This window comes from Oncorhynchus gorbuscha, linkage group LG13 (assembly GCF_021184085.1).
Source record: "Oncorhynchus gorbuscha isolate QuinsamMale2020 ecotype Even-year linkage group LG13, OgorEven_v1.0, whole genome shotgun sequence".
Classification (NCBI taxonomy): domain Eukaryota; kingdom Metazoa; phylum Chordata; class Actinopteri; order Salmoniformes; family Salmonidae; genus Oncorhynchus; species Oncorhynchus gorbuscha.
This window is the reverse complement of record NC_060185.1, coordinates 67,223,495-67,345,390: the sequence shown is the minus strand read 5'-3', so window position 1 is coordinate 67,345,390 and position 121,896 is coordinate 67,223,495. Positions and strand designations below refer to the sequence as shown.

The following is a 121,896-nucleotide window of genomic DNA, read 5'->3' as shown; positions in this document are numbered from 1 at the left end:
GGTTCCATTGATTTCCATACAATATCGATGTGACAGATTAATATGCGCACGCTATTGATTACAGTAGATTTCAGTCTATATACATGAGGACAGGAAGCAGCAACAGTATACATTTCTACTTATGTTTTAGGAATATTAATGGTACTATTAACAATATTTTTAACAAATTTTTCAACATGATTAGACCTAAATCAGGTAAAAACTACTGAATGAGCCCAAAAAATGTGCTATGATTTATTGATTTTAATGATATTAGTGAAATTGTGAAAATGAGTGTGTCCTGGCTAGCAAGATGACCATTTATTTTTTGCACCTACTATATACCAGCAGGATTCAAATCCTACCCTATGAGTTCCAGACTACTGCTGGTCTTCTGTTCAACCTGGTAATTAATTGCAACCACCTGGTGTGCCAGGTCTAAATCAGTCCCTGATTAGAAGGGAAGAATGGAAAAAAAAGCAATGCAACTGGCTTCAAAGTACAAATTTGAATTTGAGGGCTATATAAGAGCCATGTACTTAGATAGACATATGCTTTTGGGCTACATGGTTTGATCTGAGGTCTTTAGAATGAGTTACTTAACTGGGAATCTAGAACAGGTATTTCTCGTAATGTGCTCGTCCATTCCTGTAGTTTAGGTGTGTAGTGTGATAACATACATACTGTACCTAGGCTTCTGAAAGGCACGGTCACACAACAGGTTTAGCAGGTCTTTCCTTGAAAATGAATCACTACATTTTTTTCATCATAATCAGTCGATATTCTGCGTTAATAACAATAGGTCGATTTGACCCAAGGCAGAGACCAGACCGTAGTCTTCCCACCTCAAGCTGCATTACCCCATCTAAAAAGTAAATTATTTTTATGATTACCATCTAAAAAAGACACTTTAAGACCATCCCATGTGTTTCTATACGCCCCTATCAGGGTATCTGAGCAGGTTACCTCGGCAACAAAGATGATGATGACGATGTCCTTCCGTTCAGAAGGTGAAAGGTCGTAGAGGAGGGAGTTCAGGGTGCTAACCAGGTAGCTCTGCTTCTGACGCTTCACTGTAGGGATCCCCAATACCAGGGACACTGACACACACACACACACACACACACACACACACACACACACACACACACACACACACACACACACACACACACACACACACACACACACACACACACACACACACACACACACACACACACACACACACACTAAAGTAAACCATTCACTGGAATAAAGTCAACACTGAGCAGGGTGGGGGAGGTGGCAGGATAGGGGTTACAGTCTGCGGGCCACTGACACTAGTAAACCACACCAAGCTTTGTAGCCTCTCACTTTAACACCCCTCTGGTTTGTCAAAGAGGACACGTTTACCCAGAGACATTTTTACATGACTCGTCGCTCACCTCCAGTTCGGCCTTGTCCCAGGACCACGTTAGGAATCAGGCTGTCTGGGTGATCCCGTAAGTGGGGCAGGTAGAGGTAGGCGTTGGGCAGTCTGGAGGACATCAGGCTGAGATTTCTCTTTATCGGTCCTTCTACACTCCACATCACCAAAAACCAAACCAAACACACAAGTAACGGTCAGACATAAAACAATAATTTAGCTTTGTTGACACTGTTTACAGTTTTATCTTGACTTCTCAAAAGTGCAGCGAAAGGGGGTGAGAGAGGGGGTGAGAGAGAGAGAGAACGAGAAATCGGGAAGATACCACCGTTGATTAAAAGCATGTATCCATTAAGATCTAAAGCCCTCAAGTTCTACCTTAATGAATGTCCCCTTCCCCAGCACCAATTGTATTGTGGACTTGACTGAACTGGTACTAACCTCCAACTATTTTCTCTTCAGAAGAGACTTTTTCTTCCAGACCAAAGGGACAGCGATAGGGAGTACTATGGCTCCTAATTATGCTAACCTGTATCTAGGAATGTTTGAAAAACAGGTGGTGCTGAATCCAGACCGTAACCCATTTCTCCCCAATATTCTCCTCATTCGGATATATTTGGATGATATTTTCCTGATCTATACAGGGACTCAGGAAGAGCTCTTGGAATTCACCATTGGGGAATGTATTTAAGGACATTATCAGAAAGCACTGGTACATTGTTGACACTGCCCTAAATATCCCCCACGTATGGTCTTTAAAAGACCCCCAAAGTTATTGAAATATTCCGGATTGACTGACCTTCATGTCTAAAAGTCATGAAGGACTGTTGTTTCTCTTTGCTTATTTGAGATGTTCTTGCCATAATATGGTATTTAACAAAATAGGGCTATCTTCTGTATACCAACCCTACTTTGTCACAACACAAAGGATTGGCTCAAAAGCATTAAGAAGGAAAGAAATTCCACAATTGAACTTTTAACAAGGTACGCCTGTTAATTGAAATGCATTCCAGGTGACTACCGCATGAACCATTCAATTCTTGTGGGCCGGCTAAGGAGTATTGGTGTCTCTGAGGGGTCTTTGGCCTGGTTTGCTAACTACCTCTCTCAAAGAGTGCAGTGTATAAAGTCAGAAAATCTGCTGTCTCAGCCACTGCCTGTCACCAAGGGAGTACCCCAAGGCTCAATCCTAGGCACCACGCTCTTCTCAATTTACATCAACAACATAGCTCAGGCAGTAGGAAGCTCTCTCATCCATTTATATGCAGATGATACAGTCTTATACTCAGCTGGCCCCTCCCCTTATTTTGTGTTAAATGCTCTACAACAAAGCTTTCTTAGTGTCTAACAAGCTTTCTCTACCCTTAACCTTGTTCTGAACACCTCCAAAACAAAGGTCATGTGATTTGGTAAGAAGAATGCCCCTCTTCACACAGGTGTTATTACTACCTCCGAGGGTTTAGAGCTTTAGGTAGTCACTGCATACAAGTACTTGGGAGTATGGCAAGACGGTACACTGTCCTTCTCTCAGCACTTATCAAAGCTGCAGGCTAAAGTTAAATCTAGACTTGGTTTCCTCTATCGTAATTCAGATGACCATCCTACCCATGCTAAATTTTGGAGATATAATTTATAGATCGGCAGGTAAGGGTGCTCTCAAGCGGCTAGATGTTCTTTTCCATTCGGACATCAGATTTGCCACCAATGCTCTTTATAGGACACATCACAGCACAATATACTCCTCTGTAAACTGGTCATCTCTGTATACCCGTCGCAAGACACACTGGATGATGCTTATTTATTAAACCCTCTTAGGCCTCACTCCCTCCTATCTGAGATACCTACTGCAACCCTCATCCTCCACATACAACACCCGTTCTGCCAGTCACATACTGTTAAAGGTCCCCAAAGCACACACATCCCTGGGTCGCTCCTCTTTTCAGTTCGCTGCAGCTAGCAACTGGAACGAGCTGCAACAAACACTCAAACCGGACCGTTTTATCTCAATCTCTTCATTCAAAGACTCAATCATGGACCCTCTTACTGACAGTTGTAGCTGCTTTGTATGATGTATTGTTGTCTCTACCTTCTTGACCTTTGTGCTGTTGACTTTGCCCAATAATGTTTGTACCATGTTTTTGTGCTGCTACCATATTGTGTTGCTACCATGCTGTGTTGTCATGTGTTTCTGCCTTGTTATGTTGTTGTCTTTAGGTCTCTCTTTATGTATTGTTATGTATCTCTTGTTGTGATGTGTGTTTGGTCCTATATCTATACTGTATTTATTTTTTTAATCCCAGGCTCCCGTCCCCGCAGGAGGCCTTTTGACTTTTGGTAGGCCGTCATTGTAAATAAGAATTTGTTCTTAACTGACTTGCCTAATTAAATAAAGGTTACATCAAAATACAATAATTACATTAAAAAAGATGGTTGAGAAAGTGGCAAGAAGAATCTCAAAAAAAAATATATATTGATTTGTTTAACACTCTTTTGGTTACTACATGATTTCATATGTGTTATTTCATAGTTTTGATGTCTTCACAATTTTTCTACAATGTAGAAAATAGTAAAAATAAAGAAAAACCCTGGAATGAGTAGGTGTGTCCAAACTTTTTCCTTGTACTGTATATTCTGTTGGTTCAACATAATTGAATTAAAATGACGTGGAAACAACGTTGATTCAACCTGTGTGTGCCCAGTGGGATGGCAGTACTGTCACCTGCGATGCGACTGTACACTGATGATAACATGATAACTCTGTCCCCTCACCTGGGATATTAGTGGAGGAGCTGTTGTTAGGTATGGTGAGGTTCCTCAGGCTGGTCAGAACACTGCTGAGCTCCCTGGACAGCAGCTCCCCCTTGAACTCTGCAGCCAGCAGACGTTCATACAGCTGGATCATAACTGGGTGGTTGGGGGATTCATCCCCATCTACACATACGCACACGCGTGTACACATACCGACAGGCACACACACACACGCACCCATACAGTTGCATGACAGAAAGAGATAAGAAGAGATAGAGAGAGCAAGAGAGAGTATTAACAGTTACAAGTCAATGTTTGAAAGTGTGTATTTGAAAAAGCTCCATCGACATCAAATGTTCAAATGTATTGAGGAGTTGGGTGCAGGACAACAATAGGTATAGGCTAATCTTCCCATAGCCCCATTCCACTGCTGTGATTTCCATGACAACCCCATTCATACCACATAGTTCCTCAAACAACAAACCCTGTGTTTTAGTTACTGGGTTACATGTCTAAAGCAGAAAAAGAATGGTGTTTTAAGTCATTGAATCAAAATCAGTCAAATTGTTAGTCACATGCTACGTAAACAACAGGTGTAGACTAACCGTCAAATGCTAACTTACAGGTCCTTCCCAACAATTCAGAGAGAAATAGAAAAATAATAACACAAAGAATAAATACACAATGAGTAACGATAGCTTGGCTATACAGTACACACGGTACAAGTACCTGGTCGATGTGCATGGGTAAGAGGTAATTGAGGTAGATATTTACATATAGGTCTGAATAAAGTGACTAGGCAACAGGATAAATAATAAATAATAATAAACAGTAGCAGCAGCATATGTGAGGAGTCAAAAGAGTTAGTGCAAATTCGGGCAGCTATTTGGTTAACTATTTAGCAGTCTTATGGCTTGGGGGTAGAAGCTGTTCAGGGTCCTGTTGGTTCCAGACTTGGTACATCAGTACCACTATCAGCTAGAAAAGTCTGACTTGGGTGGCTGGAGTCTTTGACAATTTTTAGGGTCCTGGATGGCAGGGAGCTCGGGCACCAGTGATGTACTGGGCCGTACGCACTACCCTCTGTAGCGCCTTACGGTCGAGTGCCCTGCAGTTGCCATACCAAGCAGTGATGCAGTCAGTCAAGAGGATCTGAAAGTCCATGCCAATATATTTCAGCCCAAAGGGGGAAGAAGATTTTGTTGTGCCTTCTTCATGACTGTGTTGTGTATGGATCATGTTCATTTCTAAGTGATGTGGACATGGAGGAACTTGAAGCTCTCTACCTGCTCCACTACAGCCCTGTCGATGTGGATAGGGGAGTGCTCGGACCTCCATTTCCTATAGTCCCACAATCAGCTCCTTTGTCTTGCTGACGTTGAGGGAGAGTTTGTTGTCCTGGCACCACACTGCCACATCACTAAACTTCTCCCTATAGGCCGTCTCATCATTGTCAGTGATTAGGCCTACAACTGTTGTGTCGTCAGCAAACTTAATGACGGTGCTGGAGTCCTGCGCAGCCACACAGTCGTGGGTGAACAGGGTGTACAGGAGGGGACTAAACACGCACCTCTGAGGGGCCCCCGTTGAGGGTCAACGTGGAAGATGTGTTGTTGCCTACCCTCACCACCTGGGGGAGGCCCGTAAAGAAGTTCAGGATCCAACTGCAGAGGGAGGTGTTCAGTCCCAAAGTCCTGAGCTTAGTGATGAGCTTGGAGGGCACTATGGTGTGGAACGCAGAGCTGTAGTCGATGAACAGCATTCTCACATAAGTGTTCCTCTTGTCCAAGTGTGAGAGGGCAGTGTGGCGAGCAATATAAATTGTGTCATCTGTGGATCTGTTGGGGTGTTATGCAAATTGGAGTGGGTGCAGAGTGTCTGGGATGATGGTGTTGCCGTGTGAGCCGTGACCAGCCTTTCAAAGCATTTTATGGCTACAGATGTGAGTGCTATGGGGCGATAGTCATTTAGACAGGTTATCTTGGGCACAGGGACTTTGTTGGTCTGCTTGAATCACGTAGGTATTACAGACTGGGTCAGGGAGAGGTTAAAAATGTCAATGAAGACACTTTCCAGCTGGTCAACGCATGCTCCAAATATGCATCCTCGGAAACAATGGTTCTGTGTTGCTTGCCTTGAAGCGAGCATACAAGGCCTTTCGCTTGCGCACATTCAACAAGTGTCAGAGCCGATGTAGTAGGAATCCACCTTTGTCCTGTATTGCTGCTTTGCCTGTTTCATGGCTTATCGGAGGTCGTAGAGGGATTTCTTATAAGCTTCCGCATAAGTGTCCACTCCTTGAAAGCGGCAGTTTTAGCCAATAGCTCAGTGTGGATGTTGCCTGTAATCCATGGCTTCTTTTTGGGATATAAACATAAGGTCACTGTGGGGAAGAAGACGTCAAAGCACTTACGAAAGAAGCCAGTGAATGATGTGGTAAACGTCTCAATGTTATCGGATGAATCCCGGAACATATTCCAGTCTGTGCTAGCAAAACAGTCCTGTAGCTTAGCATCATCGGACCACTTCCATATTGAGCGCGTCACTGGTACTTCCTTTTTGAGTTTTTGCTTGTAAACTGGAACCAGGAGGATAAAGTTATGGTCAGATTTGCGAAAGGGAGAGCCTTGTGTGCATTTCTGTGTGTGGAGTAAAGGTGATCTATAATTTTGTCGCCTCTAGTTGCACAGGGGACATATTGGTAACGGATTTCAGTTTCCCTGCATTAAAATCACCGGCCAAGAGACGTCCCTCTGGGTGTCCAAAATAAGAATTTGTTGTTCAATATTTAGTTTGTCAATAGATTATTGGGTTTATATGTGTTGCATCCCCGGTTAAAGGAAGCAGGTTCTTTTTAGTTATTGTAAAGAGAAACTTTACATTAACATCACAAAGAGGTTTATTTCCAACATGACAGCGTATACAACATTGCCGGTTCCAAGCTGAGTCCATCTCCACCCGCTCAAAGGAAGCACACTTGAATACCTTGGCCAACAAACAATGAGGGTCTGCCAATAAAACTATGCGTATCCAATCAGATACATATTTCCAATATCACGCACTGAATACGTGCATACCATTTTAACCAGGTGTGCATAATAACATGCTGCTTATCTCTCAAACACTACAATATGCCCTGCCTTGGCATAGGCTCTGAGATTAAATAGGCAATGATGTCGCGCTCCTATCACATAGCAATAGGCCTACTGTAGCCTACCCATACTGTCAAATATTTTGACATAAACTATCGGTCTATTTAATGTGTTGGCAGAATGTTTTCATCTTTAGCAGTAATTTATTCTGTATCTGGATAATGACGGTCAGTTTCTGAATGAGAAAACAGTTTCAAATTGTCGTGGTATTATAAACCATGATGCCTATGATATTGCAAAACTTGAAATACATATATCTATTTACCAGGCTACTAGGTGCAATGGTTATTTGTTGTATGGGTCCTTGGGGAATATCATGGCCAGAAAAGGTGAGAATATATTCTGCATTGGTTATGAAAATAAAATAGAAAAAAAAGATTCCTGTGTCTAATTATTTTAGATTCTAAAAAAAAAACAGATGGTCGCTTTTCTCACTAATTGTGCATTGTTAATAATATTTTCCAGTTTTCCTTTTTTGATTGATTTACTTGCCAGCTTTCAATACAATAAGGATTTCAATCACTAACAGATGTGCTTACACATGGTCTAAGGTTTGCATGGTGGTGAGCACATTCTCACATGAAGATATCTTTTTAAATAAATGCCAACTTTTGCATTAAAACTGGCGCATGCACATTTTAGGGTATATTTTGTACTTATGCAATGTTTATAAACGAGGCCCCTGGTGTTGCAAAATCATGGCAATACATCTAGATGAGAACCATTCAAATTCTAGGTAGACCTATATGATTCAATATATTTAAGCAATAAGGCCCGAGGAGGTGTGGTATATGGCTAATATACCACGGCTAAGGGCTGTTCTTATGCACGACGCAATAAGGAGTTATGGGACACAGCCCATAACCGTGGTATATTGGCCATATACCACAAAGCCCGAGGTGCCTTATTGCTATTATAAACTGGTTACCAACGTAATTAGACCAGCAAAAATACATTTTTGTCATACCCGTGGTATACATTCTGATATACCAGGGCTGTCAGCCAATCAGCATTCAGGACTTGTACCACCCAATTTACAATTAAGTGATAATGCCCGAGAAGCCGGTGTTGGGCGGATATAATGGCACGGGTGTTATTGGCACCGGGCCAATATATCCTCCAAACAACGGCTTCGAGGGCATTATCACTTTCATACAAAGGCTTACCAACATATTCAAATAATGATTTACATATTTTCATATTTTTATTTATTTATTCATACTATTTCATCCTTCCACAAGATACAGTCCCGACAAAAATCTAGGGTTGCTACCCAAGCCGGCTGGTCGTTCGTTCTATCGGTTCGATTGCCAGAGACGTAACCCAGTCGTTCGTTCTAAATGTTCCATTGCCATACTGGCTGGCAACGTTCTTATCCCTTGCTTGCTAGAAAGCCAACTACGGCTAACTTACAGTCACGTCAAAAAGTCCAGCAAGAATAACAGCAAAGTAGCTGATTTTGCATTAGTTTAAGCTGTTTTCTAGTGACATTTATTTGGATACATCCATAACAATGAGCTAGGGCTCTGAGAGTGTGATGTCAGGAAAATAACCTCTCACTCAATGTCAACAAAACAAAGGAGATGATCATGGACTTCAGGAAACAGAGGGAGCACCCCCCCCCCCATCCACATCGACGGGACAGCAGTGGAGAAGGTGGAAAGTTTTAAGTTCATTGGCGTACATATCACTGACAAACAAACGGTCCACCCACACAGACAGTGTGGTGAAGAAGGCACAACAGAGCCTCTTCAACCTCAGGAGGCTGAAGAAATTTGGCTTGTCGCCTAAAACCCTCACACGCTTTTATAGACGCACAATTGTGAGCATCCTGTCGGGCTGTATAACCGCCTGGTATGGCAACTGCACTGCCCACAACCGCAGGGCTCTCCAGAGGGTGGTGTGGTCTGCACAACACATCACTGGGCGCAAACTACCTGCCCTCTAAGGCCACCTACACTACCCGATGTCACCGGAGGGCCAAAAAGATCATCAAGGACAACAATCACCCGAGCCACTGCCTGTTCACCCCGCTATCATCCAGAAGATGAGGTCAGTACAGGTGCATCGAAGCTGGGACCGAGAGACTGAAAAACAGCTTCTATCTCAAGGCCATCAGACTGTTAAATAGCCATCACTATCAGAGAGGCTGCAGCCTACATTACACATACTTGAAATCACTGGCCACTTTAATAATTGAACACTCTTCACTTTAATAATGTTTACATATCTTGCATTACTCTTCTTATATGTATATACTGTATTCTATACTATCTACTGTATCTTAGTCTATGCCGCTCTGAAATTGCTCATCCATGTATTTATATATTCTTAATTCCATTCCTTTACTTAGATTTGTGTGTATTAGATATTTGTTGTGAAATTGTTAGATATTACTTGTTAGAAATTGCTGCACTGTTGAACTAGAAGCATAAGCATTTAGCTACACCCGCAATAACATCTGCTAAACACGTGTATGGGATCAATAAAATTAGATTTGAATTGATGAGGCGCAATTTTTCCTGGCATAGAAAATGTGCTCACATGTCAAGACACTGTTGTTCAGAGGAGCTAGCCGACAACACAGCTAACACAATCACTTCAAACTGAAGCTGCAGAGACTGCAAACTAGCTGCACTTCATTTCATTTGACCTTTTTTCAATTGACATGTCTTTGTATATATCCATAAAAATAATGACGGACAATTTATGATTTTGATTGGCTAAGAAATACTGCCTGCCTGTCTGTCTCATCCTGGAGATTGAATTTGAATATTAAAACAATGGTGCAAATGTCGGAGAGACTGACAGCAAGGTTTCTACAAATCTCTGCTGTTGAACACTAAATGTTAGTCTAAATGAAATGTGAGATAATGTCTAGATGCTCTTTATAGCGGAGATAAAGTTTATAAAATGCCTGGCTGGGCTGATGAGACAGCGAATTGCAGTCAGATGGAGTAAATAGACATTTTCATGATTTAGCCTGTGGTAACTTGTGGAATAGACACCGGCTGGAATGCAGTTTTAACCAATCAGCATTCAGGATTAGACCCACCCATTGTATAATTAAGCAATAAGACATGAGGGGGTGTGGTATATGGCCAATATAGGACTGTTCTTAGGCACAATGCATCGCGGAGTGCCTGGACACAGCCCTTAGCCGTGGTATATTGGCCATATACCACAAACCCCCGGGTGCTTTATTGCTATTATAAACTGTTTACCAACGTAATTGAAGCAGTAAAAATAAATGTTTTGCCATACCACGGCTGTCAGCCAATCAGCATTCAGGGCTCGAACCACCCAGTTAATAATGTTCAATTTATCACGTATTTAGCTTCCAGTATTACCATTTGAAAACAATAGAAAACTGAATTCAGTTATGTACAAGGTTTAACCTTTTGAAAAAAGTTTGTAGCCTAATAGATCATAATGTAAAAAGAATAGTGTGACAAGTGCGACACCTTACCATTTCCATTATGAGCGGTAAACCAGGTTAGAGAGAGAAAAGCACAAGCCAGAATACATCCAAGTTTTATATGGGTGAGCCTCATCTCATCTCTCAAACTGTCAATAGAAAACTTCCGTCTGACTTCGGTTTATGCTGAAAACAGTGCTGCCGTTCAAATGAATCCACAGGTGATAGTCCACTCAGGTTCTTCTCACGTTTACTCCATGACTGCGCCAAGGACATTCTATTATGAAAAGCCTAAAAGTCACTTCCTTATCTCTTCATAAAATAGATTGGCATACATGACAACCCCTGGTTAGCCTACAACATTTCCTTGAAAAGGTGATGCGACAGTTGAGGTGCGCCTGTCTCAGCGCGGTCTCATCCCCACCTACTTGCCAATTATGGAACTGCGTGATTTCAAAATAAAATGTTATTGGTCACATACACATGGTTAGCAGTTGCTATTTCGAGTGTAGCGAAATGCTTGGGCATCTAGTTACGACAGTGCAGCAATATCTAACAAGCAATCTAACAATTCCACAACAACTACCTAATACAAACAAATCTAAGTAAAGGGATGGAATAAGAATATATACATATAAATATATGGATGAGCAAGCATAGGTAAGATGCAATAGATGGTATGAAATAGAGTATATACATATGGGATGAGTAATGCAAGATATCTAAACATGATTAAAGTGCATTATTAAAGTGACTAGTGATCAATTTATTAAAGTGGTCAATGATTTCAAGTATGTTTGTAGGCAGCAGCCTCTCTGTGTTAGTGATGGCTGTTTTACAGTCTGATGGCCTTGAGATAGAAGCTATTTTTCAGTCTCTCGATTTGAATTTGAGTTCAATTTAGTGTCACACACTGATCGGTTTCATCTTTCTTTATGCTTGTCTCCTCCTCTAGGTGTCGCCCATCTTCCCCATGATCCCCTCTGCATTTCTACCTGCGTTCCCTGTTTGTCTCGTGCCAGTTCTTCTTGTCTTACCATTGTGCTTTCCAGTCTTCCTATTTTCTCAAGATTCTGTTTCCTAGTTTCCCCGGTACTGACCATTCTGCCTGCCCTGATCCCGAGCCTGCCTCCCGTTCTGTACCTGCCTGACTCTGACCCGATTACTAACCTCTGCCTGCCCCTGAGCCTGCCTGCCGTTCTGTGCCTTATTGACTCTGACCCAGATTACGGACCTCTGCCTACCATTGACCGGTCTTTTGCCTGCCCCCCGTTTGAGTCAATAAACATCTGTGATTCTAGCCGTCTGCATCTGGGTCTTATCCTGAGTTCTGATACTTAGCAGAAGTATTTGAGTTAAGAATGCCTTGGAGATGCACATGGTTGTTTGTCTTATTCATGTATTGAATAGTATACAGTCCTACAATAGGCCTAGTTATAACAAACATGTAGGCCCAAAGAGTCCAAGCTGCATGGACAAAAACAATGTCCAATATAACCAATTGCTTTCCCACCGAGACCAGCTTTTGGTGAATCTTTAATATCACCAGTAGCGCTGATTGAAATTGGCACATTGGTTTTTAAGGACACACCTTGAATACGTCCACCCCTACCACCTCAGCACAAGTGAGCTGATATAAGACAGGTAAATTACCAACCCTGGCATTCATTGGGCATTGGGGGACGTCTGTATAACTGGATCACGGACTTCCTGTTCGATCGAGTCATATGGGAGAGTGTGGGGTCAGAATTGTCAACGTGGTTTGAAGTTGACAATGGTACTCCTCAGGAAAGTGTGATGAGTCCGGTGTTGTTCACCCTGGTCCCTGATGATATATTACATATTTAAAGAGGTAGAACAGGGAGTGTGTGTCTGCCTGTTTGCGTGCGTGCTTGTGGATGAGGATGCGTTTCAAAACAAGCAGTCAGTATAAGCAGTCAGTATAAGAGTACACCATTTTATTAATGCAACCATTCCATCCTCAGTAGCCATATCACTGTGAACCATCCTTCACATCTTGTGACTCAACAGTGTGTGAGCTCTCCTTTTTCTCAGCGCAAAACTCTGCAGAGAGAAGAGAGGAGACGTTAATGAGAACTTGGACAAGGTTTAAATGAACACAGGACTCATGCAAAAGGGATCTATTCTAAACTGATGATTGACAACGTAAATTAATAATAACCTTTTTCTAAGCTTTAAAATTGCAGGCAAAATGTGTCTTCTATCAATGTAATTGTCTGCATAATTCCCAATCTCCTATATATATTTTTTGGTAAATATATATATTATTTTAAATATACAGTATATATTTTTAATATATTTTTCTTCAACCCTACCACCATAATACGAAATGTTGCCTGGTGTTCTTTTGATGAATAGGTTAGAGTTAATAATGACCTGTAACTCCATCATAGGAATACTGTGCAGGCTGAGGATACTGGAGGCATTCTGCCTGCTTCTGGAACTTTTTCAACTCGGCCTCCGGCAGTGTCCTGCTCTTCCCTGGAAATAGAAGAAGAAAGAAACTGGATGATTCTATGACTTGATTGACCAAGGTTTCCACATTTCTGTTGGGTAAATGTTGGTTCTGGCCATTGGAGGGATCTCAAAAGAACACACACACACACACACACACACACACACACACACACACACACACACACACACACACACACACACACACACACACACACACACACACACACACACACACACACACACACACACACACACACACACACACACACACACACACACACACACACACACACACACACACACACACCTACCAAATATATAGAGAGATTGGATATGCACTTCGTCCATGGTGCAATTGAGGTTCATGACGAGACAGTCAGGGCAGGATAGTAGGAAGTGTCCAGTGGCAGTCATATTATTCTCTATGTAAGAAAATAAAACACAGTAACTCACAGTACTTTAACAGCCTATTTTCTATCAGATCATGGATGGCCTGCCAGTCAATAATGTTTGACTTACGTGAGATTTGCCAAATGTTTTTGGAAAAGGTCATGTTGTCAGAGGAGTCAAGACATTTTCCATCACTGTCAGAGGAAATGAGATAATCACTAGATAATTCTTAGAGCTGTAGAATGTCTATTCACATAGCATAGCTACTATGTCAAATGACATATGACGAGTGGTTAGAGATAAGACTGTAGAGAGTTACTATCACTTACATCAAGTTTCCCTGGTTCAAAAGGACTGTCTCGGTGTGTGAAGTGGGAAGGATTTCAATCCATGAGCTGTTGGTCTTTCTCAGTAATGCGTTGAACATCTCATGGTTCGAGAAACCCTCGATGAAGATCCACTTCCCAAAGATCTGTGGGAAAATGTATTGGTCTGTCATTTAATTTCACACATTTCGGTTTTATAGCACTATTTGTCTGTGAAGCATAGTGCCTGAGGGCAGAGGCTGTATACTGCCTATACGTTGGAGTCAAATGCCTTTTAAACTCCATTAGATTCAATACATCACAGTTCACAAATTGGAAATCATCACTATTTCTAACACACCCCAACACCTCTATTGAGGTCCACTCTATAGATAGGCGATGTACTCACAGAATGTTTGTCTTCCGGTGCGAGCAGTTTCACCAGATGTCCACAATCCTCTGGCGCCGGTGCTGCTGTTCCCACTGACAACAGAGCAAGGAGAGGGGCCAAGTAGAGGACACACATTGTGTAGATCAAGGTAAACTGAGCCTTCAGAGAAGTAAGTCTTAGCAAGAGTAAAGTCTCGGTTGTCAATGAGCTGAAACACCTTCAATATATACAGAGGTAAAATGTGGAGTGTTTTAAGATAATGTTTCTCCCCAAGTTACGTAATACTGAAGTTACCCAAATTGGCATGTGGTTGAACGCTAGGGTGCAGGGAAATTCCAAAACTACCCCAGTGACAGCAAGATTAAACAATTGGACCTCTACAACTATTAATTATTTATAGTTTGTTTGGTTTGGTCAAGGACCTATAGGGCAGCAGCCCAAGAGGCACGTTTTGACTGTGACAATGAACCTAATGGCGACATTTATTGCTGTTAGTATCAAAATATAATTTAGTCATCTGCGGTTATGGTTTAACAATGAAAACTGAAGGCAATAGAGTTGTTTTTATTTTATTTGGTCAGATAAAATGTTCTGAAATCATCAAGTGTAGGCTGTACAACAGGGTGCTATGGGATACATTTCACAGACAGACAAAGAGGTACACCAGCAGCAGATAACTGTTCATAATTCATCGGAAATGTCCAGGACAAACATTCCTCCTTTGAGGTGTAGGGACTTCTTGGTTGTGTCGCAAATTCCTAGCTTCTCCTAGCCCAACCACTATACCACAGCCCTAAGGGTAGGCATGTGGAATGGATTGTAAGGGTGCATGGCAAACTTTGTCATAGTGGAAGGTGAGAAAGGACCTAGCACCATTGACAACAGCAGCCACAACCTGGAGGGAATGGGGGGGGGCATTGTTGAGTATTGGGACGTAGCCATGGGATAGAAGGGGGTGAGAGGAGGACACCGTCGAGAGTATTGGGATGTAGCCTCACATCACACAGTTATCAGGGAGAGGAGAGTCAACAGCAGGGCACATATGAACAAAGTCATGCTCACACTGCTAACTTTTGCTCCATTCAGGCAACTGCAGGGCCAGTGCTGTAGTCCCTCTCTGTCTGTGTCTCTGTCCAGGCCATGGCCACTCTGGCTTCCGCTCTCTTCTCTCCCCCTCTCCTCCTTCCCCCTTTCACGGAGCTCCTGTCGTCCAGTAGGAGGAGACAGAGAGCGAGAGAAGTCGTCTAGGACAGGTGCAGAAGGGTGAGGGCAGTCCAACCAATCGGTGGCCAGGGATCGAGGGTATCCTACATCTGGGACAGAAGCTGGGTAGGGGAACTTCCAATATGAATCTCCTTTGAAGAGGTAGATGGAGCCTGAGGAAGGGATCAGACTTGGTATTTCAATTACTTTCAATACATTTCGAAACAAGTATTCTGATAACCTTTAATATAAAATAATGAAAATACTCGAATAAACTGACTCAAATACATTTACACCACGTATTTCAAGATAGTATTTGAAAAAAGTATTTTGAAATACTTTGAAATACATTTTGGTATACTATTTTTATTTTATTTTTTACAAATAACCATTCAAATATTAAAATAAAAGTACTTGTTTGGGCTGTGTATTTGGAAAAAAAATAAAAATAAAATACACATGTATTTGAACCCATGTCTGGAAGTGATATATAGCATGGGGCTTAATGTTTGTTGACAAACATTCACACATGTACAAGTATTGTACATTGTGAGGTGTCTCACATATAATCTTTCACAGTCAGTCTCATAGAATCTCACAAACTCTCGTTCATCTCTCTCTCTCTCACACTCACTCTCGCTCTCACCGTCTCTCTCTGTCGTAATCCCGTTCACTCCTCCTCTGATGAGCTCGGTCCAGGTCTCACTCTCTTCTTCCTCTCCTCCTGCTTCCCCTTTTCCAATGTCCCCCCACATTGGTCCTTCCTCTGGGTCCCACATCAGGCCCTGCTCCTCCTCTCCTTCCTCTCCTCTCTTTCCTTCTGTCTCTCTCCCTTTCCTCAGTTCTGAGAGAGGGCGGGGGTAGCCCTCCTGGAGAGAGAGGTCATTGAACAGCCAAAACTGGGATTCTAAAACACAAAACAGAAAGAGGCAATAAAGAGTCTTCTCAAGGTTCAGGTTTGGTTTACAATTGGTTTACAATTCATAAGGATATATGAATATGGGTGGAGAGAGAAACTAGAATCATGTTCATTTTTCTAAATTGATTGCTAAGACACTTTTAATGACAACACATCCGCCACGCTGATCCTCAACACAGGGGCCCCTCAGGGGTGTCGTGCTTAGTCCCCTCCTGTACTCCCTGTTCACTCATGACTGCACAGCCAGGCATGACTCCAACACAATCATTAAGTTTGCCGATGACACAACAGTGGTAGGCCTGATCACCGGCAACAACAAGACAGCCTATAGAGAGGATCTCTATACAAGGCTGTGTCAGAAGAAGGTCCTAAAAAATGTCAAAGACTCCAGCCACCCTAGTCATAGACTGTTCTCTCTGCTACCGCACGGCAAGCGGTGTCAGAGTGCCAAGTCTAGATCCAAGAGGCTTCTAAACAGCTTCTACCCCCAAGTTATTAGACTCCTGAACATCTAATCAAATGGCTATCCAGAACATTTGCATTAACCCCCCCCCCCACCTTCTTTTACACTGCTGCTACTCTCTGCTGTTATCATCTATGTCACTTTAATAACTCTACCTACATGTACATATTACCTCAACTAACCAGTGCCCCCACACATTGACCCTGTACCGGTACCCCCCTGTGTCTGGTCTCGCTATAATTATTTTACTGCTGCTCTCTTTTGTTACGTTTATTTCATATTGTTACTCATATTTTGAGAACTTGTGTTGGAGGGCCAGTAGGAGGCACCGTTTCCTCTGGACTAAAAAAATATCCCAATCCCCCAGGGCATTGATTGGGGACATTGCCCTGTGTAGGGTGCTATCTTTCGAATGGGACGTTAAACGGGTGTCCTGACTCTCTGTGGTCACTAAAGTTCCCATGGCACTTATCATAAGAGTAGGGGTGTTAACCCTGGTGTCCAAGCTAAATTCCCAAACTGGCCCTCATAAAATCATGGTCATCGAATCATCCCCAGTTTACAATTGGCTCATTCATCACCCCCTCCTCTCCCATGTAACTATTCCCCAAGTCATTGCTGTAAATGAGAATGTGTTCTCAGTCACTTTCCATGTAAAGTAAGGGTAACAAAAAACATGTTAGGATGTGTTGTAGTCAGTATTTATTGGGCCATTGTGTAACGATTGATTGAAATAATCAATCAAATGTGTTTATAAAGCCCTTCTTACATCAGCTGATGTCACAAAGTGCTGTACAGAAACCCAGCCTAAAACCCCGAACAGCAGGCAATGCAGGTGTAGACTTTTCAATTCATAACTTTTCATGACATAACAGGCTGTATGTTTTGATGGAGGTAGTTGATCTTGTGTAAAGTATTTACTGATTTGAGTGTCATTTTGACAAATGTGCTCAAGCAATCGAGAAACTTTAATAGTTTAGTCAGTTGAGTAGCACTAATTCTCCTCTGTTGATAATGCGTCACTGATGCATTGAGATGCTATGTGAAGTAGAATAATCAGACTAATCTAAGGTCAGTTTATAATTTCCCTTCTAAATGGTTAGGTTAGGAGTCAGGAATGGAATACTGATCCTAGATCTGTGGCTTAGGGCAAATTCTACCCAGAGCTATCTGTGTGGAGGTCTAGTGTGTGGGGTGGCTGCGGTCAGAGGTTACCTACCAGTGATGAAGATGATGGCGTGGTCCAAGTGTCTCTCCAACACAGCCTGCAGAGGGGGCAGGTTAGGGGGAAGACCCCCCCACAGCCTCCTCACTGAGGCCCCCCGGCCGGACACCAGCCCCCCAGTACTGACCCTCCACATACTCAGCCCTGCCAGAGAGGGAGGTTGGTAAGGAGGTGACAGATGAGAAAGGGGAAAAAAATAATGTAGAAGGTGAAGGAGGGCGGGAGCGTGGTGAGGAACAGAGAGGAGGAAGGCACGGTAGGAAAGGTAGAACGAGAGAAATTAGGATGAAGAAAGGGGTGAAGAAAGGATGAAAAGAGGTGAGACAGAGAGGAGTTCAGTACACAGCCCTGTAATCGTGGATATATCCACCAGGGGGCGATGATGCCAGTAGAATAATGAGGGAGTCTGGGGACAATAGTCACAGCAGAACCCAACCAATAGGCAGCCTACCTACACCACACTCACCTTTAAAGAAGAACATCTCTCCCCTAATGTTAGCCACTGCATCAAAGCTAGTGTTACAGCGGTCTACAGAATGTCTGAAAGAGAAGGAGAGAGCATCAGAGAGGGCAGGAGTGAAATGGAGGGAGGGAAGGACAAGAGAGTATTATTTGATGACATTGCTAACCCTTATCCTCTTTTGTTTCCCTGTCTGTGTCCTTATGTCTAAAGTTTGTCAGTACCTGTGTCTGTGTCGGTGTCCGTGCCTGTCGCGATGCCGCAGCTGAGGTTCAGGCGCCAACCGGGGAACGTCTGTGACCATGAGACGATTTCTATTACCTGCAAACACAACACCGTCGTTTCAGAACCAATCACACACACACACATACACACACACAGACAGATAAACACACACAGAGACTGACCGTAGAGCCTGGTGATGTGCTCCAGGTCGTGGGGGCCCAGGCGGTAGTGAAGAGGATCTCCTACGGGGCTCTGGTAGTAGGGTCTCATCACAGAGCGCCTGGCAGACGAGTGGGACAAACCCAGGGCATGGCCAAACTCATGCACCAGGACCGTGAACAAGTCAGTACCCTCAGAAGCTGGGGTGAGGCGGGAGAGGGGGGTTGGTTCAGGTTAGGGTGATTGTTAGTAGTGTGTTGACTGCGTCCATAACATTCTCCAAATTGAAAACTTACATCCAACCCTATTTCTATTGTGAACCTCAGGGGAGACTCAAACTTAAATTCCACCTACCTTACCAGAGGGCTATCAGTGCAATACGAATACCTACTCTCAACTTTCAGATCTACTGTTGATTTGGAATCGGGCCCTTGAATCCCCCAGTACCTCTCTCTGCTGTCTCTGGGTCTTTTTGTTGTCACTCACCTGGCTGGCGGAACGCCCACTCCTCCTCAGCATCCAGGTGTACTCCGCCCGCTCTAGCAGGGTCAGAGGGGAAAAAGGCGTGGCCAACAGCTCCCCCTGCCCCATCGAAGGGGTATCTGTCACCATGGAAACCGTGGAGGAAGTCCACCTGCATGTCTGCCCCTTCTGAGCCTCCCACCTGGTAACAGGGTAAACAGGAAGTGAGGTCAGAGAGAGAGAGAGAGAGAGAGAGAGAGAGGGGGGGAGAGAGAGAGAGAGAGAGAGAGAGAGAGAGAGAGAGAGAGAGAGAGAGAGAGAGAGAGAGAGAGAGAGAGAGAGAGAGAGAGAGAGAGAGAGAGAAAGAGAGAGAAAGAGGGGGTAATCTTTGTATTCAACTAACACATCCAGGGAAAGAGACTGACCTCGTGGAACTCCAGTGGGGTTGGGTCCGCCCACACCCTCAGGGCGTAAAACACCAGGGAGCGAATCGTCTCACGGGAGAGAGAGGAGGAGGTGGGGTATGAACGCAACCTAGGAAGAATTAGAATGTATTGAGAGTGAAAGTGACAATGGGTTGATTAGTGAGATACAGAGATGAATGATGAATAGTGAGCAGTAGTCTAATGAACCTCCAGTTGATGTTTCTTCGTGTCCATGTGGTCACAGCCCTCTTTGTCCTTAGGCTCTGCCCCTCCTGGTGCTGATTGGCCAGTGGTTTTGGCTCCTCCCCTTCATCTGGCAGTGAACATCGTGGGGCTCGCATCAGAGCCAGTGTCTCCTCATCTGAGAGAGGACAGAGAGAGAGGAGGTCAACAATAGGTCAGCAACACAGGAGTGAAGGAGAGAGAGAGAGAGAGAGAGAGAGAGAGAGAGAGAGAGAGAGAGAGAGAGAGAGAGAGAGAGAGAGAGAGAGAGAGAGAGACAGATCGGGAGAGAAAAAGAGACAGAGACGGAGGAGTGAGAGAGACAGCAACACAGAGAGGATGGATATAATCAACTTAATTTTCCCAACCCTATTTCTATTTTCTCACCTGCAACTCCTGTATCCTTGAGGCCTGCAAACCTCTGCATGGCTCTGACAGCATGAGTGACAGCTGTCCAGGCCTGTAGCTGTCCAGTAGAGGGGTCTGAGGGCGGGAGGTAGCCATACCTGGTCAGCCAATCCTGGGACAGGAAACAGAGGCATTGCATTGAGAGGCATTATCGTAGGTCAGTCCTAAAACGTCACTTGTGCTGCTTAGAGACATGACGTTTTGAGAGGGAAAGAGATCACCAAGCTAAGTGAAGATTAGATAAGTGAAAATCAGAGTTTGACTGCTCTTCAAAGTGTGTCTATGTACAGTATCTAGCCTAATCCTGTGAAGGTACAGCTCCATGTCCATGTGAGCCCAGTTTCACAATGAAACATGTAGGCTCAACACTCTGGCCTTGCAGGCAAAGTGAACAAAAATGTATGATACAAAATCCGATAAGGGCAAATGATTTATCACTTTGGTAGTGAATTTGTATTCACATTTTTTTCTATTCACTATTTCACTCTTTTTTAAAACTATTTTCATTTCAAAGGCCATCATAAATGATAGCAACTTGCTGAAATAAATAATCCATGCTGGATGAATAATAAAATAGCCCTAGGGTATTGTACGCCTCCGCATTTTTCCTCACCACCAGTCCAGTGCTTTGGTCGTCAGTGGGGGTAACAGGAGCAGAGGAGGTGGATGCTGTTGTGTCCGTTGGGGCAACTGTCGAGCCCTGGATCCCGGCGACGGACACGGTTTGCGTGCACGCGCACAGCAGGAGAAAACTCCACGCTGCTGCCTTCATCCCGCTGGCGCTCGCATATTCCAATGAAACTCGCAAAACAAAATTGCAGGGAACATTTATCGCTTTAGGTCAGTTCATCCAGGCGAGGGGTCCGGGTCTCCGAAGTATCATCCGTCCTTCATGGTCGGGTTGAATGTGAGGAGTGTAGATAAACTGTGACAGGACCAGTGCTTCTCGAGACGTTTTGGCACTACTGGTAAAACGCTCTGGAGATGGGAGAGCACCGATTTACATGTTAGTTTTCTGCTGTTGTTGCCAAAGAAAACGTTCATGCTATCTCTAATCACGCTGTCATTCATTACATTACACACTTTATGTTAAAGGCTTTCAATGGCCTTAAAACGCTTGGCCTTTGCACTATATGTCGCAAATTCTTTAAACATGCAGAGGTATATACATCATCATAATAGCCCAGCACTGTATCGCAACGAAGCTGTAGAGCCTAGTTTTTTTACTCAGCATAAAAATTAGTAAATCTCCGTTATCATTGAGAAAATTGAAATATGTAGCCTAAATAATGCAAAGATACAACATTATTCTGAAAATAATGGTGAATGAAAACGTCAATGAAGATAGTCATTAGATGTAGGCTATATACAGTTGAAGTCTGAAGTTTACATACACCTTAGCCAAATACATTTAAACTCAGTTTTTCACAATTCCTGACATTTCATCCTAGAAAGAAATTCCCTGTCTTAGGTCAGTTAGGATCACCACTTTACTTTAAGAATGTGAAATGTCAGAATAATAGTAGAGAGAATGATTTATTTCAGCTTTTATTTATTTCATCACATTCCCAGTGGGTCAGAAGTTTACATACACTCAAATTAGTATTTGGTAGCATTCGCTTTAAATTGTTTAACTTGGGTCAAATGTTTCAAGTAGCCTGCCACAAGCTTCCCACAATAAGTTGGGTGAATTTTGGCCCATTCTTCCTGACAGAGCTGGTGTAACTAAGTCAGGTTTGTAGGCCTCCTTGCTCACACATGCTTTTTCAGTTCTGCCCACAAATTTTCGATAGGATTGAGGTCAGGGCTTTGTGATGGTCACTCCAATACCTTGACTTTGTTGTCCTTAAGCCATTTTGCCACAACTCTGGAAGTACGCTTGGAGTCGTTGTCCATTTGCGACCAAGCTTTAACTTCCTGACTGATGTCTTGAAATGTTGCTTCAATATATCCACATAATTGTCTTCCCTCATGATGCCATCTATTTTGTGAAGTGCACCAGTCCCTCCTGCAGCAAAGCACCCCCCCAACATGATGCTGCCACCCCCGTGCTTCACTGTTGGGATGGTGTTCTTCGGCTTGCAAGCCTCCCCCTTTTTCCTCAAAACATAACGATGGTCATTATGGCCGAACAGGTCTATTGCTGTTTCATCAGATCAGAGTACATTTCTCCAAAAAGTATGATCTTTGTCCCCATGTGCAGTTGCAAACTGTAGTCTGGCTTTTTTATGGTGGTTTTGGAGCATCGGCTTCTTCCCTGCTGAGGTTATGCCGATATAGGACTTGTTTTACTGTGGATATACAGTGCCTTGCGAAAGTATTCAGCCCCCTTGAACTTTGCGACCTTTTGCCACATTTCAGGCTTCAAACATAAAGATATAAAACTGTATTTTTTTGTGAAGAATCAACAACAAGTGGGACACAATCATGAAGTGGAATGACATTTATTGGATATTTCAAACTTTTTTAACAAATCAAAAACTGAAAAATTGGGCATGAAAAATTATTCAGCCCCCTTAAGTTAATACTTTTTAGCGCCACCTTTTGCTGTGATTACAGCTGTAAGTCGCTTGGGGTATGTCTCTATCAGTTTTGCACATCGAGAGACTGAAATTTTTTCCCATTCCTCCTTGCAAAACAGCTCGAGCTCAGTGAGGTTGGATGGAGAGCATTTGTGAACAGCAGTTTTCAGTTCTTTCCACAGATTCTCGATTGGATTCAGGTCTGGACTTTGACTTGGCCATTCTAACACCTGGATATGTTTATTTTTGAACCATTCCATTGTAGATTTTGCTTTATGTTTTGGATCATTGTCTTGTTGGAAGACAAATCTCCATCCCAGTCTCAGGTCTTTTGCAGACTCCATCAGGTTTTCTTCCAGAATGGTCCTGTATTTGGCTCCATCCATCTTCCCATCAATTTTAACCATCTTCCCTGTCCCTGCTGAAGAAAAGCAGGCCCAAACCATGATGCTGCCACGACACTTTTTATGGATATCTTTAAGAAATGGCTTTCTTCTTGCCACTCTTCCATAAAGGCCAGATTTGTGCAATATATGACTGATTGTTGTCCTATGGACAGAGTCTCCCACCTCAGCTGTAGATCTCTGCAGTTCATCCAGAGTGATCATGGGCCTCTTGGCTGCATCTCTGATCAGTCTTCTCCTTGTATGAGCTGAAAGTTTAGAGGGACGGCCAGGTCTTGGTAGATTTGCAGTGGTCTGATACTCCTTCCATTTCAATATTATCGCTTGCACAGTGCTCCTTGGGATGTTTAAAGCTTGGGAAATCTTTTTGTATCCAAATCCGGCTTTAAACTTCTTCACAACAGTATCTCGGACCTGCCTGGTGTGTTCCTTGTTCTTTTATATGCCATTCTTCATGATGCTCTCTGCACTTTTAACGGACCTCTGAGACTATCACAGTGCAGGTGCATTTATACGGAGACTTGATTACACACAGGTGGATTGTATTTATCATCATTAGTCATTTAGGTCAACATTGGATCATTCAGAGATCCTCACTGAACTTCTGGAGAGAGTTTGCTGCACTGAAAGTAAAGGGGCTGAATAATTTTGCACGCCCAATTTTTCAGTTTTTGATTTGTTAAAAAAGTTTGAAATATCCAATAAATGTCATTCCACTTCATGATTGTGTCCCACTTGTTGTTGATTCTTCACAAAGAAATACAGTTTTATATCTTTATGTTTGAAGCCTGAAATGTGGCAAAAGGTCGCAAAGTTCAAGGGGGCCGAATACTTTCGCAAGGCACTGTAGATACGTTGTACCTGTTTCCTCCAGCATCTTCACAAGGTCCTTTGCAAATCTGGGATTGATTTGCACTTTTCGCACCAAAGTACGTTTATCTCTAGGAGACAGAACGCGTCCCCATCCTGAGCAGTATGACAGCTGCGTGGTACCATGGTGTTTACACTTTCGTACTATTGTTTGTACAGAGGAACATGGTACCTTCAGGAGTTTGGAAATTGCTCCCAAGGATGAACCAGACTAGTGGAAATCTACAATTTTGTTTCTGAGGTCTTGGCTGATTTCTTTTGATTTCCCCATGATGTCAAGCAAAGAGGCACTGAGTTTGAAGGTAGGCCTTGAAGTACATCCACAGGTACACCTCCAATTGACTCAAATTATATCAATTTGCCTATCAGAAGCTTCTAAAGCCATGACATCATTTTATGGAATTGTCCAAGCTGTTTAAAAGGCACAGTCAACTTAGTGTATGTAAACTTCTGACCCACTGGAATTGTGATACAGTGAATTATAAGTGAAATAATCTGTCTGTAAACAATTGTTGGAAAAAGGACTTGTGTCATGCACAAAGTAGATGTCCTAACCGACTTGCCAAAACTATAGTTTGTTAACAAGACATTTGTGGAGTGGTTGAAAAACAAGTTTTAATGACTCCAACCTAAGTGTATGTAAACTTCCGACTTCAACTGTGCATGTTCAATAGGCAGATGAATCAATAAATATCTAATCAGGAGATGGAAGATCATTTAACATAAAATAAGTAGGGGAGGGTTGTGTTAGTGTGCACAAGAAGACACTCGACTTAAATGCAGAGGGAAAGTGGATGGGATAGGTGTAAGGGGGCTGAGAAGAATGTGGTGCTTTAATTAAATTAGCTGGTGTCATTTAGTTAAAGGATGGGGGCAAAGAGGGCGGGATGGATGGAGGGATATAGCGATGGTGGAGGACAGTTGTAAAGTAATGAGATAAAGTGGAATGGGGGTTCAGTCCTTTTCTCAAGGGACAGATAGAAGGAGAAAGGGAGGAAATAAAAGCTGTGGTGTCTCGGCCTTTGTTTCAAGGTTGAAGGTAGATAATAAAGGGATGAGAGAGAGAGAGACAGAGGGAAGGTAGGATATACAGAAAGAAAGGAAGAGAATAAGGGAGGGGTACAGTAAGGAGGGTGGCATGTGATGGTTGAGTCATGAAAGTGCAGTGAGAGTCAATGGGTGTTCATGAATGGATTCTTTAATTATGTTGGGTTCTAAACACGCACTCTGGACTTGGACCCAAGCATCTGGTTCAGTGCATGTGCATCACGCACAATTGGTTCTAACACCGTCTGTCAGACAATATGGCAAAGAAACACATGAGCTAAAAAGAATATTCTGTACATGCTAATATACATACTGCTAGTCTACTAATGAAGAGAGGGTGAGAAACATATAATACCAGTTAATGCTAAATACACCGATACTGGAAACATAACAAACTAGTGCATACACAGAAACACAGTGTGTACACACATACGATACTTAATGATTGACAGAGCAGCATTAGGCAAAACAAGATAAAATGCAGTTTATCCTATGCTTACCAGCTCTTCTTCCCAGACTTTTATGTCCTTCTTTTGCTGATCTCTTGCACTCTCTCTTCTCTGACTCGCACTCAATCTGAACAGATGTGTCCCTCTCTCCCTCTCTCATCCCTCATGCTAACCCAACCCCCCCCCCCCTCAATTTTCTGAGCTCTCACAATAGTTTCCTCCATACAGCCCCCACCACCCCTACATCAAAATCTGTGTGCGTGTGTTTGTACGTGTGGTGTGTATCAATGGAGATAAAGCCTCTTTCCATGCCGTAAGAAGATTGACAGTTTCCTTTGCTCTCTCTATCACTCACTCACACCATATGGCTGCCAGTGCTTTCCAACTGTACAGCTCCTAATCAATGGTGAGAAGTTCCTATGTAGCCTAGAGCAAATTCAATATGAAAACCACATTCTGAATGAATCCATGTTTTTAAAGTAAAACAATTAGGCTCAGAAACATGTTTGGCACCACGTATACAAATGTATTGTATGTGTAACTAAAGCCTCTCCCTGTTGGATTAGTGAGAACGAGACAGCGTAGATTGTGTGTGAGTGTGTGTGTGTGTCTGTGTGTGTGTCCACATGTTTGACTGTGTGTAGTGAGGGGGGTAGGGGTAGTAACATTTTGATGAAATCCTCTTAACGACAGGATTAAAAAAATTAAAGACAAAAATTTGAACAGATCTCGCTCTCTATTTCACTCGTTGGCTCTCTGTCTCTCTGTCTCTCTATTTCTCTCTCACTCACTCCCTCTCTCTTGTCCTCTACAGGGGTATTATTGAAGCCAACTGACCTCCTTCTGGAAATAATACTGATTAAGACAGACAATTCCAAAGACAATCACCAAACAGTAAGAGAGAAATAATATATACCAGACGCTTTTATCCAAAGCGATTTACAGTCATGCATGTGTAGCAGTGTGATGTTGTTCCTCTAGATCAGGGGTGTCAAAGTCAAATGGACGGAGGGCCAAATAAAAAATTTAGCTACAAGCCGAGGGCCGGACTGTTCGAATGTTCATTGAAATTTTTTTAAATGACGCATATAGTCTAGTGAACCTAATTGAACCTACTGAAAACCTAACAAATATATTCCAATATGATCAGATAAATAAAGCAATATTTTCTTATGGCTCTGTCAGTAATCTTTAATTTTCAACAGACACAAAAGACAAATTTCCTTTATATAAAAATCCCCATAACATGAACATTAAATGAAAGAAACCGGTATTCAAGGCACCATCAGTAGCCTATATTTTCTATTTTAGCAAAAGTGGGCTAAATTTACTTCAAAGAAAAAAACAATAATAGCAATTTTCTATCATCCACTCAACTTGGTTTTAAATGCCTTCACTGTACTGTACATATCAGAGATGACACGATCCCGACCCTGCAGCTGCAAGTTCATTGCATTCAGATGACTCGTAATGTCACACAGAAAAGCCATTTCACACAGAAACATTTCGTCTCGGAGTTGTGTTGTGTCTTTCCCTTTGCTGTCCAAGAACAGACAAATCTCCTCACGAAGCTCGAAACATCTTTGAAGCACCTTTCCCTGGCTTAGCCATCGCACCTCTGTGTGATAAGGCAAATCACCATGCTCCGTTTCTAACTCCGTCAGAAATGCCTTGAACTGGCGGTGATTCAAACCTTTGGCTCTGATAAAGTTAACTGTGCGCGTGATGATGCTCATTACATGCTCCATTTTCAAGGCTTTACCGCACAACGCTTCCTGGTGTATGATACAATGATAAGCTGTCAGCTCACCTGTCGCGTTTTCCTCTTGCATCTTTTCCCGTATCTTTGCCACCAGTCCGCTCCTGTGTCCACACATCGCAGGTGCTCCGTCGGTTGTCAAACCCACGAGTTTTTCCCAAGGCAGCTCCATCTCATTTACACATCTTGACACCTCTTCATACAAATCATGCCCCGTAGTTGTGCCATGCATAGGACGTAAAGCCAAAAACTCCTCTGTCACGCTTAGGCTGGAGTCCACTCCGCGGATGAAAATTGACAACTGGGCAATGTCAGAAATGTCGGTGCTCTCATCCACAGCCAAGGAATATGCAATGAAATCTTTTCCCTTTTTCACAAGCTGCTCTTTTAGATTGATGGACAACTGGTCTACTCTCTCGGCAATGGTGTTTCTGCTCAGACTCACATTTAAAAAGAGTTGCCTTTTTTCTGGGCAAACTTCGTCACAAACTTTAATCATGCAGTTTTTGATGAAATCCCCCTCCGTAAATGGCCGGGCTGATTTAGCGATCTCTTCTGCCAAAATAAAACTGGCCTTGACAGCAGCCTGGCCTTGTGATTTGGCTTTTGAACAGAGCCTGTCGAGATTTGAGGCCTCGTTTTAATTCCTCTGCCTTTTGTAGCCTTTGTTCCATGTCCATATTCTTGTTTTTGTCCGCGTGTTTCGTTTCATAATGTCGTCTCAGATTATACTCTTTCAGTACCGCCACACTTTCTCCACACAGAAGACACACAGGTTTTCCAGCTACCTCCGTGAACAAATACTCCGACTCCCACCTTGTTTGAAACCCCGGTTCTCAGTGTCCACCTTCCGTTTTGCCATTTTTGATGGGTATCTGAAAGTTAATTTTACTGTGATGCTGACAACTGCTGTGCCAATAAATATTGAAATGAAGCAGCCTACTGCTCGGTGCGTCACCGTTGCATTGTGGGAAATGTAGTATTGGTGCGTGTAAAAGATCTGCGGGCTGCCGGCTTGCTGCGGTCTGCGGGCCGGTTCTAATAACAAATCAAGATCATCCCAGGGGCCGTAAAAAACCTTCTCGCGGGCCGGATGTGGCCCGCGGGCCTTGACTCTGACATATGTGCTCTAGATTATGCACCAAGTTGCACACATGGACCAATTCAAATAGGCCAGGTCAAGAGGGGATGCTAATAGTTTGATAATAAAAATAATAATTCAGTGTATTTTTAACATTTAATTACAGCTGCATAGCTAATGTTTTCTTTGGTGTGCAAACACATTTTTATATCAATATTGTACAGACGTGATTGTAAAAGTTTTGTATATTTTGGTTTGGCCCATCGCGGGTTATCTGTATTTCCGTACCCCCTTATTGTTCTCTTTTGCCTGACCTTCGGCTAGCAAGGTGCCTGAGAGCTAGGACTGCGCCAAGGCTTAACATAATGTGTGTTGTCTCTTCGTGTGCAGGGCAAATAAAAATAATTCCACTAGCAGACCTTCCGTTGTGGCAGCGTCCTAATTAAAAGTACACAACGCAGAACGAACCACGCCACAAACTGGTGCCGCGACCTGCCGACTGGTCAGCTCAAGCCGACCACCGGAGCTGTGCATTGCTATAAGTGAATTTATACTGTAAATAGTGAAGGTGAATGTAGCATATTCACTAGTTAAGGGAATTTGTGTTTATTTGCTTGTTTTGAAGGAATTTGTTTATTGCATTTTTTGTTGGTATTTGTCTGCAGTAAATTACATTGTATTTTAGTGCTCTATTGAGCCATGGAAGGAAGACTCTCAAGTCCATAAAATGAGTTATGCTGGGGATTTTAGTGTGGGTAGAGGGAGGGGTGTCCTTGCATTTACACCTTTTGTAGAGTCAGCTCCTGGGAATAGAGTTGCTAGTCCTGAGTTTACAAGCACTGGGAGGGGTAGGCTTTTTACTCCACCTGACCAGGGTATCCCACCTCTGTCTTTTGATCTACCATCATCCCCAGTTCTCAGTAAAAATGTGACACCTCCGAGTCAGTTTAGTGACCTTATTAAGCAGATTGGGTCAGAGATAGGAGAATCTATCAGAGCGAGTTTACTGCAGCCTGGGACTTCAAGTCTTTCCCCTGCCCATTCCCCCTCAACAACCCAAGCAGTTTCCCCTGTCTGAGCAATGTGGGTCAACTTTTATTGATGCATCCAAGCTGAATCTGGTTGTGAAGTCAGATGTTAGTGTCATGTTTGTCATTTATTATCATGTCTTGTCCCTGTGCTCCCCATTCTATTCGTTTCCCTCTGCTGGTCTTATTAGGTTCTTTCCCTCTTTCTATCCCTCTCTCTCCCCCTCCCTCTCTCACTCTCTCGCTCTCTCTTCTCTCTATCGTTCCGTTCCTGCTCCCAGCTGTTCCTATTCCCCTAATCATCATTTAGTCTTCCCACACCTGTTCCCGATCCTTTCCCCTGATTGGAGTCCCTATTTATTCCTTTGTGTTCCGTTCCTGTCCCGTCGGTTCCTTGTTTAGTATTCACCGTGCTGTGATTGTGTTTCGCCCTGTCCTGTCGTGTTTTTTGCCTTCATCAGATGCTGCGTGTGAGCAGGTGTCTCTGTCAACTACGGCCTGCGCCTACCCGAAGCGACCTGCAGTCTGTGGCCGCTTCTCTTGTTATTCCCCTCTACAGACTAGAGGATTTCTGTTATTCCCTGTTTGGACTTGAATAAACTCTGTTTCTGTTAAGTCGCTTTTGGGTCCTCTATCACCTGCATGACAGAAGGAACCGACCGACAGAAGGAACCGACCAAGGAATGGACCCAGCGACTTCAGACGCTCGTTACACTGCCGTCGAGATCCAAGGAGCCATGCTCGGCAGACACGAGCAGGAATTGTCTGCTGCTCGCCATGCCGTGGAGAACCTGGCCGCTCAGGTTTCCGACCTCTCTGGACAGTTCCAGAGTCTACGTCTCGTGCCACCTGTTACTTCCTGGCCTGCCGAGCCTCCAGAACCTAGGGTTAATAACCCACCTTGCTACTCCGGGCAGCCCACTGAGTGCCGCTCCTTTCTCACGCAGTGTGAGATTGTGTTCTCTCTCCAACCCAACACATACTCTAGAGAGAGAGCTCGGGTTGCTTACGTCATTTCACTCCTTACTGGCCGGGCTCGAGAATGGGGCACAGCTATCTGGGAGGCAAGGGCTGATTGCTCTAACAAGTTCCAGAACTTTAAGGAGGAGATGATTCGGGTTTTTGACCGTTCAGTTTTTGGTAGGGAGGCTTCTAGGGCCCTGGCTTCCTTATGCCAAGGTGAACGGTCCATAACGGATTATTCTATTGAGTTTCGCACTCTTGCTGCCTCTAGTGAGTGGAACGAGCCGGCGCTGCTCGCTCGTTTTCTGGAGGGACTCCACGCAGTGGTTAAGGATGAGATTCTCTCCCGGGAGGTTCCATCAGATGTGGACTCTTTGATTGCTCTCGCCATCCGCATAGAACGACGGGTAGATCTTCGTCACCGGGCTCGTGGAAGAGAGCTCGCATCAACGGTGTTTCCCTGCTCCGCATCGCAACCATCTCCCTCCTCTGGCTTTGAGACTGAGCCCATGCAGCTGGGAGGGATTCGCATCTCGACTAAGGAGAGGGAACGGAGGATCACCAACCGCCTGTGCCTCTATTGCGGAGTTGCTGGACATTTTGTTAATTCATGTCCAGTAAGAGGCCAGAGCCCATCAGTAAGCGGAGGGCTACTGGTGAGCGCTACTACTCAGGTCCCTTCATCTAGATCTTGTACTACTATGTCGGTCCATCTACGCTGGACCGGTTCGGGTGCTACATGCAGTGCCTTGATTGACTCTGGGGCTGAGGGTTGTTTCATGGACGAAGCATGGGTTCGGAAACATAACATTCCTTTCAGACCGTTAGACAAGCCTACGCCCATGTTTGCCTTAGATGGTAGTCATCTTCCCAGTATCAAATTTGAGACACTACCTTTAACTCTCACAGTATCTGGTAACCACAGTGAGACTATTTCTTTTTTGATTTTCCGTTCACCGTTTACACCTGTTGTTTTGGGTCATCCCTGGCTAGTATGTCATAATCCTTCTATTAATTGGTCTAGTAATTCTATCCTATCCTGGAACGTTTCTTGTCATGTGAAGTGTTTAATGTCTGCCATCCCTCCCGTTTCTTCTGTTCCTACTTCTCAGGAGGAACCTGGCGATTTGACAGGAGTGCCGGAGGAATATCATGATCTGCGCACGGTCTTCAGTCGGTCCCGAGCCAACTCCCTTCCTCCTCACCGGTCGTATGATTGTAGTATTGATCTCCTTCCGGGGACCACTCCTCCTCGAGGTAGACTATACTCTCTGTCGGCTCCCGAACGTAAGGCTCTCGAGGATTATTTGTCTGTGTCTCTTGACGCCGGTACCATAGTGCCTTCTTCTTCTCCGGCCGGGGCGGGGTTCTTTTTGTTAAGAAGAAGGACGGTACTCTGCGCCCCTGCGTGGATTATCGAGGGCTGAATGACATAACGGTTAAGAATCGTTATCCGCTTCCCCTTATGTCATCAGCCTTCGAGATTCTGCAGGGAGCCAGGTGCTTTACTAAGTTGGACCTTCGTAACGCTTACCATCTCGTGCGCATCAGAGAGGGGGACGAGTGGAAAACGGCGTTTAACACTCCGTTAGGGCATTTTGAGTACCGGGTTCTGCCGTTCGGTCTCGCCAATGCACCAGCTGTTTTTCAGGCATTAGTTAATGATGTTCTGAGAGACATGCTGAACATCTTTGTTTTTGTCTATCTTGACGATATCCTGATTTTTTCTCCGTCACTCGAGATTCATGTTCAGCACGTTCGACGTGTTCTACAGCGCCTTTTAGAGAATTGTCTCTACGTAAAGGCTGAGAAGTGCTCTTTTCATGTCTCCTCCGTTACTTTTCTCGGTTCCGTTATTTCCGCTGAAGGCATTCAGATGGATTCCGCTAAGGTCCAAGCTGTCAGTGATTGGCCCGTTCCAAGGTCACGTGTCGAGTTGCAGCGCTTTTTAGGTTTCGCTAATTTCTATCGGCGTTTCATTCGTAATTTCGGTCAAGTTGCTGCCCCTCTCACAGCTCTTACTTCTGTCAAGACGTGTTTTAAGTGGTCCGGTTCCGCCCAGGAGCTTTTGATCTTCTTAAAGAACGTTTTACGTCCGCTCCTATCCTCGTTACTCCTGACGTCACTAGACAATTCATTGTCGAGGTTGGCCTTCAGAGGTAGGCGTGGGAGCCATTCTATCCCAGCGCTTCCAGTCTGACGATAAGGTTCATCCTTGCGCTTATTTTTCTCATCGCCTGTCGCCATCTGAGCGCAACTATGATGTGGGTAACCGTGAACTGCTCGCCATCCGCTTAGCCCTAGGCGAATGGCGACAGTGGTTGGAGGGGGCGACCGTTCCTTTTGTCGTTTGGACAGACCATAAGAACCTTGAGTACATCCGTTCTGCCAAACGACTTAATGCCCGTCAAGCTCGTTGGGCGTTGTTTTTCGCTCGTTTCGAGTTTGTGATTTCTTACCGTCCGGGTAGCAAGAACACCAAGCCTGATGCCTTATCCCGTCTGTTTAGTTCTTCTGTGGCTTCTACTGATCCCGAGGGGATTCTTCCTTATGGGCGTGTTGTCGGGTTAACAGTCTGGGGAATTGAAAGACAGGTTAAGCAAGCACTCACGCACACTGCGTCGCCGCGCGCTTGTCCTAGTAACCTCCTTTTCGTTCCTGTTTCCACTCGTCTGGCTGTTCTTCAGTGGGCTCACTCTGCCAAGTTAGCTGGTCATCCCGGTGTTCGAGGCACTCTTGCGTCTATTCGCCAGCGCTTTTGGTGGCCGACTCAGGAGCGTGACACGCGCCGTTTCGTGGCTGCTTGTTCGGACTGCGCGCAGACTAAGTCGGGTAACTCTCCTCCTGCCGGTCGTCTCAGACCGCTCCCCATTCCTTCTCGACCATGGTCTCACATCGCCTTAGACTTCATTACCGGTCTGCCTTTGTCTGCGGGGAAGACTGTGATTCTTACGGTTGTCGATAGGTTCTCTAAGGCGGCACATTTCATTCCCCTCGCTAAACTTCCTTCCGCTAAGGAGACGGCACAAATCATTATTGAGAATGTATTCAGAATTCATGGCCTCCCGTTAGACGCCGTTTCAGACAGAGGCCCGCAATTCACGTCACAGTTTTGGAGGGAGTTCTGTCGTTTGATTGGTGCGTCCGTCAGTCTCTCTTCCGGGTTTCATCCCCAGTCTAACGGTCAAGCAGAGAGGGCCAATCAGACGATTGGTCGCATACTACGCAGCCTTTCTTTCAGAAACCCTGCGTCTTGGGCAGAACAGCTCCCCTGGGCAGAATACGCTCACAATTCGCTTCCTTCGTCTGCTACCGGGTTATCTCCGTTTCAGAGTAGTCTGGGTTACCAGCCTCCTCTGTTCTCATCCCAGCTTGCCGAGTCCAGCGTTCCCTCCGCTCAAGCGTTTGTCCAACGTTGTGAGCGCACCTGGAGGAGGGTGAGGTCTGCACTTTGCCGTTACAGGGCACAGACGGTGAGAGCCGCCAATAAACGCAGGATTAAGAGTCCAAGGTATTGTTGCGGCCAGAGAGTGTGGCTTTCCACTCGCAACCTTCCTCTTACGACAGCTTCTCGTAAGTTGACTCCGCGGTTCATTGGTCCGTTCCGTGTCTCCCAGGTCGTCAATCCTGTCGCTGTGCGACTGCTTCTTCCGCGACATCTTCGTCGCGTCCATCCTGTCTTCCATGTCTCCTGTGTTAAGCCCTTTCTTCGCACCCCCGTTCGTCTTCCCTCCCCCTCCCGTCCTTGTCGAGAGCGCACCTATTTACAAGGTACATAAGATCATGGACATGCGTTCTCGGGGACGGGGTCACCAATACTTAGTGGATTGGGAGGGTTACGGTCCTGAGGAGAGGAGTTGGGTTCCGTCTCGGGACGTGCTGGACCGTTCACTCATCGATGATTTCCTCCGTTGCCGCCAGGATTCCTCCTCGAGTGCGCCAGGAGGCGCTCGGTGAGTGGGGGTACTGTCATGTTTGTCATTTATTATCATGTCTTGTCCCTGTGCTCCCCATTCTATTCGTTTCCCTCTGCTGGTCTTATTAGGTTCTTTCCCTCTTTCTATCCCTCTCTCTCCCCCTCCCTCTCTCACTCTCTCGCTCTCTCTTCTCTCTATCGTTCCGTTCCTGCTCCCAGCTGTTCCTATTCCCCTAATCATCATTTAGTCTTCCCACACCTGTTCCCGATCCTTTCCCCTGATTGGAGTCCCTATTTATTCCTTTGTGTTCCGTTCCTGTCCCGTCGGTTCCTTGTTTAGTATTCACCGTGCTGTGATTGTGTTTCGCCCTGTCCTGTCGTGTTTTTTGCCTTCATCAGATGCTGCGTGTGAGCAGGTGTCTCTGTCAACTACGGCCTGCGCCTACCCGAAGCGACCTGCAGTCTGTGGCCGCTTCTCTTGTTATTCCCCTCTACAGACTAGAGGATTTCTGTTATTCCCTGTTTGGACTTGAATAAACTCTGTTTCTGTTAAGTCACTTTTGGGTCCTCTATCACCTGCATGACAGTTAGTGCTCCACCTTTCTTTAGGGGTGATGGCTCAGGTAAGTACTCTGTCCTGGAGTGGGAGGAGCTAATGGGAGTCTACCTAGAGAAGAGGGGTTGCACTGGGTCTGAGAATGTTGGGGAGGTGATGTCTAGGCTCGTGGGGAGGGCACGGAATGTGACCAAAGTCTGGATGCATAACAACCCTGTTGTCACAGATGTTAAGGCAGTGTTCAGTGTTCTCAAGCAACACTTTGGGGATACTGTTTGTTCAGGTATGCCATTAACTGATTTCTACTCAATCAAACAATATGCTAATGAGGGCCCACTAGATTTCTGGATTAGGTTTAACAAAGCTGCAGAGGCAGCTGAACAGTACCTTGTAAGTGAGGGTAGGACCTTGCCCAATCAGTGCTCAGAGTTGGCAGCCATGATTGTACGCAACTGTCCTGATAAAGAGTTGGCCCAAGTGTTCAAATGCAAACCCCTTCGTGATTGGACAGCCAGTGAGGTACAGGATCGTTTGGATGAAATGTTAAAGGAGCGTAAAGTATGTAGAACACAACTTTCACAGCAGGTGGCTGCTGACTTTGACTCCCCCCAGGAGGATGTGGATCCTGTGAGCAGACCTAATGTGTCATCTTTTTCTCGATGTGGCCGTGAACCAGAACAGGCCCCATCTGTATCTGAGGGTGGGACATTCGAGAAAGTTTTGTGTATGTTAGAGAAGGCTCTTGTCAGCGATACTCAGTCTGTGAACAGAGGGCCCCGTAAATAGTTCCCCAAACGTCAGCGTCTGTAGGTGTTTCAAGTGCTTCTCTCCTGGCCACATGAGCTTTGACTGTAGTGAGACTGGGAAGCGAAAGAGCCCTGGATGTGGACAGACGGGCAGGTCTCAGGAAAACTAGAACGCCTCCATTCTGAGGAGGGCAATGTGAGGCAGTCTAATTTTTCCTCCACTGATGATGATATCAATGAGAATTACTCAGAATGACAGTTTGTTTTACACCACCGTGCTGGTATAGGATAAAGTTGAGCTGAAGGGGATGTTAGATAGTGAGTCCATGGCTACTACTCTGCGCGCAGATATTGTACCTCGGTCGAGGGAGGCGGGAGTGGTAGAGGGGAACTTTCTAGCTGCTTCATAAATCATCCTGGTGAGTTGTGGTGGGACACAAACTAGCCCAGTGGGCATGTGTGACTTAAAAATACAGCTTTATGGCTTCAGTTATGTCGTCCCAGTGCTTATTGTAGATGGGCAGGTTGATGAACTCATTGTGGGCACTAATGTGTTGAAGTCTGATTAGACAGTTCAAATCAAATGACAGCTACTGGCGGGTGGTGGATACGCCAGGTCCTTCTGGCCAGTGTGATGACAGCTACTGGTGGGTGGTGGATACGCCAGGTCCTTCTGGCCAGTGTGATGACAGCTACTGGCGGGTGGTGGATACGCCAGGTCCTTCTGGCCAGTGTGATGACAGCTGCTGGCGGGTGGTGGATACGCCAGGTCCTTCTGGCCAGTGTGATGACAGCTACTGGTGGGTGGTGGATACGCCAGGTCCTTCTGGCCAGTTTCATAACAGCTACTGGCGGGTGGTGGGTACGCCAGGTCCTTCTGTCCAGTGTGATGACAGCTACTGGCGGGTGGTGGGTACGCCAGGTCCTTCTGGCCAGTGTGATGACAGCTACTGGCGGGTGGTGGATACGCCAGGTCCCTCTGGCCAATGTGATGACAGCTAATGGCGGGTGGTGGATACCCCAGGTCCTTCTGGCCAGTGTGATGACAGCTACTGGCGGGTGGTGGATATCCCAGGTCCTTCTGTCCAGTGTGATGACAGCTACTGGCGGGTGGTGGATATCCCAGGTCCTTCTTGCCAGTGTCATAACAGCTACTGGCGGGTGGTGGATACCCCAGGTCCTTCTGGCCAGTGTCATAACAGCTACTGGCGGGTGGTGGATATCCCAGGTCCTTCTTGCCAGTGTCATAACAGCTACTGGCGGGTGGTGGATATCCCAGGTCCTTCTTGCCAGTGTCATAACAGCTACTGGCGGGTGGTGGATACGCCAGGTCCCTCTGGCCAATGTGATGACAGCCACTTCCTGCGTCTCTTATCAAATCTGGAGAGATGGAGAGGAGACTCCATCCCAGATAAAGTGGGCACCATTAAGTTGAAGAGAGCAGTAACGCTCCAACCCTTGAGTGAGCATCTGGTGTGGGGCCGCCTACCCCCAAAGACAAAACTCTGTGGGCAGTACTGTTGTTGTCGAGCCCAGAACGTCTCGTTGTGTGAATCGACACATATTAGTAGGGAGAGTAGTTACACCTCTGTGGGGGGGTGGATGGCTCCCTGTGAAGATTGTGAATCCACCAACTTTGCCAGTTACCCTGAGACGAAATGCTAAAGTGGCAGATGTGTATCATTGCATTGGAGGATTTTGATGATGTCAAACAGCAAGCAGCTTACCATAACATGGCAAAAGTCCAAAGTGACAGCTCACATGGCAGTCTTACAGCTAAGAGTTCAGTTGGTGGCAGTGTAGTTAATGGCAACAGTACACTGAGCAATCTTGGACTTCAAGGCCTGTCTGTTGAGGAGTGTCCAGTTTCACAGTTCTGGAAAGACAAACTTGTCGGTTTAATTGAGAAGTATGACACAGTGTTCTCTAGACATAGCCTGGATTGTGGAGAGGCAAAAGAGTTCTGCCATCGCAGACGGCTGCCTGATGACCACTCATTTCGATTACCTTATCGTAGGCTTTCTCCAGCTCATTACCAAAACCCGACCGACAAGAATTCCATATGATGTCCTGCTGGAGGAAGCCAGAGGTCTTCGAGTGGATGATGTCCAAGACATGTTCCGTGTCTCCTGTGAGCAGCCAGAGGCTGGCTGTAGAACGTCTATGGCTCCTGGGAGTGAGTTGAGTAGAGCTGGTGATGATGTCAGCGGGTTGGTTTCCTGTGAAGAGGTGTCTGCTGTCCTCCATGCCCATCGCCGATGGGATGATGGTGTCAAAGTGAGGACCGTTTCACATGTGCAGCACCTTGAGAAGTTGATGTCCATGGGTCAGAGCCCTTTAACCGTCCTTACACACAAGGGGTTGTATGATAACCAGTCACTGGATCCTATCATCAGCAGAGTTATGCTCTTTGTAGAGCGAGTCTTTGAAGCTAAAGAAACAGTTTATGCTCTAAGACAGTGGAGAAAACACACCACGCGGTTAGGGATTCTGTATCGCGCATTTATGGGTTCGCTGATTGTATCCATTCTGACAGGGGTGCTAACTTTGAGAGTTCACTTATTGCAGAATTGCTTCAGTTATCTGATGTTGAAAAGTCCCACATCACACCTTATCATCCCATGGGTAACGGTCAAGCAGAACGTCTGAATCTCACACTGGGTGGGATGATTAGAGCTCTGCCAGCTAGGTCCAAGGCTAAATGGCCTCAGATGTTGAACACATTGACGTTCTCCTATAACTGCACTGTTCACGAGACTACTGGGTTTCCACTCTTCTTATTGATGCTCGGACGCACCCATAGGTTGCTGGTAGATGTTATGTTTGAAAGTGTGCTGTTGGATGGGGACACAGTAGATGTGGATAAGTATGTCCAGTCTCTGGGTGAGGATCTGAGAGAGGCCATGACATTGGCCCAGCAGCATGCCAGTAAGCAACAAAAGAGACAAGCCGAGGTCTACAACAGACGGTCTAAGGGTCACTCGGTGCAGAAGGGAGACAGAGTTCTACTTGCTAACAAGGGGGAGAGGGGCAAGAAGAAACTGGCTGATCGCTGGGAGAGTGTGGTATACATAGCGGTTAAGAAGAACAGCTCACTGAACACATATCGTATCCAACACCCTACCACTGGACAAAGCTGTGCATAGGAACCTGATTATGCCAGTCAACTTTCTGCCTTTGCCTTCATGGGAGGAACCTGAGGGTTACGGATCTCTATCGGATCTCTATTGAGTGGTGACGTGATCTCTGAGATGTCTGCAGAGTCCAGCCAAATGGATGGGAGTGACGCCAGGACTGTTCACTGGGTAGCAGGCCTTCCTGAGTCTTCTGGGAGGATACTCCAAGAGGATGGCGAAGTCCCAGCTGATGGAAGTGAGGTGGAACAACCGTATGAAGTCCCCTTAAGTGAGGTGTGCTCAGCAGAAGTGGACCAGAGAGATATCCACGAAGCCTGCAAGAGTTCTGATTGCGAAACTCCATTCAGTGTGGACGATGCTGTGACAGATGTTACCTTGGTTGAAGATGCTTCGTCAGTGTGGTCTGTGACAATCTACCAGGATTCTGATCAGTCGTCTGACACTACTAGTGTTGAGTCGGTAACTGAAAGTGTGCTGGCTCCAGATATGCGGATCTGTAGTACTCCCCATCCTGAATCCTGAGGTCAGACCTCTGAGCAGGGTTAGTGCTGTCTGTGACGTTCCTGCTATATTTTTGGGTGAGGGTGTTCGGACTAGACTAGGTAGATTTATTAAGCCAGTGGGTAGGCTAATCCAAACTATGTCTACACAGGAAATGAAACAGTTCCTGGTTTCTCGGTGACGGTCGGACATTGCCTACCTTTTCTTTTTTATATATATATGTAGTAATCTAAGTGTGTCTTAGAATGATTTGTGGATTTGTCTAATATATTTGACAATTCGTGTAACTTTGTGTGTAGTCCATCGGCATTAAAATATAAATGGCATTTTTCGTATACCGTTGAATAAGGGGATTAACTACCCCTTATTTTTCCTAATCCTTTGCGGGATAGTTTTCCAGCTGATCGACCATTTGTGGGTCTAGAATTAAGGGTCTACAATGGGTTACTCTGTAAAATGTCTTTTTTCTTTCTTTGCTTTGTTACCTTCGAGGTAATGTGTTTTGTGCCTATAATCTAGTGTAAAACAGTGGGGGTCAATGTAGCAGTGTGATGTTGTTCCTCTAGATTATGCACCAAATTGCACACATGGACCAATTCAAATAGGCCAGGTCAAGAGGGGATGCTAATAGTTTGATAATAAAAATAATAATTCAGTGTATTTTTAAAATTTAATTACAGCTGCATAGCTAATGTTTATCTTTGGTGTACAAACACTTTTTTGAATCAATATTGTGCATACATGTGATTGTAAAAGTTTTGTATATTTTGGCTTGGCCCATCGCGGGTTATCTGTATTTCCGTACCCCCTTATTGTTCTCTTTTGCCTGACCTTCGGCTAGCAAGATGCCTGAGAGCTAGGACTGCGCCAAGGCTTAACATAATGTGTGTCGTCTCTTCGTGAGCACGGCAAATAAAAATAATTCCACTAGCAGACCTTCAGTTGTGGCAGCGTCCTAATTAAAAGTAAACAACGCAGAACGAACCACGCTACACATGCATACATATGGGTGTCCAAGGAATCAAACCCACTACCATGGCATTACAAGCACCATGCTCTACCAACTGAGCTACAAAGCGATACAGAGACAAAAGTAAGCAGATCTGAGTGACAATGCAGGAGAGGAGGGCTCGAGAACAGAGTACTTTTCCAGATGCACCAGTAGAGATGCACCGTCTCTCTTTCTCCTTCATTCTCTCTGTCTCAGGGAAAATGTATGATTGAAAAAACATGCATAGATAGGACTCCCTTTTTTATCTACAAGGAAACTTGATCCCCCTGATCTTTCACCATAACCTGTCAAAGCAGAGACAAAAATGGATAAAACACAGCAAAATGATCACCACCACTCTTTGTTTAAATTGCTCATTCTGAACCTCCGCCACTCAACACAACAACACCAACGTCATCCCATTAGTCTGTGGTTTAACTCCACTGACAATATTCAAATTCCTTTCATCTATAGAGTTGGCTGTCAAACTAAAAAAATATAGTAAAATAGCTGACCATAAGTGTACGTGGTGGTTGGGCGGGGTCAAAGGTGATGTGTGGAGGGGGAGATGGTTAATTCATGGAGGCTGTATTTTTGGACTCCTGAAACAGGCAGGGTACAAGGTTGAATGTGTGAATGGGGTAGTGTGTCTGGGAATCTGGGAATGCCCAAATTGTGGGGCTGAACTTATGGTTCCTCAGGCAACTGAGATAATTTTGGGGCACTCAGTATTGCATGTAGTCTTTGTTTTTCACTCAACATGTACCTCACAACTGACATCTTTTAGATGTGCCGTTTTTTTACACTATTGAACATGGAGGAAATCAAATCAAATTGTATTTGTCACATACACATGGTTAGAAGATGTTAACGCGAGTGTAGCAAAATGCTTGTGGTTCTAGTTCCGACCATGCAGTAATATCTAACAGTAATCTAACCTAACAATTTCACAACAACTACCTTATACACACAAGTGTAAAGGAATGAATAAGAATATGCACATAAAAATATATGAATGAGCAATGGCCGAACGGCAAGATGGAGTAGATGGTATAGAGGACAGTATGTATGAGATGAGTAATGTAGGGTATGTAAACATTATATAACGTGGCATTGTTTAAAGTGGCTAGTGATACATTTATTACATCATTAGAGATGAGTCAGTATGTTGGCAGCAGCCACTCAATGTTAGTGATGGCTGTTTAACAGTCTGATGGCCTTGAGATAGAAGCTGTTTTTCAGTCTCTCGGCCCCTGCTTTGATGCACCTGAACTGACCTCGCCCTCTGGATGATAGCAGGGTGAACAGGCAGTGGCTCGGGTGGTTGTTGTCCTTGATGATCTTTTTTGCCTTCCTGTGTGTACCATTTCAGTTTGTCAGTGAAGTGTACGCCGAGGAACTAAAAACTTTCCACCTTCTCCACTACTGTCCCATCAATGTGGATAGGGTGCTGCTCCCTCTGCTGTTTCCTGAAGTCCACGATCATCTCCTTTGTTTTGTTGACATTGAGTGTGAGGTTATTTTCCTGACACCACACTCCGAGGGCCCTCACCTCCTCCCTGTAGGCCGTCTTGTCGTTGTTGGTAATCAAGCTTACCACTGTAGTGTCGTCTGTAAACTTTATGATTGAGTTGGAGGCGTGCGTGGCAACGCAGTCATCTGTGAACAGTGAGTACAGGAGAGGGCTGAGAACGCAACATGTGGGGCACCAGTGTTGAGGATCAGTGGGGTGGAGATGTTGTTACCTACCCTCACCACCTGGGGGAGGCCTGTCAGGAAGTCCAGGACCCAGTTGCACAGGGCGGGGTCGAGACTCAGCTTAATGACGAGTTTGGAGAGTACTATTGTGTTAAATTCTGAGCTGTAGTCAATGAACAGCATTCTTACATAGGTATTCCTCTTGTCCAGATGGGTTAGGGCAGTGTGATTGCGATTGCGTCGTCTGTGGACCTATTGGGGCGGTAAGCAAATTGGAGTGGGTCTAGGGTGTCAGGTAAGGTGAAAGTGATATGGTCCTTGACTAGTCTCTCAAAGCACTTCATGATGACGGAAGTGAGTGCTACGGGGCGATAGTCATTTAGCGCAGTTACCTTAGCTTTCTTGGGAACAGGAACAATGGTGGCCCTCTTGAAGCATGTGGAAACAGCAGATTGGGATAGGGATTTATTGAGTACGTCCGTAAACATACCAGCCAGCTGGTCTGCGCATGCTCAGAGGACATGGCTGCGGATGCCATCTGGGCCAGCAGCCTTGTGAGGGTTAACACGTTTAAATGTTTTACTCATGTTGGCTACAGTGAAGGAAAGCCCACAGGTTTTGGTAGCGGGCCGTATCAGTGGCACTGTATTGTCCTCAATGCGAGCAAAGAAGTTGTTTAGTTTGTCTGGGAGCAAGACATTGTGGTCCGCGACAGGGCTGGTTTTCCTTTGGTAGTCCGTGATTGACTGTAGACCCTGCCACATACCTCAGATTTTCTGAAAGGCGGGGGGGGGGGGGGGGCTTTGTATGCGTTGCGGAAGTTAGAATAACAATGTTCCAGGGTTTTACCAGCCCGGGTCGCGCATTCGTTATGCTGATCAAATTTAGGGAGCCTTGTTTTCAGAATAGCCTTGTTAAAATCCCCTACTACAGTAAATGCGGGATCAGGATATCTGGTTTCCAGTTTACATAGAGTCAAATTAATTTCTTTCAGGGCCGTCGATGTGTCTGCTTGGGGGGGGATATACACGACTGTGGTTATGATCGAAGAGAATTCTCTTGGTAGATAATGCGGTCGGCATTTGATTGCAAGGAATTCTAGGTCAGGTGAACAGAAGGACTTGAGTTCCTGTATGTTGTTATGATATATGAGTTCAGTTCAAATTGTATTTGTCACATGTGCCAAATACAACAGGTGCAGACCTTACAGTGAAATGCTTATTTACAAGCCCTTAATCAACAATGCCTTAAGAAGTTGAGAATAAAACATTTAAAAAATTAAGTAAAACATAGATGAGTAGAAAATAGAAAATAAAAGTAACAAATAATTAAACAGCAGCAGATCAATAACAAGCGAAGCTATATACAGGCGGTACCGGTACAAAATCAATGTGCGGGGGCACCGGTTAGTTGAGGTAATTGAGGTAATATGTACATGTAAGTAGAGTTAAAGTGACTATGTATACATTATAAACAGAGAGTAGCAGCAGCACCATAAAAGAGGGGTCTGGGTAGCCCTTTGATTAGTTGTTTAGGAGTCTTATGGCTTGGGAGTAGAAGCTGTTAAGAAGACTTTTGGACCGCGACTTAGCGCTCCGGTCCGGTACCGCCGTGCGGTAGCAGAGAGAACAGTCTATGACTAGGGTGGCTGGAGTCTTTGACAATTTTAAGGGCCTCCCTCTGACACCGTCTGATATAGAGGTCCTGGATGGCAAAGAGCTTGACCCCAGTGATGTACTGGGCCATACGCACGACCCTCTGTAGTGCCTTGCAGTCGTAGGATGAGCAGTTGACATAGTATGATGTAACCAGTGCAGCTGTAGAAACTTTTGAGGATCTGAGGACCCATGCTAAATCTTTTCAGTCTCCTGAGGGGGAATAGGCTTTGTCGTGCCCTCTTCACAACTGTCTTAGTGTGATTGGACCATGATATCTTGTTGGTGATGTAGACACCAAGGAACTTGAAGCTCTCAACCTGTTCCACTACAGCCCCGTCGATGAGAATGGGGGTGTGCTCGGTCCTCCTTTTCCTATAGTCCATAATCATCTCCTTTGTCTTGACCACGTTGAGGGAGAGGTTGTTGTCCTGGCACCACATGACCAGGTCTCTGACCTCCTCCCTATAGTCTGTCTCATCGTTGTCGGTGATCAGGCCTACCACTGTTGTGTCATCGGCAAACTTGATGATGGTGTTGGAGTCGTGCCTAGCCATGCAGTCATTAGTGAACAGGGAGTACAGGGGGGGACTGAGCACGCACCCCTGAGGGGCCCCCGTGTTGAGGATCAGCATGGCGGATGTGTTGTTCCTTACCCTTACCACCCGGGGATGGCTTGTCAGGAAGTCCAGGGTCCACTTGCAGAGGGAGGTGTTTAGTCTCAGGGTCCTTAGCTTAGTGATTAGCTTTGAGGGCACTATGGTGTTGAATTAATTAATTGTTTACTCCATGTGTAACTCTGTGTTGTCTGTTCACACTGCTATGCTTTATCTTGGCCAGGTCGCAGTTGCAAATGGGAACCTGTTCTCAACTAGCCTACCTGGTTAAATAAAGGTGAAATAAAAATAAATTTTAAAAAGCCCTGAGCTGTCATCAATGAATATCATTCTCACATACTGTAGGTGTTCCTTTTGTCCAGGTGGGAAAGGGCAGTGTTGAGTGCATCATCTGTGGATCTGTTGGGGCTGTATGCATATTGGAGTGAGTCTAGGGTTTCTGGGATAATGGTGTTGATGTGAGCCATGACCAGCCTTTCAAAGCACTTCATGGCTACAGACGTGAGTGCTACGGGTTGGTAGTCATTTAGGCAGGTTACCTTAGTGTTCTTGGGCACTGGGACTATGGTGGTCTGCTTGAAACACGTTGATATTACAGACTCAGTCAGGGACAGGTTGAAAATGTCAGTGAAGACACTTGCCAGTTGGTCAGGGCATGCTCGGAGTACACATCCTGGTAATCTGTCTAGCCCTGCGGCCTTGTGAATGTTGACCTGTTTAAAGTTCTTACTCACATCGGCTATGGAGAGCGTGGTCACACAGTCGTCCGGGACAGCTGGTCCTCTCATGCATGTTTCAGTGTTACTTGCCTCGAAGAAAGCATAAAAGTAATTTAGCTAATCTGGTAGGTTTGTGTCACTGGGCAGCTCATGGCTGTAATAGTTTGCAAGCCCTGCCGCATCCGACGAGCATCGGAGCCGGTGTAGTATGATTCAATCTTAGTCCTGTATTGACGCTTTGCCTGTTTGATGGTTCGTCGGAGGGCATAGCGGGATTTCTTATAAGCTTCGGGTTAGAGTCCCACTCCTTAAAAGCGGCAGCTCTACTGTTTAACTCAGTGCGGATGTTGCCTGTAATCCATGGCTTCTGGTTGGGGTATGTAAGGTACGGTCACTGTGAGGAAGACGTTATCGATGCACTTATTGATGAAGCCAGTTACTGATGTGGTGTCCTCCACAATACCATCTGAAGAATCCATGAACATATTCCAGTCTGTGCTAGCAAAACCGTCCTGTAGTTTAGCATTTGCTTGATCTGACCACTTTCTTATCGACCGAGTCACTGGTGCTTTAGTTTTGGTTTGTAAGATGGAATCAGGAGGATAGAATTATGGTCATATTTGCCAAATGGAGAGCGAGGGAGAGCTTTGTATGTGTGTCTGTGTGTGGAGTCAAGGTGGAGGTCAAAGTTTTTTCCCCTCTGGCTGCACATTTAACATGTTGATAGAAATTTGGTGAAACTGTTTGGGTTTCCCTGCATTAAAGTCCCCGGCCACTAGGAGCGCCACCTCTGGATGAGCATTTTCCTGTTTGCCAATGGCCGTATACAGCTCATTGAGTGCCGTCTTAGTGCCAGCATTGGTGTGCAGTGGTATATAGACAGCTATGAAAAATATACATGTAAACTCTCTTGGTAAATAGTGTGGTCGACAGCTTATCATGAGATACATCAGGCGAGCAAAACCTCGAAACTTCCTTAGATTTCGTGCACCAGCTGTTGTTTACAAATATACAAAGGCCCTCCGCCCCTTGTCTTACCAGAGATCAAATCAAATCAAATTTATTTATATAGCCCTTCGTACATCAGCTGATATCTCAAAGTGCTGTACAGAAACCCAGCCTAAAACCCCAAACAGCAAGTAATGCAGGTGTAGAAGCACGGTGGCTAGGAAAAACTCCCTAGAAAGGCCAAAATCTAGGAAGAAACGTAGAGAGGAACCAGGCTATGTGGGGTGGCCAGTCCTCTTCTGGCTGTGCCTGGTGGAGATTATAACAGAACATTGCCAAGAGGTTCAAATGTTCATAAATGACCAGCATGGTCAAATAATAATAATGTAGAACAGTTGAAATTGGAGCAGCAGCACGGCCAGGTGGACTGGGGACAGCAAGGAGTCATCATGTCATGTAGTCCTGAGGCATGGTCCTAGGGCTCAGGTCCTCAGAGAGAGAGAAAGAAGATTACCCTCTCGGCGACGGATACCCGGACCGTTGTCCACAATATCTCCGTCTTTTCCTCCTGCGAATGACGGGGATGAGGGCCTTGTCGGGTGTCTGGAGTAAATCCTTCCCATCCGACTCGTTGAAGAAGAATTCCTCCAGTACAGGGTGAGTAATCGCTGCCCTGATATCAAGAAGCTATTTTCGGTCATAAGACACGGTGACAGAAACATCATGTACAAAATAAGTTACAAATAACGTGACAAAATATTTTTTAAATAATAATAATCTTAATTTAAAAAATAAAAGATCTCACTGCGCTAATTGTAACATCCTGTCACATACCTGTAGTTATAGAAGGAAAGGTGTTCACTGCATGATGCCAGTCTGCTCAAATGACAAGAACAGGTTTGGGAAGGTTGTTGAAATCACCAGATCATCAACTGACACAATCTGATTGATTTCATTTTTCACTGTAAAGGCTCTTTAATTCAATTCAATTAAAACTAGTATGGTATACTGGCAAACATCTTAGTGCTGAAACAGACTGATATCATGTCTAGGACAACTGGAGTTAGACTTACAGTAACTGGTGTCAAGTGAGGCCAACTCCATATTTAACTTGAAGGACAATACAGATTCATACTGTGACTATGTAGGTCCTGCTGTTAGCTGGGTATTGCAGGTCACAATGTGACTACTGTGCCTCCAACATTCCCCTGTTAACTAGATGTCTAAAGGGAGCATAAACATTGGGTGTTGCACAGACACCAATGCTACAGTTGAGAAGTGTGAGTGTGTGTGGCTAAAATACGGTATTATATTACTGACAATCTACACATTACAAGCATAACCTAACCTGTAGCAGACATTTTCATGCCTTTGAGAGACATTCTAAACAATAAAATATATCAAGTTTCACACCAAAACACTGATGTTTGTTTACAAAACATTCTCAGTGAGCACATGCAGAAAGCTGAGACTAGACAACTCAACATCAAACTGTCTCTTGACATTTGTTCATAAGAATAAGTGCAGCACAAATCCTTGACTATCACATAATAAAATGGTCGTGAAAATGTTATAAATCCAATCCAAATAAAGTTGATTGGTCATATGCACAGGATACAGTGTAAACGGTGCAATTAAATACAACAGGGTAATGTAAAAAAACAACAGTAAGCAAACTACAAGTGAATACAAATACTATATAAATACAAGTAGTAAAAAGTAACAGAACGTGATATATGAGAGAAGAATAGGGCTCCAGAATATACTATGAATATATAATATATATATGCTAAATTAGGCTATTAGGCTCAACCAATGCCATGTGTATCTGAGTTCTTGAATTAACTTGGGTTACTGAGAACGTAGATAACAGATAATAGCCTACTGGAAGGAAAATAAAAAATCATCAAATAAAATCTAATAAGTAACTTATTTATGTTGATGAGAAACATTTTGTTGATTTGTGAATTTCTTCATTTATCCGGGAATATGTATAGTGAACTTCATCCGCTTCATATAATTGTAACACCAGAAAACAGATCTTTATCAAAAAGGTGTGGAGATGCCGGGGATTGAACCCGGGGCCTCATACATGCAAAGCATGCGCTCTACCACTGAGCTACATCCCCTACATAGTCAGTAAGTGAAAAGCACACTAGTTATGCAGTATAATAACTACAAAATCAAGTTAATAGTTCGTATCGGAAGTGTGAAACTCTTTTTATTGCAAGTGCCTTTGTTTCATTCCATGTCTTTCTGCTAAAACATGATTTTTATAGTGTATCTGGTATGTACTACTTACTAGCGCTAAATTGCTACATTGTTTCATCACGCTCTGACAAACGCGGTCTTGAATAAACTGCGACTGTGGTACGTGTAGGTATATCATCGGATCCCAGCTTCCGGTCTTCGAGGAAGAGTTAGCAGCACATAGATATTCCTTCTAGTTTCGTTGACATAAGACACAACACCATGGCCGATAAAGCGCAGATACAAGATGCAATTAAGACACAAGGAGAAGTCGTGCGGAAGCTAAAGACAGAGAAAGCAAGCAAAGAGCAGGTCAGTATTCACAACGTTCAGTTTTATTGACATTTGGTGGAAACGTAGACTCTCGTGCCATATGCGATAAGCTAGCGGTGCCAAGACACCGGCCTCGACGGTTCTCTATCAGATGAATGAAATGCAAAATAGCTAGCTAGCGTTAGTTCAATTAGAAGTGGCATTCATGTCATGGCCATTGCGAAGTAAATAATGAATTATATTCTGATGCACGTGGCTAAGGTTGCTGATCATAGTGACCCAAATTATTCAGCAAAAAATAGCTGTCAGGCATCACGGCTGATGATGCAATCTCCCTGCAATTTGGCATAATTAGCAAGATGGCTGTCATAACATGCGCAATTGTTAGTGGGCTGGTCAATCGTTGTACATTTGTATTCCAGCCTGTGTGAATACATAGTTCCTTTCAATGGCAGAATGTTGAGCTTCTTGCACTGAGTCTGTCTCCACCTTTAGTCTCTCTATCCTCAACTGTATTGTTCTCTCTACCTCTCCCTACCCGTTTCTCTCTGCCTCTCTTTCTCTGTGTTTCTATCTTTTTAATTTGATTTGAATGCCAAGGGTCTGGAGCTCAGACCTTCATACATCACTGGATCAGGTCGTGTTCAGTAGGACACACAGTTTAATTATTTTGTTTTTATATCCAGATTTGTTCCTCGTGAACACGGCCCTGTGCTTGTCTGGCCCAGAGATAGGCCTAGTTCTGATTCCAGGGGTAAGTTAAGTCCTGCGCCCACCCATGTCTATGGGCTGTGATAGGCCAGTTAGTTGGTTTAATTCTGGGCTGTGATTAGGCTTGGTGGTTTGATTGACCCCTGCATCTCATGTTTTGTCCTCCATGTTGTGATGATGCGTCATGCCTGCCCTCCTCCCTAGTGATAGGGTTGCTCACCATTTTTCTCCTGTTCTTCCTGCTCGATGCCAACCACCCTGCTGGGGCCAAATCTACGTCCATCATCATCTACCTCCTCCACATGTCACTACTTGGGATCCAAACACTTCCACTGGATATTCCTGGATAACCCTGCTTTTGAATTGGATAACCCCTCACCTGTCTTGGTGGATGTTTTCTCTATTGGACTGTACTGCTGATGTGATGGCGCACTCCTGAACGGCCATTTTTGGTTGTTTTTTTTGGTTGCTTTTCCTGCTGCAATAAATACCCTGGGTATGGCATCCCTGCGTCTGTGTGCGGGGTTGGCGGGCCATCGGTCTCGATTGTGTGCCCGCTCTCTACGCACCCTTTCTGGGATGACTGTGTCTCAGGTAAGACTCATATTCTGGAGGGTGGAATGGGAATGGGGGAGGATCGGTTTAAGGTCCTGGTGAACACTGATTTTGTAACCTTGTTTGTTTCTTTCCTAGATTGATGAGGAAGTGGCCAAATTGTTAAAGCTGAAGGCTCAACTTGGAGGAGATGAAGGCAAACGCCAATTCACGCTCAAGACTGCTAAGGTATAGACTGCCACCATGGAGAGTGCATCTCACAGGCAGTGGATGGTCATTAAGAGAACTTGTTGTGTAATATGTTTACTACTTGTCTTTATTGAAAGTCCAAATCACTAGGTGTTGTATTGCTTATGCACTCTTTTTCTCTCTCTTGCCCTCCCATCTCTTCGTCTCCCTCTCCTTCTCTCTCTCAGGGCACCAGGGACTATAACCCTAAGCAGATGGCCATCAGAGAGAGTCTTCAACACCATCATTCGCTGTTTCAAACGCCACGGAGCCGAGACCATCGACACGCCCGCCTTTGAGCTGAAGGTGTGTGCGTGGCAAATACACACACAAAACACACCGTTGATGAAGAATAGAAAGAGATGAACTAGCCCCTCGATTTGTAATACATAATGTACTTAGGTTGACCATTTTCTCCCATCTATGATTTTGTAGGCAACGTTGACAGGAAAGTATGGGGAGGACTCTAAGCTCATCTACGACCTGAAGGACCAAGGAGGAGAGCTGTTGTCCCTTAGATATGATCTCACTGTATCCTTGTATTAGTCCTGATGCATACATTGTTAAGTGGGATAGCTTGCAGATTGGTAAGTTAATTCCCAAAATTCCCCTAAAGCAAACCCGCTGTATATCCCCTTGTGGGTTTTATCCACGTTGTGAGCCAATCAGGTGTCTGCAAGTCCTTGACCCCGCCCCCTCTCAGGTGCCCTTCGCCCGTTACCTGGCCATGAACAAGATCACCAACATCAAGCGCTACCACATCGCCAAGGTCTATCGCTGTGACAACCTTGCCATGACCCGCGGCCGCTACAGGGAGTTCTATCAGTGTGTAAGCATCCGAGCGATCGGGTTATTGGGTGAAACGTAAACCCTGGTGTTAGACTTTCAACATTAACTTTAACATTGGAATAGTTATTGGTTTCTGCTACATCCAGGTGTTTGTGGATATACATGACCCATTTTCTAGCTCTCTATGTGCGTCTCTCCCCCTCCCAGGATTTTGACATTGCAGGCCAGTACGACCCCATGATCCCAGACGCTGAGTGCCTGAAGATTGTCCACGAGATCCTGAGTGAGCTGGAGCTGGGAGACTTCCGCATCAAGGTAGGTCAGAGACGCATCCACACATACAGCACCCACGGTCAAACATCTTGAGATACAATCTGAAGCAATGAATTTGTGGACGTACTCCTCCTAACTCTCATCCCCACCATAATATCCTCTCTGTGCAGGTGAACGACAGACGTATTCTAGATGGGATGTTTGCAGTGTGTGGTGTTCCAGATGACAAGTTCCGTACTATCTGCTCCACAGTGGACAAACTGGACAAGGTAAATCCACTGCACTCAACCCAACTCTTATGTGGTTAAGGAAATGGAATGCATAACAATAAACCTGAGCAATATCTTAATATGCAAAACAAGTTGATAGGGACTTGTTTCTTTATTCTCTCTCTCTATAGATGTCGTGGGAGGATGTACAGAGTGAGATGGTGAATGAGAAGGGTCTCTCTGAGGAGGCAGCTGATCAGATTGGACAATATGTCAGTATGCAGGGTGAGGACAGATCACACACGCAGACTGACCTTTGATCTTTCCCCTGTCTGAACTTGTCTGGTTGGTGTGTGTGTTCCAGGGGGAATGGACCTAGCTGAGCGCCTACTGCAGGACGCTAAGATGTCGCAGAGCAAGCGGGCATGTGCCAGCCTCACAGACATGAAGCAGCTCTTCAGCTACCTACAGCTCTTCCAGGTCACAGACAAGGTGAGAGGTTGTCTGGTGACCAAGGTGATATGACTGAGGTAATCTGTACATCGACAGCTTACTCTGTAGAGGCATTTAGTTTAACAGAAATAGTTTTGGGGGTCAGCGGTTATACAGATATGATCAGCTGAAATTAGCCGGATAGGTTGCAGTCCTTTTGCCATATCATTAATCTCGTGTTCCTTCCTCCCAATCTGTCCTCTCTCTCCTCCCCCAGGTGGTGTTTGACCTAAGTCTGGCCCGTGGGTTGGACTACTACACAGGAGTGATCTATGAGGCCATTCTGACTCAGAACGGCCCGGTCAATGTGGCGGCGACCCAGAATGGGGCGGACGAGAAACCAGAGGAGGGCGTGGGCAGCGTGGCGGGCGCTACGACGGCCTGGTGGGCATGTTTGACCCCAAGGGCAGGAAAGTGCCGTGTGTGGGGGTCAGCATCGGCATCGAAAGGGTCTTCTCCATCATGGAGCAGAAGGCTGAGGTAAGGAAGGGGCATTATCAAACTGTCAGCTCTACACAGTCTTGTTAATTCATAAGTGCATGAGAGAGCCTGTGTGTCTGACTGGTGTGTTGGGATCTGGCCCCCCAGGCATCCGCGCGCAACACAGAGACCCAGGTCATGGTGGCCTCGGCACAGAAGAACCTCCTAAACGAGAGACTCAGACTGACCTCTGAACTGTGGAATGCTGGGATCAAGGTGTGTGTTCAATCACAGTGAGTGATGTGCATGTAGAGTTAATTTCCACTTCTGAAAAGGCTTCGTGTGACTATTCATAAGAGGAACCTTTTTAATAGCACTGATATGATCGTGTGTATTGTCAGGCAGAGGTGATGTATAAGAAGAACCCCAAGCTGCTGAGCCAGCTGCAGCACTGTGAGGACTCTGGGATCCCCCTCGTGGCGATCCTGGGGGAGCAGGAACTCAAGGACGGGGTGGTGAAACTCCGAACAGTCCACAGCTGAGAGGAGGTGAGTCACACACCAAACTCCCTCTACCTGGTCTCCTTCACCATTAGTTACCATACCTGGTACGCTAGGTGGTTGCTAGTCCCCAGGACATTCACAGTATTATGCAAGACTGCCTTCTCGCGCACCAGATACATGTAGTCTACAATCCATACTTCATATGTTAGTGCCACTGAATTAATTTAAAATATTGATGGGAGTGTAAAATGTTTTAGGCTAGATCATGTAATGTATTGATTGATTGTTGCCTTGGCCAGGTAGGTCTACAATGTGCTTTTCCTGGTTGAATAACACACCACCCCTCAAACATGTTTCTCTCCGGTCTGGTTCTCAGATTGACGTATCGAGAGCAGAACTAGCAGAGGAAATCAAGAAAAGGACCGCAGATGTCTAAGTCATGGTTTTTGCCTGACAACAGTACCCTGGGTCGTGGCCTTCAACTGTGGAATTTGTTCCACTCGTCCAGGCTGCTCTCAATATAAAGGCAGTGGTTTTATGCCAACTACCCAGACACCTGCGTAGCCTCAAGGACAATGAACATAAGACATACTGTTGCAAGTCACTGCATTACAGCTTCAGTCTGAGCACCAAGGTAAAATATGCCGGTTCTTTTAACCCACCAATAAACAGATTCATCTGATATTTGCTTGATTAGTTCAGATGTATACCACACAACTGCTAGACATTTGACAAATCTCATTTTATTATGAGAAACAATTCAATGGTGCAGAAACATGCAAAAGTGGTTCAAAATAAAAGTAAAATCATGCATCTACTTACTAAGTATAAAAGAGTGCCAAACATTAAGTATTTTCATAATTAAAACAAAGTATGGGATCTGTGCTTCAACACTATCAGGCCCTGTACAGAGCGCTGAGGACCTGCTGGGCTGTAGCTCTACGAGCCTCTTCCTGTATGGCTCCAGGGGTGGGGCCGGGCAGAGTCTGTACCATCCCGGTGAAGGGTGTGGCCAGCCCCGGAACATACACCCGGTAGCTGAAGCACAGGAACCCGTCAGGCCCCATGTGGCGGTACTGCAGGTCATAGAGGGGCTTCCCCTGCCCGTACACCTCACACACACCCTGGAGCAGGGCTGCTGCATCCACAGGAGGCACCATGGTCACCTCCCTAGGGGATTCAGGAACAGTGTGCACCATGGGAGGGGGTGCCCTCACAGCCCGGGAGAAGGCAGGGAGCTGACGCTGGGCGAGGCGCAGGGGAGGCCGGGGGCTGTCGAGGAGGGAGCAGCGGGGAGGTTTGGGAGAAGGAGGCGTTTTGGAGGGTCTGGGAGGCTCTTCGTGCTTTGGCCTAGAAGAGGACTGCCACTTCAAAGTGATGGCCAGCCCAAAGCGTTTCTTAAAGGCTGCAGAGGAGAAAAAGCAAACGGAACACATTAAAGGTCAGATGGGAGCATTTCAAATGTAAGAGCTGCTAACAGAAAGCTGTGTGCGCTGATCAGTACACTGAATCTCCATGAGAACCCTGGCCTACCTTCAATCAGCACCTTCTTGGCCATGGAAGCTGCATGGTGGGAGGCATAGACCACCACTGCAGACATCCCCTGTTCCCGAGGTCCTGCTCTCAGGGACACGCCCTCTACCCCCTCAGAGAAGTCCAGCAGGACCTGCAGGTGGGACACAAGAATTACACACAGACCAAATATCTAAACTGTAAATTCAGCTATTTTTGTAATGTTCCATTTCTACATGCATCATTCCCACCCCACAAGTCCCTCCACCTGAACCACCCACCCCTCCCTCCCTCCTGACCTGCAGCAGTTGCTCCCTCCTTGTGCTGGTGGGCAGCTCCCCAATACAGAGCTGACGTTTCTCTGTGCTTCGCCGTACACTGAGGCGTGCCCCTGTCTCCAGGGCACGGCCATGCAACGAGCGGATTGCGGCAGCGGCCGAGACAGGGCTGTCGTACTTGGCGTAGGCAAAGCCACGGTTCTGTCCGCTGAAGTTCATCATGAGGCGGAACTCCCAGAGAGGGCCCACCGCACGGAACAGCGGAATCAGCTGGTCCTCGAAGACATCCCGTGGGATCTGGCTGATGAACACCTCACAGCCCGGCCCAGGGGGGGCACCAAGCCAGTCTAACCACCAGAGGGAGCAGTGGAGTCAGGAGTGGCTTTAACTTGCAAGTTATTCTCTCCCTAGCCTTTCTCCTAACTTTTTGATGTTTACAAATCTGAAGGGTAATGGAGGAACTTTTTCCACTTTACAGATCAGCAAACATCGGAGGTGCCCAGGGACGTATTCATTACGTGGATTCTGTTGCAAAAGGTTTCTTAAGTGGAGGCAAATGGAACAGTGAAGGACCTACCAGAATGTTCAATAGAAACGGTTTGCTTTAGTTTGCTTCTGAAATGGTTACGTAATGAATACACCCCTGGTGAATTTGCCTTAATTCCAATTGGCTTGCCAGTCTTTTCACTGTAGATGAGTAAGTTCTCCATGTGTGAACTGATCACTTCACCAACAGGTGTGTGCCATTAGAGTGATTAGGTAAAATGGCTATTGCCATGCAGGAGATTGAGTAGGCATATAGATTTTGACAAAATTATCCACAACTCTACAGTTCTTCATACATTGAATATACTTCCAGTGGTGGAAAAAGTATCCAATTGTCATACTTGATTAAAAGTAAAGATAATTGTGTGGGTCATTCTATTAAGGTAACCCAGTAAAATACTACCTGAGAAAGTCTAAAAGTATTTGGTTTTAAATATACTTAAGTATCAAAAGTAAATCTAATTGCTAAAATATACTTAAGAATCAAAAGTATGTGTAAATGTTAAAATTCCTTATATTAAGCAAACCAGAGGCACAATTTATATTTTTTGGGATAACCAGATCAGAAACAGATTACCAGGGATGTTCAATTAATACATGCATGAATTGGACCATGTTCATTTCCTGCTAAGCATTAAATGTAAGGAGTACCTTTGGGTGTCTGGGAAAATGTATGGAGTAAAAAGTACACTTCTTTAGGAATGTATTAAAGTAAAAGTCATATAGTAAAGTACAGATACATCCAAAGACAACTTAAGTAATACTTTACACCACTGGATACCTCAAACTGTGATGCCTACCACTGAAAACATGAGCATTTACAGCACCATTGGCCATTTGGTTCCAATCATACATACCATCAGGTGGACCTCCATATTTTCTCTGGCCATTGACCTGGGTCAGTTTGACGTCAGTCTCCTGCAGCCACATCTCCAGCGCCTTCAGTCGCTCCGGGTTCAACACCTGCTAGAACAAAGATTGAGACGTTTATCTTTTCAATCTATTTTATGAAGACACGTCGTGAGAGTATTATTAATCTGTCAATATATAGTCCAATTTTGAAAATGTGCTTTTTTTGTTATCCAACGGAGTGGGCAGTTGATCAGAGGCCTCTGTACTTGACATGTGGGTTTTGTAGATCAATACTAAACAATTAACCGCTTTAGCAAACAAACCTACAGAATCAGTTAACGTTTTGCGACCTTTATAATACCCGAGAACGGCTCTCTTATTTACAACTAGAAACACTTCGGGTGATACTGACATAAGTAGGCTAAGGGTGTTGAATTGTATGAGCAAATGTTTTGTGAAACAAGCAACATTTCGAAAACTTCACTTGCAAAAGGCATTAATTGCACACCATTGTCCAGTGTGTGAATCATATTACATGAAGGCCAGCAACTAGTGAACTGCTTTAGATACACGTCCATGGCAAGTTATCGGTGTCATGTTAATAAACAACGCTTTAAAACAAAAACGGTGTTATGCTATTTCAGTTTACCTGATTTGAACGCTCCTCCATTATCCTACGTCTCGGAAAAAGTAGCAACAATTATCGAATCTGCTTTCTAGTCATTAGTGGTACCACGGTGAAATCCCGTGACCATAGGTAAAAATCGATTGGATCACGGAGGATGTTGGGGGCGTGTGCAAAGGTTGTTAAATTAGTCACGTTTGAAGACGATGGTGATGGAAAGGCCACTTGAAGCAGTGCATGTTGAAAGTAATTTAGAGCAGAAGCCTCGAAGTAGTTGAAAGTCATTTAGAGCAGAAGCCTCAAAGTATTTGAACTGCACTGGGTTTCGACAGGTAGATCTAGGTGCATTTTCAACAGGTGCATCCTTCGCTAATCCTGAGCTGAATGAAACATTTAAACGAAACAACTACAAGTTTCAAATGATGACTTTGGTCCCTTACGGAGAGGGGTGCGACTACACCTTTCTCTCACAAGATGTCAGCCTGTCCCGCGGTCTGCTGTATGTAGGCCTACGTATGTGTCATCATAATGATTACGCTCTCAATAGGACCTTGTGAACTTCTCAGTACACACGAATTGACCACGTACTCAAACGCAGTTTCCACACGGCCAGTCGTTCTGGATTGTGCAACAAAGTTTTTTAAAATCCTTGCAGTGGTGTTGTTGGTAACTCATCTGTAGGCCTATGGCATATAATGGAGGTACATGAGGGGAGGGAGTATGGGGTTTTGTAGTATTTTGTAGAGTATGAGGCTGGATTGGACCATGGGGTTAGGCTTGCTTGACTGGGTTTGGTGTGGTTCTGCTTTGTAGTGTGATGTAGCCAGGTGTCACTGGGGCTGCTGTGTCTGTCTGCCATTAAAGGAGTGTTTCCTTATTGCTGCTAGCAACTCCCCACCACACCAACTACACCTGCACATCAAGGTCTTCTCTCTCTCTGTAACATCCATTTTTAATTCTTGGGTCCGGGGTCTGTGTATGTGCAGCGCCACGCCACAGACCGTTGGTAATTAGAGCCGTTCGTTTGAGGCTGAAAAAGTGGGCTGTAAACATCCTCAACCTGCTTGCTCTGTGAGTCACGGTGTGATAGCAGGGGCTGACTGTCTGGGTACAAAACAACACAGTGGGGGTGGTGGGTGAAACATGAATTGCTACTGTGGAGTATTTTGGCCATGTCTTTGAGGTGGTGTAATGCATTGCACCCTCAGATGACTTTTATGGATTTTTGATCATGCCTTTAAGAGTAGCTTGTTCATTTCCCTCTGCCAAAGAAAGGTGAGATGGAAATTTGGAGAAGAGGGAGAGTTTCCTGTTTCCTCTTTGACTGTTTTATCTGAAGTATCTATATGAAACAAAGTGAATTACTGTATCTAGACTTCCAGATAAGAGCTCTGCTTCAGGCTAATGAGATTTACATCAAGGGCAATTTTTATTGACCATTGTTTCTGGACTTTATTTTATACCTTTATTTAACCAGTTAAGAACAAATTCTCATTTTCAATGATGGCCTAGGAACAGTGGGTTAACTGCCTGTTCAGGGACAGAACGAAAGATTTGTACCTTGTCAGCTCGGTGGTTTGAACTTGCAACCTTCCGGTTACTAGTCCAACGCTCTAACCACTAGGCTACCCTGCCACCTGACTTAATGCTGAGGTGGATATACAGTAGATTAATGTGTTTTCCACTTTGTGCTGGTTTGGTTTCTCTCTGCACCATCCTGTGTGCGTTTGTGTGTCTTACCATGAAAGGCTGTGGTAATTTACTGCAATATAAAGTGTTGACGTGTGCGACAAAGGAACACACCCACAGTACTCACAACAGCACAGGGCCATTTAGTGGTTACAGGGCACTGTATCACACATTGTGTTTGTCTATGCAAAACAAACTAGGATTTAGTTCTGCAAATTGTTACATCACTGCAAGCACAACTGCTTCCTGTCACATTGGCCTTGGTTAGGAGACACATACATGGCAGTAGCAGGGAGCCACAGGGGACTGTGCCCATTTGAAAGTATGTTTTATTACTGTAAATTTCATGGCAACTGTGTTAGTGAAGAAATCTAATGTCTTCTCAATAGAAAAAGCATTTAAAACTGAGTTGGCTTCTGTTATTTTATGCTGCTGTCTTTGGGTCATTTCCAGCTAAATATCTTTCTTAGTTTTAAAAGCTGGCAGGTACATTTTGAAGTAGAGGCAAACTTTCCAGAATATCTTCTCCCAAAGTATTCAGAGTCAAATTAGTCACGGAGACTGTCACTCTTTTGCTAAGACATGTCAGCTGCATAGCGACAGCAGATTCTGAGCCGTAGGGCCTTGGCGTCACACACACACACACACACACACACACACACACACACACACACACACACACACACACACACACACACACACAGCTGTGTCCCCGCCTCTTTCACCTAAACATCAGGGGGAGGGAGTGATCTCTTTTCCCAGTCTAACCTGAGGGTGTGCCCCGGGCAGAGTCAATCTGTTCCCTGTCACCCTGCATCTCCTCAGCTCTGCTCAGCTGTTACACAACTCCCAACAAGTCTTCAAGACTTTGAAACAAACTTTTAAAGGTGCAATAAGCAGAAGTCACTCCGCCATTTCCTGGTTGCTAAAATTCTAATATAGTTTGCCTCATTTCAGCTTGTGACAAAACAAGCAATGTCTAGATAATCACTGTACCATCTAAACCGCTGTGAAATATATTTTCTTTAACCAGAAATGCTGTAATTTTCAGCTGTTTGAAGTTGGTGCTGAAGGCGTTCAGGGCCTTTCTCACTCAGGACTTTGATCATGTATTTTTAAGACTATTATGTCGGAAGCATTTATCAGCATTTTATTTATGGGTTTGGGAATTGGTCTCTAAAAGAACTTTAGTCTGTAAGAATGTTTTTGTTTGTTTTTATGCCACTTATGTATAGAGCCAGAGTCTCTCATATGTGAAAGATTTTTATGGATTTGTGTCTGGGCACTGCTGATCAGTGGCAGACAGGCCTAATTCAGCCAGGTGAAAACATGTGTCATTGTTCCTTTGTGTGGCTGTTGGTACTGCAGCTAATGTCTACTGCTGTGTGTAGTCTAGCGTGTTGGTCAAGTTTAGCTCTGGAGGCACATTTTAAAGTGATGCGTTTGCTCTCCTTCCCTCTCATAACCCACAACCCCCTCCCGCCCTCCGATGTTCCTGATAGTGATATGCGTGGAACCAAGCGGTCACTCACCAGGAGAGACATATCTATGTACTGTGACAACAATAACACACTGCCGCCAGCCCATGTTTAATAAGGAAGTTTGTTGAGCAATGTGTGTGTGTGTACGTGCGTCCGTGTGTATGGTGAGGCATTAGAACTGAACTTAAACTTGACAATCTCAGTGTGCCTGTAATATAAATTACATTTTCAACTAAACACATTTTTTTAGCATTTATTTGCTGCTCTTTAATTACTTGTTACTTTTATTTCTTATTCTTAAATGTTTTATTTATTTTGTGTTTTTTAAACTGCATTATTGGTTAGGGTCTTTTAAGTAAGCATTTCATTGTAAGCTCTGTTGATTCGGCGCATGTGACTAAAACAATTTTATTTGTATATAATTTGTGTGTGTGTGTTCCTTCACGCACTTGTCTATATTATTTTATACAAGGGGTGGGTCTAATCCTGAATGCTGATTGGTTAAAAGAGCATTCAGCCAGTGTCTATTCCACCAGTTACTACCGACTAAATCTATGATGTTAAAATGCATATTTACTCTGTTCCATCTGACTGCGCAATCAACTGTCTCATCAGCCCAGCCAGGTAAGTTATGAACTTGATCTCCACTATAAAAAGCATCTAAACATTATCTCACATTTCTTTTAGACTAACATTTAGCTAACAACAGCGGAGATGAGAAGGGGGCCATCCAGGCGACCTCATACGCTTCCCCTATGGTCCTAGTGCGTAAGACTGATGGGAGTCTTGGTCTATGTGTTGTCTGTAGGTGACTGAATGCAAACACTAGATGTGATGCTTTTCCTTTGCCTCCCATTGACGAAAGTTGTTACCATCAAGTTGTATTGCAAGAACGTGACAGACACAAGACTGCATTTACAACTCCTTTTGGCCTATGGGAGTATCTTAGGATGCCGTTTGGGGTTTGTAATGGGCCTGCAACGTTTTAACGACTCATGCAAGTTACTATGAGTGATCTAGTCTTTTAGATACTGTCAATATACTTGGATGACATACTCGTGTTCTCTCAGATGTTCCAGGACCACTCGGAGAGACTTCAGACAGTTCTGAAGAGACTGAAAGAGACCGGGTTGAAAGTGAAGCTTGAGAAGTGCCATTTCCTTCCTTCAGCGAGAAGTATGTTTCCTCAGCAGAGGGTACTGGGGCAGACCCAGAGAAGATCACCTCCTTAAAACAGTGGCTGGTCCCCAGTACACTCAAAGAGCTGAGGTCGATTCTTGGTTTCTGTAGCTAATACAGAAGGTTAATTGAGGGGTTTTCCAAACTGGCTGGCCCTCTCCATGACCTAGTCAATGCGTGCCTCAGAGAAGGAAGCCCTGCAAAAGCTAAATGACTGTTTAATGGTTCATGGACATCTGAGTGCCAGGCCGCTTTTGAGCTGTGGAAAGAGAAACTTACCACGGCTCCTGTGTTAGGTTATCCTGATTTTGCTCGTACTTTCATTGTAGAGACAGATGCAAGTGGCTTAGGATTAGGTGCTGTTGTTTACCAGCAGCAAGGAGATAAGAAGAGAGTAATAGCGTACGCCAGCAGGAGGCTCCTTAATGCACACTACAGTAGTATGAAACTTGAGCTTCTCGCCCTCAAGTGGGCTGTTTCAGAGAAATTTTGAGGTTATCTTTTGGGCTCTAAGTTCACTGTGATAACAGACAACAACCCCCTGTGTCACCCCACAGCCAAGTTAGGTGCCATCGAGCAAAGATGGGTGGCTCAGTTAGAAGTGTTTGACTTGAGGTCAAGTATCGCCCGGGACGCTGCAGTGCAACTGCAGATGCCCTCTCTAGGCAGCCGTTTGCAGGGGAGACTGAGCATGGTAATGATCATGCCAAGTATGACGATTGCAATGTCATTTGAAAGGGGACAGCTCTAGAACCAGACTTAGTGACAGCAGGAGCCAAGTGCTGTAAGATCAGACAGATTTGTGCCTCAGAAGCCAGGGTGGCTACTGATAGTAGTGAGTCTCAGGGTAACACACCAACACTTCCTGGTTACTCTAAATATGAGTTACAGAAGTTTCATGACCCTACACTCAGCGGGCTGAGGAAGGTTTGGGACAAACAGAACAAATCTACTCACAAGGAGAGGTCACGATTAACTAAGCCAGATATGTCCACGCTGAAGCAGTGGCATCGAGTAAAAGAGCAAAATGGGTTGTTGTACTGTGTGATTGAGGACACCCATTTAGGTGAATGTCACCAGCTCCTATTGCCAGCTTGCTTGAAAGGACCAGTACTTGAAAGTGTACATGATTGCATGGGCCACCAGGGGATAGAACGCACACAACATACTTAGACAGAGATGTTTCTGGGTTGGGATGTATGAAGATGTTGAGCAGTGGGTGAAGAAATGCCAGAGATGTATTCTGACAAAAATGCCATAGCCCAAAATACAGGCATCAATGAAACCCTTCCTAGCTTCACGGACCCTTGAAGTTGTTGTGGTGGATTTATTTCACTATCCTTGAACCTGGGTCTGATGGTTGTGAAAATGTGTTATTGGTAATAGATGTTTTCACTGAGTTCATTCAGGGGTTCCCTGTTCGTGATCAGAAAGCGGAGACTACAGCTTGGGTCCTTCTCAAGGAGTGGTTCATGAAGTATTGGGTGCTTGAGTGATTGCACTCTGACCGAGGGATACATTTTGAGTGTGAAGTCTTCGCCGAGTTGTGTAACCTTTATCGAGTCAAGAAAACCTGCACGACCCACCATCACCCTGAGGGGATCTCTCAGTGCGAAATGTTTAATAGAACGCTCATGATCTCCTGCTCACACTGCCTCCATAAAAAAAGCGCTGTTGCCCCGAGCAGTTACCAGAGTTGGTGTATGCCTGCAATGTGAGGCCCAATTCACCACTGGGTACTTGCTGTACTACCTGCTTTTCAGGTCCATCCACACCTTCCTGTTAATGCTTTGTTAAGTCAAGAGCAGGTGCTTGACAAGAACCATGACTGGTTGGTTGTTCACCAGGAGCGTTTGAATGAGGCAAGTGAACGAGCAAGAGAGTACACAGAACAAAAAACAGCGGAGAGAGTTGAACTTCAAAGTCCACCCGTTGATGTCGGCCAGCTGGTTTACTAACGCCACAGACCTAAGGGTAGAAACAAGATTCAGGATGCTTGAGGTCCTACTGTGTACAGAGTGATCGAGGTACAGGGTACTACACATGCCGTCGAGCCGTTAGAGGGTGGGCCTGTAAAAACTGTTCATAGAATTAATCTAAGGCGATGTGTGAGAGACCATCCTGTCCCTGCTCATAGGCTAGTGAAGAACAGTGTGCCAGTAACCCCCATCACCTCTCCTGTTAAGTCTTTGCCAGAGCCTTCTACTCCTGAGATTGTAGTGTTTGAGGAAGTCTCCTGTCCAAAGGTAACTTGAGAGGAAGACACAGAACCTGTGGGTAACTGAAAGATTAGTGGAATCTGTGTGAGTAGCTGGACAGGTAGGATGACTGACAGTGAAGGTGAACAGGTGGTCACGTGTCAGGTGACAGAGGAATGGATGAGACTGAGGCAGGAATTCCTTTAACCATAAAGTGGTATATTTACTGAGTAGTCTGTGGTGGATTCATGGACACACAGAACTTCTGGATCAGATGGAGTTAAGGAAGACAAAGCAGCGAGATCAGGCAATGGTAATTTTCTCCTTTTATGGAGTTGAGATCTGTCGGACATTTCCACCTGACCTAATTAAAGTGCCCCTGTCCCAGCTGAGTAAATGGCAATGAATTAAAGGATTATTCCACCAACTCCATGGGCCTTTTCTACAGCCACCCCGGAAATTTGTTAAATTCCACACTCCTCAAAAAAGGCTCATTGCTCCCCGTCCTCTGTCATCTCAGGGAGAGGAATTAGTCGGGCAACTGGCCGGATATATGTCCGGTTCTTCACCTGGATCTCCACTGATCTAACATGACCATCGGTCCCAGGCATGGTCCTAGTTATACGGCCCACTGGCCAGGAGGCTTGAGGCAGCTGAGGGTCCACCATCATTACTACTTGGCCAGTTTCCAGGCTGGCCATTTCCCTCTGTGCTGTAGACTTGCTAGGTAATCCCGAATGAATCGGGCCCAAAAATGGTCAGCTAAGATTTGGCTGTGTCGCCACTGGCATCTGCCTACGAGGTTGGTATCAGCATACATGGCTTGAGGAAGTGACGCATCTCGGCATTCCATCAAGAGCATATTCGGTGTAAACGGATCGGGGTCAGCGATGTCTGCAGAGAGATATCCCAAGGGTTTGGAGTTCAGAATCCCTTCCACCTCTATCAGGACGGTCCTCAAGACAGTTTCAGTGACAGTTTGGTCCCCCAGGACGACTCGTAAGGCCGTCTTTACAGATTTGATCTCTCGCTCCCATGTTCCTCCAAAATGAGGAGCGCCTGGGTTAAATTTGAATGAGATTTGTTTGACCATCAGCTGATCCTGGAGGCTGGGTTCCATGGCTTGGAAGGCTTCCTCCAACCTGGCTTCTCCTGCCTTGAAGTTCGTATCTCTGTCAGCCAGGATCTCGTAGGGTTTCCCCCGTCGGGAGATAAACCGCCGTAGGGCCATGAGGAAGGCTTCCGTATCCAAACTCTCCAGTAGGTCCAGTTGGACACATCTGGTTGTCAGACACTTGAATAGAATGCCCCAGCGCTTTTCCACACGACAACCTAACTTGATCATCAAAGGGCCAAAGCAATCTACTCCTGTTGACCAAAAGGGTGGTTTAAGGAGGCGCAAGCGAGCAGGGGGTAAATCTGCCATTTTGAGCACCGTAGCTCCGGCCCGCCATCTCTGACATTCTACGCAGGCATATTGGTGCTTACGAATAGCTCCTCGTCCTCCAATTATCCAGTACTTCTGCCTCATCTCCCCATAGACCCTCTCTGGCCCTGGGTGGAGAAGTCTCTCATCATAACTCTTGATGAGGAGCCTGGTAAGAGGGTGTCTGGAGTCAAGGATAATTGGGTGGATAGCATCTGGGTCCAAAACCTCTGCTTGGCGCAGCCTCCCTCCGACTCTGATCACTCCAAGGATTGGATCATATTCTGGGGCAAGAGAGAGAAGACGGCTGTCCTTAGCCACTTCCCTACCGGCTTTCAGAGCTTTTAACTCCTCAGGGAAGCTAACTGCTTGTGCTTGCTGGGGGAGTAGTGTCTCTGCCGCGAGGGAGGTGGATATAGAAGCCACCCCATCTGAGGTCTGGTTTGTGGGGGCGATCAGATCCGGCAGTGTTTGGGATTGTGTTAGGTCAGGGAGAGCCGTTGTTGGTTCCGTAGAGATGCTGTAGCATTGGGCGGACTTCCTTAACTCATGAGCTTCAGTTGGTTGCGGAGGGGCCGCACACCTGGGGGCTGTCGGCCACTCGTTCTCTGGTTGGGACAAGAATGGTGGTCCCAAGCTCCAGCGATGGGGTTGAGCCAGTTCATGAAGGGTTTTACCTCTAGTAATGTCATCCGCAGGATTGTTTATGCTATCAACATACCTCCAGTCCTGGACTTCTTTTAGATCTTGGATTTCCGCAATGCGAGTTCCGACGAACACCTTATACCTGCAGGACTCCGACTTGAGCCAGGTCAATACAGTGGTCGAATCACTCCAGTAGATGACCCTTTGGATTGGCAAGGTGAGTTCGGCTCGCAAGGTAGCGGCCAACTGGGCTCCGGAAAGGGCAGCACTGAGTTCCAGCCTAGGCATTGACAACTGCTTCTTGGGTGCGAACCTGGACCTGGCCATGACAAAGGAGACATGGGTGTGGCCTACCTTTTCCTCCACACTAAGATAGGAAACAGCCCCATAAGCTCGCTCCCAAGCGTCACAGAACACATGCAGTTCCGGGCATGATCCCAGTTGGTCAGCACAGGATGGTACATAACATCTTGGCATTTGGACATCAGAGAACTCCGTTAAATCCGTTTCCCAACAGATCCATTGTTCCACTAGGTCAGCCGGGTGGATTGGTTCATCCCAGTCCCTCTTGGTCTGCCACAGGTCCTGGACTAAGAGTTTGGCCCGTGTTGTGTATGGCAGGATATTCCCAAGGGGATCCTATTGACTGGCCAGGGTCCGATAGATGGTGTGCAGAGTGGGGGTTTCGGTACTCTGGGATGAGTGGTGCTTAAACCCCAGGGTATGTCCAGTATGCAGCTCCACTTCAGTCCTAGAGTGGGCTCTTCTGGGTTAGCACCAGACTGCGTTAGCCATAGTTCACTGCTACTAGACCTAGCTTGTGGCGGGAGGTGCTGGATAACCTCCGCTCTGTTACTAGCCCACTGTCGGACCTCCGTACTTTATCAAGGAGTGCTTTCGCTTCAGCCGTGGATGGGACCCTCTGTAAGCAGTTATCCACATAGAAGGCATTTTCCACTGAATCCAATACTTCTGGGTCACTGTCTGGATGCTCCCGTGCGTGTCTCTGCAGAGTGTATATGGCACAGCAAGGACTGCAGGTGGTGCCAAATGGGAGTACCTGCCTGTCATAGATTGTGGGCTCTGCATCTCATTTCATCTCGCCATATGAACCGAAGAAGTGTGGTGTTGGAAGGCAGTAAACAAATCTGATGAAACATGGCTTTGATGTCTCCACTGATGGCTGTAGAGTGCTGCCGAAACCGCAGAAGGACACCGAGCAAGGAAGGACCTAAGGTTGGTCCGTGGAGTAGACAGTCATTCAGTCTTTGACCAGCAGCTTGGAATGAACAGTTGAAGACAAGTCTATACTTCCCACTGTTACGTTCCCCAGTTTATGTGTTGTAGTTGGTGTATTTGCATGTGTTTGTATTTGCATGTGTTTATTTCAGGAAATGGCTTCCTGAAATCCCTCAAGCAGCTGATTGGTCGACTCCACGGCTAATTGGAGAGCTGACCCCGCCCCCTCGTCAAGACGCAGCTGTCTCCAATTACCTATTCCTTCTGAAGCTATATATAAAACTAGTGTTCTGTTCAGGAGAGAGATTTGCAGAGAGTCATTGCTGGGAGGTCATTGCAGAGAGATTGAATGTGAGGGAGGTCATTGCTGAGAGAGGAGGCTGATGGATGTGGATAATTTACTATGTTAGTTGTTGGTAGCAGTTGGTATGTTAGAGCTTATTTGATGTCCTTTGTTTGTTTGAGAAATTATTTGTTCTCCTGTTTCATTTGTTCCCAGGGGGAAGGGGAAGGCACCTAGGGAGTGCTTAGGCAAGAGGCCTGCGGGCATACATATACCCGTAGTATATTCACTGTCTAGGCACACTAGGTAAGACCTGGGTGGACCACCCCCCTGTATTTTGGTTAGGGTACCAGGTGGTGCTAAATTATCTATCCTTCCTATCTTACCTGGTTAGGCAGGTAAGATAGGAGAGGGGGCTTTGAGATTTACTTTCTTTGCTTTGGTTCTGTCCAGCCCCTTTTCCCCATATTACCGTGTAAAGGAATAAAGTCCTTGTAAACGGTACCACATTCTGCCTGTTGTCATCCTTGCTTACGCCTACAGTCCATACCTTTTTCACTTCACGGAGAGTTTAGTTGTAGCAGGGTGTTGCGTTCCCTCTTCATAGAGGCGTGCGTAACACCCACCATGTTGCTGGATAACATGGTGAGGGAGATACCAGGATTCACGGAGTGTGATTCCCTCTTCATGAGCTGTCACTTCAGTGATGTAGCCTACCTTCACAAGGTTATGAATCTCTCGGTTATGAACTTCTGCAAGCTCAGGATTCTTCACCAGGCATCGCTCTGTTCCACGCAGTAGTGGGAGTACAGCCCGTGTCGTGGTTGCCAGAGGAGGATGGTTGGGCACCCGTAGCAGTGGGGTTGCATACCTGCGAACGCCATCCATTTCAGTGGTGGTGGTGCTCTTCTCCAGGAGGTCTAATGCATAGGAGTCATGTTTCGAGCGAGTGACCTCATGTTGCTTCCGGTTGGAGGTGGTGTCCATCTTCCACAGCATCTCAACATTCCCAACGAGGTCAGTGGCTGCATCTGGTGAAGAGGACTTGCTGTGACTGTACAGCTTGGGTGGAGAGAAGTAGATGGGATGGACCTTGCACAGCCCAACCCAAGGATGTATGGACAGCAATGGGACCTCCTTCTGGTCCAGCTCGTATAGGCTCAGTTGGGGTGACGAGATGTGGGTGGTCTGACCCAATCAGGATAAGTGGCGCTACTCTGGCCAGGTTAGGAAGAGGCAATCCTCGTAGATGAGGATATTATGTCTGTAGAGCACTTACCGGGCAGGAGTGCTCTGCGAGATTCAAGCCATCTGCCGTGAAGGCATTGGTGATGTTATAGGCCACGTCCCTGTTTCCCGAAGGTGAAATGCTAAAGGTCACAGCAGAGCCTTTCATTTGGATAACATCATGTCGCACCGTTCTGAGATTAAGGGTCTTGGGGGTCCCCTCCAGGTTAAGCTGACGGGTGGCTGCCATGAGAATGATTGTTCTTTCTGACCCATCATCTAGAACGGCGAATGTATCAATGCTTCTCCCTTCACTTTGCGGAGTGACCTTGACCACCTTCAACATGACCCTTGGAGACCGGTTCTGCTGGTCGAGGTACAGCTCCTTTGCAGCTCCTACCATGAGCATACTCTGCTCCTTCTGTGCTTGGGGAATTACATCATGCAACACGGTGAGATGGGTTTCTTTACAGCGGTTGCCGGGTTTCCTCAATGTGCAGGTCTCCGCCTTATGGCTATGGGCACACTTGTAGCATCGCTCGCCTGAAGTGATCCAGGCCTTCAATTGAGTTTGAGTGAGCTTTTTTACCCTGGGGCATGAGCCAAGGAAGTGCCCCGTACTATTGCAATATGGGCACTTTCTTGGCTGATAGTGGTTCAGAACAGAAGCTGATAGTGACAGTTATTCTTCCGATAGAGGAACATGAAGATGTTTCTGAGGAACAAGATGTTTCTGAGCCAGTTCATGCAGATGATTTTGTGAATGAACCTGAGATTGAAGTGCCTGTTCCTACTCCGCGCAGAAGTACCAGAGCAAATGCTGGGGTACACTCAAACCCAAATAACATTCCTAAATCGGCTTATAATAATGCAGTTTCATTCAGTCCTGAAGTGTTGTCTCAGATTATAACCATTCTGGGAACTGTATTCTTCAGGCGAAGCTGTAAGAGAAGTTAAAATCTTGTGCTAAGTCACCAAGGACTCTGACTTTGTAGCAGGGGAGAATGTAGCCAGGTGGTAAAAGCACATAGCTGTATTCATTTATATCCACTAGATGGCACTGTCCCCTTAAGATAACCATAAATAATGTGTGCAGGCGGTTATGGGATTGCCCAGTGTGTAAGAGTGAGAGCAAGAAATGACACTGGAGAGCTGATGAAATCCATTGTGGGTCCAACGTCACTTTAGATGGATAAATATATATATATTTTTATCTTACTCTAGTACCAGAATATATCATATTTTGCATCATCTGCAGTGTATAAGACTTTGTTTGTAATATTTATGCTAGATGGCCATGTTAGCCTTTTGATACTTTCAGATTGACATGAGGATGTTAGCTTCTTGCTAGTTGAATACCAGTGCTCTCCGAACCACGATGTGGAGTTGATGATAACATTATTTGAAGCGTGAGTAATTATCAGAATGACATTCTATTTCGTGTAAAGCTTCAGGGTGTTGTATTTTGTTTCATTTTTGAATTGTAACCTATGTGGGGTAAGGATATTACGTGGGCAGTGTGTTTGTAAGTATTCATATTATTTTATGACAAAAAATGTTTTTGTTTTTCATAGGCTCCCAAGTGGCGCAGTGGTATAAGGCACTGAATCTCAGTGCAAGAGGTTTTCACTACAGTCCCTGGTTCGATTCCAGACTGTATCACATCCAGCCGTGATTGGGAGTCCCAAAGTGTGGTACACAATTGGCCCAGTGTTGTCCAGGTTTAGCTGGGGTAGGCCGTCATTGTAAATAATAAATTGTTCTTAAATGACTTGCCTAGTTAAATAAAGTTAAATAAATAAATGCACAATGTCATTTTGTTTATGGCATCTTGTACTTGAAATTTTAAATTTTAGAAAGTATTTGAAATTTTAGAAAGTCCATTGTAACTGTGAATGAACATTGTGGTCTCTGTATTTTCTTGTGTTTTTCTATAGAAAGCAGAGCCAATAACGCTTATGCATTTCACTTTGTATTTATTGTACTCGGATTGTTTTTATGCACTTTACTAACACATTTATTCCAATTGATTGTGATTTGGACTGAACTTTACTTTATGCTGACCCCAAACATTTGAACGGTAGTGTATACAAATACATGTCAATTAAAAAAAGGTCAAATAAAATGAAGTGCAGCTAGTTTGCAGTCTTTCCAGCTTTAGTTTGACGTTATTGTGTTAGCTGTGTTGTTGGCTAGCTCCTCTGAACAACAGTGTCCTGACCAGTGGTAGAAAAAGTAACCAATTATCATACTTGAGTGAAAGTAAAAATACTTTAATAGAAAATGACTCGAGTAAAAGTGAAAGTCACCCAGTAAAATGCTACTTGAGGAAAAGTCTAAAAGTATTTGATTTTAAATATACTTAAGTATCAAAAGTAAAAGTATAAATAATTTCAAAATCCTTATTAGGCAAACCAGATGGCACAATTTTCTTGTTTTTAAAATGTTATGGATAGTCAGGGGCACACTCCAACACTCAGACATGATTTACATACAAAGCATTTGTGTTTAGTGAGTCCACCAGATCAGAGGCAGTAGGGATGACCAATGATGTTCTCTTGATAAGTGTGTGAATTGGATCATTTTCCTGGCCTGCCAAGGGATGCGGGTTGTCCTGGACGTGACACAGGGATGCGGGTTGTCCTGGACGTGACACAGGGATGCGGGTTGTCCTGGACGTGACACAGGGATGCCGTGGTCACAACATCACATGCGATCACCTTTTACCTTTGCACAAGCTGGGACAGAAGCTCCTCAAGAGGAAGCTGACGATGGTAGGAACCGTATGAAATAATGAGCTAAAGCTCCCACCTCAGCTGTTGAATACACGGAACAGGCCTATCAATTCCACAAAGTTTGTTCACGGCCAATGTGTCCCAAGTGTCCTACGTGCCAAAGAAAGGCAAAAATGTGGTACTGATGAGTACGCTGCATAGGGATGGGTGAATCTGTGGCCAGGAACATCAGAAAACAGAAATCATCATCATCATTGTTTGTCATCTGGATGGCATTGAACCCAGATTGGAACAGAGGGAAGCTCCAGAGCAGACTGCTCTTTCTCGAGGAGCTGGGCAAGGCATTGTTAAGACCTCAAATCCAGAGGAAGCAACATATCCCAAGGTTCCCAGCTTCTGCAGCCATCGTGAGGAGGATGGTGGTGCCCCATACGCCCGGCCCACAGAACCAACAACTCCAATACCGGAAGTAAGTGTGAGTGATGTTGTTGCATGTGTGTGTCTGACTCTCCTACCTTGGCCTGCTGTAACTATATATGTGAGTGAGATGTTAGTAAAATTCCTGAACTAAGTGTTTTCATCATTCTAGATTGCAGCCAGTAGCAACAAGAAGAAGTGATGTGTTGTGTGTGGACCCAAGAAAGTCAGGAAGACATAGTAAACATACATCAAGTGCAAGAAATACATTTGCAACACACACAGTAAAACTATGCCCCTCATGTGGTGTGTAGACCGGCCTTAATTTATGATCAATGGGGCTCATTTATCATTTCCATATAATACTATATGTAAAAAATCACTTCAAAGCAATAAACATCCATAGTGATGAAAACTTTGTTTCATTCATATTTGTTCAAGATAAACATGATTTATGTCTTGATTATAATTGTTTACAAACATAATTTTGTTTACAAATATATTTTAAAAATCCCCAAAAAATGAATTGCGCTTTTATTGATAAATGTGATCTAGCAGAGGTAAATGGCAAATATTAACCATGTATGCTCTCTATATTGCTTGTAATTAATATAAGTCAACATCTAAGTATCAGGTATTAAGTATTTTTGCGTCAATTGTTATGCCTGTATTGTTTTAAAACCACAATTGTGTGGGTCCATCAGACTCGCGAAAATTGGGTGAATAACAAAAACATGAACACCACACAAGGGTTAAGTACTTCCCTCCACTGGTCCTGATGAAAGAGCACATTTTCTATGCCCGGCGTAATCACACCTCATTAGCTCATTGTTATGGATGCATCAAAATAAATGTCCCTACAAAACAGCTTATGCAAATGAATCAAAATAAGTTTTTTAATGAAAATATGTCAATCATTACTTGAATATGTTGGTAACCCGTTGTATAAAAGTGATAATGCCCTCAAAGACAGTGTTTGGAGGATATATTGGCACTGTTTGAACAAGAAGTGCATATGGTGTATCGGATGATCACTGGGAGCCTGCGTTGTGTAATTTTCACTGAATGTCTTGTTTGTTTTGTCTTCCTGGTTCTGTGAGCTGGTAAACTACCGCCTCATTAATTTGTATTGCTTGTCATTTGCCATTTCAAGTGGAACTAAAAAGCAGAAAACTGGAGAGAGAGGAGAGAGAGAATTTGCATTTGAAATTGTTGTTCTAAAATGGATGAACTTGTTTATCCCCCTTACCAATCTACACACAATAAATTGACATAAGAATTCAGACCCTTCACTTTGTTGAAGTACCTTTGGCAGCAATTACAGCCTCGATTCTTCTTGGGTATGATGCTACAAGCTTGGCACCCCTTTATTTGGGGAGTTTCTCCCATTCTTTTCTGCAGATCCTCTCAAGCTCTGTCAGGTTGGATGGGGAGTGTCGCTGCATAGCTAATTTCAGGTCTCTCCAGAGATGTTCAATTGGATTCAAGTCCTGGCTCTGGCTGGGCCACTCAAGGACAAAAGATAATCTAAAGCCAACTCATGGCGGCCGGCGACTGCTTTCAGATTTTGGACATCTAATGAGAGTTGGCTAAATCCTCAGATCGTTCAATTCATATGGGCCTGTAAAGAACAGGTACAATTATTTACCCACTTTCCCAGGACAGCCACACCCCAGGAGGGTATGACTGACATACCAAAAATCTCACCCGGGTGTAGGACATGACCATAGTCTTCCTGATTGTCTGGGATGAGTCGTTTGGCACGCTTCAGTTCCCCTGAGTTGGTTTTACCTGTCTCATTGAAAAGATCGGTGACCTGAATTCTTAACATGTACATTTCTGTTCTCCCCAAATAACAACAACCCCCCCTCCAGGAGGTAAAGTGAGGTACCCTTTGTCACTGCATACCCACATACATCCAAAAGGTGCTCTCATGCCTTCCTCTATCTTGGAAAGGTTTACACCTGTCTCCTGTTGCTGTAAGTCTAACACACTAAAATCCCCTTTAGTATAGTTTCTCCTATCACTACACTCTTCTCTCAGTTGACCCATATATACACGACAAGCTCTAGTATCTCCCATGTCTTCCTTCCCATTATTACAAAGACACAGGGAAGGGGTTGACTTCGGACTTAGGGAGGTCAGTATGGGATTGATGCTCAAGCTCCCATTTCCTAACAATTCTATCCACGGGTGCCTGCTGGGATAATTACACCTTACAGAATGGGTAGTTCTTACCGTGAAGACTCTCCCGAGGCGAGATCAAGGCCATAGATGGATCTGCCTGCTTCCTTCTACCACATTAGGTAAGTTTGCTCCCTTCTTGTGACCACCCAAACATACGTGTATCATGTTCCCCGGCTAACCTTTCACTTCTTCTCCCAAAGAACAGTCCTGTGGTCTCCCTTCGCCTAGTAGGTTGTTTCTCATTACCTCTCTGCATAAAGTATTAAAAAAACACATTCCAACTCCGTCCTTCTCATATGCTCAACCTGACTCCCAAGCAGCTCAGTGGTTGATGTAGGCTTTCTAAAGACTAAAACCTGGGTTCCTGGCCTCTTAGTCTGATTTCCAATTCTTCTCACCATTTGTATCCATTTGTTGTTTTCCTCAGATCCCCCAGTGGGTCCCATGGCTTCGCTAACAAGGAGACCCATGGAAAGGAAGATGGGGAAAACAAACCACCAGACCCGGTGTAGTCTCTGTTTCCTAGTTATAGAACCTTCTTCTGCTCGTTGGCTAGAGCCTTCTTCTTCATCTTTCTCTCTGGCCTTTTGGTCTGGGCCCTCTGCTTCTGGCCTTTGGCTCATACCTACGTCCTTCTTCAGATGTTCTCGGAGCCCTGCTTTCCCTCCCTCCAGTCACTCATCCATGGCTTCCACCCTGGGAGATGCTTATAGTGGGAGTCGGTGTCACCATAGTTACCTGGAACGGACCCATCCATCGTGATTGGTTCCATTTATTTTTGTGGACTGAGTTTCACCCATTCTCCAACATTTATGGGAAGCTTGTCAGGGTCTTCACCTGGGGGAACCTTGTTTGCTTTCCTGTTGGCAGAGTGGAGAGACCTGACAATAGAGGTTAGTTCTTTCATGTACTAAATGTGGTCATACTGTGCCTCAGTTATATCTATCTGTAGGTCAGTCATAGCTCGAAAACCTAGTGTGTTCATGGGTCGTCCTGTTAACATCTCGTAAGGTGTACACCTAATACCTTTGTTGAGGCTGCTGCACATTTTCATGAGGACAAGGGGCAAGCATTCCACCCAGCTCATTTTTTTGTGAAATGGCAGGCTTTTGCAAGCCCCCTTTGATAGTTTGATTAGACCTCCCTGTAATCCCGTTACTCTGCGGGTGATGGATGGACACAAACTTCTGGTCAACACCCATCATTTTGGCCACTTGGGCAATCACATCTCCTGTGAAATGGGTGCCATTGTCTGCAGACAAAACCTCAGGCACACCGAACCTGGGTATGATTTCCCTGACTAGCAATTTTGCAACTGTTCGCAAATCGCAGTTGGTTGTGGGAAATGCTTCCACCCACCTGGTGAACCGGTCAATCACCAGGCAGTGGAGTTCCCTTGGCTATGTCATATAATAAACATGTCGCGCAACGGTAGATTAACTGTTTTATGTGCTGCGTCAAATTCGGACAAGACCATTGGACCGGAATTTTCTCCACCATATCCCCCCTTGACGAATGACTCACACCATGAGCCAATCGGCAAACACCATGAGCCAATCGGCAAACAGCAAAGATCATGGTGGAGGGTATGCACGGTTGACCCATCAAACCCTAATCCAGACTTAGGGCAAAGGGCGCACCCTTTGTCCCTCCAAACCTGATGATTAAGAACATCAGCCTGTTGCTGTTTCTCAAGGTCAGTAGTTTCAGATGAAACAACCGGCTGAAAGTAGAGTGCATGTGTGTGACAACTGGATGCTGCCAATTTGGCCACCTCATCAGCTAGGCTGTTACCAATGCAAGCATAATCACTCCTACCTGTGTGTGCCTCAACCTTAACAATAGCAAATTTGTTAGGTTTTCGCATTGCTTCAATCAACTGTTCAACATATGTCCTATTCTTAATAGGTGTTTCTGTGGTGTTAGTAAACCCCCTCGCCTCCAAACTACACACCATGACAAACAAACCCCAATAGCATAAGCTGAGTCTGAATAAACAGTAAGTGCCTTTCCTGCCCCTAATTCACAAGCTGTTTTCAGAGCTAACAATTCCGCCTGTTGCACTGATAAATGTTCTGCTAGGGACTGTATCACCTTCCACAATCTACTACAGCAACTCCTATGTGTTTTTTACCTGTACTCCGATCTACATTTATGTATGCAGAACCATCAACGAACAGCACCATGTCAGAGTCATTCAGAGGTTCATCAAACAAGTCTGGTCTTGCCTTTGAGTCTTGTTCTATTAATCCAACACAGTTGTGCTCCTCCCCATCTTCAAGGGACGCCAACAGTTGTGCTCCTCCCCATCTTCAAGGGACGCCAACAGTTGTGCTCCTCCCCATCTTCAAGGGACGCCAACAGTTGTGCTCCTCCCCATCTTCAAGGGACGCCAACAGTTGTGCTCCTCCCCATCTTCAAGGGACGCCAACAGTTGTGCTCCTCCCCATCTTCAAGGGACGCCAACAGTTGTGCTCCTCCCCATCTTCAAGGGACGCCAACAGTTGTGCAGGGTTTACAACAGAACATGTTTGGATGTCAACATTGGGTTGAGTAAGCAAGCATTCATAGCCTGCTAGCCTTGTACCTGACATACAGGAGTTTTTATGATTCAGTATCGTCCTTACTGAATGTGACACAAATACTGTTACAGGGTGGCTTAGTAACAGGTTCTGTGCTCCATCAAGGCCGAATGCAGTCGCTGCCATTGCTCTTTCACATGGATGGGAACCCCTTTCAACAGCATCAAGTCTGGTAGAATAGTAACCACAAGGCCTCATCCTCCCCTGGTTTTTCTGAGTTACCACAGCCGTTGCGAACCCGTTCTTTTCCCCTACGTATAGGAAAAATGGTTTAGAGTAGTCTGGTAAGCCAAGGGCAGGAGACATTCCTGAGGCCTGTTTCAAATCCTTGAATGCTTTCTCTTCTGTTTTTTCCCCAGTTTTAGAACTCTGCTGTTACCACCTGCACACATCTCTCTGAGTGGTCTGGCGAGGAGGGAGAAATCACAGATCCAATTTCTGCATTATCCTGCACATCCCAGGAAAGAAACCATCTCTTTCACTGATTTTGGTTTGGGGTTATTCAGGATAGCCTCAATCCTCTCAGGTGATAGATGCTTCTCCTAATATGAAAAGTTCAGTCCAATGAACAACACCTTCTCTTTCCAGAGCTGTAGTTTGTCCTTTGACACCTTGTGTCCCTTGTTACAGAGTTCAGTTAGTAGATACAGGGTGTCTTTCCTGCACTCGTCTTGGGAGGTGGAGCACGCCAGTAGGTCATCCACATACTGTACAAGAGGGCACATATGTGTGCCACCAGAGACTCTGGGTTCGCGCCCAGTGCTCCTATGAGGGAACTCAAGGTCTCTTAGGTCAGCTTGGAGCTTCCTGTTGAAGATTGAAGGGCTGCAAGCATAACCTTGTGGGAGACGATTGTAAGAATACTGAGTTCCCCTGTAGGTAAATGATGCCTGCTCTCCTCAGCTAGAGGCACAGAGAAAAAAAGCACCACTCAGGTCAACCAGGGAGAAATGGGTTGACATAGCTGGAATGTTGGTGAGTATGGTGAGTATGGTGAGTATGGTCGAAGGGTCTGGAACAACTGTCATTTCTTGTTCCACTGCTGCATTTAGTGGTCTGAAATCTTGAACCATCCTGTATTTTCCCGACGGTTTCTTAACAGGGATGATGGGTGTGTTACAATCACTGTAACAAGGGCAAATCACATCTCCTCCTGTCACGGTGGACGAGGAGGAGTAGTAGGAAGGATCGGAGGACCAATGCGCAGCATGGTAAGTGTCCATATTGTTTAATAAGAATAATGAACACTTAAACGATAAACGACAACGTGAAATAACAAAACTGAAACAGTTCCGTGTGGAACAAACAATGACACGGAAAATAATCACCCACAACTCAAATGTGAAACCAGGCTACCTAAGTATGGTTCTCAATCAGTGACAACGTTTGACAGCTGCCTCTGATTGAGAACCATACCAGGCCAAACACAGAAATCCCAAATTATAGAAAAAAGAACATAGACAACCCACCCAACTCACGCCCTGACCATACTAAAACAAAGACATAACCAAAGAACTAAGGTCAGAACGTGACACCTCCCAATAGGTCGGTTATTGTTTCTCCAATTCCCTCCATTCCTTCAGGTGATATGGGGTATTGTTTCTGTCTCAGTCTGGCACATCCCTCTTTAAGTTTGATTATCACTGGTTCTGCTGACATTATCCTGTCTAATTCATTCCCCCCGCTTGACCATAGGGCAGAGTTGACCTCCTCAAGATCTCTTTCTCCCTCTGCAGTAAGAACCATGCTCCGAGGTGGGAATACACCACGGTTTCCTCATAGAAGATTATCTTCGGGGTCACAGGGCACTTTTTCCATATCAATCTTCAGGTCTCCATCCATGTTGCTGTAGACATTCCAGCAAGTTCTTTTGAAATCCTCCCTCTTCACCCACGTTCTGTCTTGGTTCATCATCCTCACCATAGGACCCAGGTATTTTGCTTCGTATCCAGGGTTTACACGAAGTATAACACGAGGGTCGAACTTATCACATCCCCTGAACCATGGCCATGCATGTCTGGAGTCTTCCACCCCAGCTGCCACCCCTTCAGGGCCCGCGTAACAGTTCTGCATGATGACATACAGGTGAGGACCTTTCATGTAATCCATCCAGTCAACCCTGTAGTCTTCATCCTGTTACCCCCCTGACATAGAACATAGTACAATGTAGGACTTGATTGAAGGTTCTCTGGTTCAGTATGTCGTCATAGGGCATTAACCATTCTGATATGGTGTGGAGATTCAAAAGTTCCAACTGATAACATGTGTCTCTATGAGACCTTCCCACGATAGTAGTAAAGTCTTCAGTGTAGACTTGGTTCATCATAACCGGGATGGTATTTCTTCCAGGAATCCATGGTATATCTGAAGTTAGCCTTTCTCCTCTGAACGTCAGGGTGGCGTTCATGGTTGTTAACAAGTCTCTACCTGGTAAGGTTTACAGGTGTTTCAGGTGAGTTTAACATGGAGGCTGTGATTTTACCCCCATCGCCAAAGTCCAGTGTCAGATCTTTTGTCCAGTACACATTGCTGGGCTGTCCCGATGCCCCAATTACTGTGACGGATGATTTGCTCAGGGAAGCCTGGACAACTTGTCCAGATTTCCCTAAACAGGAACAGTGAGCTCCAGTGCCTATTAGAAATGGTGGGTCATGTCCATTAACGTTGAGCGTAAGCATTGGCAGTGGTTACTTCTCTGTGTCTAGTTTCGGTCTGACTCAGACTTAGCCTGCAAGCACACTCTCGCAACAGCCAGGGCTTAACCACAAAGACTAATATAGATAGCTTGTGCAACATATAGTGGCCGAGATTTTAGACACATAGCAACAGTATCTTATTATAAGGCCTGCAGCAAAACACATGAATCTTAAGGTCCCCTTAATCAATAATGGGGAGGGTCTTTGGGACCCACCCCCTACATAATATAACGTAGAGCAGAAAGACGCCTGAGCGTAGTCCCCACTCCTGTTTTCAGTGGAAACGGAAGTTAGGTTGAAAATATTGTATCCCTGAAAACCAGAAACATCTGCTTTCTGCCAACGCTGTTAAGGGTGACTGTGTTGTCACATGTTGTCCAGGAATTCTTCTCCAATTAGCTGAATGGATTGGTCCAGGTCACATATGTCAGAGTCAAGGCCCGCGGGCCACATCCGGCCCGCGAGAAGGTTTTTTACGGCCCCTGGGATGATCTTGATTTATTATTAGAACCGGCCCGCAGACCGCAGCAAGCCGGCAGCCCGCAGATCTTTTACACGCACCAATACTACATTTCCCACAATGCAACGGTGACGCACCGAGCAGTAGGCTGCTTCATTTCAATATTTATTGGCACAGCAGTTGTCAGCATCACAGTAAAATTAACTTTCAGATACCCATCAAAAATGGCAAAACGGAAAGTGGACACTGAGAACCGGGGGTTTCAAACAAGGTGGGAGTCGGAGTATTTGTTCACGGAGGTAGCTGGAAAACCTGTGTGTCTTCTGTGTGGAGAAAGTGTGGCGGTACTGAAAGAGTATAATCTGAGACGACATTATGAAACGAAACACGCGGACAAAAACAAGAATATGGACATGGAACAAAGGCTACAAAAGGCAGAGGAATTAAAACGAGGCCTCAAATCTCGACAGGCTCTGTTCAAAAAAGCCAAATCACAAGGCCAGGCTGCTGTCAAGGCCAGTTTTATTTTGGCAGAAGAGATCGCTAAATCAGCCCGGCCATTTACGGAGGGGGATTTCATCAAAAACTGCATGATTAAAGTTTGTGACGAAGTTTGCCCAGAAAAAAGGCAACTCTTTTTAAATGTGAGTCTGAGCAGAAACACCATTGCCGAGAGAGTAGACCAGTTGTCCATCAATCTAAAAGAGCAGCTTGTGAAAAAGGGAAAAGATTTCATTGCATATTCCTTGGCTGTGGATGAGAGCACCGACATTTCTGACATTGCCCAGTTGTCAATTTTCATCCGCGGAGTGGACTCCAGCCTAAGCGTGACAGAGGAGTTTTTGGCTTTACGTCCTATGCATGGCACAACTACGGGGCATGATTTGTATGAAGAGGTGTCAAGATGTGTAAATGAGATGGAGCTGCCTTGGGAAAAACTCGTGGGTTTGACAACCGACGGAGCACCTGCGATGTGTGGACACAGGAGCGGACTGGTGGAGAAAGATACGGGAAAAGATGCAAGAGGAAAACGCGACAGGTGAGCTGACAGCTTATCATTGTATCATACACCAGGAAGCGTTGTGCGGTAAAGCCTTGAAAATGGAGCATGTAATGAGCATCATCACGCGCACAGTTAACTTTATCAGAGCCAAAGGTTTGAATCACCGCCAGTTCAAGGCATTTCTGACGGAGTTAGAAACGGAGCATGGTGATTTGCCTTATCACACAGAGGTGCGATGGCTAAGCCAGGGAAAGGTGCTTCAAAGATGTTTCGAGCTTCGTGAGGAGATTTGTCTGTTCTTGGACAGCAAAGGGAAAGACACAACACAACTCCGAGACGAAATGTTTCTGTGTGAAATGGCTTTTCTGTGTGACATTACGAGTCATCTGAATGCAATGAACTTGCAGCTGCAGGGTCGGGATCGTGTCATCTCTGATATGTACAGTACAGTGAAGGCATTTAAAACCAAACTGACTCTGTGGGAGACGCAGATGCGGAAAGAAAATTTGAGCCACTTTCCCAGCTGCCAGACCATGAAAGAGAAGCTCTCTACCAGTGCGTTCCTGAGCGCACAGTTGGCTGATAAAATAGGTATGCTTGCCGCTGACTTTCGACGCCGATTTGCTGACTTTGAAGCACAAAAAGCAGGTTGGAACTGCTCGGTAACCCATTTGCTGTTGACGTGGAAAGCTCACCACCAAACCTCCAAATGGAGTTGATTGACCTCCAATGCAATGATGCACTGAGGGCAAAATATGCGGCAGTGGGTGCTGCGGAGTTCGCCCGTTTCCTCCCGACACAATGCCCCAGCTGCGCATCCAGGCTGCTCAAACGTTGTCTATGTTTGGCAGCACATACCTGTGTGAACAACTGTTTTCTTTGATGAACTTGAACAAAACATCACACAGAAGTCGACTTACTGCTGAACACCTCCACTCAATTCTGAGGATTTCCTCAGCTCAGAGCCTTACCCCGAACATTGATGAACTTGTGGAAAAGATGGGACACCACCAAGTATCACCCTCAACCTCAAACAAGTGAACATTACTGTGCAATCACATATTTAGAGTTTTTACTCAGTTCAAGTTTAAAAGTTAAAGTTTAATATTTGTTTTCACTGCATGTTACTTCTCCTTAAACAAAGTGTTGTTTTTGATTAATAGATTTTTGCACTTTATTTTATTGTATTTCAATCCAATTATATTTTAAAAATATTTCAGTTGAGTGGATGATAGAAAATTGCTATTATTGTTTTTTTCTTTGAAGTAAATTTAGCCCACTTTTGCTAAAATAGAAAATATAGGCTACTGATGGTGCCTTGAATACCGGTTTCTTTCATTTAATGTTCATGTTATGGGGATTTTTATATAAAGGAAATTTGTCTTTTGTGTCTGTTGAAAATTAAAGATTACTGACAGAGCCATAAGAAAATATTGCTTTATTTATCTGATCATATTGGAATATATTTGTTAGGTTTTCAGTAGGTTCAATTAGGTTCACTAGACTATATGCGTCATTTAAAAAATTTTCAATGAACATTCGAACAGTCCGGCCCTCGGCTTGTAGCTAAATTTTTTATTTGGCCCTCCGTCCATTTGACTTTGACACCCCTGGTCCAGGTGGATTGGTCCCCCAGCAGGCTGTTGGGTTATATGACCTCTGGAGTGGCAACACAGAGGCATATCATTTGTGTGGATGGGACACGGCCATTATGTGTGGGTGTCTGTGGGTGTCATCATTAAAATGGCCCACTGATGATTGCTTTTTATAATTTGCAATTGAGGTTAAAATAACATACTGGGAATACTGGTTGCAAATACCACCAACTGTAGAAGTCATCCAAGTTTTGTTTCTCTCTCTCTCTCTCTTGGTTTTAAAGATTGAAGTTGAATATTCTGATCATTGTTGTACAAGAAACCAGTGATAATGTTTTCCTAAGTATCCCCATTGTTTTCTTGTTCCATTGTCTTTACTAATCAGTGAGACCCTGACAGGTTGGCCTCATTAGAATATGCAGATTTTAGATCGTAAACCCACACAGGTGTTCAGGCAGTGATTTTGCCAATTATGAAATTGTGTGAATAATTGAAAGACTCATGATCCTCCACTCATCGCTTCTGTCATGATTATTTATGGCTGCCCAGCCATAAACCTCCCGAGCCTCTTCTCTACTTACACATTACACAGCCAACCCCCTGAATAGAACAAAATACAAAAAAAATAGAATAGATTGTATAATAGAATGACACTGCATGGCATCAATAGAATACATAGAATAAAATAGTTTGTCAGGCAATAAAAAGGGATGGTTTGGCTTGACAGTAAGTCCATTAGTCGAAAGGGCAATATTTACGGGGATGTAAATAGATTGGCTGAAATTGATTGGCTTGACACATGAAATACAAACGACCATGAAATCCTATTTAGTTTGAAATTATGGCCAAACTCGAATATGTCCAGCCTACTACAGTAGCCCTACAGCACTAACTATATGCCCCCGTCGCCCTGTCTGAGCACTTCTTCTTCAGGACGCGTCTGTGAAAGTCATATAACACACTGTCGCACAGTGAACTGACGAGCGCGAGGAGGAGGGATCTGTCATCTTCACCGTCTCAGGCAGCATGTGGACGGGCTCCTATCGTGCCACTGTCGAGAGAGAAATGGCGAGAGCCAGTGTCAACATTCAAGATCATCTATCTTTGGATGCAGAGTAAGCTGATGTTTCACAGCTGTAAATAGTTTTGGAGTCTTGGTTCATTGTATTCAGTCTACAGGGCACGCGCTACACTTTGGCGGTGGTGACAGTTAATCTATCTGAGCTGGGTTCTCGGCCAGTGCAATCTAAGGAATTAATCGTTATACAGGACTATACACCTGCAACTTGTTCCCAGAACGGTGGTGACTGACTCCCGTTGGATGTAACGTTGAGCGGAGTGACGCGGGTCGGTTTGCGGGCAAATAGAGCGGTGGCGGACCAAACGCACAACGTCCAATTTAATCTCCCTTCCCGTGTCCCTGTGCTCCGCCCGACTCATAACGGAGATGTTGCTCCTCGGAATACTGCTCAACATCTTCATACGAGGTAAAATGAAGGAAGATATCCATGCTGTTACATACATTTTTGCCGTCAGTCATTCAAGCTACACGCTGGTCTACACTGACCTTACAATTAGTTTTTTAGCATCTGGGTTTTATAGGCAATCATGACACATTTACTCATCTAATTTAAGTATTTGATGATTTCAATTCGTAATAAGGCTAATTACCCCCATAACACCATCACAACATTTTACATGATGGTTAAAATGCGCGTTTTCAGTGAGCTTTGCATGCAGGCATGGCTTCTAATATGCTCTGCAATTAATAAATGTATTAAACCTATTCATTGATCTTCTAGGCTACATAAACTGCTCTTAATAAACATTTTATGACAACATTAATATTTAGTGAAAAGAGAGACTGTAGAAACCACTTGAATTTAAACTTTGGATTAATTAAAATATTTTATAAATGATTTCCAGTCTTGGGACAAAGGCTGATGATCGCTAAAACCACTCGTTTTTGATATTCTGAAATTGATATTCTGTGAGTTGGTGCCGCTACACAAATAATTCCCCCGCGGATCGACCGTTTTATTCATTAGCCGTGTTAATGATTGTGTTTTTGGTGTGCTGGTGTAAGCGACAGTCCCAGGAGTCGCATTGTATATCATCTGTGGGTTGTCCGTTTCTCCCTCGCCCGAGTGAGCGTGGTTTGATTTACGCAAACACCTTTCTGGCTTGCAGGTCTCTTTCTTAAAAAAATATAAAAAATCTTAATATAAATTCATCTCACCTCCAACCGCACATCAGAATAAATGGTCACGTTGTTGTTCAATGAGGAAGCGCACTCAACCGATGCCTGTGTGCAAACAGCGGAATCGTGGTTGACGTCTTATCGGCGCACAGGTGCGTATGGCCGCCAGATATGCGTCCAGGTGTGTTTGAGTAGCCGCAGACACTGGGACCGGAGGCCGCACCGCGGGGTGCGCATTAAGTTTTGACAGCCCAGCGGGTTACACACACACACACACACACACACACACACACACACACACACACACACACACACACACACACACACACACACACACACACACACACACACACACACACACACACACACACACACACACACACACACACACACACACACACACACACAGGTGACAGGTGTCTCCATCAGAGGTGATTTTACTGCACAGCGGGAGGCTGGGGTTGAACAAGAGGGCTTTGGCAAAGGTCAACTGCAGATAAACAGCTAGCTGTAAACACCTTTATAAATTCCTCATAGAAAAATATTCAGTTAAGGGAAAGAAAATGGCATGCACGGGAAATGAAAAGGTATTGTAACGACCCTGGGTTTATAAGCGCGGAAATCGACTCTGCCGTGCCGCACCGCACGAGCATGCTTTTGCGGCACAGTCAATAGCGCGCCGGATCTCGGGCTCGAAGGTCGAGGGTTCGAGACCTGCTCCCTGCTGTTTCATTACATTGGTGTCGGAAGTGATCGGACCTTGCATGCACGACAGTGCGTGTGCTTGGCCGGTGAGCGCGTTTCTGTAAGACGTAGAGCCACAAGCTAGCGCGAGGACGCGCTCTTTGAAAGGTCGGACCTGCTCCCTGTTGTTTCATTTCAATATTCTCTGCCCGCTTCAAGTTGCACGGTAGGCCTATACAGAAACTGCCGTTGACTCTTTCGATACTATAACATGAAAAACGGTTCCTTACTAGAATATCTGTTTCTTTAGGTTAACCTACTTCCGTCAAATGTGTCTCATGTTTTAGCCTACGGATTGAGATGACGAGTCTGTCTAGTAATTTGTCAGACTCTTCTCAAGGGGGCAGTAGTAAATTAGCCAGGCTGACGCAGCGCAAAACACTTTTGAGAAGCAAGCAAGAGAGAGAAAATGCCGACTGCATGGCTTCTTCTAACGAAAACATACTTCCACGCCCGCAGTTTATTGATAAAACTGGCTCCAGAAGCGAACACTGGGAATACTATGCCAACAGAGCAGATGATGGGAATACTTTCCTTACAAAGCATACACTCTAAAAATAAAAGGTTCCTGGAGTGTCCTTTAGGGGTACTGCAAATTGAAACTGGGGGAACCCTTATAAATTCTTCGTAGAACCCTTTTTAAAGGGTTATTCAAATAACCTATTTGAATGAATCCTCAAATAACATTTTCCGTTTTTATTTTTGAACTTCTCCCCTCCCATATTATTATTATTATCAATAATATGCATAACAATAACACAATATTTGTGGTAAATGTGAATGAAAAACACTGTTAATGGTTTTCATACATATACCTTGTCCATAATGTAGAGGCCTATGGGATATTTTCATTAATGAGGTAAGGGAGGAGAATCTGCATAACCTACCAATACCAATATGCCTCCTCCTCTGTGTACCGGCAGACACAAAGTGAGCAGTTCAGTCATCTGCACCCAATACAGTTATATATTCTTACCTCTTTTTGATTGAACGGTGTCCATTTTCCATTTTAGGAAGATTTGAACAATTATGAAAAGATAGATGGTATCATCAATTTATATCATACAATTATCATACAAATTTACCTTAAATTTAGGATATCTTTACATTTTTGGGTTAAGTTCCTGCACCGGCTGTACTTTGAAATCCAAATGTTTCAGTTGGGCAGTTAGGTTTCTACAACAAACAAAAAACAACTAAGGAGGTTCCTTGATGAACCCCACCTCATTTGGGGCTCTTGGGATAATCTTTTGGGGGCATTTTTCAGTGCCAAGACCCTAAGGTTCTTCAAAGAACTTTGAGGATCTTAGAAGAACCCTTATTGAAACCCTAATTTTTAGAGTGCACTGAAACAACTATGCAAGGCAGGGCAGTGCAAGGCAGTGCAGTTTAGCCAAAATCACAAACTATTTTACACACAACATTTTAATTGTAAAGTTATTCTACTAGCAACAGGAGGCTATTTTCAAATGATTTTTCAGTGACACTAACATGAACACACACTATGTACACAAAAGTATTTGGACACCCCTTCAAATGAGTGGATTTTGGTATTTTAGCTACACCGTTGCTGTCAGGTGTATAAAATCGAGCACACAGCCATGCAATCTCCATAGACAAACATTGGCAGTAGAATGGCCTTACCGAAAAGCTCAGTGACTTTCAACGTGGCACTGTCATAGGATGCCAACTTTCTAAAAAGTCAGTTTGTCAAATTTCAACTGTACTAGAGCTTCCCTTACTGCCGCACTTACTGCCAAATTCCAAACTGCCACAGGAAGCAATGTCAGAACAAGAACTGTTAGTCGGGAGCTTCATGAAATGGGTTTCCATGGCCGAGCAGCCGCACACAAGACTAAGATCACTATGCACAATGCCAAGCGTGCCGTAATTGGACTCTGGAGCAGTGGAAACGCATTCTCTGGAGTGATGAATCCCGCTTCACCATCTGGTAGTCCAATGGATGAATCTGGGTTTGGCGGATGCCAGGAGAAGGCTACCTGCCCCAGTGCATAGTGCCAACTGTAAAGTTTGGTGGAGGAGAAATAATGGTCTAGGGATGTTTTTCATGGTTTGGGCTAGGCCTCTTAGTTCCAGTGAAGGGAAATCATAACGCTACAGTATACAATGAAATTCTAGACGATTTTGTGCTTCCAACTTTGTGGTAACAGTTTGGGGAAGGCCGTTTTCTGTGCACAAAGCGAGGTTCATACATAAATTATTTGTCGAGATTGGTGTGGAAGAACTTGACTGGCCTGCACAGTGGTTTGACCTCAACCCCATCGAACACCTTTGGGATGAATTGGAATGTCGACTGCGATAGCCCTATTTTGTAAAAGACCAAGGACATATTATGGCAAGATCAGCAAAGAGAAATTACAGTCCATCATTTCTTTAAGACATGGTCAGTAAATCCAGAAAATTTCATGAACTTTGTGTGCAGTCTAAAAACCATCAAATGCTATGATGAAACTGGCTCTCATGGAGACACCTGAAACCCCACCTCTTTAAGGAATACCTAGGATAGGTTAAGTAATCCCTCTCACCCCACCCCCCCTAAGTTTTAGATACACTATTGTTAAGTGACTGTCCCACTGGATGTCATAAGGTGAATGCACCAATTTGTAAGTCGCTCTGGATAAGAGCGTCTGCTAAATGACTTAAATGTAAATGTAATGATGACTGCCACAGGAAAGGAAGACCCAGAGTTATCTCTGCTGCAGAGAATAATTTAGAGTTACCAGCCTAAGAAATTTCAGCCCAAATAAATGCTTCACAGTGTTCAAGTAACAGTCACATCTCAACATCAACTGTTCAGAGGAGACTGTGTGAATCAGGCTTTCATTGTAGAATTGCTGCATACAGACCACTACTAAAGGGCACCAATAATAATAAGAGACTTGTTTGGGCCAGGAAACACAAGTGTAAGGGCTATTTGACCAAGAAGGAGAGTGATGGAGTGCTGCATCAGATGATCTGGCCTCCACAATTACCCAACCTCAACCCAATTGAGATGGTTTGGTATGAATTGTACTGCAGAGTGAATGAAAAGCAGCCAACAAGTGCTCAGCATATGTGGGAACTCCTTCAAGACTTTTGGAAAAGCATTCCAGTTGAAGCTGGTTGAGAGAATGCCAAGAGTGTGCAAAGCTGTCATCAAGGTAAAGGATGGCTACTTAAATATTTGTTTAATACTTTTTTATTTATTCCACATGTGTAATTTCATAGTGTTGATGTCTTCACTATTATTATACAATGTAGAAAATAGTAAATAATCAAGAAAAACCCTTGTAAGAGTAGGTGTGTCCAAACATTTGACTGGTGCTGTAGACTGCATTTGGATTACTGATAGTGTTGTTTGTGTTGTTAACTGGATTCATTCTGACATTCCTGATTTCTTGTTTCTAGTTTTTGATTATTTATTTTTTGTGTACTTGTTTTAGGAGCTGGCAACACAAGCATTTCACTGCACCCGCTTTAACATCTGCTAAACTGTGTACGTGACCAATTAACTTTGATTTGATGATAGGATTGATAGCACATAGAATTTGTTTGGAATACGGATTGTGTGTGCATATGGGGACAGAAGAGGTGTGTGTGAAAGCCAAGAAGAGGTGTGTGTGTGTGTGTGTGTGTGTGTGTGTGTGTGTGTGTGTGTGTGTGTGTGTGTGTGTGTGTGTGTGTGTGTGTGTGTGTGTGTGTGTGTGTGTGTGTGTGTGTGTGTGTGTGTGTGTGTGTGTGACCGTCTAGTGGTTGTGTGCATCCATGGGGTAGCTTGGGGTTGTATGTGTGTTTTTGTTGATAACTATGATTTGGAACTCTAACACAGGAGTAACAGATGGTGTGTTGGGCTTTTGCCTCCTTGGCTGGGAGATTCACCCTGTTTGTGTGTGTGTGTGTGTCTTCACTGAAACTCTTTAATTTGCCCATTCTGCTGTACACACAGGGACTCCATGACATCATACCTCACTGCTCCCTCATATGAACTTTGTGATCGCACTCCACTGCACTGCATCCATAACCACTGATCTTGAGACAGCTCTCCCAATCCATGACCTATCCCTAACCATTAATGAACGACACATCAGAACTGGCCCAGGATCAGTTACATGTAAAATGGTAACATTTAAACCCTACAGGTGTAATGCTTTATAGCTTGCTGTTAGAACGGGTTTCACTATTTATAATGCCTTACCAACCACATACATACGGGTCCCCTCAACTTCTTTCAAAAGGTGATAAGGTCAATGTGACGTCATGTGATTGTGAGTGATTCACCTGGTTTGTGTATGGCAACGTGTGACTAGTTCAGGGGGGGAAGTCTGAGTTTCCTGTTTTTTATGTGACATGGGTAATTTGTCTTCTCCCTCTACCTGTAGTTGGTGCTCTAGTGTTTAAAGCGACAATCTGCAGTAGAAACAGTAACAAAGCGGCTTCCCCACCGCTGGTTTGGTGAAATGCTGAGGGCTGGATTATTGTAATCACTCTCAAATACATAGACAGAGCTATGGATGCAAGGATTGACCATCCATGATATCAACATTTATAGTTTTAACCATGTTTTAAGGCTATATAGTGTTATTTTACATTTTCTTTGTTTACAGACATTGGAGTAAAACAAGCTTATATTTTGGGGTTCTGACGGGGGATACGACAGTTGAACTAAGCTTATGAAGCCTTTAGAAAAGTTATGTTCTTGAAGAATCGATGGGTACATATCCTTCATTTAGGAGTCGAGAAATGGATGTAGCAACTGCTGATTGCCCCCTTTAAGCGGTCTTACGACCCCGCCGTACTTTATTTATTCCATTTACGTTCTCCCATTGATCTACGTTGTACCCAGAGTCTCGGGTAGTCTGCTTCCTGAAACTCAACACATTCGATTTAAATATGTTGCTCTGTTGAATATGATGCTCCTTTTGCATAACCACTTCAGCCATCGGGTGCAGGGTTTCCTAACTGACTATTTAAATCCGCTGTGTAGTGCTCGGGCGAAAAAACAGAACTCGTACCCAGGTGGGGCCCCAGGACCGAGTTTGGGATACCCTGATCTAGTGTGTGGCGAGGTGTGTGTCACAGACAGATTGCTGTACCCCCCTCCTGTGGATGTGTGGTATTGTGTTTTTGTAATAATGATAGACTCCGTGCCCACAGTCCCCCTCACAGCAGGAGTCAGACATAAAAGGGTTCCTCTCTGGTTGTGTGCGCGTGTTTTTCAGCACATGCTGATTGCGGCTCACACTGTGAGTGTGTCCTAGCCAGCAAGGTTCTGATTGGTGTGTGTCGCCAAACGGTGTTTGTCTCTGTCTCGCTTTCTCTCTCTCTCTCCGGTTTTTAAATGACTGTAATCGGAAAACGTTAGTGTGTCTGTAGGTTTGTGCGTAAACCATTGAATTTTACCAAGGGAGAATTTTGTATTGGTTTACAAATAACAGTCGAAAGCAGCCGAAAATGTCACGCAGAACATTTCTGGAGTAAAATAGGAGGTATTTCCCAAATATGAAACCTCACACTGTAAACTCCGGCTTTTGATTCACTCGAAGACAATGCCTTCTCGTCCATGGAAATGAGATACGGTAGAGAAAGACTCGTACATCCAGTATTGGCTTTTCATATTTAACGTCAGTGCATTCAGCCCAAATACAAATCAATGGGTTCACAGAGTGGAAGTACTTGTATGGAAGTCAAAAGAGATACTAGAAGGGACACGCCCTTTTTAAGCAACATTCCGTGGTGGGTTCCCCCTGTCCACCATATTGAGTGGACCATTTAGAAATGTTTGGAACAGCTACTCATCCCAATACGACGGCTGACCATTCTCCTCCTCCCCTTTGTCTCCCTCTTTTCTGTAGGTGTGGTCCCCTCCTTGTCGCCCCTCCCCCTTGGCTTTGTAGACTGTGTGGAGGCAGAGAGGGGGTGTAAGGAAGACCCCCGGTGTAAGGAGCTGTACATGACCCTGGAGTACTGTTCATCCGAGGAGGCGTTGGCTCCGCTGGGGAACAAGGCCAGCATAGAGTGCCTGGAGGCCCTGAGCGGCTTGCACTACCCCCCTCTGTTGGCCTGCAAGTGTCAGCGCGGCGCACGCAGAGAGGAGCACTGCCTCAAAGTCTACTGGAGTATCAGGATCCTGCAGGGTGAGTGTGTGTCCGCGCGTGTGTGTGTATGAGTTTATAAAAAACGTGGTAGGTGTAGACGCGCGTGCGTGTGTGTCACAAAGTGTGTATGTTTGATTACTAGCTTGCAGAGGGAAGGGGGCAGTTTACATTTTTTAGTACCATTGGTTCTTGACCCACCATTTGGCCAATACTACGTTAGACCCCTGGCCATCCTCTGTGACACATCCCTATAGCCACCGTGTTTTGCCACTGATGCTACAGTCACTGCATGGCCACGCATCTGACTATCAGGCTTGTGTCCCAAATGGCACCCTATTCCCTATATAATGGGCACACTATTCCCCATAGGTCCTGGTCAAAAGTAGTGCACTAATATATATATATATATATATGGAATTGGGTACCATTTGGGACTCACCATCAGTGAGAGTTAATGACAGCTAATGGAGCTATCCCCCATGCTCCGTTAGTCACCATGCATACGGTAATTACACAGCACTCTTCTCTAACACAGAACAGAGTTCTCTCCCCTACCGTGTCATTAAGGAAAACAGTACACAGGGATTTACATGAACAGATTAGTAGATTTATATACTGAACAAAAATATAAACGCAACATGCAACAATGATTCAATGAGTTTACTGAGTTACAGTTCATGTAAAGAAATCAGTCAATTGAAATAAATAAATGATGCCCTAATCTACGGTTGTCACATGACTGTGCAGGGGCGCATCCTTGGGTGGGCCTGGGAGGGCGTAGGCCAGCCCACTGTGGAGCCAGGCCCAGCCAATCAGAATGAGTTTTTCCCCACTTAAGAGCTTTATTACAGACAGAAATACTCCTCAGTTTCATCCGCTGTCCGGGCGACTGGTCTCAGACGATCCCGCAGTTGAAGAAGCCAGATGTGGAGGTCCTGGGCTGGAGTGGTTAGATGTGGTCTGAGGTTGTGAGGCCGGTTGGAAGTTCTGCCAAATATTCTAAAATTATGTTGCAGGCGGCTTATGGCAGAAAAATCTACATTAAATTCTCTGGCAACAGCTCTGGTGGACATTCCTGCAGTCAGCTTGCCAATTGCACACTCACTCAAAGCTTGAGACATCTGTGGCATTGTGTTGTGTGACAAAACTGCACATTTTAGAGTGGCCTTTATAGCCCCCAGCACAAGGTGCACCTGTGTAATGATCATGCTGTTTAATCCGTTTCTTGATATGCCACACCTGTCAGGTGAATGGATTATCTTGGCAAAGGAGAAATGCTCACTAACAGGGATGTAACCAAATTTGTGCACAGAATTTGAAAGAAATAAGCTTTTTGTGCTTATGGAACTTTTCTGAGATCTTTTATTTCAGCTCATTAGCATCCACACACAACTTAGTCTTCAGTCTCAGTACACTTCAACTCTACTCTAGTGTGGTATTAAAAGCAACTTCAGCAGTGTATTTCTTTAATTAGGCTAATTAGAATCATGTTCCAGATCTGAACTAACTACATGGTGTGAGTACAATCGAACTACACTGACCAAAAATATAAACACAACATGTAAAGTGTTGGTCCCAGTGTTGGTCCCACATGGGACCAACACTTTACATTTTGTGTTTATATTTTTGTTCAGTGTAGCCATCTTTATAGAGTCGGATGACAGGTCACCTGATGGGTCAACTGACCAGGAGGCAATCTTGGCCATCTAGTGTATTCACGTTGAAGAATTCATGAACAGCCGCCCCGGGAAGTAGTGCAGCTAATTAATTATTCCCATCGGACTCAAGTCATCTGTAGCACTTCCTGGGGCTGTATGGACAGATTACTTGCTGCAAGGCCATGTTCTGGCTGAGCTGTTGTGGTTGACTGTTGCAGCTCGGGTAGGCAGTAGTTGACCACGGTTACTGGTTGGCAGAGAAAGTGACCATCTTGGCTGCCCAGTCGACTCCCGAACTTGTGCTCCTTGGGGCATGAACGGCTCCGGCCGCCCCATGAGAAGATCTTTGATGGCTGGAGTAAATGCCTATTGGCTCCTTTTCTTGGGGCCATGGTTGGGTACAGGTCAGGTATTAGCAGAGGGTAGATTGCCTGAGCCGAGTCCAGAGCAGTTAATGTCTGAAAGGTACTGGGAGCTCCTAGGAACTGGGATTGGGCCAGTTGATCTAGACCTGGAAAGAGCTGAGGGTAAACTAGCTGATCTGCTAGCTTGTATACAGAACTCAAGGGTTGTGGTAGCATTCAAAGCTGGTCCGAAGTTATATCTCCTTCTGGGGATGACTGGTTGGAGCTGCTTGAATAGGCTTGTACTTGACCTGCAGAGAGAGCTGCCCTAGACTTTAGTTGGTCTGCTGCTGCCTTAAGGGAACCTGGGGCAGAGGTTCTCAATTGTTGAGATTGAAGCTCGTCTTCGTCGCTTGTGTTGAGGGGCTCAGCTTCCGTGCTAAGCTCGGAGTCTCTTGGTGGTTTCAGACATTGCACTGAGGCTTGAGGGGTCACCTTGGTTTCTGAGTTTGTAATGTACTTTCTCTTGGAAAGCCTGTGGCAGTTCTTGTCTGTCCCTTTCTCCCTGGGTAGCAATATAAGTACCGTCAGACTGAGAGGGGGGGGGGGGGTTCTGGACTGGGCACAGAGGTTCGCCTGCCTGCACTAGTGACTAGTTGTGTCCTCTCTGTGCTGCCTAGGTTCTATAAAATTGTAAAAATAAATAAATAGTATACTTCAAAGGGTCTTAAAATTCAAAATCAAAGAACTAAATGATCTTTGGTATGGCCTTCTTAAAGCAATTTCATATCGCTTAGACATGACTTTAATGGTTAACAACAATTACCAAAATCCAAATCTTTGTGTGGCAGTTTTTTCCGGCTCAGAGAGGAAAAGTTGAAGTGAGAGGTTTCACTCGCCAAAAATAAGCCCAATGCGTTTCTATGGGCTTATTTTGGACCTAAACGTTACGCCTGCTTTCCTGCCTTTGGGAGAGAAATGAGCATCTCGTCATTATATACAGATCTCTGGAAGGATATACTTTTATGCCTGCCACGTTAGGTTAGATACACAGAACACATGAGAGAGGGATATACACAACAATGAGAGGGACAGAGACCTTTTGTGACAGTATACCTCACCTACTTTGAAGAACTAGTAAAATGATCGTCAGACAGCTCTGCAGCATACTTAGGCAGGCTAGCTAAATAGGATGACTAAAGACAGTACAGTATGGGGAACACAGCCATCTTTATAGGGTCAGGTGACCGGTCCCCTGATGGCTCATCTGACCCTGATGAATGGTAAATGTACCCATGATGGAATTTAGACTTGGTGTTATTATGATGTTGGTAGCAGGTGTGTGATGTTTTAATGAGATGTTGGCTGAGTGCTTTGAGTCCCTGTTATGATGTGATGCTTCCGTGTGTGTTTGATTATGTTGTGATTCTGTCTCCTGTGGTGTTGGGAGATTATGTTGTGATTCTGTCTCCTGTGGTGTTGGGAGATTATGATGCGATTCGGTCTCCTGTGGTGTTGGGAGATTATGATGCGATTCGGTCTCCTGTGGTGTTGGGAGATTATGATGCGATTCTGTCTACTGTGGTTTGATTATGATGCGATTCGGTCTCCTGTCATGTTCTTTTCAGATTATGTGGTGATCTCTCCTGCATTTGTTATGTTTAGGTTGCGATGTGATATCATGATGTTAGGTTGTAATATGACGCTGCCTCCCATGTTATTATTATTCGGTTGTAATGTGATGTTCTCCTCTGTGACCATGAAGGTTATGATGACTTTGAGGGGTCTCCCTATGAGGACTCGCCAGTGGAGTCTTCTCGAATGGCCTCCTTAGTGGCAGCAGGTAGCCTGCAGCACAATCATTTATTACCCTCAGGCACTCCTGATCAATACACTCCTAAATCCTATCACCAATCAATCCACTCATCTCTACAGCACTCAAGTGACCAGATTTTCACTTTCTCTTCCCTTTCTTTCTCTCTCTGTCGCTCCCCTCTTCCTCTCTCTCTCTCCCTTTCTATCTATCTATCTATCTATCTATCTATCTATCTATCTATCTCTCTATCTATCTATCTATCTATCTCTCTCTCTCTCTCTATCTATCTATCTATCTATCTATCTATCTATCTATCTATCTATCTATCTATCTATCTATCTATCTATCTATCTATCTATCTATCTATCTATCTATCTATCTATCTATCTATCTATCTATCTATCTATCTCTCTCTCTCTCTCTCTCTCTCTCTCTCTCTCTCTCTCTCTCTCTCCTCTCTCTCTCTCTCTCTCTCTCTCTCTCTCTCTCTCTCTCTCTCTCTCTCTCTCTCTCTCTCTATATCTATCCACCTCTATCTTTCCCCATCCCCCTCTCTCTCAGCCTCCTCTCTTCTTTTAGATGGACAGAACGTATGTCTGAAGGCAGCCCAGGACTGTGGTCTGTATGAGAAATGTGGTTCCCTGAGGTCTGAGTACGTCCTGGCCTGCACCAAGCATGCCCCAGGCTCGGACCACTGCAACAGGCAGAAGTGCCACCGGGCGCTGCGGCGCTTCCTGGAGCGCGTTCCGGAGGAGTACAGCCTGGGGTTGCTGTTCTGCCCCTGTACTGACAAACTGTGTGGGGAGAGACGCAGGAAGACCATCGTCCCTTCCTGTTCCTACCAGGAGAGAGACTGGATACAGCCCAACTGTCTGCTTCTGCAGAGCTTCTGCAGGAGGGACCAACTCTGCAGGTCAGACAAACACGATATGTACACACACAAAACACAAACCTTTTTGCTCCCAGAAGCACTCTCATTTGTGTCTGTGTGTGTGTGATTCAGGTCCAGACTGGCTGATTTCCAGCATAACTGCCAGCCCTCTGGCCATTCCCCTTCTGGCTGTATCAGGGAGAGTGGAGCTGTGTGCCTCAAATCCTACGCCGGACTGATCGGTAAGAGAGCGAGTGAGAGAGGGAGGGGTGAAAGAAGTCAGTCTGGTTTCACGAGGCTTGAGGAGAAAGGGGGATGCAGCTAAATATGAAGGATGGAGAGGGGTGAGATGAGGGAGGAGAGAGACTAAAAGAAAATAGAGAATGGTAAAGATGACAGAGAGTGTGTTAGCGGATCGTGTCAGGGCTGTGTCAGTGGGCCAGCCTTAGGAACTTTTGCAGTAGGAGTTGACTTCGGTAACCTTTGACCCCCCCCCCTCCAGGCACCATCATGACCCCCAACTACGTCAGCAACAGCACTGTGGATGTGGACTTGTGGTGCAACTGCGAGGGCAGTGGCAACCAATGGCAGGACTGCCTGAGGATTCAGCACATGTTCACCAACAACCCCTGTCTGGGTTAGTCTGTTCGTCACCCATATGAGTATGTACAGTTGAAGTCGGAAGTTTACATACACTTAGGTTGGAGTCATTAAAACTCATTTTTCAACCACTATAGTTTTGGCATTTTCTTCGTCATTTTTCCAACAATTGTTTACAGACAGATTATTTCACTTATAATTCACTGTATCACAATTCCAGTGGGTCAGAAGTTTTATATACACTAAGTTGACTGTGCCTTTAAACAGCTTGGAAAATTCCAGAAAATTATTTCATGGTTTTATAAGCTTCTGATAGGCAAATTGACATAGTTTGGGTCAATTTGAGGTGTACCTGTGGATGTATTTCAAGGCCGACCGTCAAACTCAGTGCCTCTTTGCTTGACATCATGGGAAAATCAATAGAAATAAGCCAAGACCTCAGAAAAGAAAATTGTAGACCTTCACAAGTCTGGTTCATCCTTGGGATCAATTTCCAAACGCCTGAAGGTACCACATTCATCTGTACAAACAATAGTACGCAAGTATAAACACCATCGGACCACGCAGCAGTCATACCACTCTGGAAGGAGAGGCGTTCTGTCTCCATGAGACAAACGTACTTTGGTGTGAAAAGTTCAAATCAATCCCAGAACAATAGCAAAGGACCTTGTGAAGATGCTGGAGGAAACAGGTACAAAACTATCTATATCCATAGTAAAATGAGTCCTATATCGCCGTATAACCTGAAAGGCCGCTCAGCAAGGAAGAAACCACCGCTCCAAAACCACCATTAAAAAGCCAGACTACGGTTTGCAACTGCACATGGGGACCAAGATCGTACTTTTTGGAGAAATGACCTCTGGTCTGATGAAACAAAAATAAAACTGTTTGGCCATAATGACCATCATTGTGTTTGGAGGAAAAAGGGGGAGGCTTGCAAGCCGAACAACACAACATGTCAACCGTGAAGCATGGGGGTGGCAGCATCATGTTGTGGGGGTGCTTTGCTGCAGGAGGGACTGGTGCACTTCACAAAATAGATGGCATCATGAGGAAAGACAATTATGTGGATATATTGAAGCAACATCTCAAGACATCAGTCACGAAGTTAAAGCTTGGTTGCAAATGGGTCTTCCAAATGGACTATGACCACAAGCACACTTCCAGAGTTGTGGCAAAATGGCTTAAGGACAACAAAGTCAAGGTATTGGAGTGGCCATCACAAAGCCCTGACCTCAATCCTATCAACAATATGTGGGCAGAACTGAAAAAGCGTGCACGAGCAAGGAGGCCTACACACCTGACTCAGTTACACCAGCTGTGTCAGGAGGAATGGGCCAAAATTCACTCAATTTATTGTGGGAAGCTTGTGGAAGGCTACCCGAAACGTTTAACCCAAGTTAAACAATTTCAAATCAATGCTACCAAATACTTATTGAGTGTATGTAAACTTCTGACCCACTGGGAATGTGATGAAATAAATAAAAGCTGAAATAAATGATTCTCTTTACTATTATTCTGGCATTTCACTTTCTTAAAATAAAGTGGTGATCCTAACTGACCTAAAACAGGGAATTTATTCTAGGATTAAATGTCAGGAATTGTGAAAAACTGAGTTTTAATGTATTTGGCTAAGGTGTATGTAAACTTCCGACTTCAACTGTATGTCAATCAAGCAATTGTCAGACCAATCAATCAATGCACTTTACACGAGGCAAACAATGAATTTACTGCTTGACACTGCAATCCATCAATCTGTCAAATAGTTAAACACTCAGACACACACGCGCTCTCATGCACGGATGTGAATACACACACACACACACACACATTATGTAATGTAATGTGTCTATTTGTCTGTCTCACAGAGAACTCCATCAGTACCATGGGTAGCTCCTCCCCTCGGCCAGTGGAGAGCACTTTTCCCCCGCCCTCTCGCCCCTCCTCCTTGGACCAGCAGAATGAGCTCAGCAACAACGCCCAGGATGAGCTCAGCAACAACGCTGTGAGGACTACTACTCAACATTACCCAATACTACCTAACATTACTCAGCATTTCCCAATACAACCAATCATTACTCAACATTACCCAATACTACTTATCATTAGTCAACATTACCCAATACTACCTATCATTACTCAACATTCCCCAATACTACCTATCATTACTCAACATTCCCCAATACTACCTATCATTACTCAACATTCCCCAATACTACCTATCATTACTCAACATTCCCCAATACTACCTGACGTTTCTCAACTTTACCCAATACTAACTGACATTAGTCAACATTACTCAATACTACTTATCATTACTCATTACTAAATGCAGCAGACACATTTCAGTTGAATACGTTCAGTTGTACAACTGACTAGGTATTTCCATTTCCCTGAACAATAAACATCAAGTACTGAATATGTCGATCTAGTACAGACCTCTAGCACTCTGACCATTGACCAAAGGTGAAGTGACCACAAGCTGGGTTCTGAAGTGTGACCAAACATTTTCCTGTTTGACCTGGGTTTTTATTTTGGGAGCAACAGTGCAACTAAACAGTGCCAGTTGTGTCTAGTTGGCTGGATGTCCTTTGGGTGGTGGACCATTCGTGACAGACAGGGGAAACTGTTGAGTGTGAAAAACCCAGCAGCGTTGCAGTTCTTGACACACTCAAACCGATGCGCTTGGCACCTACTATCATACCCCATTCAAAGGCACTTTAATATTTTGTCTTGCCCATTCACCCTCTGAATGACACACACACACACACACACACACACACACACACACACACACACACACACACACACACACACACACACACACACACACACACACACACACACACACACACACACACACACACACACACACACACACACACACACACACACACACACACACACACACACACACACACACACACACACACAGTCCATGTCTCAATTATCTCAAGGCTTAAAAATCCTTCTTTCACCTATCTCTCCCCCCCTTCATCTACACTGATTGAAGTGGATTTAACAAGTGACATCAACGAGGGATCATAGCTTTCACCTGGATTCACCTGGTCAGTCTGTCATGGAAAGAGCAGGTGTTCCTGATGTTTGTACACTCCGTGTACTTGCCAAGTCCAATTGAAAAATCGTCATTTTATTTTTTGCCCTTATCGTGCAGCCATACTAACAACATGGTAACTTTACTAGTATATGCAAAGATTCTTCAGGATATGTGTTTCAAAAGTAAGTTGTATTCATATAGGCCCAATGGAGGTATCTATTTTTCTGTTGCTCCTGAATTTCATGTGGTGCTCCTAACTTTTAAAAATGAGGAGCACCAGTGCTACGAATGATTAGTATTTATTTAGAGCCCTGACCAGAGGCTTCTGGAATGACCATTGACAACAGGAGTGACTGCTGTTGGCTGACCGCTAAATCCGGTTCGGTCAATTGATCAGAATGACAGTGAAGCGCTTTGTGTCTCCAATGCTTCCCACATGCTCAACACAGCCAGAGATGATCTCCGTCGCCAGCTAGACCAGGGGGATTCCAGTACCCTCTCTTTCTCGCTCTCTCTCTCTCATTGGCTGTCTCCCTTTCTCACTATCTCCGTCTTTAATTCTGTCTCTCCCACTACAACTCGCTCTCTCTCCCTCCCTCTCTACATCTTTCTTTTCCTCTTTCTCCCCTCTCTCTTCCTCACTCTCTCTACATATTTTTCTCTCTCTTTCTGTCGCTCTCTCTCTCTCTCTGAGAGGATAGGATGAAGGTGTTTGCAAGAGAAAGCGCATCAATCAAGAATTAATTTATTCATGCCCATCTGTCTATCCATCCCCCCCTCCTTCACTCTCCCCCCTAATCCTTCCTCCTACTTCCTCCCTCCCTCCTTCACTCTCTCTCTCCCCTCTTTTCTCTCTTTCCCTCCTCTCCATGTTCCACATTGTAACCCCTCTCTCCATTCTCTCTCTCTGTCTCTGTCTCTGTCTCTCTGTCTCTCTGTCTCTCTCCATTTTCTCTCCATTCTCTGTCTCTCTGTCTCTCTCCATTCTCTGTCTCTCTGTCTCTCTCTGTCTCTGTCTCTCTCTCTGTCTCTCTCTCTGTGTTGTGTGTCTCTGTCTCTGTCTCTCTTTCAATTCAATTCAATTCAAGGGCTTTATTGGCATGGGAAACATGTGTTAACATTGCCAAATCAAGTGAGGTAGACACAGGTAGACACTTTCTCTGTCTCTCCTTCTCTGTCTCTCTCTCTCTGTCTCTCTCTCTCTCGCTGTCTCTCTCTCTCTCTCTCTCTGTCTCTCTCTCTTTTTCAACCACAAATACATTGTTCCGATTACCTTTATCCCACTCTCTCGTTCCATCCTCTCTTCTCCTCACTCATCCCTCATGTCATCCTCTCTTCTCATCCCTCATGTCATCCTCTCTTCTCCTCATTCATCCCTCATGTCATCCTCTCTTCTCATTCCTTGTTTCTTTCTCTCTTCCTCTCTTCTAACAATATATCTCTCTCTGTCTCAGGTGGAGCAGAGTGAGGAAGAGGAGGATGTGGAGGAGGAGGAGGAGGAGGAGGGTCAGTTTGACGTGATCCCTCTCTATGCTGAGAAGGCCACGGTGTCCAACCTGGGTTCTGGGGGTGGGGAGGTGTCCCCCCGTCTTTCCATCGGCCCCCCTCCCTCCCTGCTGCTGCTCCTTCTGCTAATGTCTGCCTCTCTGAGCTGTGGGTAAGAGGGGGGGGCACCCCCTTCACACAGACAAGAGCCCCCCCACAGAGACTGAGAGACTGAGAGAGAGAGACTGAGAGAGAGACTGAGAGAGAGACAGAGACAGAGAGAGAGAGATTTGTACAGTTTTCTTTGTCTTGCTTCACCTCCCACTGTCAGAGACTCGTCTTGTATGACAGACCGGGATGAACCAACTCCAAAGTGACAGGGGGGGGGTTAAACTGAGTGACTTGATATATTATATGTAATTTCCTCTTTTGGTGAAAACTTGTGACAGGTTACTATGGGTCCGATGGCGCTTCAGTATATTCAAGCTTAACTCTGTCCATTCATACCTCTATCTCCAGTGATGGAGAAGTGCTTTCAGTAAGTCATGAAAAACTAGTCAGTGGTATGAAGGAAGTAATGTGCAAATGTAGCATCTCTAAACATGTAGCTTGACAGTGTGTTCTGTCTGTGCCAGTGTGTGAGCATTATGCAAAGAGTAGAAGGTTTTTCAGAATCATCTCGTCTCCCGCCTCATACTCACCCCCGTCAGCACACACACACACACACACACACACACACACACACACACACACACACACACACACACACACACACACACACACACACACCCCCCCACTGGCTGCAGAACATTAGATCCATTAGATGCTTATGGTTTATTAGTCTGTGTCCCCGTGACTCAGCACAGGCCTGGGAGAATGACCAGCGGCATTAACACAAATAAAACAGTCATAATGAGAGGGAAAAAGGCGTTCCATAAATGTGAGTAATAAAGCAGGTACAAACCAAATGTAATAACTTTTCAACAGGTGCAGGCGCCCGTCTGGGGTTGACACTGGCAAAGAAGACGAGGGGGTAGAGAGAGTTTATCGTGTGTGGTCTATTTCCACTTTTTACTTGTTTTAGTTTGAGGGGAGATAATATGGTACGGCATGAACTCTTTATCTTATAGTGGCTCTGGGGGTGAGCGAGCAGTAGAGGGAGAGAAAGAAAGAGTAAACCAGAGAGAGCGAGAGAGAGACCCTTGAGCAGAAACATACCATAGAGAATGGCTGGCCCTCCATTTCCTCTGTCTTATAAATCTTTTGCTGACACTAATGTTTTTTGTCTCTTGTTCTTTCCTATTTCTGGGGGACGTAAAATTAACTTCCATCCGGAGGGGTTGGAGATGGTGGTGGACAGAGAAGGGGGGGAGAAGGGAAGGGCAGGAGGTGGGAGAAGGGAAGGGCAGGGGGTGGGAGAAGGAATGGGAGAGGAGAGAAGGGATGGGAGAAGGGATGGGAGGGGGAGAAGGGAAGGGCAGGAGGTGGGAGAAGGAAATGGCAGGGGGTGGGAGAAGGAATGGGAGAGGAGAGAAGGGATGGGAGGTGGGAGAAGGGATGGGAGGGGGAGAAGGGATGGGAGGTGGGAGAAGGGATGGGAGGTGGGAGAAGGAATGGGAGGGGGAGAAGGGATGGGAGGGGAGAAGGGATGGGAGGTGGGAGAAGGGATGGGAGGGGGAGAATGGATGGGAGGTGGGAGAAGGGATGGGAGGTGGGAGAAGGAATGGGAGGGGGAGAAGGGATGGGAGGGGGAGAAGGGATGGGAGGGGGAGAAGGGATGGGAAAAGACATGGGAGGTGGGAGAAGGGATGGGAGGGGGAGAAGGGATGGGAGGTGGGAGAAGGAATGGGAGGGGGGAGAAGGAATGGGAGGGGGGAGAAGGGATGGGAGGGGCTGGATTGGTGGTATGTCTGCAGTATGTGTCTTGCATCACTCTCTCCCGGGCACTAAAATTGAATTATAAGCTTACACACACCAACTGTCCAACGGCACGTGAACAACAGACAGTTACACAAAGTGTCTGTCAATCAGTTATTCTTTCCGAAAGAAAAGAGGAACACGCTCACCTCAAGATCTATCCTTCCATTCTATAGAACACGAGCATCATTAATGCCAAGGTCAGCTAGTCACTCGCAGATCTCGTGCTGGGGTTAATTGATAGCAGTGAGGAAAGTAGGCGGGAGATTGATGCGCCTGTCAGGCCAGTGTGGGGCCTTTACGAGGCCTGTTGTTATTTTTTAATTGTTGTCGCGGCCGTTTGTCGTCTGCTGACACCTCTCCACTGCCAACAGACAGACTGAGAGAGAGCGAGAGAGAGAAAGGGGAGGAGGAGAGGATACCAATCATTTACATCAATATCTCTGAAATATACAAGCAGAGAAGCCATGCGTTAAATCAACTGGCATCGAGAAGGTAGTGGAACGGGGAGGGATTATTTCACTGGTCCTGTTCGCTCATATTACAGCTCTATCATAAACACACACATACACACTGTCAAACATTAGTTCAATGGTGTCTGATTCCCCTGGACTTGAGCATTTTAATCCTGGATGTTGGCACCACTGTTGGCTTAGTTATACCGCCCACTGTGGAGAGACTCAGCCAGGGAGAGATACAAAAGAAAGGCCCACAAGGAACTAGAATGACACACGCTGATCACAACTCTGAGAGAGAGAGAGAGAGAGAGAGAGAGAGAGAGAGAGAGAGAGAGAGAGAGAGAGAGAGAGAGAGAGAGAGAGAGAGAGAGAGAGAGAGAGAACTGATATGACCTGCAGGCTTATAGCAGAATAAGTGCTTTTGGCTTGGCCTTACTGATCTATTTCACACTCTGTAGGTCCTAAAGCATCAGCACTCTACTGTAGCACAGCCTCAGCTCTGCTGCTGCAGCCGGTCACACAGTGGAGGACGCTTTCCATTAGATTCATTTAAACAAATATACAGGAAAAGGGCACCACGTTGGTTGTAGTACTTCATACGCTCAATGGATGTTGCTGTGTTTTTGTGTATAAACAACCAGCTGTGCAGTGCTGTCTACCTGCCTGCCCTGCTATCACATTCATAATCACCTATCTTTAATTTATAGAACTGCTGTACTACGTACTCATTAATATGTCTATGCCAGATGTGTACGTTGTTGTTTATGCATACGCTCAGTAATTACCGCAGTGTCATGTTGTATTGACTGCATATCGGCCATCAGGATGACTTGTGTGTGTGTGTGTGTGTGTGTGTGTGTGTGTGTGTGTGTGTGTGTGTGTGTGTGTGTGTGTGTGTGTGTGTGTGTGTGTGTGTGTGTGTGTGTGTGTGTGTGTGTGTGTGTGTGTGTGTGTTTTGGACATTGCTGTGGAGCATATGGAAGACTTCGGAGGATGCTCAAGGGTTACAAGGTTTTCCTGCTGCACCTGTACTTAGCTCTGTCTGTTTGTCACTCTGCGTAACCATGGTGATGCTGTATCTCTGTCTCTGTTCACTGTCGCACCAAATCCTGCTAAATGGTGTTGAATAATGCTCAGATGTTCAGCCTTTTCTATCCCAGCACCTTCGGAGTTGAAGCAGTCATTTTGAGACCCCCCCCCCCCCGTGCCTCCTGCAGGTAGTCGGCTGAATAGACTGATGGGTATTCAGAAGGGGAGAGGACGCACGCTGGGACTGCAAATGAGACGCACATTCTTGAGCAAGCTGCCTGACTACTGACTACTGCCTGACTACTCTGCACAGCAATGATATGATGATGAAACCCTTTCTTCCTTCTTGCTCACTCTCCCGAACGCTGCAACGCCGAGTGGACCGATCTCCCCTCTCTCGTCAGGCTTGAGACCCCCCCCCCCCCCCCACTATCTTCCGTGTGTTGCTCCGGACAATGGGCAGTCACAGGAAGGACCGTTCGGGATCACAGAACTGCTCTGCTGGTGTTCAAGAATGCAAAACAAAACATGATGTCAAAACACTGATGCCATGAACATTCTGTTCATCCCGCTTCCCTTTAAGCATGCCTGTGTACCCCAGGAGAGGGCCAGCTTCGGCCCACTACCCCCCCAGAACCGGTTCTGTTCCGACCCCTCCAGTACACACCCCGCCCAGTGTTCTCTTGATCTGGTAGTGTTCTGTGCTTTCCTCCATCTGCTGTTCAGAGAGACAGCCACCACCCCTGTGTACAACGGTGAACATAATAAATATATGATCTTACATTTCCTTACTTTCGCTTCTTGTTTTTGTGTACAGTTGACCTTAAAGGAAATGCCTTGGAACTGTTGGGAATGCGCTGACTAGTGCTGTACATGAGCAAGTAAAGAAAAAGCACTTGAACTGGGATATATATTTGAATTGCAGAGAGGATGCACTTAGCCAATGTACATTTATCAATAGTCGACTACATTTCATGAACACATGGAGACGGCCTATAGAGGACCTTCACATGCACCAGTTCTCTGTCCCAGGTGCGACATGGTGATATTGTGTCAAAGCAGTGACAACGATGATGATAATTGAAACACTACATCAGGTTTAATGGACGTTGTCAGTGTGTGGTTAATGAAATCATTGGGATGTATTTCTGCTTCGTCTGAATTCTCCTTAATTCTACATGCGCCAGTGCTCTATTAGATCATTAAAGAGCGACTAGCGACTGTGGTCACACACACACGCACACTGACGCACACACACACACACACACCAACACACGACACGCACGCAAACGCACAATGTCTGTGAATCAGAGGAGCACCAATCACAGACCCATTAAATAATCAGACAGGTTTCTCTCCCATTGTGTCCAATCAGAGCAAATGGGTCTCCTGCTCTCTGCTCCTTCGTGATCACTCTTCCCCTGGGCTGGTTGTGTGTGTGTGTGTGTGTGGGGGGTTCTAACCTGTGAGAAACAGGACCTGTGATTAGAGTGGCGCACATTGGCATTACATGGCTAGTGCGTGTGTGCATGTGTGCGTGCGTGTGTGTGTGGTGCACATTGGCATTACACAGTTTATCTTACCCAATGACCCAGACAAAAAAAGGCTTCAACTGGAAAATATCTTCCACCCTGAAAATAATCTTGTTCCCTATTTTTCTAGGGTCTCTCTCTCACTCGCTTCCTCTCTCTCTCTCTCTCACTCGCTTCCTCTCTCTCTCTCTCTCACTCGCTTCCTCTCTCTCTCTCTCTACCTTATCCTCCATCCTCCCTGTGGAACCCAACAAACTTTTCCTCCTGAGTCTGCTCAGACAGATGAGTGTTCAGACGGAGAGAGATGGAAGAGCAGGAGACCCAGTAAAGCTTTTAATCTGTAAATGGAGAGAGAGGTATCCAGTAATGGTCATTTAAGTATTCAGCCCTCCTCCGTCCGCCTCGTTTCTGCTTCCTAATGCTCCTTAAACATTTATGACCCTGATGATAACAAAGGAAGACTGCAGCCTAATCAGATCAATGCTGGTTAAAAACCTTATTCTGAACTGCACAGGATTCAGCCATTGGCAGGGAGAAGAAAGCACAACTCATATCTGGCTCCATATCAGCTAAAGCAAGCATCAGTCCTCCTTATTATAGGCAGTAAATAAACTGCATTGTGATACTGACTGGCTGTAGGAATCCAACACACACCTGCTTCCTTGATCACTTACTTTGCAGTGTAGTTCTCTCTCTCTCTCGCTCGCTCGCTCTCTCTCTCTCTCTCTCGCTCGCTCGCTCGCTCTCTCTCTCTCTCTCTCTCTCTCTCTCTCTCTCTCTCTCTAGCTCTCTCTCTAGCTCTCTAGCTCTCTCTCTCTCTCTCTAGCTCTCTCTCTCTAGCTCGCTCTCTCTCTCTCTCTCTCTCTCTCTCTCTCTCTCTCTCTCTCTCTCTCTCTCTCTCTCTCTAGCTCTCTCGCTCTCTCGCTCTCTCGCTCTCTCGCTCTCTCGCTCTCTCGCTCTCTCTCTAGCTCTCTCTCTCTCTCTCTCTCTGTGTTTCTCTCCATCGGTTTGAAATGGAGAGATATGTACTCTCTGAATAGCTGAGACTGCCGGGCAGATAAAGATGGATTTCATTCAAAAATGGATGGAGAAACGGCGTCTGTCTCTGGGTGGTACAGAACGACTCATTCTACTCCGTCTAAATGGCTTCTATTGGGAGTGATGAGATTCAGTCTCCACTCCCCACAGACTGCGTCCTGCAGCATTACAGGGTCACATGGGTTAAATGGCCTAATAAGGAAAATGCACACTGCATTACACACTGCATTACAACACAGACACACACACTGCATTACACACTGCATTACAACACAGACACACACACTGCATTACAACACAGACACACACACTGCATTACACACTGCATTACACACTGCATTACAACACAGACACACACACTGCATTACAACACAGACACACACACTGCATTACAACACAGACACACACACTGCATTACAACACAGACACACACACACCGTGGGACTCTCCAGCTATCAGGATCTGTATTCACACCTGAGATGTTTATTTCCATCCACATTCACAAACCAACTGGCTGAATTCTACCAAGATGCACTAATGTATGGAGTGCTGAGCTGCAGGGTATTTGCAGGAGTTTGTCGGTGGTGCGAAATAAAGATCATTTGATTGGCTGTGGCGGTGCATTTTGTACGCAGTAAATTATACAACTACAATAATATGGTCTTCCTTATGGATTTCTCTCAGGAAGCACGCGGGGTCTGTCTACAGGTGTAAACATTGTTATCGTTACAGATCGTTCATTCTGCGCATCACCTGTTGTGCTCTTCTGGCTGGCTGCAGTGGCTGTGAAGTGAACACACCCATTGCTTCTCTGGACACACACACACACACACACACACACACACACACACACACACACACACACACACACACACACACACACACACACACACACACACACACACACACACACACACACACACACACACACACACACACACACACACACACACACACACACACAACAAAATCATCACCACATCGGCTTATCATCAGCGTTCAGACATTCGGTCTTCACTGTTTGCTGTATCATTATGTAATTAGTGACTATGAATTGCTGCGGTAAGATCCAGAAGTGTGTTTGTCTGTGTGTGTGCGCGTACATGTGTGTGTCCACTGCCTATCGCTGTGGCATAACTTTATGTCCCTTCATTATACTTACCCCCCCGCCCCAGTTTGCTGACTAATGGAGCCTTTATTCTTAATGAGTGTTGCTCTTGTTCCTCTATCTCTTGCCCCCCCCCATTACCTCTCTATCTCTCACCCCTCTCTTCCCCTCTTCTATTCCTCCACTGGCTTCTTCTACCATCACCTCATCCTCCCTTCTTCAATCCAATTACAACTCCCATCCTGCCATCCTCTCCTCTGCCTCATCCCCCCTTAACCCTCATTCTCTTCCTCCATCTCTCACACATTCTCTCTCTCTCTCTCTCTCTCTCTCTCTCTCTCTCTCTCTCTCTCTCTCTCTCTCTCTCTCTCTCTCTCTCTCTCTCTCTCTCTCTCTCTCTCTCTCTCTCTCTCTCTCTGTCTCTCTCTCTGTCTCTCTCTCTGTCTCTCTCTGTCTCTCTCTCTCTCTCTCTGTCTCTCTCTGTCTCTCTCTCTCTCTCTCTCTCTCTCTCTCTCTCTCTCTCTCTCTCTCTCTCTCTCTCTCTCTCTCTCTCTCTCTCTCTCTGTCTCTCTCTGTCTCTCTCTGTCTCTCTCTGTCTCTCTCTGTCTCTCTCTCTCTCTCTCTCTGTCTCTCTCTCTATGTGCGCGCACATAGCCTGTCTTCTCTTGAGAGCCACGTCTGCCTACAACAACCAAGGCTATGCTCACCGAGTCTGTACATAGTCAAAGCTTTCCTTAATTCTGGGTCAGTCACAGTGGTCAGGTTTTCTGCCCCTCTGTTTAGGGCCAAATATTGTTTTAGTTTCTTCTCTCCCTCTCTCCCTCTCCCTCAGTGGATCCTCTCTCACATACAGTACATTCAGAAATTATTCAGACCCCTTTGTCTTTTTCCACATTTTGTTCCATTACAGCCTTATTCTAAAATGGATTTAAGAAATAATTATCCTCATTAATCTACACACAATACCACATAATGACAAAGCAAAACAGGTCTTTAGATTTATACAAAATGTTAACTTTTTACATAAGTATTCAGACACTTTACTCAGTACTTTGTTAAAGCACCTTTGACAGCGATTACAGCCTCGAGTTGTCAAGGGTATGACACTTCAAGCGTGGCACACCTGTATTTGGGGAGTTTCTCCCATTCTTCTTCGCAGATCTTCCCCAGCTCTGTCAGGTTATTTTCAGCTATTTTCTTGTCTCACCAGAGATGTTCGATCAGGTTCAAGTCCGGGCTCTGGCTGGGCCCTGGCTGGGCCACTCAAGGACATTCAGAGATTTGTTCCGAAGCCACTCCTGCGATGTCTTGGCTGTGTGCTTAGGGTCGTTGTCCTGTTGGAAGGTCACTTCCCTGACCAAGGACCTTCTCTCCCGATTGCTCAGTTTGGCCGGGAGGCCAGCTCTAGGAAGAGTCTTGGTGGTTCCAAACTTTTACCATTTAAGAATGTTGGAGGCCACTGCGTTCTTGGGGACCTTCAATGCTGCCAAAATATTTTGGTACCCTTCACCAGATCTGTGCCTCGACACAATACTTTCTCGGGCTCTACTGACAATTCCTTCGAGCACATGGCTTTTGCTCTGACATGCCCAGTTAACTGTGTAACCTTATATAGACAGGTGTGTGCCTTTCCAAATCATGTCCAATCAATTGAATTGACCTGAGCTCAATTTCGAGTCTCCTAGCAAAGGGTCTGAATACTTATGTAAGTAAGCTATTTCTGTTTTTATTTTTAGTGAATGTGCAAAAATGTGTAAAAACCTGTTTTCCCTTTGTCATTGAGGGTATTGTGTGTAGATTGATGAGGGAAAAATAAATGTCATCCATTTTAGAATAAGGCTGTAACGTAACAAAATGTGGAAAAAGGCAAGGGGTCTGAATACTTTCCGAATGCACTGTGTGCTCCTTCTCTCCATCTCTCCATGCCCGTCTCCTCTTCCTCTTGCCATCCCTCCAGCTGCTGTGTGTGTGTGTGTGTGTGTGTGTGTGTGTGTGTGTGTGTGTGTGTGTGTGTGTGTGTGTGTGTGTGTGTGTGTGTGTGTGTGTGTGTGTGTGTGTGTGTGTGTGTGTGTGTGTGTGTGTGTGTGTGTGTGTGTGTGTGTGTGTGTGTTGGGAGCATGTGCTGGTACGGGACAGAGCAGCAGTGTCTTTTGTCCGGCCCGTCTGGCCTGGCTACGCCTCGCCAGCTGCTACTCTGCTCACTCTGTTAATAACCCAACATCTTATTTATGGTCTGTCGTTTGTTTTAGCGCCGTCAGTAGCTTTCAAGTTCCCAGGTGTGCCAGCACACCATTTAGACCAGTACCCTTCTGTACATAAGTGTCTTCTCTTTCCCTCTCTCAATCTGCCAAGCCTTACTGCCTATCTGTCCTTTTTACTGTATCTCTCTCTCGCTCTACCGCCATCGATTTGTCCTCCCTCTCTCTCTCTCTCTCTCTCTCTCTCTCTCTCCACCTCTCTCTCTCCCCTTCTTTGTCCTATCCATTAACTTCAGATAGACCTGCAATCTCTCCTGAGGGAGGACCTGTTTATCATGTTTCTCTCTATCAGTCCAACTCTCTATCTGCATCTCTCTCTCTCTCTCTCTCTCTCTCTCTCTCTCTCTCTCTCTCTCTCTCTCTCTCTCTCTTCTAGCTCTCTTCCTTTCTCTATGACCATGCTCTACATCTCCCAGTCAGAACATTCCCAATAGAATTCTAAATTCCCCCAGCAACATGACTGTGAACGAAATATAGTTAATCACTCACAAACGAGCAAATTAAAAGGTTAGGCACTAGACTTCTTTCTCCCCCTTCCTTGTATCTCTTTCCATCTCTCTGAGGGTTGAGGGTTGGAGGAGGGTTGGAGGAGGGTAGATAGAAGGTGAGGGTTAGAGGAGTGTAGATGGGAGGTGAGGGTTGGAGGAGGGTCGATAGGATGTGAGGGGTAGAGGAGGGTAGAATGGAGGTGAGGGTTAGAGCTGTGTAGATGGGAGGTGAGGGTTGGAGGAGGGTAGATAGGATGTGAGGGTTAGAGGAGGGTAGATAGGTGAGGTTTAGAGGAGGGTCGATAGGATGTGAGGGGTAGAGGAGGGTAGAATGGAGGTGAGGGTTAGAGGTGTGTAGATGGGAGGTGAGGGTTGGAGGAGGGTAGATATGGGGTGTGGGTTAGAGGAGGGTAGATATGGGGTGTGGGTTAGAGGAGGGTAGATTGGAGGTGAGGGTTAGAGGAGGGTAGATAGGTGAGGTTTAGAGGAGGGTCGATAGGATGTGAGGGGTAGAGGAGGGTAGAATGGAGGTGAGAGTTAGAGGTGTGTAGATGGGAGGTGAGGGTTGGAGGAGGGTCGATAGGATGTGAGGGGTAGAGGAGGGTAGAATGGAGGTGAGGGTGGGAGGTGTGTGTTGGAGGAGGGTAGATGGGAGGTGAGGGTTAGAAGAGGGTAGATTGGAGGTGAGTGGAGGGTTGGAGGGTAGATAGAAGGCGAGGGTTAGAGGAGTGTAGATGGGAGGTGAGGGTTGGAGGAGGGTAGATATGAGGTGAGGGTTAGAGGAGGGTAGATATGAGGTGAGAGTTAGAGGAGGGTAAATAGGAGGTGAGGGTTAGAGGAGGGTAGATAGGAGGTGAGGGTTGGAGGAGTGTAGATGGGAGGTGAGGGTTGGAGGAGGGTAGATATGAGGTGAGGGTTAGAGGAGGGTAGATATGAGGTGAGGGTTAGAGGAGGGTAGATATGAGGTGAGGGTTAGAGGAGGGTAAATAGGAGGTGAGGGTTAGAGGAGGGTAGATAGGAGGTGAGGGTTAGAGGAGGGTAGATAGGAGGTGAGGGTTGGAGGAGGGTAGAGTGGAGGTCAGGGTTAGAGGAGGGTAGATAGGAGGTTAAGGTTAGAGGAGGGTAGATAGGATGTGAGGGTTAGAAGAGGGTAGATAGGAGGTGAGGGTTAGAGGAGGGTAGATAGGATGTGAGGGTTAGAAGAGGGTAGATAGGATGTGAGGGTTAGAAGAGGGTAGATAGGAGGTGAGGGTTAGAAGAGGGTAGATAGGAGGTGAGGGTTAGAAGAGGGTAGATAGGAGGTGAGGGTTAGAAGAGGGTAGATAGGATGTGAGGGTTAGAAGAGGGTAGATAGGATGTGAGGGTTAGAGGAGGGTAGATATGAATGAGGTGAAGCGGGAAGAAGGAGAGAGATCAGATGAGGTGAGTTGAGAGGAAGGAGAGAGAGTTGATAATAAGGAAGGTAAGAGGGTGGAGGAGGAGGGGTGAGAGGAAAGTGTACAGACGAGAGAGAGGGATGAGGGAGAGGGATTTGGACCAAGAGAGAGGGGGTGAGGTGCAGGGTCGATATCTAAGCAGCTGACATACTGTAAATCCCTCATGCATGTAAATAATTCATAATTACATATCTTTCCTCGCTGGTCATCACTCTTTTTTTATCACTATCGCTCTGTTCCCTACTGTACCTCTGTTCTCCTCTCCAATATTCAACAGCCAACACTCCAACTCTTGCTTTGCCTTTCTCTTTCCTCTCTTCATTGCTCTCCTCTTTCTGATTAATCTAAAGCCAGCTCTCTAATTTTACACTTTACTCTCTTGCCCATTATTTCCCTCCCTCTCTCACACTCTCTCCCTCCCTCTCCTAATGATAGATCAGGGTTGTTTCGTGATAGGGAGGAAAGGAGGACAGGCTTGTTGTCACTTACGTTATGGCGATTGATAAATAACTGGTGATTCATGTAGCTGTGCAGGACTGGGTTGGGCTGGGTTAGGCTGGGCTGGATTGGGTTGGGCTGGGTTAGGCTGGGTTAGGCTGGGTTGGGCTGGGTTAGGCTGGGTTAGGCTGGGTTGGGCTGGGTTAGGTTGGGTTGGGCTGGCTGGGTTGGGCTGGCTGGGTTAGGCTGGCTGGGTTGGGTTGGGTTGGGCACATAGGGAGACTGATGTTGTGTTCATAACCAAGTGGGAAGGTGATATTTACCACATACAACTGGTAAAAATCAATTAGAACACCCCTCAAACTCATAATTACCAGTGGAAAACTAGTCTGACATGCTGACCTCCGACATCACCTAGTGAAGAAAGGACCTCGATAACAACACTTTCGGCAGTTAAATGTAACAACCAAACATTATTTCTAAAACTCAATCTATTAATATGGTTTACTTTTAGTTTATGGTTCATGCAGCTTGTCAACGTTTCTCAATGAGTTCAAAGCACCTGAACGCATCCAACTGGTATTCGTAACAGGTAATTACCACCTTCCCACTTGGTTATGAACACGGCATTAGAGAGAGGAACAGGGGAAGAGGGAGGGAGAAAGATGGCGAGAGAAAGCAGGTGAGAGACAGGTAGGAGTGATGTGAGGCCAGTAGGTGTTTTCATATCTTATAAGTGATCGATAGTGGCGTTTATTCTGGAGCCGACTGTACTGTGGGCTCAAATAAATAATCATAATCACAAAACGCCCCAAGATTGATTTTTATAGAATTATCATTATTTTTTCTTTGGCAGATTCACTTATTGGTCCTTGGGGGTATTCAAATGAAACACACACACACGCACACTCACACTCACACACGCACACTCACACACGCACACTCACACACACACACACACACACACACTGAACAACATATTTAAGTTTCTGTCAAGCTACGGAACTGAATGACATGTGAGGTGGTAATTCAACTGTGTGGAAATGCATGTTTTCGTGTGTGTGTGTGTGTGTGGGGGGGGTATAGGGATGCACAAGTTGACTTATAATAACCGCGGGGCGGGTGTATTTAGGGTCATGAAATAGTGTGTGGATGAAGGGCGGGTGTGTGGCGGCAGGGTTGAATAAAGAGAAAATAAAGCAATTCATATCTATAGGCTACATTGAGGCTTTTCTTTCATTATTTTTTATCTGGCGTTAGTGAGTAAAGCCTAAGCTTTAGGCCCTAACTGCCCACGCGCCATATACACACCAATGGCCAAATGCTTTTGGAAACTTGGGCAGGAAAAGTTCATGTTGATCCACTGAGGCAAAAAGGGCAATGTAGGAGTTTAATTCAATAAGAGAAAAGCTGTGAAATGGAGAGTTGAAAATAAAGAAAACTGTGAGCCAGAACAACAGCCTAATGTTTGGGAAAGATGTTATGTGGGAAGACTGTGAGGAGCTTTAGGCCTACAAATTCGACAGTCACAAGACGGGAGACAAATCTATCACATCAACGGAATTGTACTGTTCAGATGGGTTGAATTGAATATGAACTGAAATCTGGACCAGAGGCGTAGTGCAGTTTCGTTGGGGCCAAATGAATTGTGTATATTGTTTTGCCATGGGTCAGAGAGAAAAATGTGCAGTTTTATAGCTAACCTCATGCTATGTTACGCATTTAAAAAATCTGAGCTACTAGAGTGTGCAGCTCTCCTGTTCTATTCCGCTAGCCAGCACCGCGCCTAAATAGGTGTGCTTTTCTTTCTATGTTAGACATTTTTCCACAAAACTGAGACAAATGTTGGTGTTTTACAGCTCAGGGTGTCTTGAAGAATGTGAAACTCCACAAATAGGTGTCTTAACATTAAAAGGATTTTAAATATATATTTTGATAGACCAAAGTAGCAGCTATCACACCACGTAAAGAAACCTCTTCATTATTTGAATCTTCATCAAATGCAACTAAATGAATGAATGTCAACTCTGTCAGACACCATAAAAGGCATTTCATTTTGAACAATTAATGTCCAACAAGTGTTTAAAGGCCTTTTTTAAATTCTAACATTTAGATGATTCAAATATGTAATACAAAATCTCCAAATTGATTTTTGTTTTGTTTTATAACACTATTCCATTATCCAGTGCTAATTTCATTAGCATTTTGGCATATTTTGTATAGATTTAGAACGTAGAACAACATTTAAAAAGCAAACATTATCCCTTAGGTCTAACACAGTAAATACTTCAATTGTTTAAGCATATGTTGCAGAATAGTGATTCCAATATTTTTCTGGATTGTTGATAACAGAAATGTATCTTAAGAGGGGGGATGACGGAGATGACAAGCCACTGACAGAGTTGACAACTGATACTCGAAACAGACATGTTTTTGCCTCTGAAAATAAAAGTTCAATACAAACATTTGCAAAATATGGAAAAATTATTCATTTGAAAATCCCCAATAAAAACATCCATTGTATCAGATCTTTTAGACAAAAAATCTTACGGAGTTCATATTTTACGAATTTGACAAAAATTCATTTTTTTTTGTTCTTCATTCAAGTTGTATACACAGTAGCAATTCAGTTTTTCCTCATTTGCTTTATGACTCTTAAACCTAAATAAATGTAACATATTGAACCAAAATTCATATTGTATTTGAATCTATAAGGGAGATGGAGTTAACAAGTTATGGTTGTGACCATGGTGATTCCAATAATGTTTGTTTAAGTCTATCAAAAGTAGAGAACTTTACAGGCCATGAGGGTTCTTGTTGCATTACAGTACATGGAATGAGGGCATGAATAAAGGGTCCTTATGCTCATTCCTGATTAATTGAGGGTCTGAAGGAGTTGATCAAATCGTCAGACACATCTTTTAAGAAAGTTTTGAGATAAATATTTGTTAAAGTCACAGAGGGCTATTGCAAGAAACTACAGTATATATGATAATTTTTCAGTTCATGTCCATTATTGCTATTTTTTTTCAATTTAAACACTATTTTGAAAGTTTGATATTGCGATCCTTTGCAAGGGCATTTCCAGGCATACGACCGACATGGAAATGAATAATATTTTTTTAAAATCCCTTACAAAATTCACCTGCATTCACCTACTTAATTACATTTTAAGATCAAATAATGCAACAAAATCGATATTTTTCTATTTAGAAAATAAAGTTTCCCTTTCGGATAAGGATTGTCACAACTTTCAAGAATCCCTGATCTAATTTCCTGCTCTTCTACACATTTTGCCATAAGGCTGAGAGAAATGTTTGGCTGATTATTTGATTATTTGCTATCTGTGGGGTCGCGACCTCCAGGGGAACCCAAAGATTTGCATTTTCTCCCCGGTCCCTAAACGTCCTTGCTGCTCGAGAGAAGCAGAGATGAAAGAGAGAACTTTACAAATGTCATCTTCACTGAACAAAAATATGAACACAACAGAACACAATGTTTCATGAGCTGAAATCAGAGCATCACCTGAATTCAGGTTGGCACATTTTCAATCTGCACAATCTCAAACAGCCTACTGTCATGAAAAGTCATGGGCATTTGTTTAATCATTTAATGTAACTCATGAAGGCACACTGAAATGTGAAATATTATCAATCACGTTAAAATCGACATATCTACCGTTATCAGTATGACTCTTCAGTGCATGTCTACATGTGTGCCGGTGCGAGTGTACCGTTGCCCGAGAAGAGAGGGCGTGACATTTCAGTGGCAGGTATAAGATAATGAAAGTACAACAGACTAACAACAACTTGTAACAGTTGTCATGCTAGTTAACTAGCTAACTAGGCATCAATGTAGTTGTCGCCTTTTCACTGTAGATCGCCTAAATAAATCTGGACTTTTGGAAAGCTGGGATTCCCCCCTATTAAACAGTAGCCATGGAAAACTCCATCCAAAATGATTATTTGGTATTTGTTACATTGGTCCATTGTTGATTCGTCCATTGTTGCTGTGTTTTGCATCATAAAATGCATCATACAGGGATGATTTCTGTATTTTGAACGTTACCTAAATTGAAAACTTGATTGCTGACAAGCAAAACATTTTGGGACTATGTCAACAATGGACTAATGAAAGAAATACCAAAATATAGTTGTTGGGTGGAGTTTTCCTTTAAACATATTCTAAGGAAAGCTTAATTGACAAATAACTTGCTGTGCATAGATCTCCCCTGAAACATTAATACTTGAGCCTTACATATAAACATGTTGAGTTAGATACCTTGCTTTTGATGTAGCCTACCTTATCCATTTGTTCTCTGATTCATTGAATGAGGGAATCATTTAATAAAGACATGTCCTCCAGGATAGCTACTGAGTGTGCAGGCTTTTGTCAAGCCCTGGTCTAACCACATTGTACCCTAAAGAGCAGTTGCTCAACAGGACCTTGATATGCAGAATTGGGTGTTTCAGGACAGGATCAAAAGCCCAGCCTGCACACGCAGGAGCTCTCCAGATGCTGGGTTGACCACATTTAAGTGCCTTGATCAAGTGCACAATGGCAGGAGATGGTAGGCCCACATGGGATCAGACACAGCAGCCTTCCAGTGTCAATTATGTTCACTTTTTTACGTCATTCACACAGGTTATAATCAGTGATGTAAAGTACTTAAGTAAAAATACTTTAAAGTACTATTAAGTAGTTTTTTGAGGTATCTGTACTTTACTATTTATATTTTTGACTAATTTTACTCCACTACATTCCTAAAGAAAATGATGTCACACCCTGATCTGTTTCACCTGTCCTTGTGATTGTCTCCACCCCCTGCAGGTGTCGCTTATTTTCCCTGGTGTATTTATCCCTGTTTCCTGTCTCTCTGTGCCAGTGTATTTATCCCTGTTTCCTGTCTCTCTGTGCCAGTGTATTTATCCCTGTTTCCTGTCTCTGTGCCAGTATATTTATCCCTGTTTCCTGTCTCTCTGTGCCAGTGTATTTATCCCTGTTTCCTGTCTCTCTGTGCAAGTGTATTTATCCCTGTGTTTCCTGTCTCTCTGTACCAGTGTATGTATCCCTGTTTCCTGTCTCTCTGTGCCAGTGTATTTATCCCTGTGTTTCCTGTCTCTCTGTGGCAATGTATTTATCCCTGTGTTTCCTTTCTCTCTATACCAGTGTATTTATCCCTGTGTTTCCTGTCTCTCTGTGCCAGTGTATTTATCCCTGTGTTTTCTGTCTCTCTGTGCCAGTTTGTCTTGTATGTTCAAGTCAACCAGCGTGTTTTTCCTGTGCTCCTAATTTTCTATTCTCTTCTACTAGTCCTCCCGGTTTTGACCTTTGCCTGTTTTCTGGACTCCATTCCTGCCTGCCCTGACCTTGAGCCTGCCTGCCCTGACCTCAAGCCTGCCTTCCATTCTGTACCTCTGTATCTCTGATCTGGTTTTACATTTAAGTCATTTAGCAGACGCTCTTATCCAGAGTGACTTACAAATTGGTGCATTCACCTTATGACATCGAGTGGAACAGTCACTTTACAATAGTGCATCTAAATCTTAAAGGGGGGTGAGAAGGATTACTTATCCTATCCTAGGTATTCCTTAAAGAGGTGGGGTTTCAGGTGTCTCCGGAAGGTGGTGATTGACTCCGCTGTCCTGGCGTCGTGAGGGAGTTTGTTCCACCATTGGGGGGCCAGAGCAGCGAGCAGTTTTGACCTTTTGCCTGTCCACCACCATTTTCTTGCCTACCCCTTTTGGATTGTGAATAAACATCTTGGACTCAAACCATCTGCCTCCTGTGTCTGCATCTGGGTCTCGCTTTGTGATCTTATAAATAATGTACTTTCTACTCCATACATTTTACCTGATGCCCAAAAGTACTCGTTACATTTTGAATGCTTAGCAGGACAGGAAAATGGTCTAATTCACACACTTATCAAGAGAACATCCCTGGTCATCCCTACTGCATCTGATCTGACAGACTCACTAAACACAAATGCTTTGTTTGTAAATTATGTCTGAGTGTTGGAATGTGCCCCTGGCTATCAGTAAATTCAAAAAACAAGAAAATCGTGCTGTCTGTTTTGCTTAATATAAGGAATTTGAAATGATTTATACTTTTACGTTTGATACTTAAGCATATTTAAAACCAAATACTTTAAAACATTTACTCTAGTAGTATTTTACTGGGTGACATTTACTTGAGTCATTCTCTATTACTGTATCTTTACTTTTACTCAAGTATGACAATTGGCTACTTTTTCTATCACTGGCTATAATAGTCATGAAAATGTGAAGTCATGGAAAATGTGTATGAACCCTTAAATGTGAATAATCAGAGGTGTCTATAGCACATTGTCTAATGGAACAACTTGGAAAAAGACATCTCCTGCACTTCTTTCATCCCTAGACAAGCACTGTGCACGGCCCCATGTCGCAAGGATCCGTACACAATTCCTGTAAATGTCCCAGTTCTTCCATAGCCTGCATCCTCACCAGACACGTCACCCATTGAACATGTTTGGGATGCTCTGGATCAACGTGTACGACAGAATGTTCCAGTTCCCACCAATATCTAGCAACTTCGCACAGCCAGTGAAGAGGAGCGGGACAACATTCCGCAGGCCACAATCAACAGCCTGATCAACTTTATGCGAAGGAGATGTGTCGCGCTGCATGAGGCAAATGGGGGTCACACCAGATACTGACTGGTTTTCTGATCCACGCCACTACCCTTTTAGCTGACCGTAACCATTTAACCCAACTCCTAACCTTAACCCTGACCGTAACCATTTAACCCAACTCCTAACCTTAACCCTGACCTTAACCCTGACCTTAACCATTTAACCCAACTCCTAACCTTAACCCTGACCGTAACCATTTAACCCAACTCCTAACCTTAACCCTGACCTTAACCCTAACCCCTAAACCCAACGTTAGTGTAAGCCACCTAGCTATCGTTAGCCACAACAAATTGGAATTTGTAGCATGTTGTATGTTTAACAAATTTGTAACATATTCAAATCAAATGTTATTGGTCACATACACATATTTAGAATATGTTATTGTGGGTGTAGTGAAATGCTTGTGTTCCTAGTAATATCTAACAATTCACAACAATATACACAAATCTAAAGTAAAAGAATGCAGTTAATATATAAATATTAGATTGAGCAATGTCAGAGTGGCATTGACTGAAATACAGTCGAATATAATACAGTATATATACATATGAAATGAGTAAAGCAGTATGTAAACATTATTACAGTGACTAGTGTTCCATTACTAAAGTGACTAGTGTTCTAGTGGTTAGAGAGTTGGGCCAGTAACCGAAAGGTTGCTGGATCGAATCCCCGATCTGACAAGGTAAAAATCTGTCATTCTGCCTCTTACCAAGGCAGTCAACCCACTGTTCCCCAGGCACGGAAGACGTGGATGTCGAATATGGCAGCCCTCCGATTCAGAGAGGTAGGGGGCTGCGTAAGACACATTTCAATTGAATGCATTCAGCTGTTCAACTGACTAGGTATCCCCCTTTCAGTACGGAAGTGACCCGTCATTCCATGTCTGTGTATATAGGGCAGCAGTCTCTAAAGTGCAGGGATGAGTAACCAGGCTACCACCCGGTTGTTAGTTTTGCTAATTCATAAACATCATACAATTGTAGTTCGTAACATATCATATGAAATGGATGATGGACATCCACAAATTAATACAGTTGAAGTCTGAAGTTTACATACACCTCAGCCAAATACATTTAAACTCAGTTTTTCACAATTCCTGACATAATCCTAGTAAAAATTCCCTGTCCTAGGTCAGTTAGGATCACCACTTTATTTTAAGAATGTGAAATGTCAGAATAATAGTAGGGAGAATGATTTATTTCAGCTTTGATTTATTTCATCACATTCCCAGTGGGTCAGAAGTTGACATAAACTCAATTACTATTTGGTAGCATTGCCTTTAAATTGTTTAACTTGGGTCAAACGTTTCAAGTAGCCTTCCACAAGCTTCCCACAATAAGTTGGGTGAATTTTGGCCCATTCCTCCTGACAGAGCTGGTGTAACTGAGTCAGGTTTGTAGGCCTCCTTGCTCGCACACACTTTTTCAGTTCTGCCCACAAATATTCTATAGGATTGAGGTCAGGGCTTTGTGATGGAAACTCCAATACCTTAACTTTGTTGTCCTTAAGCCATTTTGGTCATAGTCCATTTGGAAGACCCATTTGCAACCAAGCTTTAACTTCCTGACTGATGTCTTGAGATATTGCTTCAATATATCCACATAATTTACTTTCCTCATGATGCCATCTATTTTGTGAAGTGCACCAGTCCCTCCTGCAGCAAAGCACCCCCACAACATGATGCTGCCACCCCCGTGCTTCACGGTTGGGATGGTGTTCTTCGGCTTGCAAGCCGCACCCTTTTTCCTCCAAACATAACGATGGTCATTATGGCCAAACAGTTCTATTTTTGTTTCATCAGACCAGAGTACATTTCTCCAAAAAGTATGATCTTTGTTGCAAACCATAGTCTGTCTTTTTTATGGTGGTTTTGGAGCAGTGGCTTCTTCCTTGCTGAGCGGCCTTTCAGGTTATCATTTTCCTGCGGATATAGATGGTTGCGTACCTGTTTCCTCCAGCATCTCCACAAGGTCCTTTGCTGTTGCTCTGGGATTGATTTGCACTTCTTGCGCCAAAGTACATCCATCTCTAGGACACAGAAGACGTCTCCTTCCTGACGCAGTATGACGGCTGCGTGGTCCCATGGTGTTTATGCTTGCATACTATTGTTTGTACAGAGGAACATGGTACTTTCAGGTGTTTGGAAATTGCTCCCATGGATGAACCAGACTTGTGGAGGTCTGAGTTCTTGTCTGATTTCTTTTGATTTTCCCATGATGTCAAGTAAAGAGGCACTGAGTTTGAAGGTAGGCCTTGAAGGTATCCCATAGGTACACCTCCAATTGACTCAAATGATGTCAATTGACCTATCAGAAGCTTCTAAAGCCATGACATAATTTTCTGGAAATTTCCAAGCTGTTTAAAGGCATGGTCAACTTACTGTATGTAAACTTCTGACCCACTGGAATTGTGATACAGTGAATTATAAGTGAAATAATCTGTCTGTAAACAATTGTTGGAAAAATTACTTGTGTCATGCACAAAGTAGATGTCCTAACAGACTTGCCAAAACTATAGTTTGTTAACAAGAAATTTGTGGAGTCGTTGAAAAACTAGTTTTAATGACTCAAACCTAAGTGTATGTAAACTTCCAACTTCAACTGTACATACAGTACCAAACGAAATGTAACATCACACTCATTGGAGAATCCCGGATTTACGTACATCATAATATGAAATACCAGGTTGTATAGTTGGGTTGTTGAGGAGTGGTTATTAGCAATTGCGGGCGGGTGAACAAACAGCTGACGTGTGTGTGTGTGTGTGTGTGTGTGTGTGTGTGTGTGTGTGTGTGTGTGTGTGTGTGTGTGTGTGTGTGTGTGTGTGTGTGTGTGTGTGTGTGTGTGTGTGTGTGTGTGTGTGTGTGTGTGTGTGTGTGTGTGTGTGTGTGTGTGTATTGCCAAGGGATGTGGATAAGAACAGGCTACTGTAATTGAATCTGAGTCTAATCCTCCTGTGTAGCTCAGTTGATGGCGCTTGCCACTCCAGGGTTGTGGGTTCCAGTCCCATGGGGGACCAATACGGAAATGTTTCCACTCACTACAG

General features: G+C 44.8%; 5 protein-coding genes, 1 non-coding gene and 1 pseudogene across 10 annotated transcripts; 2 read left to right on the top strand and 5 right to left on the bottom strand.

Moving 5' to 3' along the window:
* Positions 1-815: 815 nt before the first annotated feature.
* On the bottom strand, positions 816-11,071 carry LOC123993388 (alpha-1,3-mannosyl-glycoprotein 4-beta-N-acetylglucosaminyltransferase A-like). Its single transcript, XM_046295485.1, has 4 exons — positions 10,757-11,071; positions 4,157-4,318; positions 1,407-1,538; positions 816-1,079 (listed from the first exon to the last, which is right to left on the bottom strand). The coding sequence occupies exons 1-4, from the start codon at positions 10,839-10,841 to the stop codon at positions 826-828; spliced, it is 633 nt and encodes a 210-aa protein (XP_046151441.1). The 5' UTR covers positions 10,842-11,071; the 3' UTR covers positions 816-825.
* A 1,571-nt stretch (positions 11,072-12,642) lies between these two features.
* Positions 12,643-14,587, bottom strand: LOC123993387 (saxitoxin and tetrodotoxin-binding protein 2). Its single transcript, XM_046295484.1, has 6 exons — positions 14,288-14,587; positions 13,903-14,045; positions 13,703-13,767; positions 13,495-13,605; positions 13,103-13,207; positions 12,643-12,769 (listed from the first exon to the last, which is right to left on the bottom strand). Exons 1-6 carry the CDS (start codon positions 14,402-14,404, stop codon positions 12,699-12,701), a joined length of 612 nt encoding a protein of 203 aa, XP_046151440.1. The 5' UTR covers positions 14,405-14,587; the 3' UTR covers positions 12,643-12,698.
* Positions 14,588-14,830: 243 nt separating this feature from the next.
* LOC123993386 (matrix metalloproteinase-17-like) lies at positions 14,831-25,882 on the bottom strand. The gene is made up of 12 exons (XM_046295483.1): positions 25,784-25,882; positions 21,054-21,418; positions 20,420-20,552; positions 20,018-20,171; positions 19,811-19,919; positions 19,410-19,587; positions 18,947-19,123; positions 18,764-18,860; positions 18,546-18,619; positions 18,074-18,223; positions 16,119-16,379; positions 14,831-15,645 (listed from the first exon to the last, which is right to left on the bottom strand). Exons 2-12 carry the CDS (start codon positions 21,210-21,212, stop codon positions 15,269-15,271), a joined length of 1,869 nt encoding a protein of 622 aa, XP_046151439.1. The 5' UTR covers positions 21,213-21,418; positions 25,784-25,882; the 3' UTR covers positions 14,831-15,268.
* A 22,222-nt stretch (positions 25,883-48,104) lies between these two features.
* trnaa-ugc lies at positions 48,105-48,176 on the bottom strand. Its single transcript has one exon. It is a non-coding gene; the product is annotated as a tRNA-Ala (tRNA).
* Positions 48,177-48,406: 230 nt separating this feature from the next.
* Positions 48,407-53,605, top strand: LOC123993383 (annotated as a pseudogene).
* Positions 53,474-56,921, bottom strand: dnd1 (DND microRNA-mediated repression inhibitor 1). 2 transcript variants are annotated; one of them, XM_046295481.1, is made up of 5 exons: positions 56,588-56,921; positions 55,944-56,052; positions 54,562-54,887; positions 54,284-54,416; positions 53,474-54,155 (listed from the first exon to the last, which is right to left on the bottom strand). In XM_046295481.1, exons 1-5 carry the CDS (start codon positions 56,606-56,608, stop codon positions 53,647-53,649), a joined length of 1,098 nt encoding a protein of 365 aa, XP_046151437.1. In that variant the 5' UTR covers positions 56,609-56,921; the 3' UTR covers positions 53,474-53,646. The 2 variants fall into 2 exon arrangements, with proteins under 2 accessions (XP_046151437.1, XP_046151438.1); XM_046295482.1 differs by having other exon boundaries at positions 55,944-56,049; positions 56,588-56,918.
* Positions 56,922-82,555: 25,634 nt separating this feature from the next.
* LOC123994080 (GDNF family receptor alpha-4-like) lies at positions 82,556-101,752 on the top strand. Of its 4 annotated transcripts, none has more exons than XM_046296574.1 (8): positions 82,556-82,720; positions 90,402-90,683; positions 94,412-94,489; positions 95,024-95,375; positions 95,466-95,575; positions 95,836-95,970; positions 97,802-97,938; positions 100,446-101,752. In XM_046296574.1, the coding sequence occupies exons 1-8, from the start codon at positions 82,714-82,716 to the stop codon at positions 100,650-100,652; spliced, it is 1,308 nt and encodes a 435-aa protein (XP_046152530.1). In that variant the 5' UTR covers positions 82,556-82,713; the 3' UTR covers positions 100,653-101,752. The 4 variants fall into 4 exon arrangements, with proteins under 4 accessions (XP_046152530.1, XP_046152529.1, XP_046152531.1 ...); XM_046296573.1 differs by having other exon boundaries at positions 82,556-83,092; XM_046296575.1 differs by lacking the exon at positions 82,556-82,720 and adding an exon at positions 84,466-84,715.
* The last annotated feature ends 20,144 nt before the right edge of the window (positions 101,753-121,896 follow it).

What these genes read in the sequence shown, in the direction of transcription:
- LOC123993387 (XM_046295484.1), bottom strand. Translation starts at nt 14,404, where the DNA reads ATGTGTGTCCTCTACTTGGCCCCTCTCCTTGCTCTGTTGTCAGTGGGA. An exon ending in CACCGGAAGACAAACATTCT is followed by an intron (nt 14,046 to 14,287) that starts GTGAGTACATCG and finishes ATTTTCCCACAG; the next exon opens with ATCTTTGGGAAGTGGATCTT. An exon ending in CCAATCTCTCTATATATTTG is followed by an intron (nt 13,208 to 13,494) that starts GTAGGTGTGTGT and finishes TTCTATTTCCAG; the next exon opens with GGAAGAGCAGGACACTGCCG.
- dnd1 (XM_046295481.1), bottom strand. Translation starts at nt 56,608, where the DNA reads ATGGAGGAGCGTTCAAATCAG. An exon ending in GGAGGGAGCAACTGCTGCAG is followed by an intron (nt 54,417 to 54,561) that starts GTCAGGAGGGAG and finishes TCCCACCTGCAG; the next exon opens with GTCCTGCTGGACTTCTCTGA. An exon ending in CAAGAAGGTGCTGATTGAAG is followed by an intron (nt 54,156 to 54,283) that starts GTAGGCCAGGGT and finishes TCTCCTCTGCAG; the next exon opens with CCTTTAAGAAACGCTTTGGG.
- LOC123994080 (XM_046296573.1), top strand. Translation starts at nt 83,053, where the DNA reads ATGTTGCTCCTCGGAATACTGCTCAACATCTTCATACGAG. An exon ending in GCTCAACATCTTCATACGAG is followed by an intron (nt 83,093 to 90,401) that starts GTAAAATGAAGG and finishes TCTTTTCTGTAG; the next exon opens with GTGTGGTCCCCTCCTTGTCG. An exon ending in CACCAACAACCCCTGTCTGG is followed by an intron (nt 95,971 to 97,801) that starts GTTAGTCTGTTC and finishes TCTGTCTCACAG; the next exon opens with AGAACTCCATCAGTACCATG.
- LOC123993386 (XM_046295483.1), bottom strand. Translation starts at nt 21,212, where the DNA reads ATGAAGGCAGCAGCGTGGAGTTTTCTCCTGCTGTGCGCGTGCACGCAA. An exon ending in GCACATCACCAGGCTCTACG is followed by an intron (nt 18,861 to 18,946) that starts GTCAGTCTCTGT and finishes TTGTGTTTGCAG; the next exon opens with GTAATAGAAATCGTCTCATG. An exon ending in GGACACCGACACAGACACAG is followed by an intron (nt 18,620 to 18,763) that starts GTACTGACAAAC and finishes CTTCTCTTTCAG; the next exon opens with ACATTCTGTAGACCGCTGTA.
- LOC123993388 (XM_046295485.1), bottom strand. Translation starts at nt 10,841, where the DNA reads ATGAGGCTCACCCATATAAAACTTGGATGTATTCTGGCTTGTGCTTTT. An exon ending in TACCGCTCATAATGGAAATG is followed by an intron (nt 4,319 to 10,756) that starts GTAAGGTGTCGC and finishes GCGTATGTGTAG; the next exon opens with ATGGGGATGAATCCCCCAAC. An exon ending in GGGACAAGGCCGAACTGGAG is followed by an intron (nt 1,080 to 1,406) that starts GTGAGCGACGAG and finishes TGTGTGTGTCAG; the next exon opens with TGTCCCTGGTATTGGGGATC.